This window comes from Falco biarmicus, chromosome 1 (genome assembly GCF_023638135.1).
Source record: "Falco biarmicus isolate bFalBia1 chromosome 1, bFalBia1.pri, whole genome shotgun sequence".
In the NCBI taxonomy this organism is placed as follows: Eukaryota; Metazoa; Chordata; class Aves; order Falconiformes; family Falconidae; genus Falco; species Falco biarmicus.
The window spans coordinates 86,516,059-86,660,237 of NC_079288.1; the positions used below are offsets into that span (position 1 = coordinate 86,516,059).

Below are 144,179 nucleotides of genomic sequence, written 5' to 3' on the forward strand. Positions count from 1 at the left end.
ATTTTGAGTGTTACACTTCAAAGATAATAATCTGGAAATGGCATCGGCTGCTATGCATGGAAAAATCAGGACAGCCCGTGACCTAGGCTGGCTGGAGAAATTCCCTCCTTCTCTGCCTCCTTCCCCCTCCCAGGACCTGGTTTGAAGGAGAGGAGGATGATGGTGTCTGAGCTGTGTTGGATCAACCATTTATTATTTGTTAATAACAAGATCAAATGGGAGCACAGAGGTGTCCCACTGGTGTTCCCTTCCCTCCATCACCCATAGGCACAGTGGTCCCGGGACATGACTGAAGATGAAGGATGCGCGTGGCAGCCCATGTGCAATACTTCAGAGGGGCCAGATCCTGCTGGGGGAGATCCGAGGGCCCAGTTTGGGCTTGCCGATGCCTCTCAGCAGAGGGAAAGACCAGATATTCACCGCTGGAATGCACAGCCCTAAGGAACCAGCCCTCCATGTGCTGAGACATCTCCCCAGCCTGCCCCAGCTTCCCAATTTTTTTCACGGAAAAGCTTTTTTTTGCTGTGGAAGGGGTTGGTTGTCCTGTGATAGCATGGGGTCCACGCACTTCTTTTTCCTTCTGGGTGAGATCTCATGATTTTGCAGGCTGATCTCCTGATTCTTTCAGAGGGGAAGCAAGGGGGCAGGAGAGGAAATGACATACCCCGGGTGGGGATTGCTAACCCAGGAGCCCCCGCAGGCTTTGTTTCAGCTGGCAAATGCCTTCCTCCCCCCTGCCCTGCCTGCCTTTCTTTTTACATCCTGGGAAAAGTCTGAATTTTGGGCCAGGGAAAGCGCTGGGGGAAAAAGCGGGGCGGTGGGGGAAGGGATGCTCTGCGCGCACCGCCTCTCCCGCCTCCGGTCCTGTCTGCTTGTGGCCGATCCTTCGCCGCGCAGGGTGATGGTGATGTGCAGTGACACTTGGCTGTGCGGAGCGGGGAGACAGCAGCCCCCCGCCAGCCACTCCCCCTCCCACAGCGCCGGGGCTGAGCCGACATCGCCCGAGGAGCTGCTCCCACGGTGCTGATCAGCACCCCGCTCCCTGTGTCCAGCCCTCCAGCTGGGGGTGAGGCTGCCTGAGGGGTCCGGGGGGTCGGGGCTGTGATGGAGGGAGTGGTAAATGGGACCTGGTGTGGCAGGGCTGGAAAAAAGCCTCCAGCCACTTGCTGGTGAAGAATCGTCCCTTGGATGGGGCTGTGCGGTGCTGGAAGGCAGGAGCATTTCTGAGGCAGGGACTCATGTGGCTTGCGAATTTGGGTGGTGGGCTGGGGGAAATGTACTCAACAGCTGAAGGTGGAAGGTGCCCATTCAGCGTGACTTCACCTCCTCATGACTTAAATGCAAGCAAGGCTGTCCCTTCTTCATCCCCAACCTCCCTTTCTCCTCCATCCCCAGCCTCATTTTCTGCATCCCCAGCCTCCCTTTCTCCATCTCCAGCCTTGCCTTCTCCAACCCCAGCCTTCCTTTCTCCATCCCCAGCTTTGCCTTCTCCATCCCCAGCCTTGCCTTCTCCATCCCCAGACCTTCTTTCTCCATCCCCAGCCTCTCCTCCATACCCAGCCTTGTCTTCTCCATCCCTACCCTCTTTTTCTCCACCCCCAACCTCCCTTTCTCCATCCCCAGCCTCTCCTTCTCCATCTCCAGCTTCCCCTTCTCCATCCCCAGCTTCCCCTTCACCATCCCCAGCTTCCTCTTCTCCATAGCCAGCCTCCCAGCTCCTTCTGCTTGGGAAAAGCTTGCTGTTGGCTGTCACATGCTGTGCTGCCATGGGCTTGGCTTGGCTCCATAAACCCCAGCCCTACAGGAGACCAAGCTCTGTGCTATGGGGCTGAGCTTGGGAGCAACCCTCTGCTTCAAAGCCTGGAGCTAGGAAGGGAAAGAGGGGAGGCTTCATGTCCTCCCTTCATAACCAAGTTCAGGGTGGGGGGAACCTTAAAATCCTGTCTGCAGCAAACAGGCCTGATTTCTCACCCCCGGATCAAGAAGACACAGGGCAAGGGACATGACCTAGTTTTTGATGGCAGCATTTAATATTTCCCCTGCAAGGCAAGCCAGCCCAGCTTCCTCTCCCTCCTACTTCTCGGCCAAGCAGCCAGGCAGGGCTGGCCCACTGCCTTCCCAGGGCTTAAGAGCTCATCAGCATGGGATGGAGGGGAAAATGTGATTGTGCAGCCTCATCAGGCGCCCAGATGTGCTGCTGATTCATCCGCTAATTGCATAAGCCCCGGGAGCGGGATGCGCTTCCAGCCGCTTGCTCCATCAGGAGCTGTGCGGGAAGCATCTGTTTCCTACTTGTTGTGCACCGGCACAGGGGCTGCATGGAGGGACCACCCTCCGCATGGTGGGGAGGAGGAGAGCCCGTTGCTCAGGCTACAACGCGGGTCAGGGCAGAGGGCTCGGGATGGGGTGCGGCACCTAAAAAACACCGCAGCAAGGTGCAAAGGACCTGGAAAAGAGCACCGTCATGCTATGGCTGGTGGGAACCAGGTGAGCAGATCCAGAAGCACTCAAGAACGGCAGCCAAAGGTGGCCAAACCAGTCCTCCCAGTTCAAAATGCAAAGGGGTGTTTTGCTGGCCTGAGTGATCCAGTGGCCCTCGCAAAGGGACAAGGGATGAATCAATATGGGATTCTTCATGCAGTTGTTCAGGTAATCGTGTGGATATAATTTGATTATTCCTTCCTAGATGTTTAGCATCACAAAGGGTAAAGCTGCCTCCAAGCTGAGCCTTTTGAGGCACCATTATTGGACTGGTCTGGGGGGAGAAGGGTCAGAAACTGGGCTGGAGAAGCTGCAGCATGCTTAAAGGCATTAAAAATACCTGTCTCAGCCCATTGCTGTCTCCCCAGGTCCTGCTGTGCCTGTGTCAGGATTAAAGCAGACTGCCAAGTGCGCATGAGAGGTCCTGTGTTTCCTTGCCACAGTCCAGGCATCACAGACATCCCCAAAGCTTTTTAAAATTTCCTTTGAAGGACCTACTTACCTTGGCCCGAGATCCCAGAGCTCCCCTTGGTTCACCCCACGCCTCATCAAACGAGTATGTATGTGGCCAGGCTTGGGCAGCTCCTGGCACTGTGTTTCCAGATGTGGGGATCAACCTGAACCACCGCGAAGGTGTGCGAAGGCTTACCAACCCATCGTTCCCCCAGGTCCATGAAGGGGACCATGGAGCACTGTTAATTTAATCGGCATTATCTGGATGTGAAATATTGTCCCAGCAGCAAAAAGGTTGGGCCCTTCTGGAGCAGATGCAAAGCCCGGACACTGCCTTTTCTCCACGCCATAGGAAAAGTCACTTGCTTTCCAGTAAAGACACAGATGTTTCCATAAAAAAACAGGATAGTCTTCTGCCAGGGGTAAACATTCCTCCTGGGGAGTGAAGAGGTTTCGGCAAGGCCCCAAAACTCCTGATCTGGCTTAGCAAGAGCAAATACTGAGTGATAACTGGGATTTTGCACATATATAAGGCAACAGAGGTTTTAGAGGATGACCTTGCACAAAGCAAGAACAGCATGCATTATTCTTTACCCAGGTAACACAAGAAGGTGAGAATATTTGGGTGTATGCATTAGAAAACAGCCATTACCTTGCAAAAGACTTCGTCACCACCTCCTGCACACCCATTTTCACACTCAGCCTGAGCTGCCGTGTGCCTCTGTCTGCAACTTTTGGCTTTCAGATCTTGCAGGCTAGTATTTATGAGGATGAGCAAGACCTTGGCCAACCCTTTGAGGAAGCCACCTGGCTATCTTATGGATAGCAAATCAGAATCACCATGTAAAGTAGAAGGCATGTGAACATTGAATTTGGACTTAGCAAAAGGGGAAAAAAGCACAGGAGCTGGTGGGTGCACATGGGTAGGAGAAGGTGCTTCTGGGCTGCTGGAGGGAGGAAGGATGCTTTTCTTGCAAGGGGAGTGAAGGAAGTGGCTCAGTGAGTCATTCAGGACCCAGAGCGGTGTTTGCCTAAGCTGGGGGTTTAGCACGATTGTAAGCAGCTTTAGGAGCAGTGAATGTGGGAGCAGCACACACAAAAAAGTCAGGAAGGGAAAACAAACAGTGTCAGTGTTATATACACACAGTGCCAGTGGTTATAGAAGGTATCAGAGCGTTGCTGAAGTGTCAGCCAGCTGCTGTGTGCTCCCCAGGGTCTTCCACCATCCCAGTGATGCACAGATGGTCTTTTGCTTCATCCTTATCACATCTCATTAAGAATTTCAGGGGAAGATTCGGAAAGGAGTAAAAGAAAGTTTAAAGGTACGTGATAGCTCCTGTTGGAGGGACAGCAGAGGAGGGTTTGAATGGAGCTGGGCAACTGAGGGTGGCTGGAGAGTGGACAAGGGACAACTTTGCTGGACCATCTGTCAGGACACCAGAGGCAGGGATTAAATGAACCACCAAGTGACACTAGTGTAGGGCAGGCTCAGACAGAAAAGGAAGCTGCTGCCCACAACGTGTTCAGGTAAACTGGGGAATTATTGCTGCAGGGTGCTGCAAATACATAGTTTACATGGATCCCAATACTTCAGCACCTTTAGCAACCCAAAAGGCTCTTCCAGCCAAAGACCCCACCTCTGCCTTAGGAACTGTCTGAATTTGAAGCTGTTGGAGACTGGGAAGGAATTCCTCCACATGGGCTTTATTTTCTTTCCCCCACCCCTACTTCTGTGGCTCACAGAGGTAGGCTGCTGTGCTAGACAGGCCATTAGCTGGATGGTCCATAGGATGGCTGGTCTATAGGATGAACAGGCTGTCAGGCTGTTCAAACTGCCCCAGTTTATCCACTCTTGTATTGTAGGACACAGAGGGCATGCGGTTACATATCTAGCTGCTGTCCTGAGATTTGACCCGTTTTGGGGGGGGCAAAATTCCCCCAAGATCTTCCTCACTCCAGTGTTCAGGAGAGCCACCCACCTGGGTGAGTCTCACCTGCTCCTCCCAGCCCAGGGCGTTGTCCATGGATCTGCTGAATCTGGAGGAGGAATAGGGAGACAGTCCTGGGAGAGGACTGGCTCAAGGTCATCCCAGAGGCTGGTTGTAGGGCTTGGGCCCTCCTTCCTTAGCAATGAACCCACAAGGCACCAGGTCCTTCAAGGCTGGAGCCTAGAGAGGAGCAGCAGGTCAACCCCAGCACACCCGCAGCAAATACCGAAGCAATGTTAGCAAAGTTCACCAAAGGGAGCCAGGACAACATGTGCTGCAGCTTGTCTCGTAGGGACCCACTCCAAGAAAGACGCCCTGAGCCTGCCCTCTGTGCTTACTGCTTTTTTTCCATACTTCTATTTAAAAGATTTATTTCTCTGGCTGGAAACTTTGTGCAACGGCCTTTGTGCTCAGCCACGGCTGTTGCATCACGCTGCTGTTAGATTTGGCCAGCACAGCAGAACAGCAATAAGCATCCCGACTTCATCTGGGTTGCTTGCCTCGCAGTGACACCCATAAATAGAAGTGGGTTGGAGAGAGGTGGGGACAGGTGCGTGGAAACCCAGAACAGCTGGACCAGAAAAGTCCTCTGGCTTCCTTGTGCCGTGTCCACCCCTGGGCTGCAAGTGCTGGCTCTCATTCAGAGACTGGTTAATTATAGAGAGAGGTGATAAATAAAAGATGATATTTGTGGGGGTTTTGCCCTCTGCCCCACAGATCTTCCTTCCTAAAAGGGAAATGCATGATCCCATGACTTCAGGAGGTCTGGTGTCAAAAAATCCAGCAGCCAACACCTTTTATAGGATGTGGAGAGCAGAGACTCGACTGTACACAGTCAATGGAGAGCCTGTAGGTCCATGAGGACAGAAAATCGATTGCAAAATTTTAGAGCAGGGGTCCTCAAACTATGGCCCGTGGGCCGGGTACGGCCCCCCAGGGTCCTCAATCCGGCCCCTGGTATTTACAGACACCCCCACACCCCCCTGGCCGGGGGTTGGGGGGGGAAACCAAGCAGCCGCAGATGACTGCCTGCCACTGCATCCGCGCGCCGGCCCCCTGGTTAAAAAGTTTGAGGACTCCTGTTTTAGATGTAAGAGGTTACCTTAATTCCCCCTTCAGGGCCATCACAGCACAGGGCAGGTTGTCCTGGGAAGGTCTCTCCACCATGTCAGTGTAAGTATCTGTCAGATCCTGATGAGCTCTGCTCCATGCCTCAGTTTCCCCAGCTCCAGAATAGGGCAGAGATAGACACAGTGTGTGCCAAAAAAATCTGCAAAAACAGCTTTGGTGGAAAGTGACGGAGTTTGCTCCACAAGAAGAAGAAAAATAAATTCTTGGGAGGAGACGTTTGCTTTCCATGTGGAGTTTCAGTCTGTCATTCAAGCAGAGCCAAAAAAGCCTCTTTCAGAAAAGGCCGTGAAGATTTCCACCTCTCTAGCTAAACAGGAAGGTTTGTGTCCTCAAGCTTCCTAAGACCTCCCATTACTGCTGATGGTCTCTGTGGAGGAGAGGATGCCTCTGACCACCCGCCCTAACACATCTGCCGCCCGGGGCCATCCAGCCATGCCCAGGAGGGCAGGGAGAGCCTTGTCTGAGCAGAACCCAGCAGAACAAATGGTCCCGTAACAATGGGGCAAATATAATAATGAGACAATAATCCCTTAATGATGCTAAAAGACCTGTGGGGCTTATTGTGTTCTCCAGGTGGCCACTTTGCCTTCAGTGGCTGCTCCTGTCTTGTCATACAGTGCTTCCCAACTTCCACCCTTTGCTCACATTAATGTCCTCACACTGCTGTTTTCTTCCCGCGGGAGCACCTTTTTGAAAGCAGGCTGAGAAACTGTCACCTCCCTGCTTGTTGGGTGGAGGGAACGGACACAGAGCTTTCTTCAGCATCAGTTTTTTTCCCTGAAAAGCTGGAAATAGAGTCCTCACCCAAAGCTAAAATGCTCCTGATTGAGTTACCCTTTCCTATCCACTCCCAGGGTGCAGCATCCCTTAGAAAAAAAGGGATGGTACTGCCAAAAAGGCAGTATTGATGCACTTTTGGTTAAGTATCAGCTTCATCTCTTTTGAAAAGGGTGGAAATGCCTCCTCTGCAGTGTCCCAGGCCTCTTTAAGCCATCCAGATGTGCTTCATTTCCAAGCCACCACCTGCTTTGGAGTGTCCTGTGAAATCTGGTCTCGTACTTCATCCCTTTTTGCTGCTTTGTTACCGGATCCCATTTTCACGTGGAGGTTTTTCATGACCTTCTGGATGCTCCCATGCATGTTCTTGGCCTCAGTGCCTAGTTGGGATGAGTCAAATGCCTCCTGCCTTTTGCTTCCTGGATAGAGGAAGGATCAGGAGTGGGAATCAGGTCCTGCTTGGTCGAACACAGACTTTTCCTCCCAAAAAATGACCTCAGAGGATCGAGTCAGGTAGTGGGCAACCAGCTCCTTGATGGTGAGAGGAGATGGGGAGAGGGACCAGGCAGGCAGGTAGAGGATCAGACACTGCTGTGGCTGGTTTTCAACCTTCCCGGAGCCTGTTGGGTAGGGATTTTATTAATGCTAAGAGCAGCTTGGCTGCGTGCATGTGGAGCTGGCACCCATCTGCTAACACCTGGCCTCAGATGAAATCATCGTCCTGCTGCGGGGGGTGGGGGGAAGCTGATTCACTTTGTCACGAGTCCTAATTAGACACAACATGCTGCCTGATTAGCGCTCGTGTTTGGGAGAAAACACTCAGCTGGTTAGTGGCCCACGGAGCAGCAGTGGATGGAGGCAGAGGAAAGCCACCATCCCTCCTGGCCAGCGGGGCCAAATCCACTCCGGACAGTGTGGCTGAATCTGGGTAGAATCAGGCATGGACCCCCACATCTGCTGGGACATCTGACACTTCTGGCCTCATTTCCATGCCTTTCATGTGCAACCTTACTCATCTCCTTTGCTTCCCATCCCATCCTATAAGATCCCATCCCACCACAGCCAGGAGGGGGTCAAGGAGCTCATTTTTTCATGCCCTGGCTGTTGCTGGACCCTGGTTCCCTGCCACAAACCACAGAGCCAAGTTTTCAGGGGTTGTTGAGCTGGCTGAAGACAGACAGTGTTTCACTTCTGGTTATTTTTAGCCCAGTTCCCTAATTTCCAGATTTCGCTCTCCGTGGCATCGCTGCCCGGCCACAGCTGGGGCTGGTGCCCTGAGCCCAGCCTTTCCCTGGGGCCTTGGCCAGGGATGAGGGAGAAAAGCTGAGGTGCTGAGTGATGGGCGATCGCTGTCTTCCAGCAGGCACCTTGGCCTCGCCTTCACAATGATGATCATTGCAGAACAAGGGTTCCCAGGAAAACTATTTAGCATTAAAACCAAAATTGTTGTCATAAAAGAAATGTGAGGCTATGGGGTTTTGTCCAACAACATCAACCCATCCTGAAATTAGCTATAGTCAATACCCTCTGCAGCTTTATTAAAAAAATAAAATAAAATGGTATTTGGGCGGGGGGAAGCAGGGGGTGGATTCTATTTTTTTTTTTTTTTTTGAATGAAAGGCTTCCCTGCAGTGTTTGGCAGGCATTGCAACCGGCCCTTTTCATTCATATCCCCACCGGCTTCCAAAACATGCAGATGCGAACAAGCCCATCTCGATTCAGCAGAGACGGGACCTGCTGCAGCCTGCTCAGACGGCAGCATCCTGTGGTCGGTGAAATACTCAGGGGGTTCACCGTGACCCCCATCTGCCCTGGTTTCCCGTTAATTATAGCAGCATCACCAGCTGGTAGTGTGCTCCCGGCCACGTGGGCTGCTCCATTTCCAGATGCATGGGGAAGCTGCTGCCACCCCGAGTACCTGGGACTGCAGGAGTCGCTGCTGGAGGGAGCAGAGCATCATACCCTGGCAGGCAGGACACGGGGAGACAGGCAGACCACTGGTTTCTATGACAACCAGTTCAGGTGTCACTGATGGAGGGGATGCAGGTGGGGATGCCTCCTGGGGCAGGGGACCAGAGGATGGGGATGTTGCATTGCCACAGATTTGCATTTTGCAGTGCAGCGAGGAGATGGCAGCTCTCGTGCTCAAAATCTCCTCTGGCAAATGTCAGAGCGAAGCTGGGAATAGTCTTACACAGCTTGTTTTGTTTGGCTCATCTCAGCAAGTGAGCTCACTCCTGCAAACCTAAGGACGTTGTGTGACAGGAACCAGCAGGGCTGGGCAGGTGGAGCCAGACGGGCATGGGGGATGCGCGGACCGTGTCCTTCACACTGGGAAGACCCTTTTGCTTCCTGGAACCTGGTGGGACCACATGGCCTTTCCCCAGCATTGGCTCCAGCTTGCCAAGCCCCACAGCCTCAAGGAGCCTCCAGCTCCCGCTGGGACTGTGGATCTTAATAGCTGCCTGAATCTGGGCCAGAAGGTTTTCCTAGCTGCTAACAAACCCAGACACTCTCCTGGGAAGGTGGAGAGGGAGGAAAAGAGAAACAGACAATGTCAGGCTCCAGCACAGCCTTTCTTTCAAGTGCACCTGGTTTCTTCTGAGGTTCTCCTCTTTCCCTTCGGCCTCCCTTGGACCTGCCCTGCTGGCATCCCATCTTCACCTGCTGCCAGAGACACTGCAGGATCCATCCTCTACCTGAGGGACCTTTTAGACTCCGTGGTGGCACAGGTCATTCCCATCCTGATGGGACATCATTTTTTCAGGGTCCCTGCTCTCTGTATGTTAAAGTTTCTATTTAAAGCTATGAGCTGCTGGCAGAGGAAAGAGCCATGGGAGCCCAGCTGCAACTACTCAGTGTAGGTTTTTTCCTCACGTAAGGTGTATATGCACCTTAAAAACATGCTAACTTGAACACCCAGAGTTGGAGTGGAGGGCTGTGGTTCCCACCAGCCAGTGTTAATCCCTGCATAGGAGGAAAACCTCCTTGTGCTCCCTTCTTCTGGCCTGGGCTCAGTACAGATGCTGTCAAGCTCAGTATCTGATGTTCCCCCTGGAGCTGCAGATAACTTTGTCTATGGGTTGGGGGAGCAAAAGGACTCCTTGCATGAGTAAAGTCCTCTGCAGAAGGTCTGTCTGCCTTGGTTGCATGTTTCTGCTGTGTCCAAGATTGTTGTCTGGACTAGACCAGGGTCTGGTCTTGGAAGGAAGGTTTGAGAAGTGGTGGTTGGTGATGAACCCTAGTTCCTATGGTCTACAAGGCAGGGAGCCCTTGGTCCTTGCTGTAGATGAACCCTTGGTATGTGATACGTGTAGTGGCCCACCCCATTCTCATTACGGAACTGATGAGACTTTTAGGTGTGTGTTTCCGTGTTGGGATTTTTCCTTTTCTGCTCTTCTGCACAAAGAGGAGGCCCAACAGGCTGAGGGAATGCTTCAGAGACATTTCCAACATCCATGGTCCCCTTTGGTCCGAAAGGCTGGGGTTATCCCTCAGGTGGGTTTCAAGAACAGGATCTTGTTCCTTGGAGGTAGTTGGGATGACCTGGCTGTTGTTTGTACAGCTCATCATAGCTTAGAAAAGAAGCTCAGCCACTCATCACTTCTTACGCTGCTCTGGACAGTGGGCTGGACTATGACTTTTCCTGGCCTAAGTGACCTTCTAGCAGAGGATATCAGTGTGCTTTGAAAATATGGCTGGTGCTTTCTGCTGTTTGCATAAGCAGTTTACTTTGTATTCTAGCTTTATTTCATTCTATTTATATTTACCCAAAATATCTTGGTATGCTGGTGAGTGGCAGTTCTCAAGGATGACTGTGTATGTGAATAAACTTCTGCTAACTTAGTGTGAATCCTTTCTGCCAGTCAGACAAATAATTACAGAAGGGGAAAATTATGAAAGGAAAAAAGAGCAAAGACATGCAGCATCTCTGGGGAATGACCAAACAGGCCAGGAGACGTGACCTATGCCAAGTGCCTGCTGTTTCATGAGATCTCTGAGATGAAATGTGCTGCTGTGGTCGAACAGAGATGTGGCTTCAGTGCTTAGCTCATCCATTCCCCAAGATAGAGGATAACACAATGTTTTCCAGTGTGTCCCGTGGGTACTGAGGGCCACTTTTCCAAAGGGCTGTGTTTGACAGGCACCCTCCCATTTCAGCTCAGCCCTGGGCCCCCACTCCCTGCCTATGCTTCACTGAAGGAGTGCTGGTCTCTAGCCCAGCCGCAGTCATACCCATGCCTGCCCACGGACCCTTTGACCGTGACCTGGGTTGACTTCACAGCTTGACCTCAGACCTGACTCATCACCACCAACTTGCCTGATGATCTGGCCTCTTGGCTGAGCATAACCATCATCCATGGGCCTCTCCTGCTCCCCTTGTCCAGGTCCTGTGGAGCTGGGCACTAACTGGCGAGGTCCCTGCCCTGCCTCCGCGCCATCCCACTCGGCTCCTGGCTCTCCATCCCTTAGGGATGTGGCCTGGGACAGTCCACATCACACACTGTTGAGCTCATAAAACCTGCAGCCCATCAGAACTGTTAAAATTATAAAACGAAATAAGGTGGGAATAAGGTGGGACCTACCCAATGCTTGAACAGGAGACTTCCAAAGAAAATGTGGGTGTAAACCTTATAGAGAAGAAACCTGGTAGGAGCAATCTAGAAGAATCCTAAGGATCCTGATAGCCCAGTGATGTGTGTTTTTCTATACAGCTGTATCTGCTGTGTCAGTCCATAGCTGGGACTTGAAACCACAGCAGTTCATCAGCCAGAGCCAGGGCTGGAACAACACAAGAGAAATGTCTGGTTATGCTGCATCAGGTCCTAGCAGGGTGACACCAGCATGGTCAGCACCTCTTGCTGGAGCTGCAGTCCCAAAGGGAAAGATCTAGCAACTAGAGAGCAGCCTCGGGACAGGTCCAGCTTTACTCCTGCTCTCTGCTGGAAGAAAAAGGATAAACCAGCTCCAGGGCTCAGCTTAAGTCTACAAACAAGGTGGAGAAGAAGTGACGGTGGTTGGCTTATCCTCACCAGCGCTGCAGGGACTAATGTTTGAGAAGGAGTTCTGAAAGCATCAGATTGAGCGGCCAAATGTAAAGTACTAAGGCAGCAAAGCAGCTTTGAAACCTTCCCACAAATCCCTTTCCAAACACCTCCCTTGCCCTCCTTAACTATGAGCTATGCTTTGACTCCAAAGAATGACAACGTGTTCGCGCCAAAAAAACCCTTCCCTGTAGCTTCTCAGAGCAGGTCTGAGCTGGGTCCCAAGAGCTCTGCTGCCAGAGCTGCCCATAATTCACCCCTCGTGTGAGTGGCATTAGTCACAGATGGAGGGACAGGTCCCCAGCGGCAGCGCGACATTACGTGCTGCCTAATGGCAAAAATTCAGTGTGCAAATAAACGGCAACAAGCATAATGATTTTCCTGCTGTAGGAGCTAGATTTTGTTAACATACATATTAGTGCATGTTAATTAGCTCCCACTGCTGCTCCTGCCACAAGCCTGGAGATGGATTATACCACATGTGCTAAGCAGCTTAGTTTGGGTGGTAGCACACTGGAAAGCAGGGAGCCAAGGGGGAGCAGCCAGCTTTCTCAACAATGAAGATCAACCGTTTACGAGACGCAGGAAGGGATCTAAGCTCACAAATGTTTCCCTGCTCTGGCTGCTCCATGCCAACAGCTGCTAGACTCAGTTGATGCTGCTGTAAACATCTTGCTGTCATTGCTGCCATTTTCACTCCTTGGCACATCCAGACGCTGCACAAGTTTTGCAGTAGCTTTTCCCTCCTGCTAAAAGAAGTAAAAGAAAACTCAGTAATCTTGGCTAATTCAACTGCAATACCCTGGTTGTCACCTCAGTTGTATTGCTGTGATGCTGGGCAAGGAACAAAGCGGCAGGCAGCCTCTTTCAAGCTTTTCCCAGCCCTGGAAAGCTGGGAGATGGGCTGTTTGCTGGGAAGCGATGGCTTTCCCTAACCTTGTGGTCGCCCTCCAAGCTCTGGGGGATGCTTCGCTCCCGTTGCCATAGAGATGCTGCACGGGGGGGATGCGAGGTCTGCTGCTGCCATCTCCTGGAAGAGGCGTGGATCGCGTGGGGTGTTTTAGGAAGAGCACAGGGAGCCGGGGAGATGCTTCAGACAGAGCTCAGCCCTGATCTGGGCACCCAGGTACATTGGTATCATGCCGTTTGGACCTCATTAGCGCTCACCTGCTGCCACCTTTTACGGCCAGAAGCTTGCAGAGCATCACCCACAATCAGCGGACTCCTTGTCAAATAGATCATTAACGATTCAAATGGCCGTGACCCCGAATCATGCCCCAACCTGCCGATGTAGTATTTTGGCCCCAGGTTTATCCTTAGTTAGCTTCACCCTAGGGAACTTTGGGCAGGTCTTCTGCTGGTCTGGTGTCATGTTTTAACCCTGGCCGACAACCAAGCACCATGCAGCCAGTTGCTCACTCCCCCTCACTCAGAGGGATGGAGAGGAGAATCAGAAAAGGAATGTGAAAGTCAAGGGTTGAGATAAGAAAAATTTAATAATTTAAACAGAATAAAGAGGTAAGTACAACAATAATAACAATAATAATACTACTAATAATAATAATAGCAAACTGGAAAGGTGGGGGAAAGGGGTAAAGCAAAAGCCGTGCATGCAAGCAAAGCAAAGCAAGGAATTCATTCACCACTTCCCAAGGGCAGGCAGGTGTTCGGCCATCCCCAGGAAAGCCAGGCTCCATCACACGTCACGGTTGCTCGGGAAGACAAATGCCATAATGCCAAATGTCCCCACCTTCCTTCTTCTTCAGTTTATATACTTCTCCGGTTTATATACTCAGCATGACGTCATATGGTATGGAATACCTCTTTGGCCAGCTTGGGTCACCTGTCCTGGCTGTGTCCCCTCCCAATTTTCTGTGCCTCTCCAGCCCTCTCACTGGCAGGGCCCAAGGAACTGAAAAGTCCTTGATTTAGTATAAACATCACACAGCAACAACTAAAACCATCAGTGTGCTATCAACATTGTTCTCACATCAGAGCCAAAACACCAAAACAAAAACTGCTAGCTGCTTAAGAAGAAAACTTTATCCCAGCTGAAACCAGGACAGTGTCTGTGAGGACACTGAAGGGTTGGTGAGGTCACCTCAAGGATGGAGAATGGCTTGGAGGTGACTGCTCCTGGAAGAGAAAGCCCTGAACCAGTTAGTCCCATCCTTAATGCGCTAATGGCAGTGGCAGCAAGGAGGTACATGCAGTAGTACAGGGTGATGCATAGATCAGGCAGATGGGAGGGGATGGCTGTGAGGTTTAGCTGCAAGCATGGAGGCAACACAGACAGTGAACGTGGGTTGTGTTAGAAGCTGCAACTGATCGTTGTTCCTCAGTGTTACCACCAAGAGCTGTAGCTTTTCTGCAGATGGCAAGTTACTTTCACCTTTCTGTCAGCAGGCAGCCCACAGAGGTCAGAGACCTCAGCCCACAGAGCACCCAGATGGAAACCTCGGCTGTGGCTGGGTCCCTCGTAGGGAAGGTGAGGTGGGTCACGGGCCGGGCTGTTAGATGGCAGAGACCCAACGTGGGTCCCACTGTGGGGTGGCTGATGGGAAATGCAGCCTGGGTTTCTGTAGCTGGTTGTTATGGGACAAAATGACCAGAGCTGAAACAGAGGACTGCTTGTGCTAATGGCCAAAATTGTTGCAGTATTAAATGATTTTAAATGGAGATAACCTGACTTTGTGCTGGGTTGTCATCACCCTGGGAAAGGCGTTCTCAGGAGCTGCTGTGCCCCCTCAGGATGTCCTCATCCCACCCTGGGGTTGACTTTGCAACGGAGCAGATAAGAGATGCTTGCATTATTTGTGCTGCCAGATCAGCTTCGGCTTCAGCAGCACCTCCTGCAGTCCTTTCTGCAGTGGTTGCCCCATCGCAGCCTTTCCCCTTGCTCAGAGGCTTCCCCCATGAGTCCCACTGCTCCCCCTTGGCCACCTGAAAATCCTGCCCTCCCCAAAGAGCTCATGCAAAGTGTGAGAAGCTCACACACGACAGCCCAGAGGAGCATCTTCCTAGCAGGAGGGTGGAGAAAGAAAATAAGTCACACAAATATTCCCCAGCTCTTTTGGTGTGGGAGCCTGTCCAAAGGTACCAGCACAACCAGGGCACCCGTGCCCCGCACCATGCAGCACCGTGCAGCGTAAACATGACTGCGGTCCCCCTGCTCCTGATTCCAGATTCCCTTGCCAAGCTGAAACGAGGCCATTGTTCTGCTCTGTCCCCTGACCTTAATTTGATACTGGCAGAAATTTTCCTCTGAGGCAAACCAGAAATCTCTGTCATCTGCGGTGACCCTGGATCCACCTGACCAGGAGGTGTTTTAGGAGGAGATGCCAGGCCCTCCCACACTTCATGTCCGATTTGCCTCTGAGTATACAGTGTCATCCTCTCTGTAACCGTTTTGATCCTGCTTTTAGGTCATCTTAACCAAATTCAGGCACTAAAATGGTCTGAAAGAAAGACCAAAGGAAATTGTGCCTCTGCTGCCAGACTGCATCCCACAGTGCAGGTCTGCATAGGACTTTGTAGGCTTTAGAGACAACCATATCAGCCGGGCAAACTGCTATGCTGGATATGCCCAAAGGTCAGGTTATAGCTGTAAAAGTCCTGCTGTGTCCATTCTCTGTCCTCCAGAGTGGGCAGTCATGTACCTTGGCTGCCACCTCTGCCGCCACCCTGTACCTGAAGAAGCCCCTGAACTCACCTGGTCCCCTACTCACATTGGCACAAGAGCCAGGGAGAGATCGTCCACCTCAGCATCAGCTGGCCAGGAGCACAACGTGTGGCTGAGCTGGGTGTCCTTGGACATGGACATGGGTTTGGATCCCATCCTGTGTGTGCTTCAGTTATCTATTTCTCTCTGTGGGATGCATCAGGAGACCCAGGTGGGTTGAGCCTGTGAAAGGTTGGGAGCACGATTTACCCACAGGGAGCCATGCAGCAGAAAGAGATCCTGAGCCCCCCCACAACATCACATTGTCTACCAGCTGCCAAGCTCAGATGCCACCTGGGAAACAGGAGGGTTCCCACCATCAGTTTCTATACTGGATCATTGGAGCTGGAGACTCTACACCCCTCCCACAGCATCCCACTGCCCCGGGGCCCTTCCATGGCTGCCCAAGGGAAAGAAAAATAACTCAGAGCACAGGCTGATGGGCTTCACAGCAGCCACTGTGGGCATTGGGGCTGGGCGAGGTCCAGAGTCCCCCTGATGGGTAGACATGACTCCTGTGGTGACAAGGGGAGAGGCTGTGACAGCAGGAGGCTCCTCTGGAGCAGAGACAGCAGCTGGGAAGCGGTTCAGGCTCTTCCATTGCCACTGATGAGACAATTCCAATGTCCTGAAACCGTGTGGGGACAATGGCATCTGGCCAAGATGCCCCACAGCCCACTGACTTAACAGCTTTTAATTTATTTTCCTCTCTGGATCAATGAGTTTTGGGGTTGCCTCTGCCGCCGGGAGCCTGGGCGGTGCCTTGGGAGAGGGCGAGGATTGACACCCACCTCCACAGCACGAACCTGTCCCACACCTTTGGCTTCTCCCGCACCTTCAGCTTCTGAGCCGTGCTCACTTTCACCCTCTGGTTTGCCAGCTGCAGCTGCGATTTCCACCCCTCCCTGGGGAATACCAGCACTGGGGTTTCATCGGGGAGGATGGCGATTAAAATACACAACAGGGACAAACCCCTCCTTAAGAGAGAAAACGCCCCTTTCCTGTAGGTGATAAAAGAAAGAGAGGAAAACCACTCTCCCATGTCCAGAGCAATGTCTCCCATGTCTCCTGGCAAAATAGGTAGGATGGTTGTGACTGTCATGCATATTTGTGCCAGTCACTTGATTTTTATGAAGGCAAGGAGGACAGCAGTGAAGCCAGTGAGGATGCCAGGGAAACCACTTCCATCAGCAAGTGCGATAAGCTGAAATCCTTTGGGTGCAAGGGAACAACTTGCACTGCCAAAGGAGAAAAGAAAGAGGAAAGAACAGAAGGTGGAATAAATACAACAGGTGATGTGAACCAGGACTGCTTCAAGTGCCTGAACGTAGAACAGGTCCCAGAGAGACCTTCAGGTCCCAGAGAGACCTTCTGCTTGCTCCTTGGGTCCCTCCTTTCCAAAGCACCGTGGTGCTGCTGCCCAGCGCCTCGCAGAACAGCTGACCTGGGTGGTCTGTGCTGTGTACAGGCCTGGGGAGGTATCCTGCCTCCAGAGCCTCCCTTGAACACTTTATTCTGAATTTATTGATTTCTCTAGGCTGCATCCATCCCATCTCAGCTGTTCACTCACCACCCCACCGTGGTTTCTGCAGTCCCTTCGCTCTCTCTGTCACACAAGGCTCTGGCAGCTCTAGTTGTGCCATTTGCTGCCCGGGCTCCTCTAGTTCCCTCCAAGCTGCACGGCCATGGCCTCTGCCTTTGCTCCGAGCGGGCAGCACGTCAGTCTGTTTGGATCTCTCCCATTGACCGACTGATGGCCCTTTCTCAAAGAAGTCCACTGCCATGCAGATCCTCGGCCTGGCACTGGCGTGGGTGTCTAGGCCTTTCTCTTTTGTCTCTGCCTTAGCTGGGCTGTGATTTCTCACCATTTTCTGTCCATCCTCCAGTTCCTTTCTGGCCTCTGGTCTCTAGCTATCACCTTCTCTTCCAGTGGGGCCTGCTGCTCGCTTCATCTTGCTTCATGTTCCCCACCTTGTTTCTCCTCCCCCAGCTGGCCTTCTCTTTTTTTTTCTCACCCAAATTCATACTTAAGAGGTTCGCTGTCCTTCAGACCTCCTGCTCAGCAGATACCCACAGCTTCTCAGCCATACATGCGTGTGTACCTTCTGTTGCCTTCCGCCAAGCCCCCAGAACCTGGCTGAGTCCTTCAGGACCCTGTTTCCTCCAAGCCCCATTAACATTGCCTTCACTTCAATTTGCAGCCCCCAGCTCCCATTCCATGCATCTTTTCATTTATGAACCCCATCATTTGAGACCTGGTCAGTGTTAACACACAACCCTAAATCGTACCTTTTGTTTGGTTAGAAAATGATGGAAATTCTCCATTTACCAGGGATTCAAGGATATCCATCAGTCCCTGAACACCTGACCTCTGGAAGAGTCAGTGAGACAACTGCACATACATACACGTATAAGTGAATTTAACATACGGGATATTTCCAGGGCACTCATATAGAGGAGCTGTGAGGCTGCAGCCTGCAGAAGTGACTGGCAGAGATGACTTGCATACGCAAACCATCCGGGTAGAGAACATTTCAGATTTCCTGTGCATGCATGGCCAGCTGTACAGGTGTCCTCAGCACACACACAAGATGCCTGAAGCTCAGTGCCTGGTTCTCCTGGAGGCATGCATGGGATCCCCTGCATTTGGCACCTCTGATCTTTCCATTAGAGCTAATGCACAGAAATAGCAGCTAGATCCAGCTCCCATTATTTTCTCTACCCTTCTCTGTCCCTGCAGTGAAGTATCAGAAATTCTCACCTAAATGCAAGTCAGGCATGTCTGGAATAGCCCCAGCTCCGCCTCATCCTTCATGGATGGGCTCCCAAACCCTCCACCTTCTGTTCCTTAGACCTTGGGGTAATCAGAAGTTGGGGTAATCTGGGTTTCATCAGCTGGCAATGGCTGAGCAGGACTTTGGCTGAGGGTAATTGGAGGTTTTAGATGATTCCCCAAACCACTGTGAGTTGCCAGTGAAGCTCCTGGAGAGAAAGCCACATGCAGGATGAATGTTGAGGAGCTGCTTCTACTGCAGCATGAATGCTGCCAGCCAAGACCTGCACAAGACCCCACCTGCAGTGAGGACAGTTCGGGTCATTCACAGCACCAATGTGTACATCACACCCTTAAATCTCACCATTCTGGTTCATCTGCCCAGCAAAATCCATTGACTTTGAAGAAGCCACATTCCTGCTGGACCCAATTAATAAGGCATCTGATTAGTTGTCTGGGCCAGGTCCTCAGCTGAGCAGCCCTGAGCACAGCCTGGCTGGCTTTCAGGTAATGATCTGTCTCCAAAACAGACCCTTCCCTGGAGCTCCACTGCTTGGGAGCTGCTTTTCTTTGCAGCCTCTCCTGTTGTTGGGGATTCAACAACTTGGGATGCCATCAGCAGCAGCTTCTTTGCCCTGATGTTCTGTGCGAGCTCAGCACTCGGGAGGCCATCAAAGAGCTGTGCAGGCACTTTCAGAAGGGGATGATCTACATCAGGCTGGGGGGGTTGTTTGGTGTCAGAAAGGGAAGCACAGATCTTTGACTCAGAAGGGAAATGAATCGGGTTACTGGTCAACAAATAAATGTGGGGTGGTTCCTCTATCTCGCCATCCAACCAGCCTGCCTCGGAACGAGAAGCCTTCTGAAGGGTGAAGAAGGCAGAGAAATCTGGACTGGGCAGGCTGAAAAGGGCTGGGGCACTGCTGCCGCCAGTCTGGTCCCAGCCCAGCTGGGGACCCTCCAGAAAATGGTTCCAGAAAGCGGTTTAGCTGCTGCCACTCTTCGTTTCACCATACAAACAGATATGAATTACTTGTCCCCAGGGAGAGAAAATGTCACACTTGACGAATACAGATGTGTCCATAGAGATCACAAAATGTTCCTTTATCTTTAGGGCAGGAAGGGGATTTTTCTTCCCCTCCTTTGTTTTGCTGGACTTTAACTTTTTTTTTTTTTAAAATAACAGAAGATGAAAAGAATTAAAGTATCAGCTCTACGGTGCTGCAGGCACACAAATTCCCTGGATATCAGCTCTTTTGTGGGAATCTCTACATTCAAGTCATACATAGGTATTAATGCTCTGAATTTGCTTTTTGGGGTTTTAAAAAAAAATTAATCTGTGAATCCAGAACGTGGCTGTTCCTGTGCAGGGGGGAATATTGCAGCTTTGTGATTCACTGCCATCCTGCGATACTTAGCATTTTCCTAAAAGGATCAACACACAATATCAATTAAAAAAGACCCCCCCAAACAACAACAAAACCCCAAATCTGTTCCTAGTATCCATAGTTACAGAGAAAACCTGGAAACCAGGAGGCTGATGGGCTCTAAAACTCCTATCACAAAGAAATAAAATGAGAACTTGTGACATTTGTGGCTTTTACATTTCTATAACCTGTAAATGCTTCATAGAGACTATATCCTTTCATTGAAAAAGAAGCTGGAGTTTTCCTTGGTTAGATCTCACCTTGTGTGATATGAAGACAAGGTTTTCAATCTGATTTTTTCAGCCTATGCCTTCGGGTGGAACGGCAAAATTAGGACAAGCTCGCTCAAATGAGCTAGTAATTATAATTATTATTTCTTCCATGTACAGCCAGAGTACTTGGGAGCTCTTGTGCTAATTCAGAGGAAAAACACAGTGGTAAATGCTGCATAACTCAGGCAAAGTTTAACAGAAAATAGGGATATTCCGCCCCCACCCCGCCCTCCCAAGCCAAATACTAGGGGGATGTTCTAGCTTTTTAAAAATGATAAAAGTAGATCGGCCAAAGCAGCAGGAAGCAAATCATCAACACCATCCTGCCTCTAACAAAGAGGGGGAGCAGGAGTCCTGTCCTTGCCCAAAGCTAATTTTGAGGAGGGATTTGCATACAGATCAGCCCAAAGTGAAAAGCCTGGGCAGAGCTTAGCTGGGCGCACCATACCCTGGTTCTTAGTCGTAAGGCAGAAAGAGCTAACGCTCACCAGCGAAAATATCCATGAGAAACTTCAGTAAGGGGTCACGTTTGTACACGGTAGGTACTCCAAGAAAGCAGTTACTGAAGCGCTTTTGAATTTTTATGAATTCAAAACAGCCAAACCCTACCCTGTGTCCCAGAATTTTCCTACTTTACTGTATTTACTATTTTGCCAGTATTTTACTGCCCTGAATTTTACCGCTGTGCCAGACTGCTGTGGCTTAACCCCAGCTGGCAACTGAGCCCCACACAGCTGCCTGCTCGCCCCCGCCCCCCCCCCCCCCCCTCCGTGGGATGGGGGAGAGAATCGGAAGGGTAAAGGTGAGAAAACTCATGGGCTGAGATAAAGGCAGTTTAACAGCCGTTCCCCACTCCCCACGGGCAGGCAGGCTCTGCCATCCCCAGGACAGCCGGGCTCCAGCAGATGTAACGGGGACTTGGGAAGACAAACGCCATCACTCCCAATGTCCCCCCCTTCCTCCTTCTCCCCCCAGTTTATATGCTGAGCACGATGCTATATGGTATGGGATGTCCCTTGGGTCAGCTGGGGTCAGCTGTCCCAGCTGTGCCCCCTCCCAGCCCCTTGTGCCCCCCAGCCTCCTTGCTGATGTGAGGACGGGGCCAGGCGCTTTGCAGTGGTGCCCAGCGGCAGCACAAGGGGCAATGGGCACAAACTGCGACACAGGCAGTTCCATCTGAATGTGAGGGAGAACTTCTTTACCCTGAGGGTGGCAGAGCCCTGGCACAGGCTGCCCAGAGAGGCTGTGGGGTCTCCTTCCCTGGAGACATTCAAACCCACCTGGACACGACTCTGTGCAGCCGGCTGGAGGGGAACCTGCTGTGGCAGGGGCTGGACTAGGTGATCTCCAGAGGCCCCTTCCAACCCTGACCACGCTGTGAGTCTGTGAAAAGCCCTTGGCTCAGTTTAACTGTTACTCAGCAGTAACTAAAACATCCCTGAATTATCAGCACTGTTTCCAGCAGAAATCCAAAACGTTGCCCCTACTAGCTACTGTGAACAGGATTAACTCCATCCCAGCCACCACCAGCACACAGATGTGAGGGAGAGGACCACACTAACACAGATGAACATGGCAGCCCGGTTTTGTACTTGACCCAGTAAAATTTTCCATAAGCACGTAGGGTGGATCGGTGCTGTGGACAAGTCAGGTCAAGCTTGTATCATCCCATGGGACAGCAGTTCCCTGTAACAGAGGGTCAGGGCTAGCTTTAAAGCACTGGGGAAGGAGGAGAGGAGAGCACCCCACATGCTGATGGACCATTCCACTCTCCGCCAGCATCCTCAGCTTCCATCCTCACCCAGGTCATTGGGGACACGGCACAGCACTCGTGGATGTCTCCTAATTTAGTGCCAGTGGGGATAACTGCCTGCCTGGGGATATACAAAATGTGAGTTATCACATGATTTATGAATTCTGACAGTGAAATAATTTTTGGGGCATAGCCCTTAATTTCTTCCCCCTCCACTTTCACAGAAAAAGCATGAGCACAGACTTAGGCAGCAGCATAGGTTTACAATGCTTCATTTATAAACCATCTAAAGAAATGGCCTGAAGTAATTGTATTCAAGGTTTTCAAACTATCTTCTAAGTAGATTCCCAGAAAATATCATAATGCTCTTTAACAGAAAAATAAGTTACAAGTTAATAGTGGTGGCTGTTCCCCAAGGCATAGGGCTGAAACGGACCTGCGGGTCACAGCACCAATATCCATTTGTCCTTAGCTCTGTAAGCTATCTAGAAAACCTGAGCAAGTAAAATAATTTCTTCAAAGCAGAGCAGAGTTTGCTTCCACCGAAGTTTTCAGAAGATTTAGAAGCCTGTGGGTGCTTGTTGTTAGCCAGACTTTTTTTTCTCTGGCTCATGTAAGTGTCTGGCCTCTCAGTTCACATGCAGTGAAGATCACAAAGCACCCCAAAACGACAAAAGTGAGTTTTCCTGAACACTGAAACAATGCAATTGGGTGCAAAGAACGGGAATGGCAATGCTAGAGGAGGACTACAACAGACACACTAGCTGCTGGCACAGCTACGTAGTCATAGACTGGGTTGGGTTAAAAGGGATGCTGAAGACAATCTTAGTTCCAACCCTCCGCCACAGGCAGGGACACCTTCCACTAGCCCAGGTTGCTCCAAGCCCCATCTACATATTACCCTGGTCACATCTTATAGTGGCTGATGTCACATCTGAGACTACAACACAGTGAAGCCAGATGACAATTAGCTCTTCCGAAGACCATCACCGACCTATGCTCCAGTTTCCACATAATTAATTCCACAACCTCAGGAACAGCATGGCCACGGTCAGGTCCAAAGTGCAATGCTGGGAATCCCTAGTAAAGAATCATGGATAAAAGCAAGCACAGAGCCCCAAACCCTAGCATTAGGTATGAGCTCAGCACTAGGAGGGACCTACAGGTTAAATTCTGTCTCGCACACTGACAGACAACATGCAGAAAGATCTACAGAACTTGTTTGGTGACCCACATCTCACATGAAAGGGCTCGGTCTGGCTACCTTGCCTGCCTCACATGCTTCACTTAATATGGAAACACTCTCCCAGAGCTCCAAACAGAAGCTTCTGGAGCTTAGGTAAGTCACGCCTCTGAGGTGCTCATTAATGTCAGAGCCCTCTAACAGACATCAATTCAGCTCATAATAAACACTTGGCTATCACTTTCTTCTGCCTAGCACCTCCTTTAATTTGCAGCTTTTACTCATGTCTTCATAGAGTCCTGCACAGACAACCCTTTTGGCTTTGGCACAGCCCTGTGAAACTTCGATAATGAAATGGTCTGGATTATTCTAGTACTACAAGATGCGAATCTTGGCCAAGCTAAGATACAGATGTGTGTACAAGACTGCACACACCATGCTAAATGGCAGGGCAGTTTTGTTGATGCAGTTGTACTAGCAGAGCAGAAGTAAGCTTGCACTGCACACCCGAGATAGTTTCTGTGAATGTAACAAGTAACACTGAATGTACTTTGGAGTTATTTCTGTGTATTTCATGGAATACCTTTGGTCTTTGACTGGCATGCTGGAGGCTGGCATTGCTAGCTGGCTCCTTTATCTCCTAAAACCCTTTAACACATTGAAAAAGTATTAAAAAAATCTCTAATATAAATCTCCACAATTGTTTCAATATTGTTTTATTACAAAAATAGTTTAAGAACGAACAAAAAAATCATGGCAAAAATCAAATTTTGAATAATTAAGAGACTTTACAAGCCTCAAATCTCAAGTAATTTCTCTGCTGATTATTGTTGTGCAGCACGGTAACGATGTACTGATCTTTCACATCAACACATGGTACTGCACTGTACCTCAGCGCTCCTGCACAGTATCACATTCAGCAGCAGTACAGAGATTAAAAAGGAAATATGCGCCATTCCATTGTTTTATTGCTATCTAGTCTCATTGGTAGCGCAGCTTTTAGTCTCCTCAAGTTGTGTCTCTGTTTAGTAGAGACAAAACCAGCCCCTCTCGCCCTCCCCAATTACTGTATATCCACATAGATTCTTTTGATTTCAGAAAAGAGAATTAAAAAAGCATCAATCAGGCTCTTAAAAATATAAATATTCTTATATGCAGGAAATATACTTGTGGATAACTGGCTAGCTGAAAAGGGTCACATAGACATAGTCCAGCTGGCTGGACAAAAATGCACATCCCTCTCAGCTTAGCTGAAGTAAAGCAAAAATACACTATCCTTGGCTGTCCTTGTTACACAGTAACAGGAAGATTGCGGTGGGAAAAGAATGTTGCAGGTGGGAACAGATAACTACAGAAGACAAACTAGGGGCAGGCTTGGTATTTAGGCAACTAACCAATAATGAGCTTAGCTTTTGTAATATGTATGAGCTAATTATAACAAGGCATAAAAGGTGACTGTAAGGTACAATAAATGAAGTCTGCTGATCACTCATATTGAGTGACTGTGTCTTCCCTCCGTTGCAACATATACTGACCCCTACAATTAATACATTAATAATAATTTACTGGTAACATTAATCACATGACTCAGTGCCTGAATTTTTCTTTATTTAAAAACCCCTAAACATCCAGAACACAAAGGCCATGGGGCAGGGGTGTCCGAGACCTTCAGATGCACTGAGCTGGCTCTTACTTCAAAGGATGAATCATCAGAATCTGGTTGGTATCAGTAGAATTGGCCTGCACAATAGATGAGGCAAGTGCCTTTCCCTGGAGGTGCTTCTGTCTCTTGGCTACAGAAAAATAACACAGCTTGTCTGCGAGTGAACTTTTTACATTATATAAACCGAGCAAAACTTAAGTTATATAGCAAAGGTTTTCTGAAATAACCTCTGGAAGTTCTCACAATATAGCAAGCTCTCTTTCTAGAGTTTCAGTATATATTTCAGTAAGAACAAAGACACACTTGCAGTGTTTTCTTTTTACTCTATCCTTCCAATGTTGATCCAGAAGACACAATCTGCAAGCCTCAGCCCTACACACCTATTATTCTGGGCTGTGTACATCATTGCCACAAAGTTATACAGCTCCCTAAAGTGCAGAGAAAGCCTGGAGAATTCTGAATGCAATCAAAACCAGATATACTTGATACATCAGAATCTGGTAACAGGAAAAAGTTTGGGTATAGTCACATGAGACTGACTGCCAGGATAAAGTAACCATGTAAATACTGATATTCCCAGGGTACAGGTGCATCGGTGTTTTAGCCCCAAGTTCCTGGCTAGCCTCTGTTGCACAAATGACTGTCCTATTTTATACCAGCTCTAACATAAAAGAACACACACTTTTGATCAAGTCTTGCAGCTGACCCTTAAAAAGAGCATCCTATCTTGAAGCACTGTGAATGGACTAGAGGGGTTCTTTGTTTGTTTTTAATTATGTGGCTTATTCATTAAAAGGTTAAATTCCTGCTGGGTTTTCTCACACCACAATTTCACGCCACAGTTGGAGCCACAGCTTGGCTGTCAGGCTGGAGGTTGATCAGGGAATTGCTTGCTTGGGCCAGCTCTGCGATGGAGACTCGTCCTCGCTGTTTGATATACTGAGCCACAGCAGCCATCTCGTCCGGAGTAATGTAGATGAACTTTCCTCTGTCATCAATCACACCTACAGGGGGAAAGAAAGGACCTTGAAGTCAGCACTCTGGCTCCTCTCACTTCCCAACAGACATCAGTTGCTTCTTTTGGAAGGGATGTTCAAACTGCTGAGGCTGCATTCCACATCTAGGGCAGGCAGGACAATGTGCTAGCAGTCAGGCTTTTATTTCCTCTCTGCTGTTGGGTCTTTGAGCAGGGCTACAACAATAGCCAAGTGCCTTGGTAAGACTAATTTTGTTCAAAGTTACACATTTTTTTTCATTGTGTGCAGCTAGCTGGGAGTACCACAGCAGCTACTTTGGGTACATAGTTTTGGTGCCCATGTTCTGGGCCCAAGCAGCTGGTGGAGAAAAGAGAGTGGCAGAAAGGTCCAGGAGGTGATTCTGAGCCCCTGCGGGGCCCAGCTCAGCCATTCCAACCGCTCTAAAAGGGAATGAAGCTTATTTTCTGTATTTCAGTCCCTCCATCAAGAGTGAGATCAGATACCTCTGTTTTTAAAGCGTTACAGGATCAAACACAAGGCGGAGCGCCCCACTGCCATGCATTTTAGGCCAGAGACACAGCCAGGACAGTACACATCCTTATGCTTTGATTCAGAGCGCTACTAGGTCATTTGAATGGGTATCCACAGGTACCCACCAAGGTGGATGTTTCCCAGCCATGGCCACAGTATCAGATTAATAAGTGTTTGCAGTGGCACCTTCTCTTACTTCATCCTTGGAAAGAAAAAGGCTGCCCGGTAATAAACCAGACTTGTTCAGACAGGGAACTACCCACGTGCTCAGTCTCTGCTTACGCTCCAACTTGGACTGCATGGGCACACGGCTAGCATCCTGGAGTGCTCCCGCATGTTTGCCTTTCCCACAGCATGCCATGCCATGGTCCTGGCTTTAGCCACTGCACTTTCACAACATGTTAGCAAATTACAAACAACCCCAAAACATCCAAGTGATTCTTTTAAATTCAGATTTCAGAAGACACCATTTGCAGCTGGCTGCTCAGCAACCCCAGAAGGCCTTCAGCAGGGCTCAGTCAACATGCAGAAGCCTTGTGCTGGTTCCTGAGTGTTGGGAACATTCACCCCCCACCCCTGTATAATGTATCACAGGAGCAACCAGATCCCAACGTGCTTTAAATAGTAGTTACACTGCAGCTGACGCAGCAATTATGAAAATACCTATTTATCAAGTCCTGCTAGGATCCTCTGCAGTTTAAAAACAGAAATTACACTGGAAGCCTCTCTCTACCACAGCAAAGGCATTTTCTGTGCCACCTATTCACCAGCTACAACAAATTCCCCTTTGTGTTTTGGCTGTCACCTGTTAGAGTGCCATCTGCCATCAGGTCCTGGATTCTGTTAATTGCATCCTGTTTAGAAAAGAAAAAGGAATAAAAACCTGATCAAGAGGGAGAAAAAAAACCTTCTGCATGTTCAGATAAAATACAGATGGAAGCTTACATTTAAATCCTCTGTGTTAAAGACTACAGTAAAGGATACACGTTGGTATTTCCACACAGACAGATGCAGTAAGCCCTCTGGGGTGTTCAAATAACTTCCCTTCCCCCAAATAAGACTTCTATTGCTGTTACCTGGCTGTACAAGGAATGTGGGGGGACAGTTATAGAAATCTTCTCAGGGAAAGGCTGTATAGTGCCAATGCAACATGCAAGTTCCATGAAGTGCACTTAGGTACTTCTCCAAGAACCTGGCTACACTCGATACATTCCAGAGCTTTTTATATTTTTTCCTGCTCCGTTTAAAGAGGAAACCTCTTTTACTAATGCAAAGCAACAACTGGCTGAATTTATTGCTGGGTTGACTCTATAGTTACTCCAAGCATGCATTTCCACCGCACCTTCAGCAAGTATCTAAACCTTGGCTCCCACAGTTCTGCTTCCCTCCCTTTGTTGTATTTATGTGACCACAGAAGCAAATTATAGTTTAGATTTCAACCAGATAAATTCCCTCAACTGCCTCACTGCATGCTTAAACCAGTTCTGGTTTAAGAGAGAGGAAGGGGCATAGCAGCCTGGACTTACAGCAGTGTAAGATGCTGTGCTGAGGTACCCCAAGATCAGATTAAGGTACACAACAACAGAAAACACTGGTCACTTAGAAATACATGTCAAATATTCTCATAATAAAATAAACCAAGCCATGACTATTCTTCAGAGTCAAAACATAAAATGTTTAGAGAACAGGAAAAGGATGGGGCCAGGGAGAGGGGAAAGGACAGATATCACACCATGAGCTCACTTTGACAGGCTTATATGGTGCTGAGCAGGACAATTTTCTTGATGCACCAGAAGATACAAATTCTTCAGTGTTCTAAGAATACACAAGCAATTGGAGCAAAACACCTCATCTATTGATTGTCTGCAAATCTAACATTTCCAATTACGAAGACGGTGTCTGAACGTGCTTCTAGCTCTGCTTTTTATCCCCAAGTAGCCTGAATTGCCTTATTACCATATTTGCAAACACTATAGGATACATTACCCAACAGGCAGCTGTGCAAGAGGCAGAGTGAGCACTTTTCACTGAAACAATCTTGCACAACAACAGTCCTTCACCAGCCGGGTGGTAGTTCGATGAGTGGCCACATTTTTAGGGCCGACTGCTGATCTTGACCAAAATCCAGACATTTTCAGTAATGCTGAAACACTTGCGTAACTATTACCCTTATTTACTCCACTTTCCTGTCCTTTTAAAGTCATGGCTTGTACTTGCACCCCAAAAGTTAGTCCTTACCTGTGTTCTTAAACCCAAATGTGAAGCCAAGTCCTCGAGCTGGATTACCTTTGTTTTCTATGGAAATAAACAAGAGTTAAACGCAGCTGATGAATTAGAGGGTTAACATATTTGTTTTCCTTTCAAATAAAATAATGCATTTAATAGACAAAGTAGAACCTGTCATTCTAACTAACTTTTCCTAGTAAGCACTTTTCTCTGATGAAAAACTAACTTCAGTTACTTAAACCAGTCTGCTCTATGGAAAGCGTGAATGCTCTGACCCACTTAAGTAAAGACTCAAATACATTTGCCAGTGTTCATCCTGAACCTTTTCTTATGTTAGGAGGACAGGATGAGCACAATCACAATAAACAGCTATGGCTCTGTTCTTGCTCATGCTGACTTTCTCAACTGCTACCTTTAATTTTCAGTATGCTTTAACAAGATCCCTTTTTGTTTGAGAGATGCTTCAAAGTACCTTTTAAAAAGATCACTGGTACATATTGGCACATACATAAAAATCCAGACAAGACTGGCAGCATTATGAACTTTAGCCTATTTCACTAATGTTGTGTATTAATGTTGTGTATTAATGCCATATTAATCTTCCTAAGCAAGTGAACACCTTATTAAAATTGTCAGTGTTGGAAGTGTACTGCTAACACACTCGGGCACAGGCAGTGCAGCAATCTCTGAGAACAAAAGCAGAAGCAGGAACTGCAAATCTTCATCTGGCTTTTGACAGAGATTCTTACTGCAGCCTCTCTCAGTCAGGACACAGTCATCACTGCTCACATCTGGTTTTATGCTTCTCTGTAGCTCCAGAGAATTAGAGAAAACACCTGGTGCACTCATCTGGAGCTACTTGGTTCCTGTTTTCTTATCTGCAAAAGTTTTAGAAACTTGTCTGTTTAGAAGCAGTAAAAGGATACGCTGTTTGCAAGGACCTTGGAAAATACAAAGCTTTTGAAAACTGTTCAGTTAACATTCTGGACCACATTCCTAAGAGCCATATATGTACGGCCACATGAGCTACATCTACATTATCAGATGCAATACTTCAAACAACAGATGCATTTGTTTCTGATCTTGAGAGTACGCTGGAAAGACACTGATAAATTAGAAATTGAGAGGCTGAAATAGATGAATCTTTTTCATGAACAAAAATCAGACAAAAAAAGCCACACACAGACTTAGTAGTTGTGAAGTTTGATGCAGCCAAGCTAGAGAACTGAATACCATAGACTGAACACATGGAATTGGAACCAGTCCATGGAATTCAGTTCTCAGAGCTGGGAACTGCCAAGATTCGTCACATCTTCTTTTAAAAGGATGGGGGGGGGGGGGGGGGGGCGCGAGGGGGTGCAAAGCCACATAAACAAGAAAAACAGGATTTAAACCTTCATTTGAAGATATTCACCCTCAATGACCAAGTTTAATGGAAGGTTTCCAAGATAGATCCTGCTGTGAATAAGAGCCCAGAGGGTGGGGTGGAATTTGGATGCATTCCCCACACACACTCTGAAATATAATGACATTTTGAGGTCTCAAGCAAACAAAACACTTCACCACATGCTTTACGATTTAAAGACAGACTTAACTTTCATAGAGCCACATATACACATCCACATTTTACTGAACTAATTTAATTTTAGGTATGATTCTGCCACTGTCCTCAGCGAGGGATGAAACAGAGCAAGAGCTCTCAGGATTAAGATGAATAACATTCTTTCCCCCTTATCTTGTAAGCATGATTTTTTTAAGAAAAACCAGGAAGGATCAAAGCTTGAGTCCTTTGCTATCCCCTTCAAATGTAGTTTGTTGTTTCAATTTACTGGCTGTAATTCAGATGCATTCAATGATACACTATCAAGCCGGGTGAGAACAGTCTGATGGAGAAAATGCAGGCTCCTATTTCCCTGGGCCAAGAGAGCTAGTGCTCCACAGCAAGGGAACTGCTCAGCCACTCTTTAACCTCTGCCCATTTCATTATGAATTTTTTGAAGTGCTTAGAGAGCCCACAGAGCTGGTTTGTAAGGTGTGTTGTGCAGCTACAGCACTGCTAAGTAAAACCATAACGCTCCCATTAAGAACTGGTTATTCTGCTCCTCAGAGCAGAGCAGTCGAGTCTGTAACTTGAGGACTGGCCACTGTAAGAAGCAAACACACACACAGGACAGCAACCGCAGCAGAGACTGCCACAGCTGAGGGTGTGATGTGGTGATACTGCAGCAGAGGGGTTAAACTGGTTGCAGGGCTACTATGTAACCCCCAAAGGAACGGAGATACTTAGCTTTCAGAAAAGCAGAATTGGGGATTGTCAATCCTTTTGGTGCCTTTAAGAAAAATCCCATTTAAAACAATCCCACGAGGCAGAGCTGAAGAAAAGAGGCTGCATTTTATTTCAAACACACTTCGGAATGAAGCATGGAGTGAGCTATCTCCAGTCAGTTATACCAGTAAAATAAGTTATTCAATGGAAGAGCTAGATTAAATTTTGTTTTGTAAAAATGTCACTTGATCTTAATTTATACACTTTTCAGACAGCTACTAGCAGCTTAGCACTGCTTCTTGATACAAGTCAACGGTTTCTGTGAACAGAATATAAGCGCAATACATAATCTATATATTAAGCATACTTTCAAGATTAAAAAAAATACTAAAACTTGTAAAAGAAAGCAATGCCCTAGTTCTGAAACTCATTTCTACATAGGAAATCAGGTGTTGAAGTACTTCTGAATTAGGTTTTCAGCCCATGCTTTTCTCTGACGTCAAGTAGAAGTGACTAATGAAACTATACATATGTGCTTGAACACTGAACTGAGAGTTTGTGACTAATCTGTTCCACCCATGGTAACTACTAGGCCAATGTGCAGAAACAGACCCTACTGCATTATCCCTTGAACCGTGTGTCGTCCCCCCCCCCCCCCCCCCCCGCATTTTTGCAGAAGATCCCAAGGGACATGTTCTACCTACTGTTATGCTAGGGCAGCTTGTTTATCAAGAACAGCACATTTTCCTTACTCCACAGCTTGGCAGTATGTTGAAAGCCTTAGATGGGAACAGGTGAACTGGGATCACACCGTACCATGTAGTCTACTTCCATGGATAGTAATTGAAACAGAGGGTGGTCTGAACAGACACTGCCATTTCAGAATTCCCCTCCCTTTCAAAGGGATCTCTCTGGCTTCTGGGTAAAACAGAATATCAAAATCACCACGTGGCTGCAAAGTGAAATGTGCCATCTGATGCTTCATCATCACTCCATGGTTTTACTCAGGGTCTTTAAGCATGTTACCCATAGCGTTTACAATCTGCTCTCAGCTGTCTCACCTGCTTTTGGTGGTGCTTCTGATCAGAGATGACTAGCTTATGCTGGGGACTTGGTTACAGAACAGGGGCTATTTTCATTTGGACTGCAGTAAATCCTAACTCTGAGATCTAGTAGGTTACACATTTCCAAATTACTCCCAGAGACTGTTGCCCAGAAAGTGCTCGACAGATGCAACCCTAGCAACCTCTCTCACTGTGGCCTGTTGGCAATGGGATACACTACCAAAAGTGCCAGTGACGCAGGAGGCAGAGAGCAGCACAGCAAAAGGCGCTTGCACCTGTAGCTTTCCAGCAACTCCAGGTCAAGCCGTTGTTCAGACTTGCATGGCACTCACTCACACTGACTCCTTGCAAAGCATTACCCATGAAACAAATCTGCTTGTAAGTCCGTGGTTTGGCTGGGATAATGGATATGCAAAACTGGCCCAAAGTGTGAGATTCTGGATTAACAAAATGGTTAGGACTTCAGTAAGTACACAAGTGACTTGCTTACTAATGAAGTCTTTCACACATGACATACATTGTGAGATATAAGTCCAGTTTCCAGTGAAGGAGGAAAGGATTAGGATGAAAGATTTGTGTAACATTGTTAGAGTAGAAAAACGCACTTGACCAACAGTGGAGAAAGAAGCATTTGTCCTTACAGATCAAAAATGGAAATCCTTGTGAACACACCACAGGTTTTAAATAATCAACCATACAATATGATGGGAGACTAAACCACCTTGTTAAAAACAAGTGATCTTATTCTTAAATATTGCTTCCGAACATTAAGACAACAATTGCAAATTGCACGGATCAAAACAAGAAAAGAAATCACATGGAAAGTTGGATTGACCTTTACAAGGCCAGTGTTTCAGACACAAACACATCCCGCATGGCAGGCCACATGCTGGTACAGCAATTCTTACGCTGAGCTGAAATGTAGAGATCATTTTCTAAATCAGTAGCTGATGTTCACAAACAAAAAGCCTGAATGACCCAAATCCCAACTGACAGCAAATATTGCTGTTTATAAACTCTGAGGGTGATCCACCAGGCACAGAGTTTATAATGCCTATCCTTATGAAAGAGGGTAAGAGCTACAATCCTGCCCCCAAAAGCCAAGACAGCTATATTACAAACTATTTTAACAATGATGGACATGCTCGCACATGATTAAGTAAATAATGCAGACTTTAGCCAAGGTACCACTTTTGTTACTTGTTGAATATTTAAGTAAATCAAAGTGGATGTCAAGATTTCCCTTCTTTCTGCAACTCAGCTCTTTGACAAGGGTATTTTACACAGTCTAACAAGTATAAAAGGAACAGAAAGACCAACGGTAGCTTACCTTCACATATTCCAAAAATTCCATTAGAAAGCTGCGAGTCTGGATACAGCAAGGAAAACAGCTGTTATTTTAAACTCATGAACATTAAATGCATTGCAAACTTCTTGAGTACAAGTATTAAGTGTTTGCTTTGCATACTTCCGAAGTTTTAAATATTACACACAGAGGGAGAATTTGAACTGGAAAAAAATAATATCTAGATTTAATCTTAACTAGGAATTTACAATAAGTATTTACTAAGATAGAACATTGCTCAAGTAGAATTTGTGTTTAAGTATTTCCTGAAAGGAAATCTTCTGAATCTTTTACTCTTCACATCATACATACCCTAAAATAACCATGGCTGGGTGAGTTTGTCCATTGTGTATGAAGTTACACACACACACTGAGGACATTTTGTACAGGGGTAAAGTAAGAGTGATTCAGGAGACAGCTCATACAGATGGTCAAGTGTAGCACACAGCTGCACAGCACATGTGGAAGCTCAAGCCGTTTCCAAAGCTATGCACCTGAAGTTTGGCATGTTAATACAAGCGGCTCAATTTTCAAAGGCAATGCAAACAATGTGCATTTAAGTCAACAGGAGATCAGGTTACTTTACAACCCTGGAAATCAATCAGCCTTAATTAACTGCTTGGCTCTGGACTCAGGACCTTGATTTTCAGCATGATTTTCAGCACACTAGCCTCAACACCACAAGGCAGAGTCAGCTATTGTAACAGGATACTAAAATGCTTCAGTACATTTTCTGCCACAAGGCAGAAGGGTGGCCTGCCATTTCTGCAAGACTGGTGTCTCCAAATAACTACGTACCTGTTATTGTTTCTGATGATGACTTTCAAGTCACCTACTGTTAAAGTTCTAACTCCCCACCCCTATCAAGGATATCTTATGTTGAGATCCAGGCATTATCAACTGCCTGCCAAGCTCTTTAGAGTGAGAAACACCCTCCTCGGTTCCCACATATAGAAAGATTAATTTCTCCTTGACAGGCAGCTGTAGGAACACAGACAATAAACACATTCTAGCTTCAAAGGGCATCTAAAGTGGAACACTAATATTTAGGTATAATCTGATCTTCTAACAGGATAGGCACACATTTTTGAAGGAACATTTAATAGAAAGTATGCATTTTAGGAAATTCCCCATCGCAGGTTACAACTTCTCTTGGTGTTAATCCTGGCATACTGGAGGAATTTATCTTAATGGGAAGAGATCCACAGTGAGAACTTGTGACTAATGTCAAGCGGTATTGACTCATTACAAGCTCCTCAGCCCAAAGCCACTCTTAGTCACACTAGATGGAAATCCATTCAATTCAACAGGGTTGCTTTAGCAGAGAGGCGAGTGCACCCATGGTCCTGAAAAAGGATACGGATCACAAAATGCAGCTCAAATTTGACTGCTACAACCCAAGAGCAATTTCAGCATTTGATAGCAATTAAAATGAAGCTAACAGGTTTTCAGCAGACAGAATAAGAACACTGCCTCCCACAACAGTGAAACTTTTTTCAAGTTTGCTGTGATATGTCAAATATCACATTTCAACCCCCATCCCCAGAAGTGCGCCCGCAGGCAGCCACAGGAGCAGCATACTAGAACGTTATGCACAAATCTGAAATGCTATCAACCATAGCAATCATTTGCAACACTGCATGCACAATTTTCCGACGTACAACCCATAAGCACTAGGGCTGCGTCCTATGAATTCTCTTAACAGAAGCCTTTTAAGACAAGAGCTTGGTTTTTAATTTGATTTCACAGCAGCTCTTGGTCTAGAAAATAAAACCAAACCCAAGCAATTCCCCTAAAGATATGTGGGCACTACCAAACTCCAAATTTAGCCTCACTTTCATCTGGCCCACTGTACATGGGTAGGGCAGAGCCGACGACAGAAAGATTAGCTGAATTCCAGAATTACTTTTATTTCAGTCCTTAGATCAAGGGAGAGAACTAACTCCCAGCAATATGCATTTGCCTTAGCACTCTAACTTGTAGGAGTCTGGTATGAGGAACTGTAGCACTCCCCAGGAAATAATGCAGGTTAACTTGTGCCATATACATAATTTAGTTTCTACAAGCAAAAACATTTGGCTGACTCCGACTTTCAAGTTTGTTTTACACAAGACAGAATGCAGTAAGGGCAACTTGAGCCTAATGATAAAGGAAACTGCAGTGACAGCCTAACATACATACCTCTTCCTCTGTCATTGATTCTTCAACCCCTTCCTCTTCAACTACAAAACTCTCCCTCAGTTTCAGGTACTCTTCATACTCTCTTTTCTCCTCTTCTTCCTTTGCCTTCCTTTTTTCCTCTTCCTGGACAGGAAAGGTGACAAGTGGTCAGTTTGCTCCTCCCCAAATAAGGTTTATTTTTAAGTAAGTATCTTCTTTATCTGCAGTCTGGTTTTACTAAGAGAGACAGCAGATTAGGATTTTCCAAAATGAGTCTAAATTCTCCCTTGATGGCATCATTACTTTGACCAGCACCCGTCAAGGTAGTAACCATCTCACATGGTCATGTAAGCTCACACACAATATAGCTAGGCTGGTTCTTAACAGATCTGACACAGGGGAGAAAAAACACACTTATATAGCAAACTGCTTGCTTAATTTGCATGAATATGTTTCTTCTGTAAATCCCGTGACAGGAAGTCCCTGCCCCTAACTGTACTTTGATGCAACATCCACATTTTCAGTAACTGGCCCCAATTCTGCTTTGACATGCACTAGTGTACATTGGGAATGATCACAAAGAATAGTGGAGTTACACTGGTGTCCATCTGTGTGTGGGAAGAAGCCGGCCTGTAAAAGTGTTTCAAGTAAATTCTCTTTCTTATGACATAGAAGCAAACTACATCTACATGGAATGTAAAGAACTGTATAAAATATTTTAGATGTAGGAGACAAAGCATTACTGTATTAAAAAAAAGGGGTTTTAAAGATATTTGATTGTTAACCAAATCCTATATGCTCTGTTTTTAGTTATTTACAACAAAAATACTTCCAGTTGCTTACTTACCCTGCAAGAAATGTTAAGTCTTAAAAAACCCGAACTTATGCAGACCCAGAAAACTCTAAGCCCAACATGAGTAAAAGAGTGATTTATATCTAGGTTATATAGAATAGTCACACATTTCCAAAGCAAAACTGTGATTAAAATTTTTGGAATGTGATAGATTACTTTAAAAAATGTTTCAAAAAAGAACAGGTTTTTACTGGGAGGTTATAAATTTGCAGGTTTTCCATCATTTTCTTTTAAAACTTGTTTTGCTGTTCTCTGAAACACTTCACACGTTTAACTTCACACAGAAGAAAAATGTTTCCTTACAGAACTGTTTCTTCCACAGAGAAATTTATGTTTGTACAGCACCTGGTACAATGAGATTCCAACTTGACTGGCCTCTAGTTGCTATCACATGGCAAAGGCTTGACTAAAACTTACTAAGATGAGTTCTTTAGATTTCAGTGACAATCTCAGGGTATGCCTTTCCTATTATCATAGGAATTTATCTCGTAATTATTGATTTCTAAATGCTTGCCATGCTATATCTTTGTCACTAATGTGGTAACTGCTTCCTTAAACAGCTGGAGAGCAAACGCTTGTTCGATTAAAGCATGAAGAGACAGAAACAGGTCATTGAGTATATTGAAAAATGTCCATATTAGAAAAGATGCCATGTAAGGCCAAAACCAGCAAGATTCCAGAAATGGGGATGGGAGGCTTGCCTTTCAATAAAAAACTAAGAGAAAGTGTATTTGGTCCTAATTTTATTTAATCAAACTCCCATGAAGTCACAAGAAGGAATACTACCTACATGCAAGTTTGAGAAAAACAGGACCAAAAGGATCTTATCGTATGTGCAAAGTCAAAACCATTTTTTAAACTGCTATCTCATAAAAAAACCCCTATAGATCTGAGGAAGGCCTCAAGAAAAAACAAGACCATTTTCTGGGTCATTCATCACTGTAACAACTATTAGCAAAAGCCCAACAGTTCATTTTTTCCTTATAAGTGCTACAGGTGCCAAGAACAACATAACCATAATTCATCTGGAAATGAAAGCAATTGTTCTTTTCTTGTTAAGTGCATTAAATTTAATCTTGACTTGATCCTGGAAGTACAAGAATAAGGTTCTTCCCCTGGTCTATTACAGAGGTTGTAATTCAACAGGATTTGAAGTGACAAAAAACAATAATCACAAAACCTGAAAATTGCTTTGGCAGGTAATTTCTAGATGGTTCTATGAAGAAAAGAAAAAAGAGAAGACAGCATCCCATTTATAACTGAGAGCAACAATAACTAAAAAATATTTTCCTGTTTATGGAAGGTCTAACAACAAATGAACAAGACTCATTCCTGTCCTCCTTACCTATTTGAAGAATAGTACCTTGAATTTTATTAAAGCATACCAGCATGTAACAATTAGTACTTCCATTTGCAACATGTGCAGAAAAGCAACTCTGCTGCAAGACTGGCAAAGGACTCTGCTATCACTCCCTCTTTCGTGGTCTCCTTAAAAGCCAACATGAGTTTGTTTGCCAGATCCTAAGTTTTGATACTACGATCAGCAGGGCATTTCCAGGTGGCCTGAGCCACTGCTTCAGTAGCTAAAGCATGTCAGCCCTGAAAGCTTTGTGTTTCCTGGCGGTTGTAGCCTCCTCCATAACACTATTTCCAGAAGCTTTTTCATTTAATAACTAAAAATCCCAGCCACTTCCTGTACAGTCTCACATGCTTTACTACCTAAATTCACCTATGATTCAATCTGCAGAAAAAGAATGATATAGCCAAATTGTAAACTGGTTCAAAGCCAAGAAGAGAGATGACTTTGCCCAACTGCACTGGGAGAAGCAACCAGCAACAGCAGTGAGGCTGAGCAGGGGAAACCCTAGCGAAGTCAGGCTGTCTATCAACACTCCCTCTCAGCTATTTTTTTCACCATCACGCTAGCGCTCTTCTTTTGCACGCCTAAGTCATGGAAGGTGCAGGGTCAAATTTAGACAGGTGTCATTCCCACAAAAAACAGTCTGTCTGCATGCATAACCCACACACAGAAACACTCTTAGCGCCCCAGGGTCTACTAATGAAACAGAGCCCAGTACTTGCTTCATGCAAGTCATATAGGGGGCACTCAGCACAAATATAAATTTAAGAAAACCACATCTTTGCCAGTCAGGCTTCTTTGCCTCTCCTCACTCTGATCTCATTAACTGCTGTGGAGTTAAGTGGTAAAGCATGTGGCTCAGAGGAGAGATAACAGCTGGGCCACCTCCCTTAAGCAATGGGTGGGGTGGTGGGGAAATCCCAGCATCATGGAAATTCAGTGACTGCAGATGCTCACCTTCAGCAGCCTTTTTAAATTTTTTTCTTTTTTTTTTGAAGCAGGTTCACTTCTCACCCACCTCAACGTTACTCAAACTGGGGAACTTGCTACAGTGTGAAGATTTCTTCTTGATCAGTTTACTACATGGCGTGAAGAACAAACTCTCTCACTTTGACCAATGTCTTCATTGGGGCGTGTGTGTGTGTGTTTGAAATTAAAATTAATCCCTTAAAGCTTTCTTCCTTCTCTCCTTTTTCTGATGAAATGTCCACATTATCACTGCTGGATCGACTCTACCTCTGCATGCCTGCTATGAGTCCCATGTGTCACTTCATATGGCAGAGACCCAAGAGTTTCCAGAGCTCTGTGCACCCTGTGGATCTCCAGCACTCTGGGAGACACTTTGCAACAACCTTACCCCTTTCCTATACCAAATCTAGTGAGCACTGACTTCCCACTGCAGCCAGTCCCAGTCCTGCCACTGCTCTCCAGGTTCTTTCCATCCCACCAAGGACCTGGATTTGCTGTGAGGCTCCTCTCAGATCACCACCTTCTGTTCAACTCTTACCTTGATCACAATGATTATTTCTATGACATCAAAAACACACAACCGCACAAGAGCCCAATCTTGTATCAGGTGAAACCCAGAGCATCTTGAAAACTTTCAGGCTTAGAGCTGGAAGACAACCTTGACTCTTGGGATCACAAATCCCTCTGGAGTCCTGGAATGCTGCTTGAGTAACTGCACTGTTCTGCCTAGTTGACAGATTACAGCCTTTGGAGGTTTATCATGCAATACTATTTTTAGCAATAGGTGAGGACCCTTACAGTACGGTCTGGCAAGAAGATACGGAACCACTGTTCCTAACTTTCATTGCAGTGACCCATTTAAAATTACACTGAGACTAAGTGATACTGACCTATACAGTAAGTAGCTTTTCTGAGAGCTTTGCCTAAGCAGCTTTCCTAGAGAGGAAGCTGTTAGTTGTGTGCTGTGCCAACTCCCCTACAAATCAGACAAAGGACCAACCTGCTGACAAACAAATCACTTCTAGGCAGCTTATTTGACTGCTAAGTGGAAGAGATCTCACTGCTAGTGAGGAAGGTAGAGCAAACACTGGACTCCAACTACTACCTGCTATCAGCTGCTCCTTGTTTGCAGCTGTTTCTTTAATGTGCAGAATGAGAAAGAGCATACTGGTTTCTATGCCAAATGCTTTGAGGTTCATGGACCAAAGAAACCCTCCTTGTATAGCATCCAGTTTCTGGACTGTTAGTGCAGGTTCTGCAGGAAGAAAAAAGGCACTCTACTGTAAATAATTTGGCACATAGTAGATGGATCTCTAAGATTCCTGCCCCCTTCACTGTTTAGACACAAAATAAAAAAAATACCTTTAGAAAGACAGAGTAAGTGTTCTTAAAAGTCCTCACCCTCTCAAAATCACAGTAGAATGAGCTTTCTGCAAGCTTTTCAATGTTTACTTCCTTAGAAGAAATTGATTTTCAGAAAAGTGTACACACTTGAAAACTGATGCTTAAGCTGAAACAATGTAGCAGTTTCCATCAGTCTCCAGCAAGGCACTGTTTGTGTATGAATAGTGGATATAAATGCCAAACAGATAATGAAAGGCTCTGCTGAGAAGCACACAAATCTTGACGGTCACATAATGCTACACACAATAACTCAACAATCAACATTTTAAAACTTGGTGCCTATTCTTACATGATCAAACATCAAATTAAAGAGCCAAAACTTTTGGGTTTTAGTTCTCAAAAGCTTCAACAGGACCTTTTGGATCACTAGCTCATCCAGACCATTTTTATTTAAGGCACATAAATGCAAAACTGAAAGCCTACATAAAATTGCCCTAGTTTGGAAACTTTGGGCATAGCCATCTATGTTCAAGAAATACAGATCTTGTTTTAATGTAATGGTCCCCACTCCTGCTGTGGCCTTCTGTTTCACAACAGTTAAAAGCTTGCTCACTGGAAGACTGGTACCTTCTCTACTGTACTAAGCTATGTTTCCAGAGTAGTCCACAGCAACACACCCTGTTCAGCGCTGCATTTTAGTATAGAAGAGTGATAGCTGTGAGCCCTGCACCTGCACAAGCAGTTTCCTTAGCAGGGCAAAGCTAGGCTGAGGGAGTAAAGTCTACAAAAATCCCTGTGCACAGGAAAAAAAAAAGCTCTTCTGTGAGCAATCTGCAAGGCTTTGTACGAAGACACTGTTTTGCAACATCAGAGGAAGTTCGCTCTCATTGATAAGGTGTCGGTTGGTAAACCATTGCACCACTAAAAAACTCCAAGAGTGAAAGGGAAATCCCCAGGGTAAAGCAGAGCTGAAGCAAATGCCAATTAGCAAGGAGCTTCCTCACACACATAGCCAATCAGGTCATCAGAACACTGGAAAGGAAACTTTAATTTAAAAATATATTATCTGGTTTGCAACACTGAAGCCAAGGGGCAACCACACTTTATTTATATGTGCATACAAATATATTTAAACAGAACCAAGGGTTATTTTTCTGAAGAATATGCAAGATTTTAGCCCCTAGAACTCCCTTGAAGGTACAGTTCCCACTTGTAGTATAGCACTGTGCGAGTTGTCCAAAAATGACTGGAGATATCCATTTGCTTATAAAACGAAGTGGGTTTTCATCTGACTCAAGTAGTCATGATTTCCACTAGATTTCATATCTCAATCTACTTGAGTGGGGTATGTATGTGAAAGGGTTAATAGTCCCAGTGACTTTAATAAAGAACAACAATAGGGAATTTCTAGAAGATCTGTGTGCTGCAACATGAGTTTCAATACTCCTGAATCTATTTGGCTTCCCTCATCATCTGACAAACTTTTAGATGGTATTTAATGGTGCAGGAATCACTGTTTGCTGACGACTAGGATTCAGCTATTAGTTTAAGGCTGTAGTTGAAACACCAAAAGGAAACTCTCCTTTACACTAAGACAATCTCAATGTTCACAGAAGTTAGCCCAATTTTGGTAGCAATTTTTGGGAGAGAGATTGAAAAAAAAAAAAAAAGGTTCAACTGAGATTTAACTAACAAAGCTGGTTACGCTTGTTTGAAAACCTGCCACTGTCACTATACCAGCAGAAATATTCTGATGTACTGGAACAGGAAGGGAAAAAAATGAAGCTGACAACCATAACATTGCTCAGACAAACCTTAGGAATAAACCCTGAATTTCTTGTGTCTCATGGGACTATATAAACTTCTGAAATGTCAGTAATCAAACTGCCTCCAAAAATCATACAACCAGCTACCCTCTGCTTTTTATCTCATGACTATCAACCACTACTTGAGCTACATTTTGTAATTTTGCCTTTCCATTTCCTAACTTACATGGGGGAATAGTCTACAAGGGCTCACTTGTGACAAAACGTTGCTTGTGGAAATGAATTCTTTCTCTAGAGGAATGTATAAATGACATTTTACCTTATGTATTCTATAAACACTACAATAAATCCAATGATCCCTTTATCGCTTCTAGGGGCCTGGGAAAGACAGGCAGTATCTTTTACATCATACAATCAATCTGTAACAAGATTTGAAAGATAAGATGTTACGATCATAAAGGCAGGTTACGCTTACACACACAGTAATCAAGTATGTATTCATTCAGTTTGTTTCCCCTCCTATCACCCAGTCAAGACTGAAACACTGAAGTCTTGTTATTACCATGCTCCCTGTAATACTGCTGCTTTCTTTGCTGACTGAAGCAGGAACTCAAGCAATGCAGCCTAAACACATACAAGTCTTGAACTGTTCAGTTTCCTGCTAAAGACTTGGACGAAGACAGAGACTAAAATTACTAGAAACCAGTTGTGGATGGACATTAAATATTGTCAGATACATTTACTTTGATCCATGTTCAAAATACTCAGCAGTTACTGAATTATCAATTTGTCTTGGATCCAAGCAAAAAATAAAATATTGAAAACACTTTCCCTTGAGTAGCAGAATAATGTTCATGATGTAGGCTGGTGGGCTGGCTTGCTGCCCTGATAAAGACTACTGGGGAAAACAAAGGAATGAACCAAACAACAACAACAAAAAAAGCTTAAAATGACAAGATTTAGGTAACCAAGGAAGGTATCAGCTAAAGTGAATAGCAAGCTAGATTCAGCCATCTGAGCAATTTTAAAAATTCTAGCAAGTGCTCCTTTGGACTGTTGTGCAGGGAATTTAAAAAAAAAAATCAAAAGGAACAAAAAAAAAAATCAGAGCCTTGGTTTATATTCCTCTCTTTCACTGAGCCTTGTAAAACGGAGGTAGAACCATTTTAGTGCAGTCTTTACTAGGAATACTAAAAATTAAAATAAAAACAAGTAAGATTTTCCTCATTCAACCAAAGTAAATTACTCTGCCCTAAACTGACCAAAAGCAAATTTGGAAAAAAAAGCTAGCTATGTTAATAAGCACTTTCTGTGAGAAGAGATCTCTAGTTAGAATTTCACCCTTATTTTCTACTCAACTTTTCAACCATGCCTGACTGATCTTGATTAGCCAGCTATACCCCAGGTCAAACCCATAGGCAATCAACAGGATAACATCTTTGTCCTGTGCTGCAGCTTCTTTTCAGCAGGCTTGCCAAGCTCAACTGCACTTTGCTTAGCAATCCACCTGTCATGCTGGCTACCACTCTGGAAGGAACTGAAATTCTGTTCATTAGCCTCTTCTAAAGGAAGCGACACTTAAAACTATGTTAGCATCCAGCCAGTATGCCCTTCTAATTCCCCCAAAAGTACTAGGGTCATTCGGTTCACTTCAACCAACTTCAGGATTTCAACAATATCACATTCCCAGAACCTTAGGGAAAATATTAATAAAATAAAATAAAATGATCAGGGAACTGGTTGGAAACAAAACACTTAAAAGAATATACCACTCGCCATCCGAGTTATCTGTTATGCTAAGCAGGATGGGCAACAGATGTGCTTTAGAGGCAATCAGAGCTCATCTTGCGTCTTTCCAAGCTGGAAGTACGAGGGGGAGAAACTCGAAGTACTTTGGAGGAAAGCAGTGACTGCAAGGCAGAAGCTGGTGCTACTGAAACACATGGGCAGGGGAACAGTGGTAGACACTGATCCAGAGGAAGCCAGATCTGATAGTTCTGCTGTTACAAAACACCCTGGCTAAGCACCAGAGCGGCTCGGACTAGTTGAGGTCAGTTATTCAGCCTCATGGTTCACGCTTTGACTGCTGCCAGGTACTTCTAAATTTATACATCTCTCTCGGAAGGGCAGCTGTGGAATAACTGGTCCCTTGCAAATTTTTTCAAGTCAAAGTCTTGGATCATGCTACATATCCTGATGTAGTACTGACATTCTCCTCATCCATTTCAATTTCTGAAATTCAGGAGATTTCTGCTGATGAAAAGGAAAAAAGACAATTCAGAAGATAAAGGATTTTGGAAAGGCTAACCCCATAGGTAAATGTAGATTCTACAGAAGATCCCATGAATACAACCTGCATGTGTGATGTATGGAATTTTTTTTTAAAGTTGCTTTATCCTGCCTTCATACGCCCAACAGAGGAAAGGAAAAATTGTCTTTTCCTCTTTCAAAATGTTACCAGCAACGCATTCCACTTACGCAATCTGGGCTTTCCAAAAAGTTTGCATTAGAAGCTGGGGGCTATGCTCCCCTGGAACAGCAATTACTCAGCACAGGATTGTGCAGAACACCTTGACGTTTGCTTCCAGAAGCATGTTGCAAAGCTGCTACACAACTTCCTCAAGCACCAGAGAGCATAAAGCTTGTTCCTAGTTCTTAGCTGGTAGCGCTGATGCCCAGAACACACAAAGCAGCTCTGAAATAAGTTTGCCTCCCTGATGAAAAGTATTCAACAAAAGCTTTTCAATTGGACAGTACCAGTTTTTCTGGGTTACTCCTGCTGACACACACCTTTGTATGCATAGTTTAGAAATCTTTAATTGTGAAGCATATGTAAATTTGTATAATTAAAATACAATCACACAATTTTACACAACAGTTGCAAAATGAGTTGCTGATGTCTTTCACTTTCTGCCTTGCTGGTTACAACTGTCAGGCAGACAGCTGAATGAGCCCACTGAAGTTACGACATTTCCTTAAGACACTCAAAACTGGGCTGGTCAAAGTCCTGAGCAACCTGCTCTAACTGGACACAGTTTGAGTAGGACGATAGACCAGATGGTGTCCGGACGTCCCTTCCAACCTACATTATTCTGTGATACCAAACTTCTGTCAGGCACAAAGCAAGCGACCCTCAGAATTTCCTCTTGAGACTAGGTACAGCTCCTCCCTTATATACCTGCGTTTAAATTGGTCATTTGTTCATCTGGGACCTGTTAATCAGCTGTGTTCATCAACATAAACTGACTAAAAAGATCTGTCACTGTGGCAAACAGCAATAGCAGATCCACTAGGCAGGAGACTGGGACTTTTTTTGCCCTAGACATGACTACGGGTGAGTACTTGCTGCTACATGTGTGTATAATGTTTGGAGTAGTTTTCACTTCTACCAAGCACTTGGGGAAACAAAGCTGGGACCTACAGTCGAAATAACTGAGCACTACTGTAAATTAAACAAAATGAAGCACACACCCCCCCCCCCCCCCAATAAAAGATGTATGCAATAGTAACGAAAGCCAAAGGGAATTCTGCTGATCACAGAACTTGCGTTGAAACAAACCTGGTTCAAAATTTCCATCTATAAATACAACCAATCCCACCTGTCGTTCTTCCTCAAGACGTATTCTCTCCTCTTCTTTCCGCCTTTCCTCCTCTCTTTTTGACTCAAGTTTTTTCCGTTCCTCTCGTTCTGCTTCTTCAGCCTAAAAAAAACCATTATGAAGCCAAGACTTACCCTTCATGAATACACATTTTTTAATTTCATATTGTGATACCATTGGGGGGTGGGTTTCTTACTATCTTCTTAGATGCATGTTCAGAAAGAAACAGTAAAGAGAATAAGTCATCGTTATCATTTAAACCCCTCCACCCCCCTGTGCTCTTCAGTATACTTAACACTGTGATAAGTTTAGAAATTACCCTTCTCACTTGCTTGATTTGTATCTCAGTAAGGGTTTAAGCTTTGAATATGCATAAGAGCTTATTACTATAGTGATATTAAGCAATATTGCGTAATGGTAATCCATTTCTCCTCACTTAAAATTGAGTGAGAATGGACCTTGAGGAGAGGAAAAAAAGGACAGGGGAATATAAACTCTGTAAAATCAACTACCTTCAAATTTATCATTAACCTGGACAGATTCTCTTACAGAAAAAGCTGTACCAGTCTCTTCAAAATAATTTCATTATTTGTTTTTAAATCAAACCCAGCAAAGAGATTATTGCAAAATGTGGGAAAAATAAAAAAGGAAAATGCATTGTTTAGAGATCTTTTTTTTAAAGTTGTTCTTCAATCTCTTCAATATACTTAAATTTGAAAATATATTAAGAGAACAAGCAGAAGACATTCAAGTGGAGGATTTGTGGCTTTGAATGTTTCAGAGAAAAAGACGTAACAGAGGAATTTATCTGTCTACACAGGGAAAATAAAAATCAGCATGTTTTAAAATAAAATCCTCACTCTACCAACCGATGCTTATCTAACTTCATTCAACTTTGCTCAAATTTTCCACAAAAAAAGAGGCTAATTAAATAGAATGGATATGGAAAGTAGTGACAAAATGGTTAAAGCATTGAGTAAGAAAAGGAAGCAATGAAAGTGTATATATAAACAGAATAATCAAGTTTATTCCAACTGCCCTATCTTCAGGGCATATCACTACACTGTAAAGCAGAAACCGGATTTAAACCTCAAGTGACACTAAAATTCTCAGGATGGGACTTCGCTAGGTTTGTTTGGACCCTCTACACAGAAATGTTAGCAGTTTCGTAAACTCTGTCTTTTTGTACAACGTGTCAAGTCCACCCTACGCTCCAGGCTCTGTCATGCAAAGGCTGTTTGAGTTGTATTTACTTCTTGCAGCCCTACCTTCCAAGTTACAGAACAATACAGAGTTTGCAAAAAAATACGGAGAACAACTAAAAGGAATTAATGCATAACCTGCTGCCATCCACAAGCACACTTCAGAAAGTAAGTTTCAAAAAGCCTGTTGCTTCCCTGGAATTAACAGCAAAATGCTGGGCAAAACTGAAAAAATGCAACAGTATTTAAGTACTTTTATACACAGATTTAAGAAAGAAAATTGAAAAGCTGCAGCACGTTCACTCTGCATATCTGGTCTCTGCTTAAGGGCCAAACTTCAACCAAAATCTGTCTGCATTACAGATTTCAGTGGATTACAGGGTCTGCTTTTCATCTCCCCCAATCCATAAAGACAATAAACATATATAAACCCATATAAAGTTTTTGTACTATAAGAGCATGTGAAATGCTACTCAGAACTGCTGATAGCTTTGGTCAGAGACCCGGCGTTACAACAATACTATGTGGACCCAAGTTATTTGACCTGAGTTATTTTTAAGGGAGACAGTACTGACATTAAGCTGCAAACCAGTGGAAACATCCAATAAAGAGCATTCAATAGTTTAACTCCTCTCTCCTCCCCACAAGAATGCCAGAGAACCCAATGGAAAGAAAATGAGACACCATTTTTCACAGCCCTCTTGGGATATGACCTAAAAAGCTGAATTTATATTTTTAAAACAAAACCACAACTATTGTAGTGATGACACTGCCTTTGCCTTTCTGGAGTGTCTGTCATCACCAGTTCTTTGCTGAGTACTGCTATTACTCTGATAATAGCCGAGTTCTGCTCTGGGCTTCATACGTGGCAGGAAATGCTTACCTCTCTCTGTGCTTTTCTGGCTTGTTTCTCTTCTAATTTCCTCTGCTTCTTTGCTCCAATTTTTCCAGACACCTGAAATTCTGGCACCTCCTCAGCATCGTCTTCCTCTGCAACATTGTGTAAATGAAAATTTTTAAATTGTCTATTAAAAAAAATCCCTTCAAGAAACTTCATTGCTTCCCAGGAAAGCAGCAGCAGATGAAAAGGAGACACATACACTTCAGACAAGACCTATTAGATGGAAAAAGGGAAAAAAAAAAAAAAAAAAATCACACTAGGCTGCCAAAGCCACAGAGTAAAAGAGTAAAAGTAACAAGGCAAACACACACACTCAAGTGAAGTCAGAAGTAAAAATTTACTTGCTCTTTTGAAGGAAGGCTTTTCATAAACATTTCCTGCGTTCCACAATTAAAAGATATACTTTCCCTTACACATAGTACTAATAGTTGTCACCACGCAACTTCTAAACACTCACCTGCAGAAACTTTCTTCCCCGCTACCTTTAAAGCTTAACACAACAGACATCCAGTCAAAAAGTGGGATTTGGAGGCATGCCACTCATCCACTGGTTTAGCCTGACATAGCTAACCCTAGGGGGGGGTGGGAGGGAATAAAATATCCCTGCAATGCAAATCTTGGGCCTGTTGTACAACAGCTGGTTGTTTATAAAGATGCAACTGTGAAATATTGAAAGCCTCATGCTCAAATGGTGTGCAAACGCATTATATCTCTGCTCACCCAGGGGCTAAGTAAGACTAAAGAGCTTTTAAAGACTGCCATTTCCTCCCCGCCCAATGTCTCACAAACATTTGGCCACTTTATTTGCTAATCTAAATTAGTCCTTGATCCTGCAACTTAAGTACTGTGGATTGACCTCAACAGTCAAAAAGAAATCATTAGCTCACTTCATGAAATGCTACACAATATATAGATTCATGCGTCTGAATCAGATGGGAGAATCAAAATCAAAGATCTTTGTCACACGGATCCCTTTTTTGGTAAAGTAATTTATACTTCGAGCATCCACAGTGCTGTCATGCTTGATGCTGATTTCAGATCAGCACACTTGAAGTCCACCAGGTAATCTGAAGAATAGCACTGCCAGCTACTGCTATTTTCCACAAACGAAGTGTTTATTTAGGGAGGGAGAAGGGGAAAGAGTGTGCAGGGGATGTTTTTTTCCCCACAGTGATGAGGGCTCAGATTTAACTGAGGGAGAACAAGTTCCCCACTCACACAACTCCTGAGGCCTTCGTTTAAGACCAGGCTAACGAGCAGAAAAAGCCCATCATGTTTGATAACCAGTTTCATGAGAGCCTGCAGCTGAGAGTCCTGTGGCAATCACCAGAACTGGTTTTGGTAGGGCTGGTGCCAGGATGTTTTCTGTAGGGAGCTCTCTCCAGAGCAGCTGGTTGCCTTTTTTTGGGAACCCAAAAACCTGCTATTAAAAGAACATATGAATGAACAAGACTCACCTTTCTTATATATGTAGAATTAGGTTTGAAACACTTTACTAATTCCAATACACATAGTTAAGCCACCAAGACACATCATTAGAAATAAATGTAATTGAGAACTGTGTAGGTGGCTCTCAAATAACTTAGCTGTTTTCAGGATATGGAAGTTAATATAAGGCAAGCTTGCTGAATTGGGCTTCAGAGAATTATTGGTATCTGATTACCGAGATGATCAAAAGGGTTCCCCCTTCCTACACCACAAACAGAGCGAGCTACAGGGGACACTCGGACTTGACACAGTTGCTTCTACAATTTTGCTGAAGCTTAAAATAACTTTATTTGTATTTTAAATACTGGGCCAAGGGGAGTTCCAAACAATGGGTGAACAACCCATTAGCAGTTATTACTCCAAAATTAACAGTTCAATACTGGTGGTATTCTTTAGAAAATTATTTCTGGAAAACCCCACAAGTATAAAATAACAGCTATGACACTACTCAACCTGAGGCTCTGCGTGCTTCTCACATTTCATCTATATTAAGAGTACCTGAGCCAGAGGTTAGGCAGAAATCTAGCAAGGCTTTTAAAGCCTTTTTCCAGTCCTGGATCAAACATACCTTTGTTCAGTAGCATTTGCTTTCCTCCTGTTTGAAGCATCTGATGTGATCCGTTAAGTACTACTTCCTCCAAGCTTCTTCTAGTGCATGAAGTTACACCCAACAAAAGACAGATACAATGATGCAGATGCAGCCCATGATTCAGCAGAGCTTTAAAGGTCAACAGTGCACTACACTACCTGGGTGCAATTAATATGTGCTAAATAAACCTGAACATGCTGACAAGAACATAAGCACATGGTAAAAGGATTTGCTGAATCAATTGGTTACTATAGCAGAATAGCTCCACCAAAAGCAGACTGGATGCTGCACACAGCCAGTGATATTTTTTTTTTCCTCTTTTAAAATAAAGGAGCTATCGTTTCAGCAGCTTTTAACATATTCATAGCTGCCAACACCAGTACATCTGATGCAACGGTCAGTCCATAGGAACATGCACCCCCTTTACCCCTGACACTTCAGCTGTGATGCAAGATGTTCAGTTAAGTGTGCTCACTTGTTGTGAAAGCAGTTTATCACCACCCAAAGCACCATGTCCAGCCAGCCTGCATACATACTCAGTTGGGAAACCTAATACCACCAGACATCATTGTATAGTTGAAGCTGAAAAATGTATTTTTGTTTGAAGACTGATCTTCCATCGTGCTCTGTACAGTTTATTTGATGTTTTAAAGCATGGTAGTTCTGAGACGTATGTAGGGTTGTGGCAGGAAAGAGTTTAGCGCTACAAGCTTGACACAAGCAGTTTTTCCAGTAGTGATTTTCCCTAACCACTCACAGTACCACAGAACACAAGTTCTGTTCCCACTTCATGGTAAGCTGCTGATAAAGAACACCAAACCTCAAGGCACACAGGACCCTTTCCACCTGAACTGCCTGGATGTGACATAACGGGACTGCTTTCAGGCACAGTCACAGCCTTACCAAGACATTCTGGTCCATCTTGCAGCGTCCAACACAACTATAACAAAATTCCCAGAACTTGCAAAGCACTCCCACCAGCATCCAGCTCTAAGACAGAAAGCAGAAATAGTCTGACTTACAGCGATGCTTTCACATCACTTCACATATTCTGCTTTACACAAACACGGGGTTTGCTCAGCTAGCCAGCAGAGAGGTAGCTTCAGGGAACCTTAGCTTTTCCTTAATGTTTTGAAGACAGTGAGAAGCAGGACAACAGGAAAGAGTTAACAGTGTTTGAAACATACAGACTAATTTTATAACATACTTCCCAATACCATTAGAAAGTGTGCAGGAGTGCCAATGTTCTTTATCAGGACAGAAACTTACCAGCTACCATGTAGAGTATATGAAAAAATTCCCAAACAACCTGCGCCATATATTTTAGTTGTCCTTGTCATTTATGTCAAAGGGTCCGTCGTGCTTCCTATAAAGTTTTGGAAGTGAAGCAAATTGACTCCCGTCCATGAAAAAGGATGTGAGCTGCACATGTGGCTACTCACAAAAACTTCACTGGGCACAGCTAGCTGCTTTATTTACCATTTATGCAGCACCTAACAAGATGAGTAAGAGAAAGAGGGGGAAGATGTCAGGCAAAACACAGTTCATTCTGAAGGCAGAAGGCATATGCACATTATTAACATTGAATAGATGTATGACACCAGCCACTGGAAAGGAATCAGTCCACCATATGGAAAGGTGTGGGCACTCATGAGTAACACAGCCCTACGGTGGTACAATCATAACATTTTTTAATATTTTTTTCTTTTGTAATTTGGCAGCTATCCAATTTAGGAACTGAATGACACACTGGCTTGTTAATGTGAAGCTATAAAAAAATGAGTCTACAGTTAGGACAGAGAAAGGACAGCAAACAAAGGACATTAGCCCTTTTGAGCAGAAGTCAAACGACTTCAAGTTTTTTCTCTAATAAAGCCCTATGGCATAACTGAGAAACCACACACCATTTGTGCTCAAAATGTCTCAAGGGTAGACACACATTGTGGATATTTTGATAACACTGAAGTCACTTTCTATATGAATAGTAGCAAGTCAAAATTAACTTTTGATTCACTAGTTAGGATATTAGTAGTCAAAGTTTAACTGTACTAGAAAGGTTTTCCTACTGATTAAGCATTAAAATTAATTTCAGCTACTACATCAATTAATATAGCTCTATCACCAGTTGTTTCACAAGAACAGCATGGGACCACATCAGTGTTTCTAAGTTTACATATTTTCCAGATCTTTCAGCACATCAGAGCACAGGAAGATGCAGTGTGACACGCAAGGTAGACAATCTGCTCAGAAAAAGTGCTTCTTATTTCGAGAAATTTCAGCACAAGCACATTCTTCTCTAAGTTATGCACAGTATCCATCACTGAATGGGAATAAAACATACCCAATCATATTTTTTAAGACCTCTAAAACCCTTTTTTGTTTTGTGCTTTCTTCCTCAATAGTGATTAACACAAAGAAAAATTTGAGATTCTGATCTCCAGGCCTTGCCAAGCAAAAAAGGAAAGGAACTTATGACTTAATTTATGTTGGAATCATTAACTGTTTGTTGTCATGTTTTACTTTACAGGCTAGAGCACTCAGACTGTCAAAAGCTGTTGGCTTTATTGTTACTCATTCTGGGGAAGTAATTTTACCCCAATGTTCACTGCACTGGACATTCCTACTACACCTGTGCTCACACATACAATGCTAAAAACTCAGAGAAAAGGCATGCAGATGCTGGGATATTTAATATTTTGGATTTACATGCCACTGCTAAAAGTGGAGAGTCTATAGCTTGCACCATTTCAGAATAAAGGTTGTTCCAGATTATTTCTTTGATGCAGTCTTCACTTTCTGTTTGTTAAAAAAGAAATCAAATGCAGTAATACACACAAAATCCATTTTTTTTTGGCAAGACTTTTTACAACAAGTCAGCGAAGTCATTTGTTTGAAGGATGTGGAAGTGAGCATCTTTTAAAACTGAACCCTTGGAAATGTTCCCTGGAAATGTACTGGGCTGCTTAGGTTCTCCTGGCACGTCCTTCTCTTTTGCCTTGATTCTTTCCTCATCTAGCTCAGCCTCCCCCGCAACATGCACCAAAGCCTTCCACCTAAAGGGCTGCCCAGTGGGCTTTGTTTTGCCTGGTGGTTTGGAAATTGCTATAATTTCTTAGAGAAATCTGTTTCTCCATAACTACCCTAAATCATGGTGTGGTGACACCCCACCAGTTTCAGCCAACAAAAATGCCAACCCCTCAAATCAACAGCAAGTTTTGGTCCAAGACACCACTCCAAGCAACAGAAAACCTGGACTGTAAAACCTGTGTCCTACTCACTGACTGAGTGAACAACCCTGTAAAAGGTACTTTGCCTGTGCATGCCTCTGTCTCTCCGCAAACTCTTTGTATCATGTGCTGAGGCAGGCAGGTTTTCTCACTACATGTTTGCACAAAGTCATTGTGGGAAATAATGTCTAACAGTCCTTCAAGCAAACAGACGTTTGCCTCTGATCATAATCCTCTATTTCTACCACAACAGGATCAAGGCAACCCAACTATACTTGCTGTTGTAAGTTCATCCCCACACGTTTCTTATCACTTGTAGGAAATTACAGTACCAAAACTTTTATGCAAACATCAGATTGGCTGGGTCACTTTCTGCTCCAAGAAGCAACAAGTATAGTGTCAAGAGAAGTACCTTCTTCGCTGCAGAGCTCTTTGCAGTGTTCCAAGGCACAAGGAGCAGGTTTGGAAGCACAAGCTCAACAAGAATTGGACGACTGCATTTTCTGCACATGGCTAGCCATGAAACAAAAGGTGTCAAGAAAACATCTTTACGCGTACCCAAAGGTGATCAAAATCCAAGTGGATGCACTCAAGAGCATTAGTCAGACAAAAACCAGAGCCAAAGACATCCTCCTCAATCAATAAATGGGATCAGAAATTGGGAAATGGCTAATGCTATTTATTCATACTACCCCAATGCCTCAAACAACCTTCAACCCAGCTCAAACATATCCCTTCCCCTGCACCCTTCCACTGCTTAGCTTGGCCTCTCCTGCCCTAAATGATTAATGCCTAAAATCCACACTCATTTATTATGCCTTGCTGCAAGTTTATTTTCATCTTGCCTGTAGCCAGCCCCACAAAGCCACTTCTGCCTGGGTTCAATTTAAATTCAGATACAACAGAGCTAACTAAGTCTGCTAGCTGGGATATCATAAGCAACCTAACCACATGAACACAGAACTCTCCTTCCAGACTCATTTTCCACAGGGAAAGGCGTAGGCACACTGCTACAGTGTGCAGGGTAGATGTCCCATGAGGCACGCAGACTTTAACAACAGTCATCTAGGTTGCTCCAGGCTGCATGAAAGACAGTAGTGTTATGACTAGAATTAAGTTGGGCAATATTAGCCAAACAAACCCACTTTTCTAAAGGCAGCCTGGAAGTCATGCTGGTGGAACACAGCTCAGGGGTCTCAGTCATTTTGAGAACTACTTTGTCACCAACAAAAAATATCTCGCCAGCAATCTTTGGTTATCAAAGGATATTAATAGATGTTGATATTCTCGTAACAGATGACCTCCTTTGAGTATTCAACTAACCACTGAAAAACATTACTCAAGCAAACCGAGCCAGCATTAGGCACACAGCTAGGGGGCCTGCCCCCACAGTACAGAGCAGCCCACATGGAACCCGTGAATAAGGAACCTACGTACACCGTGTGGGTTGCAATTTTGGTAGGAAAGTCAAGGCATTTAGTGTTTCACTGTTTATCTTCTGTCTGTGACAACCTGCAAGTAATTTATGTGTCTTACCCCACCACATCAAGCTAAAGGAAGAATTATAACCTCATTTAGCCCCATTGGCAAGGACTGTAGATTTGAGTATTCAAACCAATCATTTACTATCCTTGCCTGTATTAAATGACTCCTTACCCAGCCCTGCAAGTTAATAAGATCTCAGCTACAAGTGGGACAATTAAAAGTTATCGAGGTTCTGATCCTAGTGCCACAATTTGTTTTGTTATCCTGTCCCCCCATTACTCTGTGAGAGACTGGGGTATTGGCATAATAAAACAACTTAGCACAGGCAGCAGAAACTGTGGGCTACTATTTTACCCTTGAAGCTTTCTTTCTCATTCTGGAATTGAAATCTGATTGTTAGATGGAAAACAGAAAACCCTCATGCTAACCACAACTCCAAAGCCTGCAAGCGTTGCTTTAAGACCATTTCCTAGAGTCAGCAGAACTGGCTCCCAACAGGCAGAATACTTTGGTGATAACAGAAGTTCTTACCTGACTCCACTGCTATGACTGTAATGGTAACACAGATATGGCCAGGGCAACCTCATACCCTTCCTGAGTTCCATGCTAGATATCTTGCGGGAATGGATTGGTGTTATGCCTGCACAAACTTGAGGCAGAAGTCAGCAACACAGAGCAGGATCAGGTAGCTTTGCCTAAAGCTAAACACAGGCCCAGAGTGGAAATTCCACACACAGAACAGAAACTTACTAGTAAAACATTTCAACAAATTTAACAATATTTTAACAACAACAACAGTCCACTTCAGTTGCAGATGTTCAGAAGCCCTCTAAAGCAAGAAGAACAGTTACAAATTTAAGTCCGAAGAAACCAGACTAGCTTGTTTTCAATGTTTCTGTCTGCATTGCCAACTAACCTTGCTCTTCAGCCCTGGGTGCCCCAACTGGTCCTGCATTGCCTGGCACTGCACATCACTGCATGCATTCTGGGCTCTCTTTTCATCTCAGTCAACTAATTTTTATAACATAAAACTCTGCTGTGGGAATAACTTGCTATTTCAACAGGTTCACATGGAGGCAATGATTAGACAAAACTGCTCTATATGCAATGACACAGAAAACGCACATGGCTTCTGCAAAAAGGGGACAAATCCACAAGTTATTCCAGGCCTCTGCTACAAGCCCACAGAGTGGGCTTCAAAGCATGTAACACACCCTTTTCTAAGGGGGGAAAAACCCCCAAACCCTACACTAACACAGATAGCTCAGGGCCAGGCTAAAGGCTTTGCAGCACAGGCCACGACAGACTGGGCTAATCCCACGTGATAATGGCCACTGTTATTGCACACCTCAATGCTGGGGAACCAGGGACAGGCACTTCTCTCCACAGCTATACTGCTGAGGCCTGTGCTCAGTCTCCAAAGGCTTTTACATTTCTGTTGTGCACCCATGCTCAGACACTTGGAAAGCCCATCCCAAAATACGAATAAAAACACACACAGAAGCAAAGAGCAAGAAGTTGTTTTAATTTGGAAAAGTAAGAAAACCCAATAAATAAAAACAGGGATGCCATTTCAAAGAAAACTTCATGCAAAAGCCGCAGCACTTACATCTGCTGTACAGTAACCTGCAAAAGAATTATTTATAAAGCCCAATGACACAGACTCTTCTATTGCTAAAGTGACAAAGTAATATAAGCAGTTTGCTTTGACAGCTTCACTGTCGGCCTTCAGCATTCAAACTTTTGATGCCGGGAGTTTAAAGCAAAAGGTTTTTAGTTTGCATTTTCTTTCCAGGATGTTAATACATGAAAAGAAATAACCGAGTTGAGAAGTCCAGACCTGTCAATTTTCCATTTGTAGAACTGTTGAACATAAAGAGCTTGAAAAGCACGTTTACCTGCCAACATGAGCACAAGACACTTTGTACAAACTGCAAGACAAGAAAAGGTGAAGAAAGTGCAATTAGCCCATAATCAAGGCATCACACAGATGTGCACTCACTGTTTCTCACCTACTGATGACCAAAAAGACACCCGGATCTCCACTGCAAACTGAAGTGAAGCAAAGCCCACTTCATCAACATTTGAGCCGAAACCCTGAACACTTAACCCACAATCTGAAAGTAGAAGCAATCCAGCTAGGTGAATCATGGTGATACCATCTCTTTAGCCATGAAGATAATAATGTGTGAAGTTTCATCAGAAAAGAGAGTGAGGCTTACAGGGTGTAGAAAGATGTTATTTATCACCATATTCTTGTCTCCAGCCACACCACAGAAGTATAGTTATTAACTGTAGGTCCAGCACAGTAACAGAGGACTCATTAACAACCTGCTGGCAACATGACAAAATGCTGCAGTCTGTGGTGATCTCCAGATAACTGGCTTGATTCCAATCACCACCTGGATGGCTTCTCGAAAGAAAACTCCTGATTTTGCAGATATTACATTGGGGAATTAACGCTTCCCACTGATTTACAAGAAACCAATACTTTACTCCAGCTCATTATCCTAGGGCATGGTGCAGATTCTGTTTACCCAAATCTAAGCTGCATGGCTAAGCAGGAAATACAAAAGGCAATTCCTAGGAAGTAGGTGAAGAATATGTTGTGATGCACTGTTGGCACAAACTGTGGCCAGAATTCATCACAGGAAGTGGCAGACACTTCAAAGTTAAGTGGTTATCTAGAGATAAGTGATGAAGTACAGAGAGAAACTGGACAGTCAAATAGATTATAGTCAAGCTGTAAATAATTCATAGCCAGCAAAACTGAAAACCTTTCTTCAGCAAACTGCAGCCCTTCACCAACCTTCACATCTGCTGTTAAGGTCCATGTCAATGTTTACTAAAGAACAGAACCATATGTTACCTTCCAGCCAGTCTTCTGCCTGTTGCGCTCTACTCTGGGCCATCATCCGGTTTCCCATGTTCCTCCGGCGCCTTGGCATCCCATCTCTGCGCTCTTCAGTATGAGGCCAAGGCCTGGCCACTGCTGCTGCTGCTGCCACATTTTGCTGGTGTTCCTCATCAGCTGCAAAAAGGAAATATAATTGAGGAGAGATTTGCCATCTCTGCTTGCTGCAGTTGTCCTTTAGCTAGTCAACTTTTGCAATCAGAAGTGTAATACCAGTGTTGTTTACCAAACGAGAGAATGCCTCCCCGCTCTCCTGTGTTTTTTTCCCTTGCATGGCAGGAGATATCTGTAAGTTGATTTCCCGCGATTAAGTGAGATCATGCACTGGAACCTTCTTAATACAGCAGTGCTATGTGCAATAGAAATTTTATCCTGACAGCACTCTCTTTTGCAATAATGTATAGATCACAGTAAAGAAAAAGCTATAGCTATGTGCTGCTGATGTTCTTTGATATGACAGAGGCCACACAAACACCCCTCACCCCCCACAATCACCACAGAATCACAGCATGGTCAGGGTTGGAAGTGGCCTCTGGAGATCACCTAGTCCAGCTCTGCCAGAGCAGGTTCCCCTCCAGCCGGCTGCACAGAGTCGTGTCCAGGTGGGTTTGAATGTCTCCAGGGAAGGAGACCCCACAGCCTCTCTGGGCAGCCTGTGCCAGGGCTCTGCCACCCTCAGGCTAAAGTTCTCCCTCACATTCAGATGGAACTGTCTGTGTTGCAGTTTTGTGCCCCTTGTCCTGTCGCTGGGCACCACTGGGAAGAGCCTGGCCCCGTCCTGACACTGGCCCTTAAGGCATTTGCAGACATGGATAAGATCCCCTCTCAGTCCAGTCTTCTCCAGGCTAAATGGGCCGGCTCTCAGCCTTTCCTCGTAGGGAGATGCTCCAGTCCCCTCATCACCTTCATAGCCTCTGGTGGACCCTCTTCAGTAGTTCCCTGTCTCTCTGGAACTGGGAAGCCCAGCACTGGACACAGCACTCCAGAGGTGGCCTCACCAGAGCAGAGCAGAGGGGGAGGATCACCTCCCTCGACCTGCTGGCCACGCTCCTCCTAATGCACTCCAGGATATCATTGGCATTCTTTGCCTCAAAGTAAAACCCAAACAAAATAAATAAATCCACACACCATAAAACAAAGACCCCACCCCTGCCAAAGTGCCCCAGAAATATTCTTACTTAATCTAATGATAATTTGGTTTTCTCTTCCACCAGAAAACAATTCCCTTTATCTGGCATGACTAGCAGTCTAATAATTTCTGAGTTACGAAAAGGCAAGGACTCAGAAGTACTTTTTTCCCTTCTAAAGTATTTTTTTAATTTTTTATTTTGTACTTGTGTAATTTAGAAGTAGATTCATCTGAATTCAAACTTCAAAGCACGCATGTTTCAGAGTGGAATATGTAAATCATTATACCTGAAACAAAACCTGAATAGCAAATAAGGATTACACATTGCAGCTGTAATGCATACAGGGTAACTTAATTCTACCATGCTGATTTAAACTGCAGGTCTCCCAAGAAATGCATTCAGGGAAAGACAGACCACCAAAGGTCACTGCAGCCCTCACTGCCTCCTCTCTGCATACACTTCAGTTATTAATAAAGATGTGACAAATGTGCAATATCATAACAAAGGAGCAGCAGGGAGACAGCGTGGGATGAAGCAGCTGACCAGTGGGCTCATTTCAGAAGTTCTCCATAGAAAACCCTCCACCGCGTTTTTCTTTGAGACCTCCACAATCCTGTTGCTATCAGCTATGGTAGTCAGGCCGAAACAATAAGATAATGATGAAGTATCATAATTCTTGATATGTGCTTTGCATATTGTTAATAAAAGTAACTGATATTTGTGTACGTTGTTACTTGTTCGATTCTGGAAAGTATTAACTACTATACCTTAATTCAGATAAATATTCAAATAGTCCCATGGAAAGCTGCAGAACTACTCATTTACTTAAAACTCATCAGGACATTATTTTTCTGCTTTGCCAGATCATATTGTGGTCCAGCAGGAGCACAAAATGCTTTCCATGCTCTGCCAAGTCTCCAGTTTCCTCTGACCCAAAGAATGCCTTCCTAAAAAACCTATTAGCATATCTATGATCAGAAAATAAGATTAACTATGACTATACCTACATGACGATCAAAGGTGTACTTGAAGCTCATGTCACTATATCTCAACTAGCTTCAAAGCAGCTAACTTTGGTACTGATAACAATATAGTTGCAGCAGCACTGAGCTCAGCACAGGCTGCAAAGCAGAGTAATCTGGGGAAACATCTGGCCAACTAAGCCACTAGCAATTAAGGATTGCTGCAACAATGTTGCAGTCCCCCAGCACTAACACACACTGTGACATTTCAACTGGAGTGACTGCACTATCACACCGCTGTCACCCTCTTGTTCTCATTCACTCCTTTTATCTGTGGACCAAAACAAGTCTATAATAAATTGCAGAGTGTCTGCTCCAGAGATCCAATCATTTTGCTTCAAGGCTTGCTCAGTCTTATTTACAGTGTAATAATGCTTATTTTGAATGCTGCAGAACATGCTATAGGAAAGCCTCATACTGCAAAGGCAGAACAGCAGACCACATATGGGACCCTACTAAATGCCAGAAATACTTATTCTGCAAAAATTCTGCAAAAAGACTTTTTATATGAATGCAGTATTTCTCTTTGTAAGTTCTTGAGATACATTGCGATTCAAACCTTAGCATCCTTTCACTTGAAAGCTTCAGTGTGTCTACCTCAGTAACTTCCAAAGGCAGTCCTGTACAGCCTATCAGCTGTGCAGTTCCAGCGCTCATTCATGCTAGAGCTTGTTTTTGGTTCTTGGCCTGCAAAACAGAGACTGTTTTGCATTTTGTGAAAGAGCAATCTATTTATAAGCCACACATCCACTTCAAACCCAGGTGCTTAACCCTCACAGAGACAAACGTGTGAACCAGGCTATTATGTTTTCTCAATTTAATTCTCTACAGGAGAATCAGTAATTCCTCAAAGCTGAGCAGTGCTAAAAGGGCTCAGAAAGTATTCAAAACCTCACCAAACCCAACCCATATCATGGTCAAATACACAAGGCAGTTGTTGAACAATGCTTGTCAGATCTCCAAAATGTTCAGACAAACAACAGAAGCCACCTAGACACTGAATTGTCATTTAGCAGGAAAAGCTACACTTAACACAGCTTTCCTCTTCCTCCCTCCTGCTATAGCTTCTGTTTGCAAGGCATCCTGCTGGTCAGTCATTTGAAAAAAAAAAAGTGTTAGTCATTGCATTTCTTCCTATCCTTCAAGAAGGGGAGGAAAAAAAAAAAAAAGAAAAAGTGTCATGTACTCTGCCTGTAACATGCTTATACCTGGCAGGTTCTGTAGGGGTCAATGATTTGTCTACATGGCTTAAGACACTTCATTTGTTGCAGTTACCTAGAAAATTAAACTTCCTTGCTCTCCCTCTTAACTGGAATTATTGTAGATAAGAGCTGCACACAGAGGAGTGTGACTGGTGGTTTCAAAGAATACAGGAGGCTACACTCAAAAACTGTCTTGCTCTTATTCTTGGAACTGCACTGACCATCAGATCTGAAGTCACAATCATTTTCTCTGGAGTCTAGGCCCGTGTTTCTTTTCACATCCTCCTGCAGCACAGGGTGTGGTTTGGCCACTGCACTTACCTGAATACATCTCTTTTATTTTCCTGTAGCTGCAGAGGTCTCAGACATAAGTGGCACCCCAGGCTAGCCACTTCATGCTGAGATTAGCCACACAAGATTAGACTTGACTAATTAGAGCCATTTCAGTGAAACTTAATGACCAGCATTAAATAGGTGAGAAAAGTGATCCACAAGTTGCTCAACAGTTTGCAGAATGACAGGCTGGAATACATTAATTAGACAAAGCCCTCAAATTTACAAGCGATACAAACAAACTTAAATGGGTGTCTGGAAAATGAACACTGGTTTAATTTTTATTTTAATCTGTATGTTCTCCAGTTTCTGATTCAGCCTTTCAAAAACCTAGGCAATACCTCTTTTCTGGGGACAGCAGCTTTACCGCTGTGCTGCGAGCAGCTCTGCCTCCACATTCAAGAAACATCAGCACAATGCAGAGGCAGCAATGGAGATTATTTCATCTGACTTGTCAGCCAGCGCACAGCAGCATCTGTGAGACTCTGCCTCTATTATTTCCTTCCTAAAGGGGAAGGGAGCAGAACTCTGCTCTGAAAGCTGAGCTCTTTCCTAAACTGGATGTGAAGCACCACTGTTACATCACCGCAAAAACTACTATGAAATCTTTCGGAGCCTGGACTTCTTAGGACCTAATTTACACCCCCCAGACATAAATTTTTTACTGTGAGGGCAGCGAGACACTGGCACAGGCTGCCCAGAGAAACTGTGGATGCCCCACCCCAGCAATGTCCAAGGCCAGGTTGGACGAGGCTTGGAGAAACCTGGGCTAGTGGGAGGTGCCCCTGCCCGTGGCAGGGCATTGGAACTAGATGATCTTGAAGGTCCTTTCCAACCCAAACCATTCTGTGATTATATGAAATCTGTTCCTTCATTAAGTTTTGCAAATTTCCACTCAGAGCAAAGACATTTTTTCTTGAGAAGCAATCCTTTGCCTATCATAGCACATTATCTTCAGTTATATCTGATAAGCAAGTCCATCAGGGTAACACCTGGGCTGGCAAGTTTTGAGGCAGCTCAGCAAAACTGCTACTACTTTGTGAGCTCTCTCATCTCCCACCGATGTGCAGAGAGCACCACCTGCTGCACCCTCACAAGTTAGTGGGACTTCCCACCACACGGGCTGCATCCAGCTTCTTCTACCTGCATGCTAACCTAACCTATTAAATTCAACGAGAAAATGATTCAAAATGCAGCTGGTAGAAGGAAGCATGTTTGGCTTCCCTGGGGAGGTGCTTTTGCCTAGCACAGCTTATCACATTAGGGCTTATTCACAAAAAGATATGCCAACCATGTATAAAAGCCAGTAATGCTATGTGGGTTTTTTTTCTCTATTCTCAGCAGAACAAGTCCAGACATGATCTTGCTGGCAACACCATGCTGCTCAAAATGACCTTTTAAAGGAAATACAAACTTAGAGGATTTACCTCTTGTGATCCTTAGCTCCCTTCATTATCTAAAGCAGGCAAGTCTTCAACATTTTTGAAAGGGCAATTCCTCAAGAGAGCGCAGGAAGAGAAGCTGCAGGCTGCCCCAATCCCTAAACATTAACAAGAAAAGGTGAGAGCTTCCACCAGTTCCCTAAGTCAAGTGTCCCTGGTTCCAAGCCCTTTCCATGTGACAAAACAGATTCACTAGCAGAATTGTAGCAGCTTCCATTTAGCCACATAAGAAAAAGGAACAGGAAAGCAAATTCCTACTTAAGACCAAATTTTGCACACCACAGCCCCAATGGTTTTGAAAAAGCATTTCTGTTGCGTAAGGAAAATAAAGTAATCCCCACAATCTGAAATTCTGCAGAGGACTTTATAATGACAGAAATCAGTTTATTAAGGCAGAAATTGTATTAAAACCACAGTAAGAAAAGCAAGACCAATGTGGAAACGTCAAAAAGATGCCACTGTGAAAGAAGCTTCAAAATGATTAAATTACCCTGAATGTAAAGTAACTTTATACCAAACTGCTCAAAACCACTATCAGAGCTTTTTGAGAATTCACATCATTCAAAAGAAGTATTTGTGCTTCAATTTCGTTAGAATTTTGTATGCTTAAACAGAAAAGAAATCCTCCCAAGCCCTACAGCCCCTGATTTACCCAAGTCATGACACAAGCCAAGCTCAGGAAATTACAAATTTCCAGCAGTATCATTTCTCTAGGACATGCATCACTCACTTTTACAAAGGCCTCAGTTCTAAGACACTTGATACCTGATGAAATTTCATCACTTTCCAAGCTATTAAGAAAGATTTAGACGAGGTTTATACAAGAGGAGGTGTGAGAGAAATGTGTTGGAAAATGTAATTATCAGCAAAAACTGCTTTTAACACAAAGCTCTTACCAACGGAATGGCTGTGTTTGTACTAAAGGTGTCTTGGCTTTTTTTTCCCCCTCTTAAAAAAAACTATCAAAGTTCTCCCCCCACCAAAAGAAAAAAAAAAACAAACCCAACAGAAAAACCCAACCTCAAAACACCCCAAACCCTGGAAACTGGGAAGGCTTCAGCATTTGTCCTGGTTAAACATTTTAATTTGAGACCTTGCAGTTCAACAACCTATCTTCTTCCACTCGGAAAACACAAGAACGCTGGTAAGTTCACAGCCACATCTGACTTCTTCCCGTAACATTCAACTTGCACCCACACAAGGTTGCTTCCATCAAGGTTTCACGCTGCTGCAGTGAACTAAGCAGAGTTAGGTTTATGGTTGGACTCGATCTTAAAGGAATTTCCAACCTAAACAATTCTACGGGTCTAACTACTGGTTAGCGATAAAACAGCTTGCCTTTTGCAGGAAGCATGGAAGTGCTGTATCATCTACCTTTTCCCAGAACAGGACTGCACAACACTGCGCCTAAACCTGGTGTGGCTAGCTGGGTCAGGTGAGGTAGAAAAGGAGAAAAATGGGCACTTTCTGTGAAATGCAGGTAAAGCAGGTTGTCAGGGTGCAGTGAGCAACTGGCCTGCCTTTCAAGTCTTATGTCTGACAGGGACATTAAGGGGCTGTTGCGCCGGGCCTGCCGGAAAGGAGCAGGGCTGAGGACCGGCATGGCAGCCAGGCCGGGCTGTCACCTCACACGGTGCATCTCTCTGCCCGTTCGCCGAAGGAGCGTCAGGGACACCTTCCCTCCGCCCGCCCAGCCAGACTTCCAACCCCACAACAAGGCCCGGAGCCCCTCACCCAGGGCCCGCCTCAGGCCGCCCACCGGGCCCAAGGCCCCAGCCGGCAGCAGCAGCAGGCCGCGCCGCCACCCGGAGCTCCCACACCGGGGCCTGAGGGAGGACCGCGGAGAAGAGTGCAGGACGCCAGGGATCCCCGGGGAACCACCGGGACCCCCCCCACCATAGCTGCTTCCCCTCAGGGGAAGGCCCGAGGAGAGACCTCCCCCCCCCCCCCCCTCCGCGGTCTCCTTGGTGACGCCCCCCCTCCCGCCAGCAACAGGGGCGGGCCCACCTGAGCTCACCCCGCCGGAACGGGGCCGGAGTGGGGGCCTAACCGGGCCGTAACCCACCTGCTCTCGCTTGGCCGCGGAGGCGGGTGGCGAAGAAGAGGAGGACAGCGAGGAGCACGGCGGCGACAGCGAGCAGCGCAGCGTCCATCGCCCGGCCCTCCCGCAGCGCCGGACCAGCCCCGCCTACAGCGCCCGCACCAGGGGGTGGGCGGCAGCACTTGGTACGTCCCGTCCCGTCCCGCCCTGCCGCAAGGCCCCCGCGCCAGGGCTGCCCGCGGGCTGCCTGAGACGGGGAGGCGCTGAGGCGGGCGCGGCGGGGCCGGGCCGGCGCGGCGCAGGGCAGCCCGTGCCGGGAGGGGGCCTGGCGGTCAGGCGCCGCCGTGAGGGAGCGGTGGCAGCGGGTCGGGAGGCCACGGGCTCGGCCGGGCTGCTGGTGCTCTGGGGAGGGAGTTGAAAGAAGGAATCAAAATATACGAGGCGAACTCGCCCGTAAGCCTGACGCTGGTCGGCCTGGCCGGCGGGTACGGGTACGGGTGCTGGAGGCGGCTGGTGAGGCGTTCCCCTCAGCAGCAGCGTGGGGTGAGCGCTGGTGCGTGGCCCACGCGTGGTGGTACCTCCACCCGTGGCCCTGCAGCGGAGAACGTGCAGCGGCGCCACCCCTGGCAGTGAAGCCTGAGTTACACCTAAGTAATCCGTAACTGCTGCCTTGAAGTCAGTGGCATGCAGGCGGGGACTGTAGCTGAACCTGCGTGGCTCAGCAGCAGGAATGATGTCCTGACATGGCCTGAACAAAGCAAGTTTGCCTCTAACACAGAGGCTGGCCCAGAACTCGGCTGCCTTCTGTAGTAAGGTGGCTTAATTTGGTAAAAATGTAGGAAACCAAACTGCCCAGAGGAAGCTGATTTGTTTAAAAATCAGGTTTGCACTGATCTGTGAAGAGCCAGTATAAGGTGCGTGGGCTTTGGCTGTAGATTGGTAATTGCTTTAGCGTGATCTAATGCTGGTATCCAGCCAAATGGAGGATCTGCCTCCTTTCGCTTCCCTTTTAGTGGCAGCAACGCTCCATGACTCTGCAATCTTCCTGAGCAGGGAACTAGTTTGGGGGTTTTTGGTTTTTTTTTTCCCCCTGGATCTGGCTACTAGCCAGATCAGAACAAGTATCAGCAGAAAAAGATGCTGCAGGAACTTCTGGCTGAGGGTGGAGAGCAAACTTCCCCCCTTTGGATGGTCACCCACTGTTAGGTCTGAAACCACTTGTTGGTTTCTGTCCAGTCCTGTGAATGAGGGGGGAAGTATTTTAGTTTTCACTCGTTTTGACTTGCTTTGTGGTTGTAAAGTTCTGACTGATTCAGCCCTTTCTTGCTTCAGAGATCCCTTTAGTGTGGCGTTTTAAAGCACTGCTTGTTGTCAGGGGAAATGTAAAAAATTGAAAACGGAAATTAGAGAGAATTGGACATTAGACGTGATCAAAATAACTGTTCTAGCTAATTAGTCATTACTGTGGACTGCACAGCTGACTGTGCACATACCATCATGAGCTTGAGACAAATTCAAATCTGTCTGCCACAGAAAAAAACAGCTTCTATTAAGAAATTTGCTCAAAGTTCTCAGAAAGGAACTGAACTAAAGACTGGATGTTTTAGTACAAATTTTTATTTTAATAATGACCTTTCAAATCTCATTTTGGAAATCAATGGTAATGCCACTTTGTTCATGCTTTGCTCAAACTGTATTGTCAGTGGTCTGTTTCTGTCTTAGTGGGTTAGTCTGATACTGCATGGTCAGAAAGGATGTGTCCTCTGATAACTTGCACTGATACGCATTTAGATGAATTATGAACTGAAGCTTTCCTGGTGGTTATCTTCAGGATACACTTCAGACAATGCTTGTTTCATACCATGTGTAATGGTCAGGACTGCTTGTAAAAAAAAAACCCTGTATGACAAATGTCTGGGTTTTTCTTCCAGGCCTTTGCCTGCAAATTTGAAAAATGGTGAGACTTTAATGGGAGTTAATGTGCTGGTTTTGGCTGGGGTAGAGTTAATTTTCTGCACAGTAGCTAATATGGGCTGTGTTTTGGATTTGTGCTGGAAACAGTGCTGATAACACAGGGATGTTTAGTTACTGCTGAGCAGCACTTGCACAGAGCCGAGGGCTTTTCTGCTCCTCACCCCACCCTGCCAGCAAGCAGGCTGGGGGGCACAAGGAATGGGAGGGAGCACAGCTGGGGCAGCTGACCGCAGGGGTATCCCATACTGTATGGCATCATTCTCAGCATATAAACTGGGTGGAGAAAGAGGAAGGGGGGGACACTGGGAGTGATGGCGTTTGTCTTCCCAAGTCCCCGTTACATGTGCTGGAGCCCGGCTGTCCTGGGGATGGCAGAGCCTGCCTGCCCGTGGGGAGTGGGGAATGCATTCCTTGTTCTGTTTTGCTTGCGTGCACAGTTTTTGCTTTCCCTATTAAACTGCCTTTATCTCAACCCGTGAGTTTTCTCACTTTGTTTTCTCACCTTTACCCTTCTGATTGGCTCCCCCATCCCACGGGGGAGAGTGAGCGAGTGGCTGTGTGGGGCTCAGTTGCTGGCTGGCATTAAACTGCAACAGTTAAAATGAAAGATTTTGGTTATTTTATCTGTACAACAGTTCACTTTCTTAAATTCCACTCTGATTAGAGAACATACTAAACTTCTTAAGAAATATGACGTGTTGTAACATTTGAATGTTCTTCTATAGTCCTGTATCAAGTTCTGTAATGCTGCTGAGGAAACAGTAATTGGACTCAGGCCAAGTGTGAGCCAGCAGCCTGTGCTCTGCCCTGCCCTGAGTTCTTCGCTGAAGGAGCGGGCAGCGATGGGATGTTCTCACAAACCTCTCTCTGTTTAGCAATAGTCTCAGCGTAACTTATTCCAACACAGCCTGGGTGCTCAAGTAGCCATGTCCTGGAGACACACATGGGTATACACCAAGCAAAGCTTGAAAGATGATCAAGATCAAGAAAGAAGAGTTATTACAGAAATTTTACTTTTTTTTAGTTTGCTTAACTCTGCTGTCATTTGCTTGATAGGAGTGGCTACAGCAGACGTGGAGGGAGTTGATGGCTCCCAGATTCAGTTTTGTCATCATCCAGCTAATGACCTTGCCCTGCAGCCAGCACTTACTTGTGCGAGTGAGAAGCATTTTATTTGCTTGCACGGTCCCTATGGCCTTTAATAGGGAGATAATATTAACGACGTGTTGTCAGCTGCTCCTCTCTGGGCTGTTTCAAAGGTAGCAGATGATTTTTTCCCTGTAGGTGTCACCATTATGCCATGTAGAAACAGAGCTTGAACTATGCAGATGAACGACAGTGCCTCGGATGCTCAGTTTGGTTTGGTTATGACACCAGGGTCTTCCTCAGAAACATTTTACATTCCTTGGGTTGTACTTCTCAGCTACCCTTTTGTATTTTTCCTAGTTTACATCTGGAAAAATCCCTCTGGTTTCTTTAATAACTGTTTAGATTTCAGAGGATTTTGAAGTTGGTTTTCCACCAAGACATGAGGAAAATGTGTGTCAAGGCTGTGATGAGACGGGTGTTAACTGAGTTAAGAGATCGGTGTTGGAGCAGGACTCAACCCGTTCAGTCCTGCAAATACTGCACCACAGTGGGATCATAGTAATGCAGAACTTGCAAACCCGCGTGATTTCCTCAGCCAGTGTGAGGGTAGCACCTGATCCCGATGCAGGCAGTTTTGAGGGCAAATATGTGGCTTTTCAAATTATTCTTTATTTTGATGAAAGGTCAAATAGCATGTTGCCCCCTGTCATGGTTTAACCACAGCTGGCAACTAAGCCCCACACAGCTGCTCACTCACTCCCCCAGTGTGAACGGGGAGAGAATTGGAAGAGTAAAACCAAGAAAACTTGTAGGTAGACATAAAGATAGTTTAATAATTTAAATTAAAAAATAATTTAATAAAATGATAATAATTGTAATTAAAAGGGAGACAACAAAGAGGGAGGTGAAAATAACCCAAAGAGGACATGCGATGCACAATGCAAGTGCTCATCACCGACTGACCGATGCCCAGCCAGTCCCCCAGCAGCTATCGGCCCCTCCCGGTTAGCCCCCCGTTCCCTGTCCCCCATCCCCCGTCCCAGTTCATATCCTGGGCATGACGTTCTATGGTATGGAATAGCCCTTTGGCTAGTTCGGGTCAGTGTCCTGGCTCTGCTCCCTCCCGGCTCCTTGTGCAGCCCCTCGCTGGCAGAGCACGGGGAACTGAAAAGGCCTTGGCTTAGGGTAAGCACGACTTTGCAACCACTGAAACATCAGCATGTTATCAACATTGTTCTCCTGCTAAACCCAAAACACAGTGCTGTACCAGCTACTGGGAAGAAAATTAACTCTGTCCCAGCTGAAACCAGGACACCCCCTCAACTGCCTCGTATATAGTAATTATATACACTTGTGTGCATGATCATCACTTCTTTGTGATTTCAACAAGAATTCATTCAGCTGGCAGTGCAGTCCTAGAGTGTTTGATTCAGTAAGTGTATGGTGGCGTCATTTATTGATGTCCAGTAATGAGACTCTAAGTAGAGGCAATTCAGCTTTATCTGTGCTAATAAACTAACTGCATCCAGGAACTAAATGTATCCTGGGCTCTGTGGCCAACTGGCACAAAATGCCCTCTTCCATACTTGTAAACTGTCTTGCCTTCCAGAAGAGGGTGGCTGGATGCAAACTGCCTGCAGGGAGTTGTTCTTGGACTGTTCTGTGCATTGAACCATGCCTGGGAATTATCTAGGAAGATGCAGGCTGGCACCCAAAATGATGATGGGGAACTTTCTAACAATTTTCTCACATGGATGATTACTTTCCAGTGCCTGGGTGTGCCTGAATTTACAGCGTGGATGTGACCTTCGCCTAACAATATATTTAGAGGGAGAAATAATGCAAGCACTGCCTGCCAGCTCCCTCCCACCTGTATATGGACCTCTGGTATTCTTCCAAATACTCATCTATAATATGCTAATGAACAGAAGCATTTCTGGATCCACTCCTTTGTGCCAGTGAGCACAAAAGGTCTTCAGCACCTTCCAGGAAGCAGTTGGTAGATTGCAGGATCAGACTCAGGCAAGTGTCTGAATCAGTGTGCCAGCGATAAAGAGTATTTTATAGTTGCAAGGCACTGAACTGGTAACACTACTGGGTGAACTCCACCCAGGACCTTGGTGCGCCATGTAGTAGCTCAGCACCTCCCCAAAGCCTCTAAAGAAGCTTGTGAGACCTGTCTTGTTCTGTCAAGACCCTGATGATTTGTTCTCACTGCTTTACTTGGATTGGTTGTTTTAAGAGAAATAACATGGTTTATTGTTGCTTGAGATAGCTTTTAGATTTGCCTTTAACAGAGGAATTTAAATAAAAGTAACAGTCATAATCAAAATAGTCTTAGTTCTTGAAAACAAAACTGCCGAATTAGGACATGCCTGAACACAGGGTGAAGCCAAGGCAGAGGAGAATCAGGTTCTGCTTGCATTGGTCTCTTGTTCTAGAGTTACTGAAACATTTATGCAAAGGGGACAATTTGTCAGGGCTCTACCTCAAGAGCAGAACTGCAGCCCTGGCTTTCTGTCTCCTGTATGCTCCCAGGTTACTGGTGAATGCACACAAAGCTTTGTGGTCCTGCCTTGGTTAGGCTGTGAGAACACTGACAGAGCTTAGTTGGAAGTTATATGAGAAAGACCCAGCTAGGTGGGATCTCATGGTTATCTCCCCTTATTTTCCTTTTCTTTGCTGAGTTTAGGTGATCACAGCCATCAGCTGTACTGTCATTTGCCAACCGGGTACCGTAAACTTGCTTCTGACTATGTGGCAGCTTCCATTCATTTTTATATTTCTGCTTTAGAGTCCATGACACATCAGAAGGTGCTCTAGATTTCAAGGCTTGAAACCACTGTGAGGTTTGTCCCTCTGTGTTGGGTTTCCTGGGAAGTTAATTTCTGCTCTGAAGATTTCAGTGTCTGGTCTAGTTCAGCTTCTGGGGCAGGTGTTACTGGCCGAGTGATGCAGGGAGTGAGACATGGTGGTCAGACAAAGGTCTTAAAAGCTGGGGGAAGATTTGAAACAAATAATGCCAATAAAAATACAAATCTAAAAGAAATCCAGCAAGACTAAGGATTTCCTTGAGCAGGTCTTCAAAAATATTTGGAGATCAAGACTGCTGTGCTCTTGGGGGATTAAAGAAAAAAACAGTGATGGAGTGAATTCCCTAAGACTGAAATTCAGATGCTTTCCTCCAGCATGGCCACAGAGTCAGGGACTTACCTTTTCAGTATGACTCAGCCCCTCACAGTGTAGCCCAGCAGACGGGGCACTGGCTTAAGCTGCAAGAGCAGTGTGGCTGAGAAGTGATTCTCAAAAATTTCCTAGTGTGCACTGAAGCAAAACCAAAACCTTTCAAAGGCTCTTTGGTGAACAGTGAATCTGTGCAGTGTGGATTTGGATGTCCCTGATTTCAAGAGAGGCTGTCCCCAGTTAATGCCCTGACCACCTGGTTTAGACCACGTGGCTGTGACTACATCTGTGTGTGTGTGTGTGTATGTCTTTCCAAAAATTAATCTGCATTGTTTTCTTCATCTCTTTGGGCTATAAATTATACTAGATGGCTCCTAACCAGTGTTTTTTGGCAATGGACATATTCCTGGAAAAGACTTGTTCTTCCAGACCTGTGTTTTCTGCTGGAAATCATCCTTGACTAACTCCGCACAGCTCATCTGAGCTTAGTCCCAGCACTAGGCAGATTACTTTTCTGTGCCTGGCATCCTGTAGCTGAAAATCAGAGATAAAAATATTGGCCTTCTACACAAAGTCAGTGCTGTGGAGGACAACCATTATATTCATAGCGGTGGTATTAATGTTCAGTAGTTGCTATCGTTCTGGATATCTTTTTCATACAGTGCTGCTCTGACTGCAGAGCTCTCTCCTCTCTGCTCTGTCCTGCCAAGCTGTTTGTCTAGAGCCTTAATGAGCTTCCTGTATCTTTTCAAAATGTATATTGTAACCAATTTAGAAGTCATTAGTTAAGAAGTCTGTTGCTGCAGCCCCAGTTTAATTTCACCTGTCTCTTCCCATATTTCCATTAAAACCCATTTAATTAAAAATGCTATCTCGTTCTCAGGGCAGTCAGCTCCATTTGAAGTAAATGTCCCCCAAATTCTGTGACTCAGCTGACAACACGCAAGTAATGACCAAGACCCGGATGATCAGGCTTTCCAGCACAAATTAATGAAGAACTGTTCTTGTCTCTCCAAATACCCACCAGCATGAAGGGAAAAGAAAACCAGAGATGTCATAATGCAGTTTGGTCTCTTTGCTGCCTGTGGGCACGCAGAGAAAGCCGGGGCGCAGTTGCTGTAACCCAACAATACCTCTCTCAGGTTGTCCCCCAGGGACTGATGGGGATTTGCAACTGTAATGTGATTGCTGCTTGAGGTAACGCTTTTGCTGCAAAAATCCATGTTTCCAGCCAAGTTACTTAAATCGAGTGCGCTTAGCTGGATCGCAAACTCCACTTAATGGGAGTGTTGCTCACCATTTAACATCTTGGTTTTGGCATGAGCAGGTTGAGTCATAGATGCAGTTCTCTTTCTGGATGCAACACAGAAGCAAGCATTTTTACTTTGGCTTGGCTAGAGGCTAAATTGTGGTTCTCCCAGACAGTGCTGCTGGGGCAAAGCCTCACTTCCTCTAAAGGCTTCTTCCTGCCATTCCCGGCATCCCTTTGCCTGTGCCTTCCCTCTGTGCTCATGAACACGTGGTGGAAGGGGCCAGGGAACTGATCCTGGCTTCTGATAGTCTTTTTATCATCAAAAGACATGTCTGTGGAACAACAGCATTAGAAAATACTGGTGCAACCCAAGTGGACTGTTCATCTGCCTGAGTTTATCTCTCCTTCAGACTTCTTCAGTGAGGCTGTACAAGCTCAGGTCCTCTTGCTCCCTACCCTAGTGATGCCAGACTTCTCCACACTTCATTTGTCGGTCTGTCTGGAATATGAAAGACTTGGCCAGCTGAGGTCTTGCCTTGCACATAGCACCATATGAATATCCTGATGAACGTGGTCGGGAGGCTGGAGCACATGACATAAGAGGAGGTGCTGAGGGAGCTGGCTTGGCGTAGCCTGGGGAAGGGAAGGCTGAGTAAGATCTAATTGCTCCTTTCGGCTACGCAAGTAAGATTATAGAGAAGAGAGAACCTGACTCCTCTCAGAGGTGTGCGACAGAAGGATGGGAGGCAATGGGTATAAGCTGCAGCAAGGGAAATTCCAATAAGATGCAAGGAACAATGTTTTTATTGTGAGGATGGTGAAACACTGGACCAGAAGCCCAGAGAGGTGAGGGCATTGCTTTACTTGAAGGTATTCAACACTCAGCTGGACAAGGTACCTTCCAGCCTAAATTTTTATGCAATTCTGCAAATGACTATGAAATAAAACAGAAGGAATTGCATGTACAAGAAGAGATCAGTTTGAATGCAGCATATGCAGTTTCTTCATCTGGCTTTGAAATAACACTACTGTATTTCAGCAGCTCCTTGCTGATGGCTGGCCAAGAGCTAAGGAAGCTGCATCAGCGACATGGAATATTTGCTTTTCTACTCAAACTGCGTGGAGTTCACAGATAACTCTGAGAACTGCAAGCCTACTTTCGTCTCTCTGGAGCTAATCCAAATAGAATACGTTGCTGGAGGAAGTTGGGGGAGAGCAGGAGAAGACAGAGGATCTTTATTTAAAACTAAATTTTAAAAATCCTTAAAATCAAAGCACTTAGTAGGGGTCCAGCAGGATTGGGAGTTACCAGCCCTTGCTGGTATTGCATTTATCACCTGTCTTGACTGAATTGCCTTCTCTCTCCAACAAGTGGTGCTCCTAGCTAGTGTTAGATGGGCAGTGTTGGGAAAGGAACAGAGCAGATGTCTCTGTTGTATCTAATCTGTGGATAAATGGGGGCACATAGGATTGTGAGGACTGGCAGGCTGGATTAGAGTCAAGGCACATGTCATCTAGTACCTTGCTTTCTTTGATGGCCAACACGGCAGATTTCCAGGGGTCATTTTTAAAGCTGTACAAAAGTCTTTGGATGCAAAATCAATTATTTTCTCCCTCTTTCCCCAAAATATTACCTTGTCTTCCTTCCTTGCAGGGTCAGCTTTCAAAAATCAGGAAGATTTCTAAGAGTCTCTGGAGGGCTGTGAGTCACTGCTGGTGGTGTAGACCCACAGTGGGTTGTAGGGGCGAGTGGTTGGGACCAGCATGACACCCTGAGCTGCAGGGACAGCCAGAGGAAAGCAGCTTGTATCCCCTGCGTAAGTGAGAACAGGTCAGAACTGATGCATGGCCTTTGCCAGGGAGTCTTTTGCCACCTCTGTCTATTTTACATGTGCAGTGTGCATTGAATCATGACAGCCTGTAGCAACTAAAAAAAATGACAGGGAAATCCAGGCAACATTTGTCTCTCAAAAGCAGTCAGGAACACACTTTTACAGGGATCTCTTTCTGCAGGGAGCTATCTTCAACAGAGGTCAAGATGCTCAGAAATTATCTTTGCTCTGGAAAAGAAGCTAAATCGGATCCCCTGGAAAGACATGCAAAACTAGTAACCCTGTAGGCAAGATTCACTGGATTTCATCTGCCAGTTGCAATAAAATTATAAGGGAAAAAGCAGTGTAGAGGCTAGGTAGATTTCTGCATAGTCCATCCCTTGCTAAGCATCTGTTAAAATGCCCCAGGCACTTAGCATCTTCTCTGGATTGCAGGCAGGTTGTTACCCCCGAGGTATACACCCCAAAATGACAAAAGATGCCTATATGCAAATATTTGGCAGGCTTGTGTGGACAAGAAAGACAAGAAAAGACCCCCAAAGCCCCAGTAGCTGCATTGCAGCTATGGCCATTTTAGAGAGAGAGCACAAAAGAAGAAGGGTTTTAGGCAGCACTAGAAAGGAAGGTGTGCTGGTTTTGGCTGGGGTAGAGTTAATTTTCTGCACAGTAGCTAATATGGGCTGTGTTTTGAATTTGTGCTGGAAACGGTGCTGATAACACAGGGATGTTTAGTTACTGCTGAGCAGCACTTGCACAGAGCCGAGGGCTTTTCTGCTCCTCACCCCACCCTGCCAGCAAGCAGGCTGGGGGGCACAAGGAATGGGAGGGGGCACAGCTGGGACAGCTGACCCCAGCTGACCCAAGGGACATCCCATACCATATAGCATCGTGCTCAGCCACAAAAAGCTGGGGGAAAGAAGGAGGAAGGGGGGGGACATTGGGAGTGATGTTATTTGCCTTCCTAAGTCCCCGTTACACCTGCTGGAGCCCGGCTGTCCTGGGTGTGGCTGAGCCTGCGTGCCCGTGGGGAGTGGGGAATGAATTCCTTGTTCTGTTTTGCTCCTGCATTTTGCTTTACCTATCAAACTGTTTTTATCCAACTCACAAGTTTTCTCACCTTTACCCTTCCGATCCTCTCCCCCATCCCATTGAGCGGGGGAGCAAGCGAGTGGCTGTGTGGGGCTCAGTTGCTGGCTGGGGTTAAGCCACAACAGAAGGGAAGCACCTTTCAGTAAGCCAGCTAACACTTAATTATGCATAATCACATCACTCAAATCAAAATAATAATGGATTTTTTTAAATTTTTTTTATTTTTAAGACAGAATGGCACACTGGAATTTTTCCTTCTTTTCTTTCCAGAGTCCTGTTCTCGGGACTAGGAAGGAAAGATACATATGTGTTTGTAGTTACATTTTCCTTTATTTTCTCAGCTGTATTATAGACAAAATGATCTGACACAAGAAAATGTATCCTGGCATTTTGACTCCATGATTTCTGTTTTGTTGAGAAATAAACATTGGTCCTGGGAGCCCTAAGCCCCTAAAGCATAGCACTGTTTGCCCAGTCATATTTTCATCTTTCATGAATTCTGAGAACAACCTTGCAATAATTTTTCCTTGAATCTAATGGTTCTGCTGGCTGCCTGCATTTGTGCCATGTCTGGGCTTGCAGAGGGCTTTTTGTTGCTTGTTTTCTCTTTCAATGAGCTATTGTGGAAATGGAAATGCTTGCCTGCCAGTGACAATGCTGAAAAATGCCTACATTCCCTCTTATAGTTTTCGAAAGTAACAAGTCTGTAGGGGCTATATATACTTGATCCCTTGTTTATTATGGGCTGTCACTGACTGGTGATGATGAGAATGTCTCTATTTGCTTTCATCCGGCTGAAAGTAAATGTTTACCTGCTGCCGTGCCTTTTGAAATAAGCTTTTTCTGAGATATTTTCTGTGACACAACTCTGGGGCAAATTCATTGTTTGATGCCTACTGGATCTTTTTTCTGGTTAGTTCCCTCATCTGGTTGATGATGCCCCACAATGAAGAAGAAGATCGATGAGAATCCTCTGAGTTTTAAGCATGGTTGAAGAGATCTTTCCAGAAAGTTGGCAGGGGTAGGATTTTGGGAAGTTACATCTCCATGCTCTAGACAATTGTAGGCTTCTCACATCTCAGGCACCAGTAGGCTTCAGTGAGCTGTTGTCTGACTTTCTTGTAGCCAAGCAGGATAACATAGGAACGGGATGAGTAATAGATGCAGACAAAGCTCTGCAGAAAATTGTGCTTCAGGAATCCTGAAACAAGAGCACTCCAGGTGATGCCAGCAGACAATGTAAATAGAGACCAGCACGAGCAAGGTCTTAGTCACCTGAGCCATGTGCTATTTTCATGTGCTCCCTGTGGTGGAGGCGGCCCTTGTCTTTCTCCTTTGCCCCCAGAGGAGGTCAATGACAAATCCATTCAGGACTATCACAAGCATGGTGAAGGTGAGAGCAAGCTTGATGAATGTGTAGGTGGTGAACTTCATGGTGAAACTCCCTGGAGAACTTAAGCAAGGGCTGGTAGCCAAGCACACAACAGTTTCATTCCTTATCCTCTCTGCTGCGTGTTGTGTTGGAGGTAGGCAATTGGAAGATGGTATTGAAAATCCAGCAAGGATGCTGTTTGTGTGCTGCCTCTGGTGCCTGTAGATGAACTTGGACCAGCGATGGTTAGGTCCGTAGATCTTTTTTCAGGTGGAGAAAACAGATTCTCCACTGACCAGGTGCTGATCAGCCTCAGCATGCAAAACATGCAGAAGATGATGCAGCACCCCCTCTCACCAGAAACACTGGTGCTGGCAAAGGACAGGACTGCTGGGAACCTCTTTGCAGCAACAGAGCAAGAGGGTCACCTGGGCCATGTTGGCAGTGATCCTGTCTAAGGGCTGAAGGACTTTTTGCCAGATGGCATTCCTGATAAAGGCAAAGAGCCCAGTGAGGTTGCCTAGTGTAATGGTAAATTCCAAAAGGTAAATTAAAATGGAAATAGTGTTGCATGCTGTAACTGATGCCTGAAGAGGGGCTCCCATAGCCTTCTCCAGCTGCTTTCCAAGCTTCTTCCTCCTTGCCTTGGCTGCTTGAGCATGCCACATCTGTCTCTGTACATATCCTGGTAACAGTAGTGTTGCTATTGCCTCTCTCCATGGGGCTCTTTCCTGCTCCCCACCAAGACTTGCAAGCTGCAGCTCCACTGGCTTTTATTGCTTTGCTGCCCATTCAGCCACTCTTACCTCACTGGGAAGGGCAGGGAGGGTGGAAATCAGGCAGGGAGCTGTGCTGCAGCTGAAAGCTGTAATGTAATTAGGAGGCTTGCAGGTGAAAAGCCCTGCAAGGAGTGGTGGGGTTGGAGGGAATGTTTGGGAGCTGGGGTTGGCTTGGAGCTTGTGTTAGATGGTGGGATTGCTGTGGCTGGTCACTTGGTGCTGGAGATGGTTAATGAAAAGCTTGGCTTGATGGGACAGGGGGGTGCCTGTGTGATGGTGAAAAAGAGTTGTTCTGAGCAAGTTCTGGGGAAAGATGGTATGAAGAAGAGCTTATGGCTGAAATGCAGAGATCTGTGTTGTAGCTGTTGTCCAGCCTTCTCCTTCCTCTATTCCCATCCATCCCACCCCCCAGACACTGAACAACATCAGACCCCTCATCTGGAGTGGGATGCAGGCAGGAACAGCCTGGTCAGGGTGGGAGAGGGGCTGTGGGCTCCTGCAGAAGCTCAGGTCACAACTTCTGAGCTTCCTTGCTCCTATCTAAAGTAAAAGTAGAAGGGGCTCAAGCCATCCTGTTCATACCAGCTTTCCATTCCATGGTCCTGGGAAGGGATGTATCATGGCTGGTGTGTTGAGACTTATTGAGGGTGTTCTGCTACAACAGTGGTTTCTGGATGTCCTTTGATGTGGTGAGAGCTGCATGGGTATAGTGGTGGTTAAAATTAACTTTGTGAGAAGAAGGAAGAGATTCCAGGGCTTGTTTTGCTTTCAGACTTGTGCAATGCTCATTTATTTTAAGGTAATACTTCAGTGTCAGAGGCCATATATTTTTTTTTCTATGTAGAATTTTAATCCTGGGAGTTTGTTTCCATTTTATCAGACTTTTCAAAATCAAGTGTCCATTTATTTTACTGATAGGAAGTGGAACCATGCTAAACTTTTTTTTTTTCCCAATGGAAACAGAAAAAACCCACATTAGATTTTATCCTCTCCCAGCTTTGTTCCCAAATGCTGTTGATTCACAGCAGCTGGAGCAGACAGGGAGAGAGCAACATCCCCCATGATGGAGGTCAGTACCATATCATTTTTGAGGCTTTGTTGTGGACCCCACTGGGGCTAACTGCTTTTGCTGAGTGTGGTCTGCTTTTGACCATGCAGGTGTCATGGGGATAAGCAAACAACCCTGCTACTCAAACGAGGACTCCTGCTGCAACCCCTCTTAGGGTCAGACCCATGTGAGAGCGCATATTTGGCCTTTCTTTCTTGTTGTCTTTCTTGCTAACAGCTCCTTGCTGTAACGGTGGCCAAAACCAGATGCCTTGAGAAAAAGAAACAGCTGATTATTCCTCTGCATTTAGGAATCAGCAGCGTAGGACTCCCCTGACTGAAGTTGTTTTTGCTTTAGTGCCTTCAATGGACCTGGTTTACATCTTTGTTTTTGAACCCATTTAAAGGAATGCTTCCTGTAAGTTAAGAGGAGGCTGTGAATACCTATGGGAGGCAGGAATGTGGCCATCCCAGCCAGAATCCCAGGGGCTCCCATAGCTTTCTCCATGCTGGAGAGCACAGCCTGCTCCTCATGCACTTCCCATCCCACTGCTGGGCATTATTCCAGCTGTAACCTGGGTGCAAAGTGAGGAGCTGAGCTCAGTGTAGCCGCTGGAGGATTGCGTGGAGATTAATGTGTGCATCAGGGTGATGGTGGTGGGGACAGGTACTGTCTTTCACGCCATTAACGCAGGGATGGAAGAATGAATCGATGGCCAGTGATGACTGCCCAGGTTACATTGCCTTCTTTTTGATTTAATCACTGAATGATTAGTCCAGAGCTTGGAAATTATGCTATTAAACATTGTGCTGTTCCTTTTATTGGATGGTAAGTTACTGGAAGATTTCCAATACTACTACTTCCATAGAAAGTGTGCAAAAGTACAAGGGCTGTCTAGGATCCCATCTGTTTGCCCCAAATCACCATCAGTGCTACCTGCTGCACCCCTGATATTTGGCTGTGTGCGTGAAGGCCACCAGTGATGGGACACGTGTGCTGTCCCACCCCCAAACCCTTCCAGTTCATCATTGTCCCTGTCCCAAGAAGGGTTTCCTTTATGTCTGACCTAAATCTTCCTGGGGACAATGTAAGCCCAATACCATCGCTATTCTGTAATGAATATTCATTATAATTCTGTAATGAATAAAGAAGGTCACTGTTCTTTAATAAGATAGAAGAAAGGCACACAGGAGGTCCATTTAATAACAGAGATGACTGGTATATAAAGCAGGGAGATACTATAATTAATATCACAAGAGTGGTAATGTGCTAAGGAAAATCCCGGCAACCAGATGAAGGGATGCCATGAAGTTTTAGCTTCAAGAAGTTACAAAAAGCATCGACTGAAGTTAATGGAAATTCTGCCTGCATAAGAAACACAGGTGGAAAGGAAAATCTGCTTATTTTAATCAAAGCAAGAGGAAAAAACCCTAATTTAAATCAGTCCAAGTGATTGCAGGCTTAATTCTTTCCCCTTATTAGACTCTTCAATCCTAACCCTACAGTCCTAAGAGATCTCTTTACAGTGGAGATGCAGGAATTTGATTTGTATGCACGCTGACCCCTCAAAGTGATACAGCAAAGCCATCCTCTCTCGGCAGGGTGGTTTTCAAGCTGCATCTTCTGGTAAAGATGATTATATTGAAACCACCCCTTTCTGAAAACAGTGATGGGTGTGGAGAAAGTGTCCCCTCTGTCAGTGCTCTCAAATACTTGGTTCTGAGGTGCTAAATAATTGCTATGGATGGAAGGAGGGTGCTTTGCTTCTGTTCTGAGCTGGAGGCAACTGATGGAAGAAACACAGAAATGCAGATCTGTTGATCTTTGGGCTGAGAACAGCCTTTAAATTCCCACTGCCAGTTACCAAACTACTAACCTGTCCTGCAGCCTGTAACAACAGCTTCCTTGTTGCCCCATGGTGATGATATAGGAAAAAACCCAAAAATATCCTGAAAGCCCAATGTCAGAAAAATGGCACGTAGAAGAGACAATATCATTAGAAGCAGCCAAACTACTCCTCTGGGGAAAGGCCATTTTGCTGGAGCCAAGGACATATTGATGCAAGGGAAATTTCAAACAGCTTTCACCTTCCCGTGTTTCGTTTCGATAACATAGCACAGTTTTGCTGCTGTTCCATTTCAGTTGCCATCACATTGGTGTAAAACTTGTTCTTGGCTGTGCAGCACCTTGGAGGAGAACATATCAGTGTTCCCAGAGTGAAGTGCTGGAGTTGCCTTTAAGTGCATCAGAGTTTGGAAAACCATGTGGTCCTTGAAAAGCAGTATGCGTTAATTAGGGAAGGAAGTTTAAACCCAAACCAATGCTGAACACAGTGGCTGGGCACAGGTCATCTTGTGGAGCAACTGTGTGGATGCTGGGTGGAGAACATCTAGTTTGGAGCTTGGGGCTTACTATGCTGTTGCTCCAAGTTGCTGGGCTGCTGGATGGGCTTTGCTGAGAGGTCCATGTAAAGGCCTTTTGTCACTATAGGATTTATTCATTGCAGATGCCAAGCATGCATCTGCCTCTTTTTCATGCCCATTGCCTTTCTGGACACCATGTCTCCATTGCATTTGAAAGCAGATCAGGAGCCGTTCGAGGAGGGCGCTCTGCCTTGCCTTATTTCTGGGATTTGCCCTGAATCAAATGAAGCATTCAGCAATTACAGCTGTGTAGAGTCAGTAGGTTTATGTGGGTTAAAAAGAGGGGGGGGGGGGAGTCAATCAGGAAGTGTTTATTTAAAAAAAAGAAATTCAATGTCCCACTTCAGAAAGGCCCCCCAAACCTCACACATTTAGTTTTCTTTTTCTCCCTCCTGCAATCTTTATCTGCAGTAGAAATCAGAGAAGCAAGGGAGGGGATACCTGGTAGATGTTGGTTGAAAAAGCCCTGAGAAAACAACCCTGATTTACCTTCGTGTTAATGGGGTTCAGCCAAAATTCCTACTGAGAGATAAATGGAAGTGCATTCCTTTTCTTCCTGTTTCGCTTTTTTTCATCACAGAAATGACGCAGACGGAAAGGTTTTAACCAGCCAATTCAAATGAATAAGTGGAGGAGAGACCCCATTTCATCCTGGCAGTCCTTCTGGAAATGAGGCCAACTCATTAGCCAGAGATCTCCGCATCGCTCAGCAGAACAGCCTGTTCTCCCTGCCCTGTACGTGGCATCGTCATCTTCTGCTGTCCTACCATTGGCAGAGGTTAGCGCTTGGAGAGAGACACCCTTGGAAAGCCATAGCCTCAGTGCACCTCAATCTTAAACCTTCATCTCATGCCTTGCGATACTTAACATATAGTTGTGTTGGGGGGATAAACCACCAAAAAACCACCTGCTTTTGCAAACTTTTTTATTTTTCAGCAATCCCATCCATCTTCTTCCCTGTTTGCAGGAAACATCCAACCCTGGGGGATTCAGCCAAAAAGAAATGGAAATATCCTGATGTGTTTTTGCAGTTATATTGGGGGTTTTTTTTAGGATTTACATTTCAACAGAAAAGCAAAGAATTCCCCTGAGAATTGGAGCTAAAAGCAGATTCATATTCCCAGTTGGGTGAATAGCAAAAGGCCATTTCATCTCCCCTCAGCCCTGTCCCTTTGCAGCCTTGGGTTGGGTTCTGTGCTCACCTTGCAGTAGCACTGCCAGCTGCTGCACCTTTGTCTCCTGGTGCCATCAGCCCTACCCAGCCAGGAAGGACTGGGATAACTGTTTTTGGAGACTGCCCCAGGAATGGATTTGGCTGTCATCTTGTGGTCCTTGCCTTTTGAAGACACTGAACTGGCCTCAAGGCAGTGCTTTGGTGATCTCCAGCAGGTCTTGCAGCGTCTTCTTCCTGGTCCTAGGAGCTGTACCAAACTCCCACTGACCAAGCACAGAGCAGTGAAAGGGAAAAGAAAGGGAAAGGAAAGGTGGCTGCTCCTCCTAGCTCAGTCTAAAACATAAGGATAGGATGTATAGGGGCAGATGCTGAAAAGGTGCTTGATCATCCTTAGGCATGAGAATGCCCATGGGACCCTATTTTCATCTGTAGGTATGTAAAAATCTCCAGATTTTTAAAGGACAGAAGCAGGAAGGCTGGGTGGCATGAGAAGGGGCTCATCTCACTCTGACAGCTGCTGCTTGCCTGAAGTCAGTCTCAGCTCTCTGTGCCTCAGTTTCCTTGTGTGCAAAATGGGGTGGATAAAGGGTGGAAGGATGCTGCAAGAGCCCGTATGCTCCTGGCTGGTTAGCACCCACACAGTCTGTGGTTAAGGCTTGGTCTGTGCTGGCCAAACTGGCCATTTTCCAGCCTAAGTCCTTTATGGAGCCTGCCTGTGGCTGGCCAAAGCCCTGGGCTCTGTGGTTGTGGCCTCCACCTTCCTCCTGCTCCCTTGGGTGGTCCTACACTTGTCACTGTCACCCCTGTTTTCTGCCTTCTCAGAGGGGTTTCACCCCCAGCCTAAGCCTGGTGTCAAAACCAGTCCTGTCCTATGCAGCATCCCTGCAGCAGCTTGTCCTTCGTCTGGACCCTGGGTAAACCCAAGGTCCCCCTTGCTCCACAGGCTCACTGGAAGGTCTCAGACTGTCCCTTCTCCCTGGATGTGTTTTCCTCGCACCAGGTATTCCTTGGGGATGGAGCATCCTTCTGCATGGGATCAGCCTGTCACCGCACGGTGCTTGGACTGTATTTTGCATGTCCCAGTGTTTGCCATGGCATCACATTCAACAGTCAAGCCTCAGGGGAATGCACGGGGGAGTGCTGGCGCATTGTTAGAAGGTATCAGGGCTATTTCTGCCCCTTTGCTGATGGATGAAGCTAACATCTTTCAGGGTCCTGTCACTGATGCTGTTGGGAGATCTCTGTTCATCCCTGTTTCTCCCACGGCTTATCTGTGTGGCACTGGGCAGGTCACTTCTCAAAACTTTTCCTTTGCCTGTAGAGAGAGGACAAACATCCATCTTCCTACCCTGGTGTGACCTGTTGCTTTAATGCAAACAGGTCTTTTGTATGAACCAAGCTGGGTCTTCATCTGCCCAACACAGTCTGGATCAGAGGGAAGCAAAATACTTGGAGAAGTTTTGGACCTGGAGAAGAACAGCCACTGCCACCTCCTGGCTCATGGGGTAACACAAACAGCTCCTTGATTTTGGTCCAGGTCCCTGAAATGAACTCCTGGCTAGACACCAGCATGAGCTGGAAGCTCTCACACCAAACAGCCTTGTGCAAACCACATTAAGTGAGGTGTTTCCGTGTTTCCTGGGTCTGTGTGCACACTGTGGTTGTATCCATCAGCAAACTAACCAGACTTGTTCTTTGGCCTCAAGTCCAACTGGCCTCCTTCATGCATTTCAATCCTCCCAGCCCCTAAACCAAAGGAAGCTCAAACATCCCTGGGGAGCTTGTTCACTGGCTCCAGCATTGTCACTTTAAGAGCCTGGGCAATCACTTTCCAGTTGGTGCTTGAGTGACTGGTGTGGATATAGTGTGTCAGATCAGAGACTCCACAAAAAGCAACACCTTCTGGATGCAGCACCGTATTTCAGCACTGAGGATAATTCTGTATTCCCATCTGCTTTATTTTAAGCAGCTCCAGGGATGGAAGGAGCCACCTTAAGAGAATATAGCCAGCACCATCCTGCTCCATCCGCCCACAGGCTGACAGATTAAATCTCGTTTGCTTGTGCCAGAAGTCTTGCTCACTTGTTTGTCATTATCTGGAGTTTTGTTAGGCCATGTTAAAAAAAAATCAGCAAAACAAAACTTTTTGTTGTTGTTGTTGTTTTGTTAATAGAAGCAAAACCAGGGAAGGAGAAAGTGCAGATGCTTTTAGAGAACAGCAGAGCAGCAGTGGTCTGGTCCTGCTGAGGACAGCACTAGAAGACCCACAAAAGGAGCTTCTGGCCATGCAACACGGCAGTGCTTCACCTCAGTTACTTCCCTGTCCCCACAGCCTGTCTCCAGGACTTGTGAGTCCATCTCCATTTCTAATCACAATTTTCAAATTCTTTCCAAAATTTGCTGTTAGCTTTGGAGTTATCTTGCACATCTTCTCCCACCCACGCTGGACAGCAAAACTAGGATATCACAGTGAATGATATCCTCCATTCAAATTCAAAAGGAAGAAGTTGAGATAAGAGCTGAGCAGACACATTTTGCTACCACACATCATAGCTTTCCATGCTGGTATTCACATCACCCTTACTTTCCCTTCCCACCCTCCCCTTCCCGCTTTTTTTTCTATTTGCTTCACATCCTGATCCAGAGAAAAATCAGGTGGACCAGATTTCATTACTTGCCACCAGTTTCCAGACACATGCAAAATACCAGCTTTTCATAACTTCTGTATGCACTGTGTGCTGCAGAGCTGGTTTTGACAATTGCCAAAAAAACTTCAGCCCAGAAGAGCCAGAAGGAGATGCCCCAGGTTCCTGTAGCTCATGCAGAGGTCATCTAAGTGGTGGAGTGCACGTGTGAAATACAGCTGTGTCCCAAAGCACAGGCAACATCCCCTTGCTGGCTGCAAGCACGCTCGAGGGAGGTGACAAATGGGTAGAGAAAAGGTAAGGGTCCAAGGTGGATCTAAGTTGTGTCTACAGCCACTAAAGGAGGGTTATGGAAAAGATGGAGCTGGACTGTTCTGCGAGGTGCACAGGGAAGGACAGGAGGTGACAAACCCAGTGAGACTCAAGGAAAAAATTTGTACTGTGAGAGTGGTCAAGCAGGAAAAGGTGATCAGAGAGGCTGTGAATTCTTCATCCTTGGAGGTATTCAAAGCTCTGATTGATGTGGCCAAGGGCAATCTACTAAGTTAGAAAATGGCCCATCTTTGATCATAAAGTTGAACTGGAGACACCCAAAGCCCCTTTCCCACCTCAATTATTCTGCAATTCTAATACATGCAGCAGATGGTGGCACATTTTCCCCGTGTTTCATCCAGATCCCTCCAGCCGGAGGACCTGATCTCATGCTCTTCAGTGCCTTTCTCCTCCCCACCCCCCCCAACGAAGGTTGATCCTCAGCCTGCAGGTGTAGCTGAGCGGTGCCAGGCAACTCTTCCATGCACATCCACAACCTGATCTCCCTGCAGCCCAACAAGCACTTTGATAACAGGTTTCTTTCTCTCCATTACATCATTAGAAGAATTAATTCAGCAAGTCAATTTAAATGACTCATAACAGCACTGCTATGCAGATAAGTATGACAGTGGCTTTTCACATGGATCGGTCCTTTTCCCAGATGATTCATGTCAAATTGCACAAAGTAAGATGTGGCTCAAGGACAGGTTTGCCCACCCAAATCTAAGTCTGGGTGACCTTCTTAGGGGCAGGACTGGCAGCAGGATCCAGGCATCTGATTTCCAGAGAGCTGAGATGCCACCCAGATGTACAATAGCATAGGCAATTTATCTAGATCAAGGACAAGGCCATTTAAGCCTATATAGCTGCCTATGGTACATAAGCATCACTAGCACAATCTCTAAATCATCCTTTTTCAGTAAAGGGAAGGAAAAGTCCACAAATAAAATAAGTTTTCCCCTTTTTCACTCCTTCCAAAAAGCCTGACCAAAATAATGAAGAACAGCCCACACAAAATTTAAGAGATGGAATTGCACTTATCTCCAGTGTGCTGGGTAATATATTAAAGCAAATAGCTTGAAGGACCTGGGAGAGTTACACTTTTATCATCAGGGATAAAAAAAAAAAAGGGACAAAAGCAGCCTCCGGGTAGACTTAAGCACGGAGCATCTTGTTTTGTCTTCATGGCCCATTTAAATGTTATTACAACATGTCAAATAAATTGCCCAACAGTCAGGTTGTTCCTTCTATTGACCTCTAGGGACCAAAGACCAATAAAAGCTCTAGCGCTTAAATCAGGACATAATGAGAAAATTAATGTCTTTGGGAAGACTTGCTGACTGCAGTTTGGACCATGCTCCACCATGAGCTGGGGTCTGAGGGCCTGGCTTTGCAGGGGCTGCTCCTCTCCCTCCGGCTTTCCCATGGCAGGGCTTGCTGGGAGCAACCTCGTCCTCTTGGCTGGAACAATCCCAACGGGTTACACTTGAAGTGACCTCCCTGGCCATGCTGGTGGATGAAGGGATATTTTTTTCATGTGTAAGAATGCTGGAAGAATCTCTCAGAAAATTGCATATATTTTTTTTTTAAAGAAGATAAGTTTTTGATCATTTTTGAGAACAGAGATGGGGAGATGACAGCAAAGCTCTAAGCAACTCACTTACTGGGTGGTTGGTGGCTTCAAGATGAGACTGGTCCTGCACAGTGCCTGCATGGGGACAGAGGCAGCTCTACCTGATCTGTCTCTGGCATTGCCCTGGGCCTGGCATGTAACGTCCAAGCTTATCACACAGGTGGCTGGTAAAGTACAGGGTCCTCAAGCCAGGAATTTGGGAACCTGTACTGGGGTGTGCAGGGCTGGACATGACCCACAGGGCTGTGGTGGGTACATGTGGTGGATTTTCATAGGAACGTCTTGGAGAAAATTAATTACATCTCTATTTCTAAGCCTCAGTTTCTCTATTTGTTCCCATATCAGCTCCACAAGGGTTTTGTTGCTTCAGTGAAAAACCTAAACCATATTTTTTAGGACACTATCAACACATTATTGTTCAAACTGGCATGTTGTGATGGACAGGGGTGAATAAAACCTTTCAAGGAAGGGAATTTCTCTCCAGCCAAACTATTGGTTTAAAGGTCAAATACAGAAACTTGATGGCTGAGTTGTTGATTCAGCTTGAGGAATCAGTGGGGGAACTGTGCAAAAAGACGTAAAATACTGAGGAAAAAACCAGAGGATCGTAAGGTGGCAGCTCAGCAACACTGAGAATGATCTTCCAGGAGCTCAGGTCACCACCCAGCTGGTGCCAGCAGAGCCTGGTGTGTCTGCTTGGGAATGGCGAGTTTGAAATGCCTTGGTATGCGCTGAGTAAGAGCCAGTAAATAACTGCCTTAAATGCCTGAGCTGTGCATAGCCTCCTTGCAAAATGTCTCTGTGCATGATAAAAAGTTTATCTTATGTTTTTACCTTCCTATCGTGCAATTGGTCCTTGAGACGAGGTGCAGACCCAACATCTCTTACCCAGGTGAGCTCAGTTAGGGGTCTGAGGCTTTCAAAACTCCCTTGAAACTGTGTCCTCATCCCAAAACAGCCCGTAAGCTTGTGTAAAAGCGTGTTAGCGAACGTGCAAAAATGACCTCATGTGGATCCTAGAGCAAGGAAGAAGAAACCAGTAATATGAACGTCATATTCCTCCTGGCAAAGGACTCCCAATGTGGCTGAACCACTATAACATCCCCAACATCAGGGTGAAACCACCCAGGACCTGGAGGGGCAGGGAAGGACGAGCAAAACCTCAGGAAAAGGGATAGAAACTAAGTGCATGTATTTTTCTGTATTAGATATGGACTCGTAATGGTAAGACTGTTGTAATTTCAGTTATACCAACAATCATGTTGTGGCTTTATATATATACATATGAGTGCTTCCTCTTTGCCCATACAATAGTATTTTTAGTGCAACACCATTAAATCTGTGTCTGTAGTGATTATATCTGATTTACACCTTTATCCATTGTCAGAAATGTATTTTTCCCCACCCTTCCCCAGTCTGTCGTGCTCTAGAGATGCATGGCTGTGCCATGCCAGGGGTGAGCGCACCTTAGCTGTAGGCAAACCCTAATGTCCCAAACCTCCCACCCAGGCCGTGCAATCACCACCACTGGAGACGTCCATCTGACCTGAACAAGCAGGTAGCTCTGCTTTTCAAGTTGACCCTGCTTTGACCAAAGGCTTGGGCTAGAGACCTCAGAGGTCCCTCCCAACCTCAGTTCTTCAATGGTTTGTGAAAGTAACCTTCAGGGGCTTGGAAATGACAAGGAGACCACTGACTCAAGGATACAAAGGGAGACAAACATGCAGACTTGCATTTAAATCCCTTTGCATTTCTCAAAGATTAGCCAGAAGTTCTGACTGGATTTGATTTGATTTCCACACACGCACATGCACACGCACACACACGTGCACGCACACACACACACACACACACACACACTTTACAGCCTTGACTCGCAGAACAGAACTAAAACCCGTGGAACTGTTAATTGAAAACTAAGTGTCAACAGCAGCTCAGCGCAGAAAGAGTTTCAATTAAAAGCAATCTCTTCTTGCCATCCAAAGTAATATTTTCCCTCCTGGCTAAATTTTAAGTGAATCACAAAGTGGTTGCTTGTCATTGCTTTAATGAGATCTGAGCTATTGTGTGGGAAAACTTCCTTTCACTCAGAGGCCAAGGAGCTTTTAATTTATCAGCACTGAAAGTGGAGGATTGCTTTTTAGTATGATCTGGCTGATTTGCTTTTATCTTCCGGGCTGCGTGGGTGAAGAGTGAGGTGTGCTGAAGGCCACACCGAGAAGAATGTCTAAAAATCGGAGCTGGATGGAGCAGGAATCAGTGCTTCTTACTCTCCTGGACCTCCCTCCACCCCTGTCCAAGTTGATGCTCAGCCTGGTTGCAGTATTTATCCAGGCTGTTTGAGCCAAGTGGGATAATGCATGGCTAGAAGGTCCCCAGGTGCCTACAGGCCTTGGCCAGCTTCATTTGGGTTTGTCGCTGACTGCTGCTCACTGCTGCCTGACCCAAATGGGTGGGCCACCCAAGGGCATGAGTGGAGGGTTCCCAGAAGAGGAGAGCAGAGGAGGAAGAGCTGCTAAAAGTGTGTTGAGAGATGTAAGAGGGGAGCTGGGTCTGGGGGCACAAGGAAGGCTGCCATCATGCCTGGTGGCAGCTCTTGGGGAAGGAGGACCTCTTGCAGGAGGAAGATCTTGGATCAGTTTTCCTGATGCAGTCCAGGATGGAGAACATGTGGCAGTGAGTCACATGATAGAACAAGAGGAAACAGCCTCAAGCTGCACCAGGAGGGATTTAGATTGGCTATTAGGAAAAACATCTTCACCAAAAGGGTTGTCAAGCATTGGAACAGGCTGCCCAGGGACGTGGTGGAGTCACCATTCCTGGAGGTATTTAAAAGATGTGTAGCTGTGGTGCTTGGGGACATGGTTTAATAGTGGCCTTGGCAGTTAACGTTTGGACTTGATGACATTAAGGGTCTTTCCAACCAAAATGATTCTATGTGATGGAGGAGCAGGGGAAGGAATTAGGATGGCACTTGAGTGGAGGTGGATAGTGATGCTGAGATGGAGGCATGTGGGATGGAAGGGTGTGTACTGATGGAGTCAACAGCCAAAATATTTGGAGTCCCACTTTGGTAGTGAAGGAGGACATCTGCATGGATGGACTTGAAGGCTAAGGACAGCTTCTGTGGCTGGTGCTGCTGGGAGTAACTGAGGAGCAGAGGTATGTCCTTGGAGAAGAGCAGAGTCTGTAATTAAACCATCCTCACAGCCTCCAAAGACCTGGCCTTGCATCCTGTTCCCCCCAGCGCCAGCCTGGGTGGCCTTGCATCAATCACTTCTCCTCTTGGTCCCCAGGTGCAGAGTGAGGATATAGCAGGGTGTCACCTTTCCAGCTCAGCATAACTGCTAATCAAGCATGTGGGTTATTAAGAGCATTCCCAGATTTATTTTCCTGAAAAGGTGCCTAAAACCCCCTAAAATTAAGTCATAAAAAGTGACAACTGATGAATAAACTGCTCTTCATCATCATGAAATGGAAAAAATGATCTGCCAACTGTTTTAGGGTTTTCATGTGAAAAGTGTTGAGAGTAGGTTATGAGGGCTGTGTCTGCGAGCAGGTAATTTTAGGAACAAAAGTACTAAATGCTGCTTTATGCACCAGCTCCACTGCCCGCTTTGCTTCCTGATCAGCACCAAAATGTGCCTTAACATGAAATTAAGGATGCAGGGTCCATATCGGTGCTGCTTCCAGGTGATCGGTCTGGAGCAAAAGGAATTTGCAGACACTCTCAGTTGAGACCCACTTCCTGCTTTAGCCATTAATTTACCTACAGGGGGCTGCTGGTGCCTCCTGTGGGTCCCAGGGCCAAGCACAGGAGGAACACAGGAGAGACCAGAGCAAGGCTGAGGAGCCTCCAGCCCCACAGCCCATCCTCTCTCCATCTCCACCTGGGTCTCATTCTGCATGCACAGCATACATTGGGCTGGTTGCTTCGCCCCATCTTTTCTGGGCAGATGCAGTCAGTGTGCTCAGATCTGGTGTGGTTCTGGGCATCCAAACCCGCATTTGTCAAGGTGGCAGCACAGCTCACAGCCAGCGTACACGCAGTTACACCAGTGATAAAAGTTCTGGAAGCACCAGTTGGAGCTGTATTGGCCTGAAGAGCTGTTTGTCAGTGTGGGAGTTTTTCTGGTGTGCACAGAGTAGCCAGCGCTGGATAAAGGGAGAATTGATTTTCTATAACTGTGTGATCTGGTATTTTTTCCTTTACTGAGAGAGGAATTCGCTCGGGTGGGCTTGGGAAGATGTAGGAGCTAGAGTTGAAACTTGTACCCAGTGTAGAGTCCTATTGCTTTTTGTTTTACGCAGTGAAGGCATCTCCAATACTTCCAATACTGTGAAAATGTGAGGGCAAGCATTACTGTTACGGCAGTGTTTATGTTTGGGTTTGTTTTTTTTCAAACCAGTTAACCCCTTCATAAGCAGGTGGGAACAACATTTCACCTCTGTCTTCCACTGCTTGTTGACCTTTAAAATGGGGAAATGACAGCTTGTCTTGGCTTAACACCAGCCATCAACTGAGCTCACTCTCCCCTGTGGGATGGTGAGGGAGAATCAGAAGGGTAAAGGTGAGAAAACTTGTGTGTTGAGGTAAAGACAGTTTAATAGGGAAAGCAAAAGCTGTGCATGCAAGCAAAGAAATCTAAGGATGGCAGGCAGGCTCAGCCATCCCCAGGACAGCTGGGCACCAGCACATGTAACAGGGACGTGGGAAGACAAATAGCATCGCTCTGAACATCGCTTCCTCCTTCTTTCCCCAGCTTTTTCTTGTTGAGCACGATGTTATATGGTATGGGATGTCCCTTGGGTCAGCTGGGGTCAGCTGTCCCAGCTGTGCCCCCTCCCATTCCTTGTGCCGCCCAGCCTGCTTGCTGGCAGGGTGGGGTGAGAAACAGAAAAGCCCTTGGCTCTTTAGCACCGCTCAGCAGTAACTAAACATCTCTGTTATCAGCACTGTTTGCAGCACATATCCAAACCATAGCCCTTACTAGCTACTGCGAAGAGGATTAACTCTGTCCCAGCCAACACCAGCACGCAGCTACAGGTTCTCACACAGATCTTGAGATCCTGCAGAGGATAACCCAAAGGACCCCTCTTATTCTTTGCTGATCTCTATTCTAGTTTTATGTTTGGATTTTTTTCCTCCTTCTTTACTTAAAAGGTGTTCAGGAGATGAGTGACATGTGACTGAGATTTGTCTCTGCAAACGATGTGTGCATTCAACAACACCCATAAATAACTCTTGAAGTAGGTAAAGCGTTAAGAGCAGGAGCATTTTCATTTTTGTTACAAAACCTCCTGGAAGAGTCATGGCAGGTTGCCTTTGTGTTACAAGACACAATGATGTTGATAAAGAACTGCCACGCAGAGCTGATGTCAAGAGAAAATCTTTGCGAGACAGATGGGGCTTGGAGCATTGAATGTAGATAAATGATACCAGCAAAGTTCAAAAGCAATCTGAACAGTTGCTGCTTGTCCTTGTGACTCGTAAAGAGGATGATGATTGCTCCGGACAGTACCCTTGAGTCGCATTTTTCACAGCAGAGCTAACACTGGTGTTTGGCACATTGATCTGGGCATAAAATGATGGGCAATTGGGCAACCCTCCCAGTGTGAAATGCAGCCCCTGGTCCTTGGTGCTGATCTAACCTGAGCCCCTCTGTGGGTGTGATTTACAGGTGTCTACCTGTAAATCACGGGAGATATTTCTACCTGTTGTTTTGGGCAGGATTCAGCTGTGTTTTATGTCCATCTGTCCAGTATTATCCTTCTAGCATCATCCATCCAGTATGTGCAGACACCAGTCTAGAAGCAGCATGGCACAACAGGGCAACAGACCCCGTGCAGCAAATGCGGGCAGCAGACATGGGCTTTTCAGGCCTTTATATCTACACAGAACAAAGGGCTCTCTGCCAAACCAGGCAGGCAATTTCCCCCATCCCCAGTGACCTCCCATCCGATGTGTAACACCCTCTGTGTTTTGGTGTGCAAACAGGTACCTGTGTTTGTTAGCCAATGCCCAAAGGAGTTGGGAGACTTTCTCTTATGAAGCCCTTGTTGAAAGAGTCTGCATACAAAAGTGCAAGACACTTCTTCAGGAAAAAAACACGAACCAACCAACCCACCCAAACCCTCTTATTTTTATATTCTTTGGGATATTTGTTTCGTTACAGTCTTCTCAGGACAGCAAGATACGATCCAGCGGGTGCTTCACTGCTCTCTGGTGCTCTGAGCACTGCAGTTCTGTCTGCGGGACCAGGGTCATGGAGGTGTAACAAAATCTAGGGCTCCTTTGAGCGCTGATCTTCTGGGAGTGTTGAGCTAGGTGGAGACTCCAGCCGCAGAGAGATCATGGCTGAGCGTAGTTTCACCCATGTCATCTAATCCTCAGAAGTCTGAGCAGGTTTAGGGCACTGGGTTGTGTGTGACAAAGCATAGCTGTGAGGGGGTGCTGCTGGGGTCTGGCAGGGTTTTCAGGTTGATGCACCGTTATGCAGGCATGGTTGCATGTGCCTCTTTTGTAGAAGGCTTGATCAAAAAGTGGCACCTGAGCATCTCTCCCCCAGGAATGACCCTGTTTCCCATTGTAGGGGCACCATATGGTCATGTCCAGGCTGCTGCTGCTGTACGTTCCTGCGCACAGGGTAGTAGGGACGGGGTGGGTGTGCGACCCAGTACGGCTCCTGCTAGCCAGGCTCTACCTGAAATACTTTGCAGGAAGCAATTGGAGGGTAAAGAAACCCTCATCCTGAGCAGCCTTGTCTTGGCTTGTCTGTGGTAGTTCAGCCCTTGCTGGAGGTGTGCAGAACTTGCAGCAGCCCGGCACATCTCCTGGCTGTGAGCATGCACTCAAGAGAGAGCAAAAGTGGTCAGCCTCTCCCATGAAACTCCCCGGCTGATATCCTTGAGAACTTTTAGCCCAGCTGTATTTTGAGCATTCATGTGCCTTTCAGTCACAGTAATATGCCATCAAATTTAGATGTCTAATGAAGGAACAGTCATCTCTTCACTTCCCTTTTATAGCATCTGAGGCTTTCAGTAACATTATCCTGCCATGTTTTGACATCTGACTTGTCACCGGGAACATTATCTACCACAATATCTTTTTTCCAGGAGCAAAACTTTGACATAATTCACTGGCAAGCTGGCTAGAAGCTGCTATCTGCAACATCTACCACTTCCAAATAGTAAACACTCTCCCAGACGCCTAGTTTGAAGCCTCTTTTACTCCCAGACAAACTGAGATGTGAAATGTTGCACCAATGACCACCCTCGGACTGTGCCATAAAATCTCAGGAATCTTATTTGTCCCTCTTTAGTATAGTATCTGGGGACAAGGTGATTTATTTTGGTGTCACCTCTACCATCACCAGTGTGGGGTCTTGTCGACATTAAGAAACCCACACTACAGTGTCCACAGTGCAGAGGTGTGATTCGGTGGCCTGACTGTTGTGCCAGGAGCCACCTGAGATGACCTTAGGTATCTCGGAGGCTGGCAGGTGGGACACAGGTGGGAAAGGTGGGTTTTCCAGCTAGGGTTGCACATCCAGACCCAGTTGCCATCTATAAACATTGCTGTGGCCTTTTTTTTTTCATCAGTAGTTTTTAACCCATGCTCTGTGGATGCAGCTGTGTCCATAGGATATTTCCCAATCTGTGATGGACCAGCAGAAGAAGACCTGTTTGCTGACCACTTCTCTTTCCACCAGCCAGACTTGTTTTAGGAACCGGTTCAAGAATGGTGTGTACCACCTAGACATCTTCCTGCCATCATGGCGTTTCTGGGACTCGCAGCTATCCGCCTCGCTCTCTGGCAGCAGCACTGCTGCCAGGAAGGATTTAAGATCTCCGGTGACTTCCACGGACCCCAGAGCATTTCTGGCCCCCTTCCACCCTCCTCCACACCCTGGGCCAAGTGCAGCTGAGTTGGAACGTTTGGTCCGTTGCCACTTTATCCTGGAAGGCCTCAGCAGTGCTGGGATTTGCCAAGAACATGTATCTCAGGAGCATCTCTGCCAAGCCCAGATGGTGCTTCTGCTTCCCTTCTCCTTCAAGCTCCTAGCCATGCCCTGGCCAGCTCAGAGGGTGTGTGTCTCCAAATCCTGTTTTGAAGACTATGGTAAATTCAGACTAATTCCCTAGTACTCCCAGAGTAAAATTCAAACTTTCCCTCTGAAAAGAAACACTTAGTACCCTCCAGAACCCAGGCTTTTTCACTGCTGTGGGTGGAGAGCACTGATCCAGCTTAATCAGAAGGGGAAGGCTTGCCTCACACGATTTTAAATATCTAAACTAAGTGTCTAAATATCAACATTTTAGCTGGTCATCCAGGTCAGTGCAGAGAGAGAGCCAGTTCTGGGAGGTGGCTCACCTCATTTTGACATTGACTTTAGAAGGAGAAGATTGGGACCCCAGAAATATTTGCTTTTCTTTATTGACGATAATGGATCTAACCTGTAGATCACTGTCATGACCAACAACATCCCATAGCATTGTACAGAGTCCAGCTTTCATAACTTCCCCATCTTCATACCCTTCTGCCCAAAGACCAGCATGGTGTTAGAGCTGCACTCTGCACTGTCCCACGGCAACATTTCCCATCAAACTGGACTATCTCTTGTTATCCCAACAGCCTGAGAATGAAGCTGGTAGATGCATCTCCCTCAGGTCCGTTCGCCGGGAGTGGTCCCTTTGCCAACCTTCTCCCACTTGGGAGTGTAGGTGCTTAGAAGGGCATCTCAGGGCCATCATTCAAAGCTCACTTGCTGCTCCTCAAATAATTTGGCTGAGCACCATCCTCCTGCCCCATGTCCCAGATGTTGAATAACAGTGTGTTTGGGAGATAAGTGAGAACATGTTGTTGGACAAACTCCGTTTTTCAGACTATGCATGAGAGATTCATTCCTTCCCTCACTGCTGTTGGAAAGTGACACCCAACAGCAAGAGATGACAGGGAGCAGGACACGAGACTGCAGCAGAGCACAGTTCGCTGTGCCAGAAGAGCAGAATGCTTCAAACTCAAGGAAGGTCACCAGCTCCTGCTCCTGCGACGTTATCATATGCAGCCACATGCACACAAGGTTACAGTGGGCTGATGCCAACCATATATCACCTTGCACTATCTCCCCACTCTCAGAGAGTGTTGTAACCAGTTGAAATGTTAATGGTGAGATGACAAAATTTTTCAAGCCTGAATCTGCTTAGGGCACTTCGGTTAAACCAGCTGCTGGCCCCATCTTTAATGCTTAGAAATAGGGTTTGGGTTTGTGTTTCATTTAAAAAAACATGACCTGAAACTGGCCATCACAAAGCTCTGCAGAGAGATGCTGGGTCACAGCTAGTAAGCAGAAAATGAAGGGAAAAAAGGGTTATGAACTATGAAATCCCAGCCTCTTGAAGCACAGCTATCTTTCTGTATGCTTCTTATCCAAATAATTAATCATTTTAACTCCTCAAGGCTTAGGGGTATGCTGCAGGGAATATATGCTGTTTATGCCATGGTTTAGAAACTTTTATTGGATGATCTGCAAGGGTCAGGTGTGGACGATTGGGTGAAGACAACACACAAATACACCTCTTCTGAGCTCCTTCCTTCTTCCCTGAGTTCTTATTTTTCCTATGAAAATCTCTAGATGTCATGTATGCAAGGAAAGACTTGAGGAATATGCACTAGGACTTGGGAGTCAACGTGGCCAGGAAGCCTCCAAGAGGGACGGATGGCAGCCAGAGCTCTCCTGAGTGTGCCAGGAGCCAAGGCAGAGTGGCTCAGAGGAGGGCGCATGGCTGCGCTCATCCCAGTGAGGGTTATCTCCGCAGCGGGGGGATGCGAGGCTGGAAAGGAGTGTTGTGTGCCAGGGGAGGGGGATGCTTTGCAAATGTGGTGCGGGATTTGTATTGCCGGTGGTGGGGCCAGCACTCAGCAGCACCACTGTGGTCTGCACCGTCCCTTGCAAGACCCCAAAATCGCAGCTCAAAGCAGAAAGAAATACTTTTTTCTCTTCCTCCCCCTCCTTTTCAGTCTCTTGATCTGTTTGGAGCCGGTAGGGGGTTGGCATTTCCCCCACTGTTGGGGGGGCTGGGGGATGGCAGCGGGAAACCATCCCCTCCTGGGCAGATTGTGGAGGAAAAAACTGGGGAGCAGGATGAGAAAAAATGCAATTAAAGGCTCTGCAAGATCAATGTGCAGTGGTCCAGAGGGAGCCCAAGGGAGCTGTGTTTATCTACTCTGGCTGCGAGGGGCATGGATGCCATGCTTGGGGCTGTGAGGCTCCCTCCAGCCCCTGCCTACAGGGCACAGCCCAGAGCACTTTTTTTTTTTTTTTTTTTTGGTTTGGGTTTTTTTGTTTGTTTTTTTAGACGAATCTCTTATGTGGATATGGAGGGATCACCATCCCAGAGCCGTGGGACTGTGCACATCCTGGCTGGCACCAGTACAAGACATCCTTTTGGATGCAGATACCTGCTGGGTATCTGCACACTCAGAGATGTCCCCAGAGTGGGATGTGACCCTCAGGCAGAGGACTTTCCGTAGGGGGAGCACGTGGGGCCAGCTGCATGTTTCACCTGTGTATTGCATTGCCCTCCAGCGTTAGCAGACAGGACTATTTTGTTCTGTCTGAAGCTTCTCCCACTCACCAGCCCTGAGTGTTTTCTTTTCCTAACGAGATGTGAAGGCAGGCAGGCCCTTTGCTGGTGCACAGGGCTATTTTTGGCTACAGAAGGACTGACTGTAGCTCCTTCTAATTGCATAAGCATTTGTATAATTCATTGGCACTGGATTTCATCATCGGGAGCCTAGGCACGCAGAATGAAAAAGGACTTGTGCGTTTCCTCTCCATCCTTTCTTTTCCCTCCAGCGACTGCTCTGCAGGCGATGGGTTTAGTGCCAGGTCAAATCCCCTCCGTTGGCAGGAAATGCTCTGTTTTATCCCTTTCCTGGTTTCTTGAGGAGTTCAGGGCAAACCTGGGAGGATCTGAGAAAGCATTTCCTCCTGCAGATTGCACAGCACATGCCTGGGAGTGTCAGATCGGTAGCTAAAAGCCAAACAGCCAGGGAGACTCCCAAGCAAGGGCTTATAAAATGACACGTGTGGGTTAGGCACTGAGAATGACTCACACATCCGAAACTTTGGGATCTCGGAATCCTTTGCAAACAATAGCGAAAAACAAACCTGCAGCCACGCCTGCCTCCTTGGTGGCACACAGGCTGGGGACACGTGGTATCCATCAATGCAGGGGAAGGGTGGTTCTGGGGACACCTTCGAGCATCCTTTCAGTAATTGAAGGGGGCTTATAAGAAAGATGGAGACAGACTTTTTCATAGGGCCTGGAGCAATAGGACAAGGGGAAATGGCTTTAAACTAAAAGAGGGGAGATTCTGACCAGGTATAAGGAAGAAATTTTTTACAGTGAGGGTGGTGAAACGCTGGCTGAGGCTGCCTCAAGAGCTGGGAGATGCCCCAACCCTGGAAACATTCAAGGCCAGACTGGATGGGGCTGTGAGCAACCTGATCTGGTTGCAGATGTCCCTGCCCGTGGCAGGGGGTTGGACTAGATGGCCTTTGGAGGTCCCTTCCAACCCAAACCACTCGATGATGCTATGGCTGCTAGGGAGGCTTTCAAGGAGGAAAATGTAAATCATGAGAAACTTGAATGCTCTTCGCAAGCTGGAGTCCAGCTCATGATGACTGCCTCCTCTGAGTGGTTGTGCCTGGAAGGGGTCTTGTCTCTGAAAGCATCCCTTTGCTCCCAGCCAGGATATTTTCACTCCTCTCCATTGAAACTGGTCAACAGGTTGCAAAGATAAAAGCAGAGGAGAGGGGTGAGCAGCAGGGGAGCAGTAGGCACAGACACAACGCCTGTTTCCTTAGGAACCTGGCAAATAAAATAAATAATAATAACAAAAAAGGGTCCTGTGATCACAGGGTGCTCTCAGCCCTGCTCTTAGCACCCGGCAGGAGGGCACCCAGTCTGCCTCCCCTCCGCCGGCATCCCGGAGCAGCCACAGACCTGTGTGGGCTGGGGGCAGGCCTGGAGCTAAAACAAGCGCCGCCGCAGCTGCTGCTGCTGGGATATTTTCAGTCGTGTGACAAGTTGCGACTGTCTGTGCAGAGCCTGAGCACAGCAAGGAGCTGTGCTTCATTAGTGAGGGGGCTCTGCTGCCTTCCCGTCCCTCCATCACCTCTGCCCGCACACAGCTGCGGCAAAGCCGAGGTTAACAAAAGCCTGGATTTAACATCTCCAAAGTGACATGAAAGCTTAAAACAGTCCACAACAGAATAAAAATAAACTGAAACAGGGCTTTGGGTAGGCTTTGGGACTGAACTGAGGCAAAATCCATGCAAGCTCTCATTTGATTCATGCCAGATGAGCCGTGTTAGTTCAGAGTGGCTACTTTATTTTAAAAAACAGTTTTCCAAATCCCAAAGCATTATATTTTTAGGCACCTGAGGCAAATATTTGCTGTGGAAGAGGAGACTTGCTACCTTCATGGCAGGTAAAAAACCTACCTGCCACTTTTTCCAGCTGCCTCCTCCTAGCAATGTGCTGCTTTATGCTGGGGAGAGCTAACTATCCTTAAACCCCCTTCACGAAAAATACTAATCAGTAGCCTAACTAACCTGAGCCTTGGTCATTTGGGTACCTGGTCTCTCACACTTGAAACTTTTTTTTTTTTTTTTAAATGCACACACTGTTGCTGGAAACAGCCTCCTAAGTTGGAGGATGGATCCACATTCGCAGAACAGAAGATGTATTAATTACAGGCTCCACACTTGGAGCTGAACAGGTTCCTCTGAGCTGTGCCAGGCATCAAAAAACAGCAGCTTTGTAAATACCTAGGGAGTGCTGTAACAGGCTGGCAGAAAGCCTGCAGGGAATTGCATCTTCAACCCTCTTTTTGCCATCCCTGGGCTGATTTCATCCACCTGCCAGGAGACCTTGACTCATTTAGGGTCTGCAGTGCTTTTGAGCCGTGGCCTTTTGTGCTCTCCTTTGCGATGCTGGTGGTTTCCTCTTGGTGTTTGTTGAGGTCAGATGGAGCCCAGAGGAGTTGGCTGTGCATTTGTGTGATGTCCTACGCAACAATTTGTCATCTTCTCAGCCAAAAATGTTGCTCTCTTCCAACTGTTTTCTGCCTGCTGCTGAAGACGAGCAGATGGAAAGGTGCCTGTGCGTGGTGTTTCTCCCTTCCCTGCTCCCTGAATTCATAGATCTTGTCAGAGACCAGGTGCTTCATGCTGGAGGCAGCTACAGGTGCAAGAAAACAAACTGATCACACGCTCATGTTATCTCTGATGTTTACCATGGACCTCATCTTGTCTAGAAGTCGACAGGGAGTTTGTCTGGCTAAGAAATGCCACCAGAGGCACATCTACCACTGCATTTCCCATTCAATTTCAAGGGAAAGTCTTCCTGAAATACATCTAGAATTGTATCAACCTAGTGGGGTTCTCCAGAGGACCTTTGCTGAGTGATACCCTGCAGCCAGGACATGTGACAGGGTGGCTGTACCTTCACTGTCCAGCATCTTGCAATGAGAACTTCATCTCTGCCTGGCCATCAGACCCTTTTGGTTCTTGTGAGGAACTTCTTCAAAGGCACAGTTGCCCACCTTGCCGGTATGGTCATGTACCTCCACCCAAATAAAAAGCACTGAGACCTCCTTTGCCCCACCAAACTTCTGGCTTTTGGTGGTGAGAACTAACCCAAGTCTCTGTCCTGAGCAGAGAGTGGTGATGGATGAGGGGACTGGAGCCTGGATGAGGAGGGTACAGTCCCTCTCAGGTGAGGCAGAGGAAAAAGGACATCCTTTCCATTTGCTGTAGGGTTAGGCCAGACATGGCATTTTTCACATCTCCACAGCAGAAGCCATCATCTCCTATTGGGTTATAGCTCTGTGTGCGGCTGGAAGAGGAAAGATGTCTTAGAGACAGCACTCAGAGATGCTCTCAGTCTGGTCCATGTCTGGCTGTGTTTACATGGTGTTCCCTCTCTCCGACACATGAATGGGTTCACATGATGCCCCTTGATTTCTCCCCCCACTCAGGGCATTATTACTTGCTGTCAAGTGCCAGAGCTACTTTTTCAAGGGCTTTTTAGCTCCTTGGCTGGTTGGGTCACGCACAAACTCATCCCTCCCTTCCCATCCCTCCTCCAACCATTCATGGTGGCTCATAAATCTCACTTCCCATCTGCTTGCAGGCCCTCTTTCACCCCCTCCATGCTGGGATGGGCTGTCAGTGTAACTATCTCACACCCCTGCTCTCCATTTTTTTGTTAGCCAAGCTCATCCATCCATCTTGCGGCAGCGTTTGCCATGCTGCATTTCAATGACATGGCAAGGACAGGGTTTGTGGCCCGAAACCCAAGACTCCCTCACAGCAAAGGATTGCATCGTGGTACCAAAGAGCTTACATCCAGCCAACGCAGTCCTGGAGTGAGCAGGACAGAGATCTAATTATCCTTTTATCTGACAGCAGCGGGTTGGAGCCCCAGCATCATTTCTGGTCCAGCTGTGACTCACCAGGAGTGACACCTCGCTGCAGATATGTGATCACCAGGGCTGAGCCACAGTTCACCTGCATTAGCACCCAAACACAGCACCGATGGCTGAAGGATCCCGTTGAGCAAAGAGATGCTGTTTTGGCTGCTGGAGCTGATGGGGCTTGAGGTGCTGAGAGACGATTCACAGAAGTGGTCCTGGCAGCAAGCCTTGGGGGATGCTGACCTCCAAGAACTGGAGATGCTGCTGGCAGAGGCTGTGTACCCCTGTTGGGTTCTTCCCCCTCCACCCATAGAATCCCTGCTTTGTTCTGCAGAGGGCAGTGGGGACAGCAAGGAGGACGTGCCGCCTCCTTGTCCAGCAGGGAAGGTGAGCATCTCTGGGAATGTCTCTTTTGCTGGTGTTTCTGTCAGTAGCTTAGCCCCACCTCCACCCATCTCTTGTCTTGCAGCTCATCCCAAGGCTCCCCACCTTCTCTTTCTTATCTGATACAAGTTAGACCTTCCTGGAATGGGTCTTAAGGAAACTCACCTCCCATCTCAGGCTGGTCCTCACACCACTATGGGAGGAAGGAAGAGCAGATGCTCAGATAGAGCAAAAGTCAAGAGCAGGGAATTGCAGAGATCGCTGCTGCCTGTTTTCCCACGCTTGTCACCTGGATGCAGGGGTTAAGTCCCATCCTTTTGGAGGTTTGCTCCATTGGTATTGGTCTAGGTGATGATTAGAGCGATGCTCCCCCAGAATATGATTCCCTTGGGGTAAACAAAGCATCATGCTTTCAGGATGCTTTTCAGGGCATGACAGCAAAAGCCTCTCCTATTGTTAAAAGTCAGGTTGACGGGTTCAGTGGTGGTAGGGGGATGATGAGGCATAGCAGGTATCAAACTCAGCTTGGGGGGGACGGGGGGAGCTAAAGCTAGAGCTGAATTTTTGGATGACCCAATGGGAAGTGGATATAAACAGGCTGTCCTGGAATCTGAAGAAGGCATAGACAAACCTATAGGTCTGTACAGGAAATTCCTGTATACAGGAAAGTACAGGAAATCCTGGAGCAAACACAATAAAACTCATGGGAGGAGCAAGCAAGGAAGAGAAATGAGCAGCCACTTTCTCCCTAGGCAGCAGATTTATGCTCAGTTTTTTTCATTTGCAATCTTGTGAGACCAACATAAGATTTCAAGGTCACTCAGGGGAATTTGAGGGAGGCGAGAAAATCCTGGAAAGCACAGGAACCATTCTGCCATGTTTCTGCTTTGCCCTTGCTTCAGCGAGTCCCACGTATTTTGGGAACACCCATTTTGGTAGATGTGGTGGAAGCCTCACATCGAGTGGAAGGCAATGCAAATTGAATTGACACACTTCATGCCCACGGAGGACTTCTGAAACCAGTGAAACCTCTGCGGGGGGAAAAGAAGGCAAAGAGGTAGCTGCTGATGCAGGCGGTCTCAGTGAAGATGTCACGTCGATCTGCAGCAGCAGTCAGCAAAGTTACAAATATATTCGGTGGTGTGTAAGAGAGCAGAGACAAACCATAGGATGGGCAGCAGCGTCCTCTACCCACCGAGGGGCATCTTCACCTGGAGTAATGCCTCTGCCCATGGAAATAGTCTTTACAGGGCCTGTATAGGACTGGAAAGGGCTTGTTCCTGGGTGTGAAAGGTGTTACAGGGAAGGAGGCTGGAGATGGGATTTGCTGTGCCCTAGGAGAGTGAAAAGATCTGGATGATTTGGTCCGGGTGTTTGGGTGAGACTGAGGGTATGACTGAGCTCTGGGAAGCAGTAACATCCCTGGCACATGCGTTCATACCCATCCTTGGCTTTATTAAGGATGAAGAGATGTCCTGTTGACTTTGGAGGCCCACTGACTACACATGAGGCAAAGAACTTTGCTGGTCTGCAAAAAGTGGTGGCCTCTGCTAACCGTGGCCCATCTCACCCCACTGTAGTCCCTGCTAGGGCTTTGAATGCTTTCCACACCCTGGCCACATGCAGACCTCTTCAGCAGCCAGGCAGTATGGGCTCTGCAAACACAGGCAGGGTGTCACCAGGAGGTGGTCATAATTCAGTCATCTGTTTGATCTCCCTGTAGGAGAATGAGCAAATACATGGAAATCCTCTGTGATGGATGGCAGAGTCAGGAAGAGAAAGTAGAAAAGGTGTCCAAACACACTCTAACAAACTTTCTAGGTCTGAGCTGGGGGACAGCGATAATCCATCCAGGCAGATTCTGATCTGGTTGTCTTATTAATAATACCTTTGCTAATTAACTGTAGTTCATTTTCCTGCCTCACCTGTGGACAGATCTAACAGTGCATTAGCAAACTCTCTGGCTTAATTAATCTCCTCCCTGTTTAAAGAGAGCAGAGTGAGCAAGGCTTGGATGTCTCACCCATCTCACTGGAAACATGTTCAGAGCATCACCCAAGAGGACAGGAAGGAAATACTTCGCGTGGAAAGTCCCTCTTTCCACAAGGTACAAGGGTAATGAATAGAGGTGTGCTGGCATCCAAAGAACCACAGCATGATTCATGTCCAAACAGAGACTTTATATATATTTCACACAGCAAGGATGTACCTTGCAGGGAGGACAAGGTACCGTCATGTGCTGGAACATTTTTTTTTTCTTTTTGGGAAGCTGTGTGGTCCCAGTTGTCAGAAGAAAAGCTGCGATCCCAGCTCCGGGTCCTCTCTCCCTCCTCCTGTGCCCACTCTCCCTTCTGATACGCTGCAAATTACCATCTGCAGCCCAGGACAGCCTGGCCTCAGATGAACGCCAGGCAAAGACTCTTACATAAACCTCTTCATCCATAATGGATGAACATCATCAAAATTCAACGGCAGCCTCCGGAGCCTTTCCGGTGCCTTGCCTACAAATTTCTCCAAGAGGCTAGAAAGCCCTGATTTAGCACTGCACATTGATTAGAGAGAAACCCGGGAGTTTTGGCTCCCTCGTGCCTAGGGAGTCTCCATCCTCAAAGGACCTTGTAATATAATCAAGTCCTTTTTAAACAGGAAAATGGTGTTCTGGCCTGGGCAAGCAAAAGTCCAGCTCTGGGCTTGTTCAGCCCTGGGGAGGCTGGGTGTGAAAGCACAGCTGGGAAAGATGGTGCAAATAAAACCACCGGTGACAGGAGCTGCTGGCACTTTCCCCTGTGTCCAGCTGCTGTCTGGTCACACAGCGGTGGCTTCAGGCCTGAAATGTCCCTTTATGCTTTAGGGTGAGATCTGCGGGCGGAGGAGGAAGGGGATTTCAGTGCTTCATCTTGAACTGCTCGACTTCGAGAGCACAGTGGAGAATCCCTGATTTCTCTCATCTTCAAATTCCTTTCTGCTGGTCAAGGTTTGTAGGTGTGTAGGTAATCTTTTGTTACACCAACTGTGAAAGAAATCAGACAGACTTCTGGGTCCGTGTTGGGGTTTGAAATAAAAACAGCAGATCTTCAAACTGAGAGTTTGCCTGGCAAGAAGTTTGCACCTCTGTAGGAGCAGGTAATTGGTACCAATGGAAGATAGCGTGGGGGAAAAGGGAAAAGAAAAAAAAAATTGATTAAAGAAAAAGGATAATAGGTGGGAGGGAGATTGTAGTGAAGGCTAAACAGTTGAGTGTGTGGCTTTTGGTATCCAGCTCCTGAGCTCTGGAGGTGTTTTGGCTCATTGGTCCAAGGAGTGGGAGGGCCAAATGTTTCCATTTAAAACCCATCAACCCAACATGTCCCTGCTGGCTCTGCAAGAGGTGGAGCAGAGGTCCAAGTCCATGTTGTCCCCTTGGCACCGAGGGCTTAGTCCATATAATGCCTGGCTGTGGGATGGGACACCATGGGACACCCATGCAGCAGGAGATGTTGCCTGGCCATATGCAGAGTGGCCTGTTTCTCCATCGCTGTAAAGGCTGGGAGCATGTCTGGGGCCTGGCAGGTCAGGAGAGAAAACGGTGAAAAAACCACTGAAGATGCTGTGATGAGCATGCCTGTCATCTCCTGCAGGTGGATGGATACAACCTGCCCGGCTGTGAGTGGTGAACTTGGATTGAAGTAATAGAGACAAAAAGGGCCTCTGGGGCTGCATTAGCTGCTGTTCCTCAAGATTTTTGTATCCAAGGTTCCCCTCTGTCTTCTCTCATCAAAACCTACTGGCTGTGGTTGCTCAGTGCTATATCAGCCGTTTCCACTTCCCATCACATACAAAGGAGGCTGCACTGCTGTGGGTCCTTCATCTTTCTGTGTTTTATTTGTTGGCCTCAATAGCACTTGTTTTTCCCTTGATCCCATGAGCCATGGGTGTACAGCACTGCACGCCACAGCACTCTTGTTCTAGTTGATTTTTACAGATCTGCAAACAATCCCAAGATGCTACATGGCAGTTCAGTGCCTGCTTAGAAATGCATGATGATGATAATTTCTGTGGATTATCCCACTTTAACATCTGCAGCGATGCTGTTGACATTATGTGCCAACAGGGAGGAGTAACATCTATCGGTATAAAAGCTTATGAGTACCCAGCCTCCAAGGAAAAACATATTTTTGCTTCCTGTGGTGCTGTAATTATCTGATTAGATGAAATGAGCCTGTCCCACTGCTGCAGCTGCGGGACACATTCCTATACCGGGTTAAAGTTGTCCATTTGTTGCTGTGTGTGGACCTGCTGCAAGTAGGTCTTCTGCTAATTCATGTGCCTAATGGCAGTGCTCAGGTCAGCACTGGGAGCCAGTAAATCCTTGCAGTGCGTCCCATCTCACTTATTTTTAGACATCCCAGTGTTAGATGTATCATCCTGACTTGGCAGTATTAGATTAATGGTTGGGCTGGATGATCTTATGGGTTGTTTCCAACCTAAATGATTCTCTGATGGTATCTCAGCCAGCTTTCCATGCTCTTTCTGTAGACAGTGGAGGACCTTAGTACCTGCAGATGATTCAGCCCTTGCATTTTACCTGCCTACCACAGGATGGGATGAATTGCCCCTATCAAAGCCACCTCTCCCTATAGACCGTAGACGAAATCCAGGCAATGGACTGAAACTCAGCCCTTGTCCTAAATGCTGGAGTTAATTGTGATGTCCCCATCAGCATGAAGAGCCAGAGCTCAGGCTTGGGTTGCTATCACTGTTTTTGGCATTTTTCAAGCTTTTAATCCATGATATGCACAAAAAACAGCTCCTTCAGGATACAGTGTTGTTTGCACAGAGGTTTGTTGGTTGCAGACTCACTTTCCAGGACAGCTGAAAAATAAATGCACAAGGTGGCCAAAGTCCCAGCTAGGAATAACGTGAGTCAAGTCTTGCCTCGTCTCGCTCAAAATGCTGCTGCAATTGTGGGAGTAGCAGCTTGGAGTTGTGGTCGTACAGAATCTGGCCTATTCCCTCTAGAGTCAGGGGCAACAGGAGATACTACCAAAAGAGCTAATCTGTTTGTTAGAAACATATCATGAATTCCTGTTAATTCACCCATCACTTCAGCTGGGAAGAGCCCTGCAAAAGCTGAAACATTTTGACAGTTGAAACACTTTAACACTCTTGCATGAAAATGCTTGAATGTTCTCATTTAGAAGTTACATTTAATGTTTTAAACTTACTTCAGTTTTATTTCTAAAGGTCCTTGAAATACCCTTCTGAAAAGATACAAAATAAAATAAAATGGTATTTTAGATTCCAGGTGCTTTTTAAGAACATGTTTCTCAGTATTGCAAATAAATAAATAAATTTTTTTTCCAGGTGTGATTACAGGCACAGCTTTGATACAACCATTTACACCAGAAGAGAGCATCAGGCCCTGTAGCAGAGTGTTAACCACCTTGTGCTGGGGGTTCAGTGTTGTCCCTAAGACATCAGAAGGTGGTCCATTAAATGATTATAAGTAACCCTCTCTCCCCATGTGTGCTGTCCCAGGCAGCTGGTTTGTACCTGTTACCACCCATGCCAGGAAGGACTGGAAGAAGGAGCCGGTGCCTAGTTAGAAGCCAAATTATAGCATAAAATTACAGTTCTGCAGACCAATTAAACTGTGTTTACCTACAAGTCCCTTTATTTCCCACTCATCCAACGCCCCAACAAGTGAAATGCAAACAATCCTTACTCTTTTTCCGAAACAATAAAGACAAACCATTAAACTGTTTACTATTGATAAGGGCAGAGCTGGACCTTAGGAGGTGTCAGCCATGGATGTAGCTACCCCATGTTATGCCTGGCGTCCCCAAGGTGCACATATGCACATTTACAACATAACAGACATGGTACAATAAATTCACTGCCTCCCTTATTTCTTTCCATCCATAACTTCATCAGAGCCCTTGTAGGTATTTAACTGCACTCAGGAAAATGTTAGTATATACTAGAGGGAAGAGATGGAGACCAGAAGAGCTTGTTCACCACCCTGGCTTGGGGCATGTGAAGAAAACTTGGCTAGAAAGACATTTGCTGTTGCTCTGCAAGACCTATGCATCGAACGTGGGCATGGGCAGCCCAGAGACTAGAACACACTGGATATTAAAAATTCAGCATGCTGCACAGAGCTTGGGGCTTTTAAAGCCACTTCGATCTTCCTGTGACCCTTTGTCTTGATTTTCTGGGAGTGTGCCGATCCCTGGGGACTGATGGCAGCTCAGCGTGTGGCTGTGAAGTTAAGCATTGAGGAGTTTGATGACTGCACAAGTGAACTATGACTATCTTTTCTGTGGGATGGGTTCCTCATGGGACCTCTGCTAAGTTCTGCCTCCTGTGGCTGCAGAAACCCCCTCCAAGGGCAAATCCTTTCTGCAGCTTCAGCTTTCAGCTTTTATTATTTTCTAATAGCTACTCTGGAGACCAGTTCAGGATGAATCATAGAATTAGAGAATCATTTAGGTTGGAAAAGACCTTTAAGATCATCGAGTCCAACTGTTAACCCAGCACTGCCAAGGCCACCACTAAACCATGTCCCCAGGCACCACAGCTACATTTTTTTTGAACACCATCAGGGATGGTGACTACATCGTCACCTGGGCAGCCTGTGCCAGTGCCTGCCAGCCCTCTCGGTGCAGAATGTTCCCTCACACCCAATCTCACCCTCCCCTGGCGCAACGTGAGGCCGTTTGCTCTCGTCCTGTCGCTGGTTCCTGGGGAGCAGAGACCGACCCCCCTGGCTACAGCCTCCTGCCAGGCCGTTGCAGAGCCACCGGGTCCCCCCCAGCCCCCTTCTCTCCAGGCTGACCCCCCCACCCCCCCAGGCTGGTGCCCCAGCCCCTGCCCCAGCCCCTGCCCAGCTCTGGACACGCTCCAGCCCCTCGGTGTCAACACAGACACAGTCCTCTGGGCCACCACAAAGCATGTGTATCACCAAGCTCAGGTGACAGAGGATAGGCTTGGGTAGTCAAAAAGCCTCAATAGATCTTGGCCACAGTTGTTGCATCTCAGGTCTCCATCTATAGGGGATGAAATGTTTATGCCATCAACACTTCTTAAGAAGGAATGAATCCTAGCTGCGCCACAGGCTGAATGGAAAGCACAGGTTTGGGTGGCTAGGGAAAAAAACAAGCTGTAAAACCTGCTATGCCCAAAACCCAGCCGAAGATGATGGTTTGTTAGATGAAATCCACTGAGGTGCTGGGAAGAAAAAATAAAGCAAAAAAAAAAAAAAAAAAAAAAAGAATACTCTGGGGCCTTTAAGATGCTTTTTTGCACAATAGTTGCCTTTTGAAATGTAGAAAGGAATAACCAGATTCTCACCGGGAGCATGTGTTATGTTCACACAATGAGCTGTAGGATTCTCCCTTACCAGTTGTACAGAGATGAAAGCAAAGCTGCTCACAATCTTTTATTCAGGAAGGCGGTAGTAGTTAAGATGATTAACTATTCCTTATGAAACGCTGTCCAAAGGACCCTGCTGGTTTTACGTCCAACCCAGAAATGAGCTGGTAAGTGGTTTTCGCAGACGTAGTGTGACAAGGATGGCCAAGCCGGTGGAGGGGGAACCTGAAAGATGCGCTTTGATATTATGTCAAGAATTTTCATGAATAACAAAAACCCAAAGGGAGGAGGTTTTACATTCAAAATTATGCATCACGTGTAATGAAGGTGTTATACAGTGCAATGGATCATTGATCTGTACAAATAAAGCGTCCATCACAGCCAAAGGCTGCTGAGCGCTTTGCATTGCTATGTTTGGTCTTGTTTCACCTTCTCCCGGGCTTTCTGGATAGATTCACCACTTAAAATTACACAAAATAGGCCAATCTCAAATCTACTGTCCCCATAGGACCGTGGATTTTAAGTCTGTGTAATGGGAGTCACTGAGGCAACCTCCTTTAGCACAGAATGTCTGTAAATGCTGGGAGAAATAGGGCAATCCAGATCCTTGGAGGAAACAGCCATAATTGAAAATCTGATCCAGACTTTGTCTTGAGTCCATCATAAGGTGTGAAAAAGGCCAGGAATAAAACAATGAAGTAATTAAGCCCTGAAAAGGCACTCAGCAACATCCAGGGTGTTAGCCTCATCTCTGGAGGAGGCTCCTATGAGCACATCCGCATGTTTGTAGGACTGTCCTCACTTAACACTAAATGCCTGGTGGGTAGATGCATCTGTTTTTGCTTCAGACCCTGAGCTCCCTCTGAGGTCAGTGGAGTGAAAAAGTTGCTGAAAGGACAGTTCTGGGGATTTGTTCCAGATGTGTGTCTTACTGTGCCCAGGAATTGTGGGTTTGTCTTTGCTGGCTGTGGAGTGAGGCAGCGATGGCCAGCTGCGATGGGGACACCCATATGGAAGGTACTTACTTGCAAGGGGGCAGAGGGGTCCTGCCCCGTAGCAGCCTCTCTGCTGTGTTCCCAAACAGCTCTTGAGCCCCACATTTGATGGAAGACATCAAAGACATATTTGTTTTGACAGAATCATAGACTCAGAATGGTTTGGGTTGGAAATGACCTTAAAGCCCATCCAGTTCCAACCCTTGGCATGGGCAGGGGCACCTCCCACCAGCCCAGGTTGCTCCAAGCCCCGTCCAGCCTGGCCTTGGACACTGCCAGGGATGGGGCATCCACAGCTGCTCTGGGCAGCCCGTGCCAGCACCTCGCCACCCTCACAGGGAAGAATTTCTTCCTAAGGTCTAATCTGAATCTCCCCTCTTTCAGCGTAAAGCCATTCTCCCTCATCCTATCACTAAGTGCCCTTGTAGAAAGCCCCTCTCCAGCTTTCGTGGAGGCCCCTGTAGGAACTGGGAAGTGCTCTAAGGTCTCCCAGCAGCCTTCTCTTCTCCAGGCTGAACCACTCTAGCTCTCCCAACTTGTCCCCACAGCAGAGCTGCTCTAGCCTCTGACCATCTCCATGGCCTCCTCTGGACTTGCTCTAACAGGTCCGTGTATTTCTTATGTTGAGGGCCCCAGAGCTGAACACAGTAAAATTTTGCATGTTTCATTAAAAAAACTGACTGAAGAGAAACCTTGGTCATGCTTCCACTGATGCAGACTGACCTCGGTCATCCTGAATGCTCAATAATTCCTGTTGGGAATAGATAAACACTTAGTCAAACACTTCACCCAGATTGCTCATCTATTTCAACAAGCAAACCCAATCATCCACGAACAGAAATCTAGAGAAGAAACATTTGGGTTTTTTTTCACGGTGCACACAGAATGATTTATTTTCAACCTGAGCGCCAATGGAGTGTTTGCTGTCATAGTTGCATCATGGCTGAAGAGCCCAGCTGGTGTGATCTTGTCCAAAAGAAAAAAAGGTTGAAGAAGGGAGAACCCTGAATCCAGATTGAGGAAGGACTGCTGTTTGGTCCCATCTCTGTAAAAACAACAGACAGTAGAGGGATGAAACCACAGCAACAGTGGTATTTCGTTCTCTGAATATAGGTGTTATAATGCCGTTTGGGATGACATGGGGTTCCTGAGTTGTCTATATGGGCAGCTACAACAGGGGGTTTGTAGGAAACTCACTCTTACTGAGATATTGCTGGGGGTTGGCTGGGATAACCCGAAGCATTTCCAATGGCTCTGTGTTTGGAGAGCTGAACCCACTCTCAGTGACTACTTATTATTGGAGTTAACTTGTTAACTTTCATGATTATTTTTAAGATTAGGTAGTGTAAAGCTTTGTAGGAACTTGAGATAGCATGATGTGATTGGCAGGGTGTGGGAGACGTGAATCCATAAATCTGTGCCTAGACAATAATTGTTCGAGAGTTGTTTTTTTTTTTCTCCTCAGCTCCATCCCAACAATCTATCACAGTATTTCTGGGTGGGCCCCTTGAGGACTTGAGAAAATCGCTTGCTGCGCACTGTGGGAAAAACCTTGTGATCTCATGTGACAGATGCTCTGAAGATGTACAAAATCGTAAGGTAAAACCATGCTGATGCCAAATTGGGCCATGCTGACAGTCAGAATTGTCCGCGATCTGGCAGTGACCAACAGCAGATGATGGAAGAAGAACATGAGCGTGTGGCATGAATAGTGGAGTCCGTCCTCAAAAATCCTTCAGTCTTTGGCAAATTAAGTTAAAGGTGTCCTAAGAATGAATAAGGCAAATAGAAGGACAGAGGAAACAAAAATGCATTTGTCCATATATTAATCCCACTTTTCCCACTCCATCCTGTCCCCAGCACGTGGCAGTGCAAAACCCAACAAGTAGCATTGCCAAAATGCAGCAACAGGGGATCGTCAAGAGGCTTCTTTCATAAGTGGGAAGCTGCCATGAAGATGACCCTCCTTGCTGGATAGTGGGCTGGTTTTCAGTGTCCAGGGATGTGCTTGACCATTGGGGTGAAGGCAAGGACTATGGAGCGAGCCACCGTTCTTGAGTGCTCACTGTTGGATGAGAGGCTTTGCATATTTGACAAAGCTGGTGCAGTTAGTAGCAAAAGTTGAAGAAACATATTCCCAGCTGGTTTCAGCTATTTTAGCTGGGCCAGAGACATAGCCCTGTCCTTGCACAGCCATGGCCAAGCTATAAATAAATCTTTCTAGACAAGCAAAAAATATTCCCTCCCCTCTTTTTGTCTTCCTGTAGCATTAGTTGTCTGAGATGTGGGTTGCTGTAGTGTTGGTGTTGTTGTTTTTGTCATATTTTTCTTTGCAGACCTAAACCCTCAGAGGCCAGCCCTGCACTGTAACAAGCAAAATCCAGCTGACAGGTAAAGACAGGCCTGGAGAGGCGAGCTGGGTCATGGGCTCGTATGACTCATATTTTGAGAGGCAAAAACCTTCCTCACCCACTCCTTTCCCACCTCATCCTTGCAACAAAACACACTCTGCAACATCAAAATAGTCCCAAGAAGTGTCTTGTCAGAGCCACTCAGGCTGATAAGGGATGTGTTTCCCGTTGGGGGGCCCAGTCTGTCTCCGCAGAGGCGCTGGGAAAGGGCAGAGCTCTACGGGCAGTGCTGCCAAGTGCTGGGAGAGGTCTGAAGTGGCAGGAAGCATCTGCCTCTGGAGATTCGTCTGGGTGCCTGGTGATTAATGATGAGATGGGAGGAGAGATGAGGTCTCTGAAAAAACATCGTACGGCTTTGTAAATACAGAGAGGGGCACGGCTGTGTCACGGTAAAATTGTGTGTATGGTTGTCAGGGTCACCCTTTGTGTCCACGTTTTGGGTGCCTATGTGTCTGGGCCTGAGAGCTGAGTGACCCTGATTTCTATAGGTTTTCCAGCTAAGGATTAAGCCGCATACCCAACTTCATCCCCCTCCTCTTCTTTCTCTGCAGATAAGTTCAAACATTTTGGATCTGGGGTGCCAGCTGTGGCTGAAATATGAATTTTGAGTTCATACAATAGTCCTTTAGTCAAGTCGTATGGTCGCTGACGAGGATTGCTAAAGAGCCATAATCATGCTACCATGAGAAGCATCTCATGTGTTATCACAAATATCTTTTCTAGCCTCAACTTATCTGTCCTCCCACAGATGCCAAGTTTACAGAGTTTCACTCAGAAGTTTGAATGCAAACCACGCATCTCGCGTGTTTGTGATTTCCACAAGCAGCAGGGATGCTTCTTGGGCATGGGTTAAGTTGGGTGAGGAACTGTAGATATTGTCCATACAAAGAAAAGCAGGCCTGCGGCAGAGATGAGGCTGTGATGGATGTAGTGTGAAAGTTCATGTCTCAGAGGAAGGAGGTACCGTGTCTCCCCAAGAAAGCAGGTGCTGTTTGGGTTAGAATACCTGGAGGAACAAGGGCCACCAAGCAAAGAGCAGCAATTGGAGAGGACAGAGAGCAGGGAGGGTGGTGGAGCTGGGCTGAGTGTGGCTGTGCAGGGACTGGTCATGCTGGGGAGAGCTCTGGTTTGGAAACATGAGGCCAGGAAGAAAGTCTGTTTCAGAAGGACCCAGAGGAGAGAGAGGGAACAAAAAAGGGGGAAGAGCAGAGGCTGGAATCATTGATAGAAAAGCCTGACTGTGCCACAGCTCCTTCACAACCAGGGAAACATTTTAATCCCTATTTTGCTTGTATGCAAATTTCTAAAAGACCTCTTCTAATAGCTAATTTATCGCACTCAAGAAGAGACAGCAAGATCCTGAATACTGGCTAAGTGCTTGATCAAGAGGGGCTACCAGCTGTGGCCAAGCTTGCCAGGGGGCTCGTAAGACTTTTCTTTGCAATATGCTTTTAGATCCCTGGGTGGAAAAGGCCAGGTTAAAGGAGATGCTGGATGTACCTGGCTGGCTGCTGATGTGGAGTATGAACTCAACTCTTGGTGTTGTGGCTGCTGCATTAGCTGAGATTTCAACCCCAGAGCTTGGCTTTTTGCAGTCCAATAAAGAGAGGACTTCACTTTTGGCCACAGCTTGTGGCCATGCTCTGTAAGGCGTCAGAAACTTAAAGTAAGAATTTGGGCTTAAAAGTTTCATAAATAGCTGCTCTCAGGCACAGATAAGCAGCTGAAATCTTGCTAAAGCAGCTCCAAAAATACATTGCTTCTTGTTCCTTCAGCTCAAGAGAGAATCAACAACTTGTACGGGTGAGTAAATTAATTTTTGCCACTTGCAAAGCCCATGCGATGGATGATTACCCGTATGGAAGCAGTACCGCCAGCAGTATAAAGGGAAGGGTCTCCCCAGGCTTTTTGTGAGGCTTCCCATGCTGCCAGTGTTTTCCTTGGCATTTCTGCCAGAATTAAACTGCTCCAGGGAAAGGCTTTGCTGGCAGCTTTCCCAAACCAACCCTGCTGGGACAGTTTCATGCTGTTGCCCATCACTGCCACATGCAATGCCTCTGTCTCCTTTTTGGGAATGCAGTGGTTGGGTGATCCTCAGGTCACCTTTTTCCAGGTGATCGTCCATGGTTAAGCCCCAGAGTCACCACAGCTTCTCACCTCAACAACAGACAGGATCAAATCAGCCTGCAGCCGTGGGTGAAAGCCTTTGCAGACCCTTACATGTGGCTCTGTCTGCCACTCTTCAAAAGCTCGTGAAGCCTAAGGAATGGTTATCCCAGGCAGATCCTACTGCTCTCTCCCTAAACCTTCTCTCTTCAGCCTTGGCAACACTCTCCTCTTTCAAAAAGGGAGGGGAATAAGGAAATGCAGAAAGTTAACAGCTTTGGGAGCTCAAGCCAGCTGGATGTGGGTTCCCAGGGCTCTGCACCATGCTCAGAGCAACAAGGACCTTCTCCTCTGTGTCCCCACAGGGTCTGTTCTACCCAGGTCACCCCAGGCCTGGACTCTGACTACCATGTACACTGCTTTTCATCTGCCAAAGCACAGGCATCTGCCCTGCACTGCAACTACCCCCAGCTGGCAGGGCTGTGGGAAAGCTCTTGTTGCTGATGGATATTCATGCCCAACGTGACGGAGGTGCCCTTGAGGCCACAGCAGCCTTGTCCCACCATGATGAAGGGGACCATCCCCACCCAGCCATGCTGTGGGACCCTTTAGCAAAGCAATGCTCTGCTGAATTACGCAGCATCTGCTCCAGTGCCATCAACACGTCAGAAGGATGCAATAATTTTCCCTTTCTGCACAGCATCACACCTCGGGGCCCAGGTTTCTGTAGCGCTGAGCATCTGCCGAGCCCATTAGCGTCAGTGGGAGCTGCTGGCACTTAGCCCCATCAAAAATTGGGGCCATTTAACATGACTCAGCTGAAATACAAAATTAGCCAAAAAGGTACGGCTGAGTTGGAAGATCTGAGCTGTTGTGCTTTGATATTAATTCTGGCCATGCATATCTTTACAATGTTACAAATGCTATTTTACAGATTGCGGCAGGCAGAGACACATACACGTCTTATTTTCACAGTAGTACCACAGGCAAAGGGAAAAAGCTGGTCATATTGTCCCCCCAAAAGAAAAGCTTGGCTTCTAGGTAACTCAGGAATGTCCTAGAGATTGGCTTTATCTATTTGTATGTTTATTCCAGCTGGCATCCATGAATCACTGCTAATAGCAAAGGGTTGCATAATTGTAAGGAGGATGCTTTTGTGATGCCTCTGACCATAGAAGATACATCTATTTTGGCTTGTGTCTATGAATAGGTACCCTACTCTGACTCTCTGCGTTTGCAAACCATAGATGCTACTGAAAATAAGATATGATTGGCAGGTACAACTTGATTAGCATATACAAATTGCTGTGGCCTTTCTCCAAGCAGTCATTTGTACAAATTGTTTCCTCTGTCTCCTAGCTGAAAAGAAACAGAGCTATTAGGTAAGGTGAGACTTTAAAAGAGTCAGCACAAGGCTAATGCTCACGCCATCTCATTTCACACCCTTTTGAATGTTCAGCTTTTTCTGAACTGTGTCTTTTTCCCCTTCCTTAATAAAAAGGCCAAAACACATGGGCTTTGGGTGAAGAGGCGGTTTTTTTCCCCTGAAGAAAATCCTTGCTTTTTTCTTTTTTTCACAGCTTTTTTTTTTCCTTACAGCAACTGTGCCTAAAATATTTGCTCATTGTGGTTTTTAAACAGATGAAAAATTTCTATAGCAGTTTAGATTATATATATATTTTTTAAATCACATCAAAATGGGAAAAGAGGCTTGCAAGAGAAAGAAAACCTCACTTGATGAAAAGTGCTTCAGAGTGGGCTGAGATTATATCCCTCCCTCCATATTCAACCCAGGAATGGGTCTCACAACATTTTTGCACTAAGTACATTACAGCACACTCCTCTTAAGATGTTTGATAGCACCAGTCATGGAGGTTCAATCCATGAGTCAAATACACCAAATGGCTGAGGGTAGCTCCAAAGACATGCATTTCCTCCCAGACACAGGAATAATCTGGCTTTTTCACTTTGCTTTGTGCACGTTGGACCTAGAAATGGTGTTGCACCCTTCTCTGTAATCCAGAGCAGTCCAGTGTTGTTATTTTCATGGTATTGAAGGTTCCCATGGCTCCAGGAACCAAAGGCTTAAGACCTTCAGGACCTTCCTGATCTCTATAGGCGATATGAGGGTCAGCTGGAGAGTCAGTGGGTCACTGAGTCCCTTTGAGTGAGAACATCACTTCAGAAATTTTATCCTAACCAATTTAATTACAATAACAGCAGCCTGTCCAAATTTCATAGGCTTTTGAATCGATAATTAGGCATCTTAACACTGGTGATGAATATCAGGCTGAATTCTGGCTGCAACCTTAATTAAAAATATCTTGCAGCAGGATAAATAAATAATTCCCTTTTAAGTTTAAGGCCATTTTGTGCTTCAGACCCTGCTGGGCTGCAGGAGTGCTGGTGTGTGGGAGAGGCGTGATAGCTCTGCCTCAATGAGATAAGTGGTGGAGAGGCAGTGTGCATCCTCCAATGCGGTCCTCACCACAACCCTTCGTGGGCTTTGCAAACTTTCTGGCCAGAATCGTTTTGCTTTTTCTACGCTGCCTCAGAGATATTTTTTTTTTCTCTCCTTGCTTGTTCTCTGGGGGCTTAAATAAATAGAGTGTGAGTGGGCGGGTGGGTGAGAGGAGGAGGCAACTTTGGGCAGCCAAGCTGAGCATGTCACTTGGTGCAGGAGTGTTGCATGGTCATGGATGTCCAAAAAGCATGGGTTGTTCTCCAACCCCAACCCTAAACGGGAAGGAGCGGGTCACGGATTTGCTCCTGGGCTTCCTGGCCAAAACCAGTGCATATCTGGTGCCAAAATGACACATGGGCATTGTAGGTCCTCCTGAAGGGCTCTTTCTGGCCATGACATTTTTGCCAATAACCCAGCCAACAATACAAAATCATTGACAGTGTTTTGAGCTGAGAATGAGATTACTGGTGTAATGTGTAATGAAGCAGGGCACATAATACCACAGTGAGTCAGAGGTGAAGGTGTTTCAGACTTTATTTTGGAAAGCAGAGGTTTTAAAGACCACAATCAAAAATCAGCTTGGAACCAATGCACATATATCAGTTCAGATCAAGCTGAGTGATGGAGGCAAAGCAGGACCCCAAATGGAGATCCCTAAAGGAGCAGCACTGAGAAATCCAAGTTGGTGACACCATAAACAGGTTTTCCAAAATGATTTACCACATCTTGGAAAATCTCTGAAAATGGGTACCTGGTTGACAGGTCCAGACCTCACTGGAAAAACTGGAGCATTGGAAGGTAATTGGAAATATAAGGAATATGGCAATAGGGACAATAAGTGATAGAGCCCACGTGGAGATGAAGAAGGGATGTATGGCCCAAATAAACACTCAGTGTTGTCTCTTTTTCTGAAACCTGGGGAAAATGTGGGTAGTGAAATGGGAATTACTAACCTAGGGGTGAAAAGTCAGCGCTGTTTCAGATAGATAACCCATTCTTGAGTACTGAAACGCCTGAAGTGTGAGGCAGCGTGTGAGACTGAATTAAAGTCAAACACAGGGATGGAGTATGACTGGAGAACAGCAAGTAGCATCCCTGCCTGAAGGACAGAAAGAAACGATCCATGCAGCTACAGGCCTGCCAGTCTGGCCTTAGTCTCTCGTGGAGAAGCAGTCTTCAGATGGGAAGAGGTGGCAGTGTTGGGAAGAGGGACGGAGAATAGACTTCAGGAGAAGCAGCCACTCAGCCCTAGCTTTGGTCCAGCATAAGATGGGTTGAACATGAGGGGAAGATTTCCATCATACATTGCTGACAGTGCTGTCATCGGGGTGGTATGAAGCAAGTGAGTGCTGGGTGCATACTCCATCCACAGTCTGTGGTTCCAGAAACCCAGTGCCGCAGTGAAAATGGTACTTGGACGAAACATCCTCCTTCTGCATGGAAGAAGAAAAGCCACAATGACATACCATGTGCCGCAGGAAAAGGGAAGAAATCAATGTCCCAGGGACATCTTTCAGAGACAGCATCCAGATATCCTAGAAAGTCCATCTCTCCCTGTGCTACACCAGGAACCATAAGGGCCCTCCTGATCCCTATGGAAAGCTCATTCCCAATCATAAAATGGTGACTGATTAATTCTGGAGCTCATGATCAAGATCCACAAAGCAGGAATTTAAATGAGGTTTTCTGAAACTGCTTGGTGCATTCTGCCCAACAGCCCCTCTTCATTAAAGCTATAATCAATGGGCAAAGATGCATCTTTTCCTGCAGCCAAGTAATGCAGTGAAGACATAGTACAGGTCCAACATGACCAACACAACCCACAAGTTGTGATTAGGTTCCTTTTCAACCTCTGCTGGTGGGACCCATGGATCAAACACTCAAAATCTCCCAACTGCACAGGTTTTAGTCCCTGGCTCCATGAGTGTCGGACTCCAGGACAAGTATGGTTGAGAGGTGCCGAGACTGGCACTTCCTGCTCGCCCAACCCATCCCTCTGATCCCACCTGTGTGCACACCCCCCTTGCCATCTAGCTATAAAGCTGAGCAGATCTCTGAAGGAAGGCATTTCCCATCCCTGACATGCTGATGAATGATGGAGCATACCTGTGTGTTTTGCTGGCCATGGGATCGGTGGGAGCAGGACCTCTCCTCCCCAGCAGCAGGAGGGATTGGCAAAGGTTGGGAGCGTGCGCATCAGTGCTTTGTGCCAGGACCTAAAGGGACCAGTCTCATTTTAAGCCTTTCTTGTGGATTGAAAGTGTGTACTATTCCCCTGCAATATTTAATACCTTGCTATGGATCCTGAGGAATATCTGCCCGCTTGATCATTATAATTAATAATAACACCACGCTGCAGGGAAAAAGACTTGTCTAAATGCTTTCAATTGTTAATGACTCAGACCTTAAGGTTTAATTCATCCTATTCCTTCCTTGTTAATTAAAGGCACTCTGTCTCTCGTTGTGTCAGCCAGATGAAGAAGAGGAGATGCAGAACAGCTGTTACTGCCACGGCAGGGAGATTGCATAAAAGTTATCTCAGCCTGGGACACCTTGGGAGCAGGGATGACTGTGGACAGTAGTTTGCTTTATCTGACAGCAAAGATGGAAAGAAAATGTGCAATGTGGTGATAAACTCCCTTCCCAAGCTTCTTAAAGCCTTTTCTTTACAATGCAGAGATTATAGCTATAGCTTGATTTCTGCTCTGATTCCTTGATAGCCAGGAATTATTTATTTTGCAGCTGTCAGACTGTATTTGCCACATGTAGCACTTTTCTATTTGGTCTGTCTCAGATATCCTGGGGTTTTATACCTGAGTTTATGTTGTTTGTGGCTCTCTTAGAAATACAACAAAGCCAAAAATAATTGTGTTTATTACAACTCATTTTGAAGTTTTTCTGCCAGGCAGCAGCAGAGTTCAGGACCTAGTGGGACGCTTTCCAGGCAGAAAAAGGGTCAAGTGACAAAAATCAATACAGTTTGAAGCATAGGTCACTTATTTGCAGCAGTGCTGGATCAGATAGTAACCTCCCAGACTGAGGAAGAATCCTTCCTGGTATCCACCCAAAATAGCAAAATTAATATTCATTAGTTTATTTAGCAAGGTTAGGGTGGAAAAGAAAGTAACCTTCATTTGACAGCAACTCCCCTGCCCCCATTCAGTCTAACCTTTCATAATTTCAGTCCTCTCAACCTTGTGGTGGTTCTGTGCAGGAGCCAAGATACTGTTGAGTAATGGTAAGCTTAGTCAATCCCCTCCAGGGGATACATGTAAATAAGGAAGGTTTGGCATGGGGACAAAATGATGGCAAATCCCTTGGGCAGTGCAGAGAAAAGAAAAAAAAATCCCAATCAAATAATTTTGCTCTGTTTCAAAAAAATGGTACTTTCATGTTGGGCTGAAAATATCCTCCTGGTACTTTCATATCTCCAAAGTAGCTTGGAGATGAAAGCAGCTTTGCAGAAAGGGCTTCCGAGGAGAATTTGTAGTGGTCCTTTAGTCCTGCTTGCATTCAGGCAAAATTTGGATATTTTTTTGCTGAAGAAATTAAATTCTGCTCAGGGATTTGAACCTGCCTCCCTCTCCCCAGACCTCTGCTGCCATGTGATAACCACACCCCCTTTCCCCTTTAAAAGCAACACACCACGCCCCCCCCCCCCAACTGATTCATCCTTTGGCACTTGGAGGATAAAGAGACATTTAAAATCTCTGCACGTTTCACAAAATGCCACTTCTCCAGGGTTCCTTCCTTCCCTGAAGGAACTGCTGCTTGTAACTAACTCAAAACAGCAAGAACCAAATTTTATCAGTGGTTAATCCTGTTAGAGCAAACACGAGCTGAGGGATAAAGTGGGTTTCTCTCCTCCACCTGCCCCCGTGCCTGCCAAGTCCCAGGACGCTGCCACCTCTAAGCAACTTTTCCTCGTCTGCGATATTTTGGTGAAAAATCGGTGGTCCCCCAGCTTCAAAAGTTGCAGGACAGGCAAATGCACAGAGATTTATATTACCCAAACTACGTGTCTCTGTTTCTTTTTGATGGAGGAAACAAAACAGTGTCAGTGTTTGCGCTGGTGTGAGCTGGTCTGAGCACAGACGTCTAGGGCGCTGCTTATGGCTACAACCAGCCAGTGCCTGCAAATCTGCAGTTTGCTTTGCTTTGGGTTCATTATTCCACATAAAAACCTTTGGCTTGGAGAAGACCTTTCTTACCAAGAGTTCCACCATGATTTGATGGTACGTACCACATGTTGAGTTCATGCCAGCCTTGAAAAGCATGTTTTGAGTGAAATCTCATGAGTACAATAGTCCCATCCAAGGTCTCTCTCAGCCCAGCGTTTTTCAAATCATGTTCAAGACAAACACGTAGATCCTTGAGTCAAACAAGTGGTGAACATACCCCAGGGGAAGATCTGGAGAGAGCAAGTTCAGCACAGCTGCTGTAGTGAAACAGTAGGTGCTTGGGAAAGTCAGGGTCCCACTGAAGAGCTTTTTAATTTGACCACAACTCACGAAGAAGCCCTTTCCCTGGAGGCATAGAAATCCAGGAAGACAATGAGATTTTTATTTTTTTTTCCAAGCTGCCTTTCCAGGAGGACAACCTACTTGACATCAGAGTGCCAAAAGAAAGGGGAAAAACTGAGAAAGCCTCCCCAGGCTAAACATCCTCCAGAGTTAAGGACTGGTGGCTTTTAAAGATGACAGCAGGAGTGAGTTATCCTGTACCTAAGTGTTTGGGACACTCATGTGCGAGGGAAGGCTTTGCTTCCTGCTCATGTATGAGCTGTCTGCAGCCAAATGGGACCTCCAGCCCTTCGAGCCTCCAGTTCCACTGTCCCACTACATCCTCAGATCCACCACATCCCAACAGACAATGCTCCTCGCGGGGGCTATAACAGCGTACGTGTAGCCTGGGAGGACAGGTGGAAACCCACCTACAGCCCCAGACCCAACTGCAAGATAAAACAGCTTCTCTCTTCAAATTCATTGGTGCCTGTGCCTATAAGGCGCTGCTTGGCAATTTATGCCCTGTCAGGTATCATGCTGAGCACGCAAGTGTTTTTAGTGTGCCATGAAAGGCAGATGTTGCCATCAAACAACCCCACTAAAGCCCCCAAGACATGAGTATGCACAGTCATTATAGCGCTGGGAATGCATTTGGCACAGCTGTTGTAGTTTGCTATAGCGTGGAAAAGAGGTTGAGGGGAAAGGAGGGTTGCTTTAAGGGGCTTTGGGTGCAAGGGGAAGGTGTGCAGGACTGAAGGGATGAGCAAGGTGCATGCATGTGTGTGTGAGAGGGCTTCAGGAGGGAGATGTGGTCATCACGCGGGCATTGTAACGCAATGGGAGAGCGGATCCCATTAGCTCCTATGACAAGAAGCCACCATGGCTGCCCTCAAGCATTCCAGCCCCTTTTTCCACTGCTCTGGGAATGCCCATGACAGGACATGGGTCACCTTGCAAAATAGACAGTGCCATCCGACATGGACATCTGGGAGGGGGAAGAGGGTTGTGACGCCTCTGTGAGAACTGCATGGACTCAAGCTGCTGAGAAGAACTGGGACTTGACCATTTGGTGCTGAGCTGGGCTGCCTGCCTTGGACCAAGGATAGGTGAGCTGGGATGCAACCCTGGAAATGATTCAGGTCCCATGGAGGAATGCTAGAGGTACAGAGCAGGACAGTTCAGATCCTGTGTAAGGTTGTCAGAGGAGGGAACGCTCCTGAGAAAAGGGAAAAGATTAAATTTCTTAAATGAGTTCAGTAAGCTCCAGCTTGCTTCACCACTACAGTCCCAGGCTCCCAGCAATGTGGGAATCCCCAGGGTGTGAGCTGCCAAAGAGGGAAGGACAGAAGTCTCACCACCATTATGCAATCCTCCCCAGGCCTCTTCTGCATTCAGCTCATTCTCTTTGCTGTAAATATTCCCAGGGAAAGGAAAACCATCCTTCTCTGCCCTTGCAAGAGCACAAAGCACTGCAGGGCAGGGAATCTGTCAGAGGAGCCGGGTGCTGTTGCACGTGCAGAGAGCTTGCAGCGCCTCGGGCGTGCAAAGGAGAGATGACTGTTACACATCAGTTTCAGGAATGGCTGAGCATCCCTTCCCCTTCGCTGCTCTTCTTAGGGCTGGCAGCAGCATGGGCTGGAGATGGCAATTTTTCGCAGGAAGTTCAGAGCAAGGTTTTGCTGTGGAAGCATGAAAGGTAAAAAAATCCTGGTGGAATAAATGTACTGGGCAGAGGCCAGCTTGGAAATGTCTTTGAATTATTTTATTATGGTAGCATCTAGCTACTACTAGCTGATATTCCCTAATATAACAATACTGGCATCAAGTAAGTATGATAAAACCCAGAAGCAAGTAACTTCCAAGCAAGGGTCACCCCTCATTTCATTTTATACGGCAAAACATTTCCAGGAGAAAGCCATCTTTTTTTGATTTCCATCCCCATTCCTGAAGGCAAACCACTTCAAAAAATACATTTTCAAGCAGCTTTAGCTAGGAAGCCTGACAAGCCCCCTCAGCTCCACCACATGCAGCCCCTGGCACTCAAACACCCCACGAGGTCCCAGCACTGGGTAATGAGGAGAACATACTCTGGAATCAAGCCCGGTGAAAGCAAACACGTGCTCCTTAAGTGTATTGACATGTATTATGGCAAAACTCCCATTTCTTGTGTCTCAGTCCTTTTTTCCACATTTCTGCTCCCCAGCATTACGGCCTGGAGGCAGGCAGTGGTTGCCGAGGCAGTTGTCGTTTTTTCAGCAAGATGAAAGAAGATGACCTGCTATTTTATACATGAAGATGCACATACTTGCTCAGTGGTTCAGGAAAAGAAGAGAGGTGGACAAAGATAAAGGTGGAAACAAACCCTGCCAGCAACTCAGACACCGTGACAGGAGATGGTCTCAAGCATTTCCAAGAAGCAACCAAAGGCAAGACCTAGGGAAAATGGGATCACTAGGCATTTCAGTAATCCCTGGACCTCTAGATCAGGTAGCTGGTAGGACCAGCCATTCTGGAGGGTGGTCCTCTGGTCCACCAGTCCTCTCCTAAGTTACCAGCAGTGCTGATGTACATGTTAAGTTATCTGGACATCTGCTGGTAAAATGATCCAGGAAGACTGTGACAAAATCCTCCTTCCCAATCTCCAGGCCAGATGGTGGTGACATTTGGACTGGCGTCTGTTGGCTGCTTCTCCTGCAGGGTGGAGGTGAGTGATCCAGTCTTTCTTGTGAGACATGGAGGACTACCATGGGCTTCACGCTGGATTGGTCTTGGATGCAGTTTGGTGTCCAGACTTGGGTCCCTTCCATCAAAAGGGACCTTGAGAAGTTGGACAGTGTGTGCAAGTGGGAAGAAGACTAATACATCTAGACAGCACAAAGCATGAGGAATGGTAAAGTGAACTGGGCAAATGTGTTTTAGAAGGGGCAGGACTAGGAGGTAAGGGAAAGATCAGCTTCCCAGTAGCTAAAGCGTTGTGACAAGTAGGACTGACTGAATGCTCTTGACATCCACTAAGGAAGGGCAGGAGAGAACAACAAAAAAAGGCGGGGGGTGGGGGGCGCAAAGAAGAAGAAGGGATTTTGCTAGATAGGAAGCACTAGAGGCTGGGAAAATGCTTGGAACTTGCTGTGAAACACCTGCAACAGAAGGTCTAAGGATAGGCTTCTGAACAGATGCCGTAGACCTTTCTTGCAGCTCTACAACTCTCTCGTGGTGAACACTCCCATCTTACAAGCTTCTCATATGCTCACCTGTCTTCACTAAAGTTGGTGCCATTCCTCCTGCCCCATTTCAATTCCAGCCATATGCAGTTCATATAAGCCCATGGATCATCTTGTTGGGGCATCCTTCAGACCCATGACAGCGATTCTGCTCTCAGGATGGTGTTGGTATCCCCAGTCCTCCTCCACTTACTGGCAAAGAATTTACTGGTATCTCTGCCCCTGCCCCTGCTTTTGACTTCAGGAGGAGGCTTCCAGCTTTTCCAGGGCACTTCCAAGAGCCTCATCCTTTTAGTGACAAAACCTTTCGCATGGTGCTAGTTTTGAGCGATCATGCTGTGGAGTCAAAATTACAGGACAAATTCCACTGGCTCTCAGCTCACAGAGGAGCATCTCCATCCCAGCAGGAAACCAGAGTGAACAGATGCCTCTTTTGGGCTGTCCAGATGGCTGCCTAACTGCAAAAGGCATAAGAAGGATCATAGCCTACGGCAGCTTTCAAGTGGCCAAACTGATCTGGAGTGAGCAACGACCTTCATAAACCTGCTTAATGAAAAATACATCCTTGCAGCAGGGTGAAGAGGAGGAGGAATCTCTTTCTCTGAATCTCTTATGCCACAGATATTTCAGCTGTGCAAACATTTTGAAGTGAGACCAGCCTGCAGTTAGCTCTCGCCACTGGAAAATCCACTTTTCCACCCCAATTTTTTGCTTTCTAGGCAGCTTGCCAATGGGTACCTGGCAGCCAGCTTTTGGGGTGCTGCTCCTAATCACATTAGAGGAAAAGCACTTTCCTGGGACAGAGGAAGACATCACGAATAAAGGATAATGTGGGCTGATCTCACTAAAGGAGGTGAGCAAAAATCCCACCCAAAGTTAGGCGTGTGAAACTTGCTGCTGCAGAAATGGCATCTTTGGTATCCAAATGCTTATTAGATTGAGTAAAAAGAGGGTTCGGAGACATTCAAAGAGATGCTGGATGAATGGGACCTCTGGAAGTCATGAATCTAATCTCCTGCTCAAAGTGGAAGTGTCCCTAAAGCTGGATCATGTTGGTAAGGGCTTTGTCTGTCCCAGTCTTAAAAACCTCCAAGGATGGAGATCCCACCTGCTTTCTTTTCCAAGTCCTCCCTACATCCATAGCTCCATCTGATTGTTTCTCCCATTGGGTGAGAAGTCCTTGGAGCCTGGAGCTTTCTGTTGCTGCAGCAGTGCTGCAGAGGAGGTCTGGTCTTAGCTGGCTGCTTTGGGGTCCAGTGCTAGTGCACAGTGCAGCACAGTGTGGGTGCTGTCAACGCATTTGGAGGTTTTGATTCAGTGTTGTGTTGTGTCATGAAATAACCCAAAAAGCATTTAATAAATACACATAAACAGAGCTTTGGGATCTCCTAAGTTGTGTGTTTAAATATTTTCCACCTCAAATATTCCTTGTTAAAAAACAGTTCCAAGTTATTTTCTCTGGAAGCTTTTGAATACAAGCTTTCTTTCATGTAAACCAGCATTTTCCATGGGAAAAATCCAAGCATTTCAGTGAGAGACGTCAAGCCATCTCCTGTGTTAAATCTCATCTGAATGGTTGATGTGCAATAAAGCACATACTCATCTGCAATGAAATGTGTGTAACTGAATTAGCTTTTGCAGAAGAGAAAGGACTGGTTAACTACACCAAAATTAAGTTAGCTTCTGTGGAGGACTCTTGATTATCACAGTGGAGGTGCAGAGTAAAGTTGCTCCCTGAGAAACATCAAATGTGTTTTTGCTGGGCTCCTAATGCAAACAGGGCAAGGGCTACAGATGGTGAGCTAGGATTCTTACTACTGAAATGAATGGAGAGGCACATGAAATGGAAAAGAGAAGATTTTTACACTCCTTTTTCAGAGAGGAGGGAAGAAGCTCTGAAGTTCCGGGCTTGCCCAGCTTGCCCATTGCCAGTGAAGCTACCGGGTGAATCTTACCTGATGTGAGCAGATTCGTCCTACCGCTGCACCTGAAAGGGAGATGGAAAAACCTTAGTCTGGCCACTTCTGTTTTAAATTATGCATCCTCCATCTGCTGACTCGAGCACAGATGTGCTTACAGTAAGTGCTGCACCTCTTAAAATAACAGCCCTGATGCAGTGGAGAGGTTTTACACATCCCTGACATGCCCAGTCTAAGCTTTTTCAGCTTCTAACTCTTGATGATGTCGCTGCAGGTGAAGGTTGGATGTCACCTGAAACAAAGTGAGCGGCACAGGTTTGGCCTGCTCCAGGCACCAGCCAGGCAGGCTGAGATGCCATCATGCCAAGGAAAACTGCTCCCTCTTTCAGCCCAGTCTAGGAATTTCTACATCCTTTGCTTTGACTGCTCCAAGAGACCTTGCCTGTGTGAGGAGTGTCTACACGTGACATCTGAAAGCCTCCCTGAGGGACCAGACCCCAAGCCTGAGTCCTGTATTGACTTTAATTTTGGAAAGCTCTAACCCCTGGACCACAGCACTCCTTAGAATGGGTCTTGGCACCCTCAGGGGACCACTGCAGCCAAGCCTGGCTTGCCACCAGTTCAGAGCAGCCCCGGGTGCAGGAGCAAGCATGTTGGCCCAGCCTCTCCCTGGAGCAAAGCCAGGGGCTGGTTAGATGGGGATTCACGCTGCCATGCTCGGGTCACTTCCAGACAGCGATTGCATCCCTGCCAGACATGCTCCACCACACTGAACATGTTGAATTTTCTGCCTCTTTCCTCTGACTCTAAATCAATTCTGTCAGCCCCTTAATTATTTTAATTTTTCTCCATTCTCCAAATCCCTCAAATATATTTTATATGTAGGGTACAGGCTTAAAAAAGAAAGCTGCCGCTGTGGCCTTGCCTCTGAAATATTACCAGAGAAATGTATGTATTTCATCTCTGCCTTTCATTTTTCCAGACACTTTTTGCTTTGAAAAAGCTTGAAACAGTAATAGGCTGATGGCTACACTCCAGCTCTATTGATTAACAGTGAGTGGTCAAGCTCTTCAGTGCCTCAGAATATATCCAGAAATGGGGGCAGGTGAATTACTGCATTTTCTCGCAGAGGGAAGGAGAGGGAGGAGGACCAGATCTGCAACGGGCAGTTAGAAAGACCAGCCTCCCCCATGTTCAGATCCCCTTTGGCATGAAGTTCTCATCTGGGGGAGAAGCAATGATTATTTTAGTGACTCAGCATAGCACAGGGCTAAATCATTTACAAATATTGCCATTCTAAATTGTCTCTACTTTAACAAGAGGAGAGCGGAGAAGGAAAGTGAGTGGGAACACTTTTCCCCAGTTTTATGCAAGAGGTGAGCGCTGAGAATAGAAATCTCTTCCTGGCCATTACCATCCTCACCAACAGTCTCATTAGCAGTGCATTCTAGGAGAAAAGGCAAAGGCTTCTCAAGGCAAAGGAAGCGTTGCAGGCTGCAAGGTTTGAAGAAGCCCAAGGGCTGCAAAGAGGTTGTCCTGGTGGGCAATGGAACAGAGGACCCATGGCTGTACCTTCAGCTTCCTCACAGAAGTGTTCTTCTTTACAGCCTTGGAAGCTCCTGGAAGCACTGGGCTACTCCCTATCAAGACCACAAGGTCATAGTATCATAGAATCGTGTGGTAGTTCAGGTTGGAAGAGACCTCAGGTCTCTAGTCCAACCTCCTGCCCAAAGTGGGGTTACCTGTGTGGCTGGTCCAGGTTGCTCAGGGTTTTATCTACTCTGGTCTTGAAAATGTGCAAGGTTGGAGATGGCGCAAGTTCTCTGGGCAACATATTCTACTTCTTGACTCCCCTCAAGTAACAAATGTTTCTCCTCCAACATGTAGTCTTAACTTTTCTTTTTTGACTCAAAGGAATCACTGGTGGGTACACATGCAAAGGGGTTGCCATCAAAGCTGGGCTTTTCAGAGTAGGACAGACTTGGCAGTGCTGTACTTCTCTCCAAAGAAAGAGATGGGTTTGGGGTGGGATCACAGTCTCAGGACTCCTCCAAACTTGAGCCAAGGAAGACGAGCAAAGTTTGGGTGCAATTAAGAGTTGTAGACCTCATTCTCAGTTCCATCACCATGTCCCCATCCCATCCCTCCATCTCATTCATCATCTGGGAGAGGTGCAAGTTTGCATCAAACATCAGAGAATCCATTCTGTCTTCAAAAAGATGGGGGATAATTTTGGAATCATGACTTCTCCTGGGACTGGAAAGCATTTTCTTCTTACTTGAATTCAAGAGTGGTCCCAAGACTGAAGAACAGGTGAAGGCAGATGTCATGGGTGATGAAGAGCAATAGATCACTCCAGCTTGCAAGATGACTCAGTGAGAAGTCAGAAGCATTTTCAGCTTCTCTGCTGGACCTGATGCAATGGCTGGTGCTGGGGGATGTTTCTGAACTGTCTCTCAGCTGGACAGCCAGGTGAAGTTTTCGCTTGTATGTTAGGTACTGCAACACCAGCTTCCAAGTCCATTCAGGGCATTACTAAACTGCATTTCCAATTCTCATGCAGTTAATAGTAAGTGATGCTTACTTTTCTGATACATATCATAAAACTCAGATCCTGACAGGATTAATGCACTGTAAAAAGACTCAAGACCTTCAGTGAAGCAGGATACTCCTTTAACACATCAGCTTTATGAGCCCATGTGTGGCCAGTTTTGGAAGAATAAAAAATCCTTCGATGAAAAGAAGCTTAGTAAAGAAAAACAGTAATCACAACAAAATGAATAAGCAACTGTAGAAAGTAAGCTATGAAGAAAATGTTTTCATCTGCAAATATACTTAAGTCAATAGCTGGATGAGAGGTACTAATGTTAACACACATTTGAAAGCTGTGAAGGCCAGAGGAAAACAAATCTTTGGGTACAATAAACTAAGGAAGGTTACTATGATGTATATGTCCAGGCAGCTCAAACACTACAAGAAAACACAGAGGTAAAGGCATGCTTTTCTTCTTTCTACTTATCTTTTTATAGAATGAGATTTAACTTACATTATCCCAATCAAATTCAAGAGAATTTGCCAAGGGGGTTTCATCTGTTCTGCAGAGATCTAAACTATATTTTCAAGGTACTAATATTTCCCAAAGCCTTTCCACAGTAGGAACGACGCACTTTCTTGGAGAGTGGGGATCCAAGCAGCGTGACCGAGAGCAAATCAGCCTTGCAAGCTGTTCTGACCCCTATCTTGCCTTGTTCCTCCTCAATTCTGTCTTTGCACATCTTGTCCTTTTTTTTTTTTTTTCTCTTCTGCACATTTGAATTTAGTAACTATTATTTTAAGAATGGTGAAAGGGCTGTCTACTTAATCATGAGAAACTTGTAGTCTGAGTAGCTTTCCTAACAGCAAAACAGAATACTTTTGTTAATATCGATAGCTACAGACAGAAATCAATATCTGTCATAGCTCTGCATCATCTGTTATGACTCCACATCCCTCAGCAGGGCTTGTTTCCCACATGTCCTGATAGCACGGTGAGATCAGAAACTTAAATACTCACCTGAGCATGGGGTAACTCTCCTCTTTTCACTTCTGTTCGTCGATTTCAACATGGATTGTTCGAAGCCCCTTGAAGCCCTTGGGGATTCCTCATGATAGACCTAGGGCTCAGATCATATTAAAACAGATTAAGGGTAAGCAATAAGTAGCAATAAACTATAGCTGTGCAGCTTTAACATCAGCAGTCAAGAAGCATCCCAGAGTATGATTTCATTGATTTTAGTGGAATTATGTCATGCATTAATTTGAGCCAAAACCACGATATATATTTCAGTGCTCCTGAAAACCCTTTTCGAAATTATTCTCCAGTGGAGGTTCCATTAAAATAAAAAGACGCCAATTTTAAGCATTGATCAGAATATATTGTAACATGTCTGAGCAGAGAGATTATGAAAGACCTCATAGAAAATTGACCTTTTGATATGTGGCAGAAAGATTGCTGGAAATAAGGGAACAATTCAACAGTTATTTGCTGACAGTACCCAGGGGCATTAAAATCACTGCATTATGGCAGGCTTGGACTGTTGCTGTTCCCTTTATATACAGCTGAGAGAGACTTGCAAAAGAAGCTCCTCTCAAGAAATAGATACAATATTTTTGCAGCCAGTGACAAGACAGCTTTGACAAATTTTAGATCAGCTCACTTGGAGGGAACAAAGGCTGCTGAAGTGAGTCAAGTTCACTCCTCAGTAGTCATGACAACACTTTCAAGAACTCACAGTTTAGGGAAGAAGTAAGGGAAATAAATACTGATGGGTGACACAAAGCGATCCATTATTGCCCGCACATTATCTCCAACCATCTGGACAGCTCTCAAGTTCAGAAACCAAGGCTTGGTGGCATCCCAGAGGCCAGGCGGGATGCGGTGGATCACAACCGATGGCAAAGCTCAGGCAAAAGTAGCATCGCTTTGCCACAGGCGGGGCAGAGGGTCCTGCCGTCAGAGCCCAGGGTGCTACAGACTCATCATGCATGTCCTTGGAAAGCAGTGGGAGAAGTTAGGACCAACTCCCTCCAGCTCTTCTCTTGGGCTGTTCTGGGGGACGTTGTGGCTCCCAGGACTGCATCAGAGCAACAAAACGGCCATCCTGAGACAAAGCCTGGGGATAGGTTTGAGCTGCTGCAGGAAGCAGCTTGAACAGAGCAGTCAGACTTCATACTGAAGAGGATGATGGGGTGTCCAGCATGCTCCGTCCTGCTGGCCCTTTGTCCAGCCACAGCGTGGTCACAAACAGTCAGAGGACAGGAATATCATAGATGGCTGCACCTACTTGCTAAATGGAAGCGTATCTTTGCAAGCACTTGCCTTGCAAGTCACATCTGCTCATTGAAAGTCTATTTCCCTTCTTTCCGTTCCCCCAGGAAGCTTGATAGTGCTTTATTAGTTTTTTTCTTTTTTTCCCTTTTTTTTTCTTCTTCATCTTTTTGGATGTAATAGCCACCCTCCAGCTATATCTCTTCTTTGCTGCCCTTCCAGACAGCTTCTGCCACTGCTAATACCCATCTGGAAAACCAGAACCCTCACTGGACAGTAATGGGACAGTGGAAACTTCAGGATCTCAACAGCAGGGGAAAAAGGGATTAGCATAGATAGCTGCTGTGCCCAGGCTTCCTTGAAAACCCCAGATGGGCTCAACAGGGCAGGAGAAAGACTAATGTCCCCTGTGTTCTCCTGGAAATGTGTCTTATCCCAGTGAGAGGGGCAGGCACAGTAAAGCCATTATTCTCTTCTGGCCAGTTTCATTAAAGAAAGAAAAGTGACAAGTGTGGGGTTGCTGGGGACCGCAGTGCAGCAATGACCTGCTCCTTAGGAGTGATGCTGAAGGCATATGTATCTGTTCTAAGAGCTTCCCTGAGAGCCTCCTCAGATAGCAAGGTACAAAGAGACCTGGCGGCTGAGCCCTGTTCCACAGAGGTAAGAGATTTCATCCTTCATGAACAAGATTCATCTGGCAGATGAAAATACAGCCATCCAGTAAGGGACTGTGCACATCCCAAGAGAGCTTGAGCTGTTTGCCCACACAGGTGTGTAGTGTACCACTACTTCTGCAATGGGCTTGCAGATGTGACACCGCCTCTGCGAGGGTGGCAAAGGGAAAGCAAAAGAGTTACCCTAGAGCATCTCAAATGCTTTGTTTTTCTGCACATTTGCACAGCCCCAGGCCACAGGACTGGCTGCTCAGCCTGCGAGCATGTGTACCCGCATCTCCTGTCCCTGGTCTCCTGCCAGGCCAGCACAGCACATTGTCCGTGCTGACCCACTGCCTTTGCATTTCCTCCAAAAAGCCATACTTGGGGTTGGATTGTGGAAGTAGGGTGGACTGCCAACCCATAAGGTAAATTCCTCCTCTACCTGTCTACCTGCATGCTACCTCCCTCTCACATCTTCTGGCAGCTCAGAGACCCAAATTGCCCAAAATCAGGAATAGGTCACAAGCACACCACCACCACATTAGTTTCCACAGAAACTTCTCATCTCTTCGGCCCTGCCTTAGTGCAGCACTGAAATCACCTTTCCTTGCTCTGGAAACTCTCCACATGTAACTGCAATTTCTGTAGACATATATTGTATTTACTATTATATCGGTCTAGGGCATGAAACTTACACTACTTCTGAAATATTTACTAACAGTGGCAAGCAAACAAAACGCGCACCTCCTGAGGGGTCAACAAGGGTGGTTGTGCATGGAGGTAACTCATCACCACACCAAAAATGAAGGGGAGGATTATTGCCTTCAGCTGTACAGGAATCTTCAGTTTCAGCAAGGACTTTCTTCCAGATAGGATCAACTTTCCAAGCTCACCCATGAACAAAAATGCAAATTTTCCATCAGACCTATGAAAAATTTTTCCGCTTCGCTCAAATGAAAGGTTTCATTTCAATTTCAGTATTTTCATAATTTACTCTTTATCATATAGAAAGAAAACATGATAAAAGTGCTCATTTGCAGTTCTGTAGGGTTTAACATAATAATATTCAGCAATAAGAAAATAGCCTATTAAAGGAAAGGCATCCTATTAAAGGAAAGGCATAGTTATAGGCATCGCAATATCTATTGACACCATAAAGGTCAAAAACCTTCAGAACCACATTGTTTTCCAAGAAGACGTGACTAATAGCTATCATGAGCAGCACTGGTGAGTATGGCCATACCATACAGGGGGAGAAGGAGGGCAAGAGCGTGCCAGTTTTAGGGCTGGTGCAGGCACAAGCACCCTCTGGGTAGCCTTCAGGTTCAGTATCCCATCCACCAGCATTTGACAGGTCTCCTAAGGACTTCCAACAGATCATCCTGATGCGTTTGAGCTGCAAATGCTTGAAGTTCAATCACTTTGTCATCATGAAAAGCTTTCACCATGTGCCCCTGGAGTACCGAGGTGCTGGTGGGATGGACTGCCCCACTTTGCAGCTCCACTGGTGGCACAGCCCTGACCTCCGGTGACCAGCAGAGGCACCTCAGCAGCCAGCTCACAAGTAGGCATCAATACGTAGACGCTCCTAAATGGAGTTTTTTTCAGCTTGAGGTATCTCCCACTCACTCACGTCTTGGTAAGCCTGAGAAAGAGACGTCCTGAAGCCCTGTGGAGCAGTTCCCCAGAGGCCAGTTTCACTAGGCTGTGCTTAAGGATGGCAAGCACTGGGCTTCAGGAGGGATTTTGCACCCAGAGAGCTATGAGGTTGTTTTACCTGGAAAGCAGCATACCCGGCATCAGCTGAGGGTTGCCTGAGGTAACCCAGCTGTCCTCTTGCCCAAGTCTGCCATCCCTGGGAACAATCCGTGTCCTGTATGTTACACAACAGGGGGAGGAAAGTGCATTATATTTGCCTATCGGTACCATTGCCATTTGGCTGTTTGCTTGGTGCTGCACAGCACATGGAGGTGGACTGGGTCAGCTTCATGACACTGCTCATTTATTAAACACCACCTAATGAAGAAACACCTCAATTTCTTTGAAACTGGCTTTTTGAGGGCAACAAACCATTTCCCACATTATACTTTTTCACACCTCTAGTTGCCTTCCCACATGCTTAGACCACTGACAAAACTTGCAGTAAGTATTCACCCACACGCTGGTTTGCAAGAAGGGGCATTTCTGGAGCCTTGCCCTTTCTGATGCTTTTATTTAGGGAACTGGGCAAAACATTTAGAAGTGGAGCCAGCAGCCTAAAAACTGCCAAACTTCTCAGAAAATTGAAGTAGAATAAGGAAAGAGCTGCTTCTCTCTATCTGGGAGGCACAGCAATCAAAAAGACTAGCTGAAACCAGGACTTGGTTCTGGTTATGCCTTTGCTGCAGGAGGATGTGGGGATGTGGTGGTGAGTCCACAGGTTTGGTTTGCACCATGTCAAACCCCTGCACAATTGAGTCGCCCAAAGCCAAGCCCCATGTATGTGACTTCCATGCGTGGGTCTCCCTCAGCACGTTTAACTGTACATAAAATATTTCCACCTAGAGATAGTGGTGGACAGGGAGACTTGATCCTTTTAGTCATAACTGCTGGTTTATTTCAGTTTGTTTAGAAAACGTGTAGCTGTGGTGATTAGGGACATGGTTCAGTGGTGGCCTTGGCTTGGGCTTGGGCTTGATGGTCTTAAAGGTCTTTTTCAACCTAAATGAATCTATGGTTCTATGATTCTATGATTTCATCTACCTTCATTAAATCCCCTTGCCTAGCACCTGTGGCTTCTAGCCTCAAATGTCTCCAATGCTTTTAGATACCCTTTTTTTTTGCAAATAACGTAATGGTGAGGCTCTGGGAACTCATTGCGGGGCACTTACCATGTTTCAGAAACCATGACCCACCCATAGACTGAGGATTGGAAACCAGCTCTTTAAAAAAAGATACTCCCAATCCTTGATATCCCTCCCTGTGCCCAGGGCTTTGCAAACCTCCACTTACTTTTGGCATCTGTCTCCAGATTGTGTCACTCGCCAGCTTAGTTAAGAAGCTGATTTGAATATTGTTTTATCACACTGTGCTTTGCAGACAGCATTGAGTCAGCTTAAAACCAGCGCAGTGTGTACTGGCTCCCAGTTAATTATAGTCATAAAACATAATTCACTCCAGTGAAAGGAAATACTTTGAATCCGGAGGGCTTTTTGCTGCACACGCCAGTTCTGGTGAAGGGTTTTCTTTTCTCCTGTTACCGCATGGGGCACGATGCTGGAGAGCGAGTGTTCTGATTGTGGGAGTACAAAGCACTGAAGACCCTGTCCAGACTACCCCTGGTGCATGAGTGATAGCAGCAAGGATGTTTTTCTGACAGATTTTTCCAAAGAGCATTAATACAGCCCTCGGGAAAGAAAGAAAGAAAGAAACTGAACTCTTAGTAAGTAACAGCCTGCCTCTTGCTTGGCATTTCTTTGGGGAGCACCAAGCTCCCCAGGTACCGATCCTCCCTTCAGCAGGGTCTGGCTTGGTCCCTAGAGGACTCCGCTGGGTTGGTGTTTCCTCCAATTTCAGCTCTCCAGGCAGCAAATAGTCACAGTACTAATGACCTAAAGGACAATTTGTTTTCGCAAAGGCCCGGCGCTTGCAGTGTGCCTCCCACCCAAACCACTCCTGGTGCAATTAGCTGCATCCTGGTCATTGTCCCCACCTCAGCATCACAGGAAGAGTTATCTCCATCATAGGGACTGGATCACCTCCGAAACCCATCTACTAAATCCATCTCATTAAATAAATCCATCTCATTTAAACGCCTGATGGTCCGAGAGGTGAAGGCAGAGAGGAGGGATCGGGCCCTCCTCACCGTAGATGTAGCTCCTGGACACATCCCAAGTACAGTACTCAGAGTTATTCCGGGAGCATTTGCATGTGTAAGAGTCTTTTTCCCATTGTCCAGAAGAGGTTTTCTGGCCAGAAACCAGGTCTAAGGTTTACACAAGACGTTGGGGTTGCACAGCTCAGCGTTTTCTTTCTGAGAGGTTGCCTTGGATATGTGCCCAAATGCAGAGAGGCAGCTGGGGAAGGAGCATGGCTGAGAACACACAGTGAAGCTGCAGCAACAGCAACCCACCTTCTCCTTCAAGCTGTCGTGAGTGCTTAAAATTGGTGGGAGAAGAGCAGGCACAAGCTGGAATATCTAGTGAAGGTCCAGTGGGACCAGCCATTGCTGGTGAGCACTGGTAGGGCTAACCTTGGAGGGAGCAACTTTGTTCCTGGCAGTGCTTGAGACACCTGGGAAGGGCAAGAGGAAGGTGAAAATGCTTTGCTGATAGAATAGCACACAGCCACATCCCCTGCCCTCACCTCTTTCCCTGCTTCTCACTACTGAAAAAAACCCCCATCTTGTCCACCTGTTTTTTAGCAAATCTGGTGTGCAATTTAGGTGCTCTCAGGTTTCTTCCCACCAGAGACACCCAAAGCAGTGGAGAAGGAGGCAAGTTGAGGATATGTTTTCATTTGTCTGGCCAGATGCTCTCCTTGACATTGCGATGGTGAACTTGATCCTGTCTAAACATTTCTCTGGGTTCCTTCCCTTGTTTTACTCCAGCACTGATCCAGGGGCAATGAGAGGGAAAGCAGCTCTCCTGGGTCTGTCTGATAGATGGATAGTGGGTAGAAATGAAAGGCTGGTCTGAACTCCTGGCCTCCTGGTTGGTTCCCTTCAAAGCACTGTCTGTGGTGAAGAATGGAGGTGCATGCCGTGGCCAGATCCAAGGTGATAACCTGATACAGCTGTGCATGCCTTGCTCCTGCCTCTAGAACCCTTCCTCCCCTCCACTCCTCATGGGTAGATTATTAATGATATGGAAAGGAAATACTCGTGTATATATATATATATACACACACACACCATCAGAGGGTGTGCAATATTACTGCCCAAATCTGACATCTCTCAAGAGTCAGGGTCCCTAGGAAAACTGAGGCACTGGCTGCGCTAGGGACATGACCCCAAATCTCAGAAAACCCTTAAGTCCCAAAGGGAAACCAACATCTGTGGCTCCATCAAGCACTGCCAGCTGGACACCCTCCTTTAGGTTTTAGTTAAGTGCTAGCCAACCAGAAGTATCACAGAATCAGAGAATCACAGCATGGTCAGGGTGGGAAAGGGAGCTCTGGAGATCACTTAGTGCAGCCCCCTGCCAGAGCACGTCCCCCTCAAGCCGGCTGTGCAGTTACATCTAGGCGAGTTTTGAATGTCTCCAGAGAAGGAGACTCCTTCTCTGGTCTTCTTCTTCCTCACTGACACATGTCCGATTCCCACAGCATCTCTTAGAGGAGACATCCTGTATCCTTGCTGAAGGCGTATCGTGGATGTCTCCGGTCAGCAGCGGGACCAGCAGGGAAACAAAAAAACTTAGAAGGAGCAATACCCATCACATTTTTTATTTTTTTCAGGCTTCCACTTCTCTTTTTTAATGTCCTATGAGGCGGTGGGAAGCTTTGCTCGAGGTTTGGGCAGAAAGGACCCCAAAGGGAAAGAAAAGTTGCCCGCAAACCTCGGAGGCACAGGTAGGTACATGCAGAAACAAACCAGGGAAAAAAAAGACAAAAATCCCCTAAAACATTTTTTTTGTTTCTCCTGCTTATTTTACTGCAGAAGATTTTGAAGTTTTCCATTTCCTGTGTGTGTTACAGGAGCAGCAGAGTTGAGACACAAGCTTTTAATGAAGTTTATGTAAATTTGGTGATGTTTATATTTAGCAAAACAGATTTAGGAGTACTAATAAAGCAGCAGTTGAGGCGTAGAAAAGAGCTGGTGAAGTTTTCCACCACTGTTATTTTTTACCTCCCTCCCACCATTCCCAATGAAAAGAGCCTGTTTCTTGTTTCCAGTTTCCCTTCAAAACAAGTGCTTTGGAAAACCTGTTTATCCCTTAGTGCTGCTGAAGCATCTTACCAAGCGGCAGTTCAGTTGCGCCACATCACCTTTCTTCTGTGAGCAACAGGGGGCAATTCAGCCCACATTTGCTTTTCCTTAAAGCAAATTAAAATTTCCCAACTCTGCTCACTGATCTTTGTTCACTAGCATAGGAGCACTGAGGCAGGCCAAAGCAAAGCCATGCTTTTTGTTATTTATAGTCAGACTGAAGCTGAAGCAGCCTTCCCTTTGGAAGAAAGGTGAGGGCTGGTGCAGATGTGCTGGGATTGGATGCAGAGAACTGCACTGTTGATGCAGGAGGAGCCTTAGCCCTAAGGATGCGAGGGAGGAGGCAGAGCTGGCACTGCCCTGTGACAGGTGGTGACTGATCCTGTGTTTGTGCTGCAAGGAGAAGAGCAAGGGCCACCAACAGCGACCTGTGACCATTATCCCTTCTAAGGCACTGCCTGTCCCCTCCAAAAGTAGCAAGTCTGTCTTCAAAGACCATGGTGGAACAAGACATAGAGAAGCAGTAAAATTCGTGGGTGCCCAGTGAGAGCAAGAATTCTGGCAGCTCTCCAAGTCTTCATCTATTGCATGGAAAGGCTGCCTAATTAACCGTGACTATTAACCTAAGAGTAGACATGAGGTGCATTGCCTCCTGTCCATCCGCACAGCACTGTGACCCAGCTTCATGGTGCTGACAAGCGCTTTGGTTTTGTAAAGTGAGTGTGCTTGGGAGGGGTGGGATAAGAGGAATGAAGCAAGACCCCAACAACCTGCAGTGACCTGAGGGCCAAACAAAAGCTGTCCTTCTGCATCCCAGTAACACCACTGAGGGGGTCAGAGGGACATTGCAGGGATGATGGGTTTTATCCTGCCTCTTATGTCAGCCAGCCAAGGCCTCCACAGCCACACCTGGGTCTACCTGGACATCCTCTTACAGATGGGGAAAACCAAGGAGCAGACACAGGTGACCCAGCAAGTCCTTGGAAGATGCTCGGGAGCCTCACCTCTCCTGACACCCTGACACAACCTCTTTAAAATATTTTCTGCTCACTCTGGGAGTGTTTATATTAAGACATAAGCTGGATTTGGGGCTTGTTGCCATTATGCATTGCTATGGCAGTAACCTCCAATGCAACCCAGCAGTGTCAGCTCAGCATATTCCCTGCTGAGCCCCACCTCAGCAGACTCCACCCTGGATGGGGTTCCCAAGGAGGGAAGGAATTTTGAGCCAACCTGTCCTTATCACAAAAAAGCAGAAGTCCTTTGCACACGCAGGGGAGTTCACTTTGGACAGAGCTGCCAGTCGCACACACGAGCCCAATGAGATTTGCAAGCTCATGCCTATATCACTGGATGAGTGATGCTCTCTGGGATGCCTCCAGACTATTTGAGCCATTTACCTGTTCCTGTAGGTTCCCTCCCTGACCCTGAGGTCCCTCAGTGTGACCGCAAAACTGCTCTGTTTGATGAAGAAGAGCAGTCTTTGATAACAGAGATATCTAGCTTCATCAGAGGTCAACATGAAATGGAAGGTAATGCAAATTATTACAAGCTACTAGGTAAAAGGTGCTACAGAAATGCCTGGAAATTTTCCTATTTATGCCACCTTCATGCATCACATTTCATCAACAAAAGGGATAGGGTCTAAATTTAGGACTGGCATGGCCAAAGCTTAGGTTTGAGGTGGGATTTCCCCACAACCCCACTGCCCCCCAAATGAAAAAAAGCTATGTGGTTCAGGTGGCAATAACAAACCAGAAACCCCCCACATTGCTCCCTGTCCACCTTTTACGTCATTGCAAGGCCAAATCCCTGCCAGACAGATAGATAGCCAACAGATGGGTGTCTCACTTCTTGTCTCCATGATTTAGCGGGCAGCAGACACACTGCATGAGAAACCCACAGCCACTTGCCTTCATCTCAGTCTGGGTCTCAAGTTTTCCTTAGGGATCCCATCCCTACAACACAAGAAGAGTCCTGGAAAACGTGAAAAAAACCCATATATTAGCAAGTACTCATGATATTTAATTTTTTTACAGGAGCCAACCATCTGTTTTACCAACATTCACCAATGTTTTAATGCACACCAGGGAGAAAGCCTGCAGAAGTTGTTAACAAATCAATGCTGCTGAGCTAAGTATTGTACCCAAATTTTCATAGAATCATGGAACACCAGGTTGGAAGGGACTTCAAGGATCATCTGGTCCAACTTTTCTTGGCAGAAGCATGGTCTAGACAAGATGGGCCAGCAATCTGTCCAGCCGAATCTTAAAAGTGCCCAAAGTGTTGGGGAATCCACCACTTCCCTGGCGAGATTATTCCAATGGCTGGTTGTTCTCACTGCGAAAAATTTTCCTCTTGTGTCCAGTTGGAATCTCCCCAGGAGTAACTTGTACCTGTTACCCCCTGTCTTTCCCGTGTGACTCCTGGTAAAAAGGGACTCTCCATCTTCTTTGTAGCCACCCTCTAAATACCAGAACGCGGTGCTAAGGTCTCCCCTGAGCCTTCTTTTCTCAGGGCTGAACAAACCCATCTCTCAGCCTTTCCCCAGAGGGCAGGCTTCCCAGTCCTTCCATCATCTTTGTGGCCCTTCCCTGGACCCCCTCCAACCTTTTAGTCTTTAATACATCTTTTTAGTATAGCGGGACCAAAACTGAACACAGCATTCCTTCCTGGTGTGGCCTGACAAGTGCTGAGTAAGTGGGGTAGTGACTTCTTTATCCCTGCTGGTTTTTTTCTTTTTTTGGCTGCAGGGCTCTGACATGAGGAGCAAGGACACGTGATCCACTGAGATCCATTAGTTAGGCAGGCATGCTGATCAGGGAGTTTTAGTTTTGGCAGGGCTTTGGGTCATGCCATAGCTGTTGGGGGCAGCTCCTCCTAGGGAGGACTTCAGAGACGCAGTTCAGCGCAGCAGAAGTGGGCCATTAATGTTTTTTACCTGGTCACCTCCATTTACCTGTTTTCCTTCAGCTCATCTGTGATCAACCAATAGTTCAGGTGGGTCAAACACTGATGTGGCTCTCTGACATTCAGAAACCCTCATGAGCATCCTTAGGGCATCTTCCTTACCACGGACATGGATCCTGCAGGCATCCCAGTTTCTGATCAGTGTTTCCCTGGAGAGGAAGGGGCAGCCCAAAGGAGTCAGGTGGAGCTGGGTGCGTATCTGGAGGGGAGATCTTGGAAATAGGGATGTTCTCACTTAATCAAAGGTATCTTCGGAAGAAATGGGCTTTTCGAGACCACTGGCACTCAAATGCAGTCTCAGGCACCTGAGTGATCCTGTTGCAAGTGGTTACACAAGGATGGGAAACCAAAAGCCTCTGAGGACTGATGGATTCACAGCATTTTGACCAAAGGCTGAAACTTGCTTGAATTTTCAGCTGCGGCTCCCTTTCTCTTCAACCTGAAATGAATCTAAATATCCCTAATGTAAGGTGCCGGAGGAGGAGGAGGACATTCTGGGAAAAAAAAGTGTTCAGTCCAGGAACCAGCTGTGATTGCTAAATTAGGAGATTTAGACACATGGGAAAAAAGCAAAATGACTGAAAAGCTAAAAATACAGCCCGAATCATGGAGCCTGCCTAGGAGCTGCGTTTTTGCCCTTCTTTAATATGGGCTTCTCTAAACCAAGGAAGAAGGGCACTGCAACCACACGCCAGACCCGCAGTGTTAACAGCTACATAAAAGATGTAAGAAAGCAGGAGATAAGCCAGCCCAAAGCTCTCCCCTTAGGTATCACCTCTGAGCTTTTGTACAGTTACAAGCATGAGCCAGCCATATCTGGGACGGTGTGAGATTAGAAAAGGCGAGAGGGGCTGAGCACAGCCTCTCACGGCTGCCCAGGGCCAAACTAAAAGGGGCTGCTTGAGGCATCCCAATAAAATGTTATTTTTCCCTAGAACAAGTGCCAGAGGCACAGAGGATGCTGCTCAGAAAGGAGATTTTTTTTCTCGTCTGTTGGTCATCAGCCTCAGCACAAACTGATTATCCCACTAATTGCTGCCCTATCCCACTAAGTGCTGAGCTATCAAAATGTATGAGGGCTTCTCCAGCTGAGGGCTAAAGACATCCCACCTGGTGCCCTTTGCCTGCTAGTCGTGGTGGTCTGGTAGGGAGGGAGCTGGGGGAACTGGTGAGCCTTTTGACCAGAGAATGCTGCAGATTACTGCCTCCAGCTCCTGATGTGTCGGTGAGTCTTGTTAATCCAAGTTTACATTTTAGAGAGAGAATAGGAACTTCCAGGCAAGAGGATTTATACGCAAGGACTTAACAGTTAAATTTATTCATGGCTAAACTGAGAAGCCCGGAGTTATTAAAGCATGAAATTGTGCCAGTCAATTAAAGCGTCAATCATACCCAGCTTCATTTAGGAAAGCTGCTTTAATCCCAAGAAAGGAACGTTTTTTTGGCCTAGTGAGAGAGCACATTGACTTGAAGTTAGTTTTATTGAAATAGCTGTTCCTCAGTTACTGTTCAAAGATTTTTCCACTGTGGGTTTTTTTGGTGTTTTGTTGGGGGGTTTTTAAGTGTGTATTTATTATTTTCTGCTGTGCTTCTTCCAAGGTGACTTGTAGATGCTCATGTAGAGACACAGGTGCAATGTGAGCTGGAGCTGGAGTAACTAGTGGGCTACATAGCAAACAAACAAGAATCAGAGACATTTAAACTGGCAAATATCAGAGTTCTGAGATATCTTTTGCGTTTAACCATGTAATGGATTTTTCTTTTGTTTTTAAAACTCAACAATTAGATTATTCTGCTTGTCACTTCATGCAACATGTATTTGTTTTATTTGATTTTAAAGCCTTTTTTTTTCCCCTCTGGGCCAAAATCTCAGAATGCTAATTACATTAGTGATATGTTTTTAACAAATGGCTGTCCTTTGGCCCTAGGTATAGCTATATAGAGCAAGTCACATACCTGATCATAATGAATGTATCGTCAGGAGATACATCTCCAAAAGTGGTTTACCTGGAGATTAATATAAGCTTAGGCACTGAATATGATTTTTTTATTCTTTGTGCTCCAAAGCCCATGAAACACAGACAAAACAGACTTGGGATTGGAAGAGAAATGGGAGCTCAGGGAGTCTAATGACTTAGCCAGGCTTGCACTGTAAGACATAGGCAGAGCTTGGTAGAGAGCCCAGGTGAGTTTCCAACTCATTAGTACACTTCATTCCCATTGATGGCTGGCAGCAGGTATTTCACCTGGGCTGGAGGTATTTTTGAGATAGGGATGGCTTTGGGTGTGCTTTCCAACAGCAAAGCAGTGCTATGAGAGTCAGCAAGGCTGGTCAGAGGAGGATGTGCTGGCTCACCTGCCTTTTCACTCCCATTCTGCAGAATGGCCCATTCAGCAGCAATCCTGACTGTGATGTGAGACAAGGGAAGGCTCTGGGTAATTTAGGAGCAAAACTCAGGTTGTGAGGCACCTCCAGACCCATCTCAGAATGGAGTGGTTGGGGTTGGAAGGGACCTCTGGAGATCACCTAGTCCAGCCCCTGCCACAGCAGGTTCCCCTCGAGCCGGCTGCACAGTCTCATGTCCAGGCAGGTTTGAATGTCTCCAGGGAAGGAGACCCCACAGCCTCTCTGGGCAGCCTGCAGCAGGGCTCTGCCACCCTCACAGTAAAGAAGTTTCTTTGACTGTAGTGGATCACACAGTCTTTCCAGTTATTCCTGCACAGCACAACTTCCCATGGTGGAAGCCTTGGGTGCGCCCTTACTGTGAGGTTGCTCACCGCAGGACAGGTTGGCTTATATTTAGCGTGAGGCCAGCACACGTGTATAAGCAACTACCAGATAGATTAAAGAGCTGTCACTTCACATCTGGGGGACTTGGAAATGGGCATGAGCGAGGGACATTTAACACTGGGAGTCTGGGTTTGGTCCCGCTGCGGTGGAGGACAGCTGGACAGGCTGTTCTGCACCCATTGGCCTCGGGGCCAGAGGGCACTTCAGGACAAGCTTGATTTCGTAGCATACGTTTAGACCTTTTCTGGAGGTTGCAAACACTTCTTTCTCAACCAGACACCTCCTTGGAGAGCCCATGGTCAACACACACCTCTCTTGCATGTCTCTGAATCGGCAGCTGTGCCTTGTGCAGGAAGGAAGTGGGATATTTTTGGATCTCCTATGGGTTTTGCTAAGCTTTCTTCTTGGGAACTCTCTCATGCTGGGAACACACAGAGCCCAGCTGGTAAGGTAGCACCAATGGCAGTAGTATTTAGGACTACCTATGCAGTAAATTTAGGTAGCTTGACTTGAAATTCAGGTTCTTGGGGCCAAGGAGGTCAAGGCAGTTGCTTCAATATCTGCTGTAGGAGCAGGTCACGTGGGTGCAGCAGTCCACCTGCTCTGCTGGGTGCAGAGATAGACAACCTCTCTTTCCGGTTTGTTCCAGGGCCCTGGACACCATTTGCCTACTTTGTATTTCCCCTGAGCATCTTTTTCTTTGGTAATTAGTTCTTTTCCATTAAGAAACAGCTCAAGCGTGGGTCTAGGGGTGGTCCACCCCATGGACCAGGCTTTGTAGGCACTACATGTGAGGTTGTGTAGGGTTGGCTCCCAGGGCTGCCCCAGCAAGCCTTGCAATGCAGGCACACTGCATGGCCCGATGCCACACTGCAAGGCACACAAGGCTCACGGGCACACAAGGAGACTCAAGGTCATGCTCTGAAAACACCGCTCTGTCTATGGGGCAGTCCTCACATTGCTCTGGATCCTCTGAAAATTAAAAAAAAAAAAAAAGTATGTGCATTTAAGAATCTCTAAGTATAAATATATACCCGTATGTATTTGTTTATATGTTTGTTATAGTCACATATATGAGGCCCAGAGAAAATAGAGGCCAACAGTTGTGTAGGGTGGCCACAGCCACCCTGGCCCAGAAGAGATAAACCTTGAGCCTTGTGGATGAGCCCCTCTGTGCTGCTTGGCTGGGTGGCTTGAGATGCCTCCCGGAAGAATCCTCGAGCAGGATAGATGTAGTGTGGGTTTTCCCACCTGGGCAGTCCCCTTGCCTTGCCCAGCCACAGTGAGCCATTG

General features: G+C 46.2%; 1 protein-coding gene across 1 annotated transcript; it reads right to left on the reverse strand.

Annotated features, from left to right (window-relative positions):
• Nucleotides 1-23,703: 23,703 nt before the first annotated feature.
• On the reverse strand, nt 23,704-64,259 carry DDRGK1 (DDRGK domain containing 1). Its single transcript, XM_056343878.1, has 9 exons — nt 64,128-64,259; nt 56,889-57,050; nt 47,213-47,319; nt 45,128-45,229; nt 35,258-35,380; nt 33,062-33,100; nt 28,414-28,470; nt 26,981-27,029; nt 23,704-25,671 (listed from the first exon to the last, which is right to left on the reverse strand). The coding sequence occupies exons 1-9, from the start codon at nt 64,213-64,215 to the stop codon at nt 25,499-25,501; spliced, it is 900 nt and encodes a 299-aa protein (XP_056199853.1). The 5' UTR covers nt 64,216-64,259; the 3' UTR covers nt 23,704-25,498.
• Between the last annotated feature and the right edge of the window lie 79,920 nt (nt 64,260-144,179).

Excerpts from the sequence above, each read along its gene's own strand:
- DDRGK1 (XM_056343878.1), bottom strand. The coding sequence starts at position 64,215 with ATGGACGCTGCGCTGCTCGCTGTCGCCGCCGTGCTCCTCGCTGTCCTC. Across the intron at positions 35,381-45,127 it reads GTCTTGAGGAAGAACGACAG|GAAGAGGAAAAAAGGAAGGC; the intron begins GTGGGATTGGTT and ends TTTCCTGTCCAG. Across the intron at positions 33,101-35,257 it reads AATCAATGACAGAGGAAGAG|ACTCGCAGCTTTCTAATGGA; the intron begins GTATGTATGTTA and ends TGCTGTATCCAG.